The sequence below is a fragment of the Drosophila teissieri genome, chromosome 3R (assembly GCF_016746235.2).
Source record: "Drosophila teissieri strain GT53w chromosome 3R, Prin_Dtei_1.1, whole genome shotgun sequence".
Lineage (NCBI taxonomy): Eukaryota > Metazoa > Arthropoda > Insecta > Diptera > Drosophilidae > Drosophila > Drosophila teissieri.
The window spans coordinates 6,627,365-6,745,032 of record NC_053032.1 but is presented as its reverse complement, the minus strand read 5'-3'; the positions used below and the strand labels follow the sequence as shown (position 1 = coordinate 6,745,032).

Genomic DNA, 117,668 nt, shown 5'->3' with positions numbered 1-117,668 from the left:
TTTAAGAGTTTAAGGGATACGCTTTACAGCTTCACCTCCTTAAAGCTGACCTACAAATTCTAGGCATATATAGGATTAATGCGTCACTCATTTTTCCAACCCACAAAATCTGATCAAATTAAAGGTAAAAATTCCGGCAATTCGTCATAAAGGACTCGGAGGACGGTTGTCTGTGTGCCGGGGATTAAGATGCGAATGGCAAGGGGCTTAATGACCATAATGACCAACAAGAAGGACATCATGTGGGCCAGCACATCGCAGGACTGCTATGCTGCTGCTGCTGATGATGATGATGATGATGCGCAGATTGCCACAGAGGAGGAGATGGAGCCACACATGATGTGGCTGAAAAATTGTACAAATTACTTCAACCGCAACTACGGCGAAACGTCCCGTTCACCAGAACGGAATGGACTTCCAGGACGAAGTTATCCTATTTGCTTAGGCCCAGTGAGAATGGGGGTTGCAACCCCCATTTTTATTAATGATTCACAATTTTATTTTGCACGTATTTATCACATTTGAGTAGCTTGCAAGCACACACATAGCGAACATCCAGCGGCGACAGGTATTTTGTAAGCCGAAAACTTGACAGACTTGTTTCTGATCCTTTTTTTAGGCCGCCGTCTTTATGACAAGGACAAGGGAGGAAGCGGCCCGGGCGACATGTTTTGCAGTTTTCCGGTTGACCGCAACAAAAGACAGGCTGACACGCTGTCCCCTCGATCCACCCCCTCGCCATCCCTTTGTGTATACATGTCTTGTAAGAGAAGCAACAATGGCAGCACCCCGGGGTCCAAAACAACTTTTGTCAACACACAAACACCCCGCCACCCTTGTGTGCATGTGTTTGTGCGGGGTGTCAATTGTAACGTAGTCAGAAGGTCGACTTAAGTGACTTTATTAAGCGGTTTAAAAAGGGGCAGGTTACACAGACACATACCGGCAAGAGAACTTGACATGAGTCTGCCAGGGAGCCAGGGAGCCAGAGAGCCAGGGAGTCCAGGCCAAATATAAGAGCCGCTTGCTGCACCATTACCGACTGGATTAGATGGGAATTAAATAGTGTATTCCGAGCAGCACTAGACAAACTTTATAAAGTATCCCAACTGAATTGTATTACAAGGGAACTGCGAGAATATTTAATAGTTGTTTGTTTAATTTCATTATATAATTCAATAAATAAATGTTAAAAAAAGTATTATATTAAAATCGTTTCCTATCGGTATAAGCAGCTCGCTGTCTGCCTCACGCTATTACTAACTGTTCTGGCATTTTTGGCCAAATAACGAGAAGGGCTCCCCATCAAGGCCGTCGTCTGGCGACATCAAGAGTGTCGTGCGTGTCGGAAGACTTCAAAGCCCGATCGAGCCCGGTTCAAAGCTCGACAATGTTGTGCCTCCGTTGCAAGTTCCAGTTCCCATTGCGCTTGCGGTATCAAGTGTTTGATCATAATCGCGGACCTCATCATCGCGATCGTCGCGCTGGCAAAACGCTTTAGAAACTGCCGCCAGCAGCTGCTCCCGAGGCCCAGAAAACCAACTTAAGATGGAGGATGGAAGATGGAGGATGGAGCATGGAAGGTCTATCCAGATCGCTTAGCCCAGTTTGGTCTACGCATAATTAGTGCACTCCGACCGTTGGACTCGGATGCTCATGATTAATTCGGCTTAATTAGAAATGCAGACAATGACGAGTTAAATTAATTCAATAAAAATGCCAAAGGAGCCCGGAGCTTCTATTCACGACTGGCACATTTTTGTGCCATGCCAGAGATCGCAATCTAATAAATTATCATTTGAACTGCAATCGTCAGCGTCCCTCGGACTTCAATCAAGTTTGGGGGCCTTTGATCAGCTGCCGTTGGCAATCGAATCAATCGAAGACCACCGATTCTTGAGCTTTGAGCCTATGTGATCTGTGTTTGCACTGGTGAAAACTGAGATACAGTTGATGAAACACCCTTAATATCGATAAAAAGGCTATACTCGTACAACTGAAACTCAAACACCTACCTATCCTACAATAATGAGTTTTAAAAGAGCTCTAATATAGTTTGATATGTTTTCTTTTATGTTTAAGGTTTCTTCCGGTGCATCTGCTTTGATCTCCTCTTTTCGGCTGATCAAAATTCTGACCAGGTCGACTTAGTGACAGACGTTTACTTAGTTGTTATCATTCTGCTCGTGTTGATGTTTTATTGGCTCTTCTCCACATCTCTTCGTTCTTTTAGTTGGGCATTATTTTTTGGGGTCTGGGTCTGCGTCTGCGTCTGTGTCTGCACATTCCAGAGCTCAGGACTCTGGGCCTCCGAAAACGCAATACGTCACTCCGAATTGATGATCCCCTGATGGATCCACCCAGAGGAGTGCCCCAAAACGCCGTTAGCAGCCGCAAGCCTTTGCTAATCTATGGGGCAAGTATCTGGTAAATATTTGTGTGCCGGAGGACGGAATCGTCGGCCAAATATGTTTGGCATCTGAGTTCTAATAAGAGACCTTGGATTTGCCCTATTTGGCCCTAATTGGACCTTTTTAGATCGGGCTAAACGCATTATGATTTATTAAATCGAATTGTTTGACAGTTGCCGCTTGGCTAACTTTATGCCCCTCCAACCGCTTGGGCTGTGTAATTGCAACACTTTGCACTTCCGTTTCGGAAAGCACTTTTTTTCCAAAGTGTCAGGTAATTGAAAGTGGTCAGTCTAGCGGATAGACATCCAGATATTCAAATGAGCGACACTTTCGCTTTCATTCGATACTGCGACATTGGATCATGGGAATCGTCAGATAATTGGATTTGTCAACGTCGGACCCACGTATCATCTCAATTAAATTGCGCCAACAATCAATCAGCTTATTTATTGTTCCGAACTGCGCAAAAACTCAGATCATAACTCAACACTTCGCACAGTCCTTTTATAACTATTTTCCCATGTCAATCTGCCACAATCGGCGAATGTATAAGTAAAAGTTTTTTGTCAGCCAACTACTTCTCGTTGCCGCGTGTGTTTGTGTATGTGCCTTATATTAAGCTATGAATTTTCATGTTATTGCAACTAATTTTCATTTAATGCGTTTGTCGTGCACTTGGGCACAGGGGCTTAGTCAAAGGGGGCTTGGGTTAGCCAAGTGATGGAACCACGTTTTATATAAACAAATGATTTTCAATGATAGGAATAGATTGTTTCATAGTTTATTGTGACTCTCATTCGAGTACAAAGTAATTTATTTATTTAATTGTTATAGATACATTACTTGAATCTACTTAAAATTGTGCACCTTAAAAGTGTGCATTTATAAGAATACATGTTGTATCCATTCCTACAAGTACTATACACTATAGTAATTAAGAAATGTAAAGGTTTTCCCTCTCAATTACACGATGTCTTTTGAAAGGGAAATCTACCCCTCCACAGCCACTTCCCTGGATGTGCACTCACGTCTCACCATTTTAATTGTAGACCATAAACCATAGTATCGCATATGCGTATCGTATCTAATGCCCGCTGAAACGGGTTTGCAAGGAAATCGTTCAGACGTGGACATTAGATTTGGCCGACTCCAGCATATACACCACAGATTCACACAGTCGCCGCTGCCGGTCGGCGATGTCCGTTGGCCAACGAAAGTGGTTGCACCCGATTCGAGCACCACTTGTCCGCCGTCTGTCACTCAAAGCGGCAGCGGTTTCAGCAGCAACATTTGCAGCAGCCACAGCAGCAGCGGCAACTGCGGCAACAGCAGCCATTCAGTCAAACGCTCATTCATGCATGTCCAGACTGAAGTCTGGCAGTCCAATGGGGCATAATTCAATTTCCGCTGGCCAACTCGACTCCGCTCCGCTCCAGTGTATCAGTTACCCGTATTGACACGTTGATTTAGTGCTTACATGCAGCGTTTGCCATTTGCTCGCTTATTGATTTATATTTAAAGCTACTGATATATCTATTTGGAACCCAACTTTGTTGCCGCTCGATTGAGCGAATCAGGCTGCCTCAGCTGGAAAAGTTTGTCAACTTATGTCAGCCGGCTGAAAGCCTTCATTCGGAAAGGGGATAACTTACCTGTAGAGTGCTTAAATGGAACTTCGTGTTGCTCATCAATTGTAATATCATTATGATCAGATCAGATCAGTAGTCCTAGATTCTGGTGTTCAGACTTAGGAGCTTGTGTTGAAATCGCTTGAAATTAAATAATATAATAATTTTGATTAGCTTATTGATCCAAGCTTATATATGTACAATTCATATTCATAGTTCCAACGAACCCCTTCCTTGCCTGTAATGCCTGTCTAATGGTTCCATCAGTCGAGTATCCACGAGAAATCACACTGAGTGAAAGATGTCAGAGCCATGTGCCTCTTCCTAGAACTCTCAATAGTTGTTGCATGCGGCCCACTGATTACGCCGCACTTCACAAAGCAACACCTCCGTGCCCCTAGATTGCCTATGATTATTGCCTGCGTGTGCATGTGTATCTAACAGCGGCAACACCATCGAATCCGGCCCGGCAGCCTCATCGCGTGCAAGGTGTGAGCTGTGGGTTGCGAGCTGTGAGCTCGTGCTCAGGTAATGATGATGATAGCTTTTTGATGCTAATGATAGACGAGCGGGCCCAGTTCTATGCGCAGGCTGTAATCCAATTCGGAAGTCGCACAATTGCACAGGGCAGAAAGTGCTGAAAGTGAAATTTGAACGGGGGAAATCGCCGTCTGTATTTGGCGATAATCGTGCAATCAATTAAGGTTAATTGCTGTTTAATGCAATCGGTCGGATCTGCAGGAGGGACAGAGGCGCAGCACACAATTCGCAGCGATTATGCAAAATCGCAAAATCGCAAAATCGCAAAATCGAAGATGAACAGTTAGTTTCCCGAACTCGCGACGATCGTCGGCAATTTGGGGGCCTTCGTGATTGGGGCCAATTTCGATTATTGCCAACAAATTGCAGTAGCCGCCGATCGGCAGACAAAAAATATTTTGATATTCTAATTTCCCTGCGCTGCCGCATTATGATTTGTAATTTGAAGTTATTGGAGCTACTGGCTTTTGCCCGCGGCGGCATCACATGCAAATTGGGCTCCCCTTTTGGCAATTAGGCGCTTCTAACGGTAATGCGTTTGGGCCAAGTTCACTGAGTCGGCTCATTAATAGCTGGATCTGTGTGTTTATCTGTCTGGCCCATTTGCATATACCACATAAATTGGGGAGAATGGACATGATATCGCGAAGACGTTCCCAAGGGTAACCGTTGACCGGGGTAGTTTGATTTGAGTTCATAAAATTCGCTGGCCAGGAAACTATAATGGCAAACGTTCGAAGGAGTAATCTGAAAGGAGATATGTATATAAAGAAGCCTTTAAGTGGGAGAACAAGAATTCAATACAGGTATTACAGTCTTTACAATGTATTATTAAGACAATTCAAATCACTTGTACATCCTGATAACTTACAGCACATAACTCTGAAATATATAACACTAGATTACATACCATAAGCACTCTCACTGAAGTGCGAGCTTCATCAATTATGTATAATTGGACCCTTAAAGACAACCCTTTTAAAACCCGAGTGGCAATGACTTTCGAAAAAACGGCAGCGCTTTTAAAGTGGCCACAATTTGATGAGTAATTAATGTCAAAATTTGCAAAGTGCGACCTTATCGACGGGGACATCTATCGCACATCCCTAGTCGTATCAGCTCGCTCCAGATCTCGGATGATGATACTCGTGCCTATGTGAAAGCAGCTGTCAGGACGGCAATTAAACTGTCATCAGTTGCACAAAATTTGGAACATTTTGAAATTTGATTTTAATTGGGCAAAGACAAAGTGCCAGGAGAGTGGGCAGCTGTCACAGCAATGTGACGAGTGCCGTTCCCCTGAAAGACCTAACACCAAGTGTGCTTTCTCTGCCAACCGCCAAAACTAATTTCCTCTCTGGCGATTGCACCACTTTGCCACTTAACGCATCATCACTTTGGCTAATTTGTTGCCATTTGCCGCTGGCCCCACGAACTGATTGCCTCATCGATCTGCCGTGACCTTGGTGGGGCTAATGATGCAGCCGCAACCTGCGGGCCGACCGCTGATGGAGCTGTAAATTTGCAACACAAATGCAAACAGCGAACAGTAAACGGTCGGCGATCGCAATCAGCAGTGCCGCATCTCTATCACATGGCATCTTGCATCGTGGGGCATCTTGCATCATTACCGACGATTGGGATTGGGTTCGTTGCAGCATCCTGGACTTGCCGCGTTTTACGCGCTTCAATGACTTGCTTGTGGTCTCTGGACCCCAGCTCGTATTTCTGTTGCAAGTCCGATCTGCCCGATTAAACGTATGCAACTCTTAACCTTCGTTTAAATCTGCTCTGATTGACAACATCAATCGCTGCAACGGAGCAGCGAAAAGTTGCAAGATCAACATGCAGATGCAAACACAAGTTCAGATGCAGATGCAGATTCAAAACCGCTACTGCTGCATGGCTAAATTTGTTTTGCGGTTCGACAAGTGTTTATTCGTTTGTTTGTTTATTTATCTCCTTTGTCAATTGAGCCCAGGGTAGTATATAAGCCGAATTTCGGAAATGTATACTCGATGTAAATGAAAAAAAAGGTTGGAGCTACTTTCAGTATCGGTTTATTTTGTTCATTATAAGCATAAGCCTAGGCATAGGCTAGGTATGTCAAATTTGGCAAAGCGGTCATAGGCACAGGCATCATCTATGCCAAAGTTCTTCTACCTTTACATTTACCCGTTAAGAAAAAAGATATACAAGAGTCTATGACGTATGTAACGCTTCCTTTTAGTGTTTCCGACCCTATAAAGTATTTATATTCTTGGTCCGGACTACTAGCCGTGTCCAACTGGCCACGTCCGCCTGTCCGTCCGCCTGTCCGTCCGCCTGCGCGTATGAGCTCTTAGATCTTAATAAAGCTCAGGTACTCTGTCGCCAAGCCCGCTCTAACACCCATAAACCGCCCAAAACTGCCACGCCTGCACTTCAAAAAATGTTTACAAATATTTTCACTAAGTAACTTAAAAAATATATAGATTTGCTATAAAAATGTATATAATTTCATCTCATACCTTATATTCATGGGCCACCATTATGAGCATACAACTCAAACCAAATAGGAAGCTAACCATTAGCCTTAGCACGGCGTTCAACACACAATTTCTGCAGGTTAAGCAAACGTAATTACTAGAACCACCCAGAAGCGGCTACCGTCGATGCCTAACACAAATCACCCAGTTTAATGCGACAGGCCATTCTGTCTAGGTGCGGAGGGCCAAAATTGACATGACAACGGCAATACTTCAATGGTCCGCTCCTCCCGACCGCACGGAGATGCCACGGAGATCCCACGGAGCGACCTCGGCGGAGCGGCGGAGCGGCGGCAGGAGCCAGAAATACTCGTATTTTTGGTGTTAAAATGGATATAGCTGCATTTTATTATGATTATTATGATTTTCGTCAGGCAGCGGACAGAGGGCTTTGGCCACCGGCAGAAAAGTACAAATCATTGACGAGTGAGCGGCACTAAACTCATCAGCGCAGGAAGCGATGGAAGGGGTACTCGGTACTCGGTACTCTGAGGAAGAAGAGCCGGCCGATGGAGGGGGAGATGGAGATGGGATGGCCAAGAAGCAACCGGTAGCAACGGTAGCCGATCGCCAAAGCCGAGTGCCAAGCCGCGTTAATGGCCGGCCCAACTGCGGAAGGGGGGCAGCTGCTTTGGGGGGAGGACTACCATGCATGGGGGCTCAAAGAGAATTCCGTGCATTTGCAATCGCACTTGGCCAGCGACTACGTCCGGTCGCCGATGGGTCAGGAGCTGAAGAAGACTCCAGATGCGCGCTATAGTGAAATCTGGCATTACTGCGAGCAATGAGTAATGACCTGTTGATATCTAAAACCAAAGCCGCATTTAATGTGTAATATTTTGGGAATAATAGCTTGTGCATTCTGCGTCAAACGGTACAACTGGTGGTCTGGTGGTGGTCAAGCGAGGGCCCACTGTAGCAAGCCGCTTCTGTTTGCTGCTGATGACGACGTTGAAATCTTTAACGCGTTCTGCGTTGGCATGATCATTATCGCTGGTTTCGCTTTACGCAACTGCTTCTCAACTCATTTGGCGCTGGTGCCACTGCAACTGCTGCAGTAACAGCCGCAGCACAAACAGCAACTGCAGTAGGTTTTCGGTTTTCGGTTTTCGGTGATCCATCAATTGCACTCGTACTCGGGCAGTGTCCAAATGCTACTTCTGGCCATGATGTATGCTCATTGCCCTTAGCTCCGTGCTCCAGGTCGGTGCAGGTGAGCTCTGCTCTTCTTGTTGGCCAATTTGATTTGCTACCATTTGGAAGACAGGTTGTCGGCTCTTGATTACTTGTTGTGGTGGCATCAAGAACAAATAAAAGCTTAAATTGTTTTCGGATCATAAAGCAAAGGGGGTTTAACCCATTGATTGTCTGTTGATTGCCATTTATGGCCCCCTTTTGGCGGTCGAGGATGTCTTTGTATCGCAAGCGGATCTGGGTGGTTTTCGCTGGCTTTCCTGGTTTTGGCGGATTTACAACTTCACAGTTATGATTGGGCTAATTAGTGTAGAACTGCAGTATCTTGAATTGTACACGAAGATCGCCCTGTAATTTGCGGTTAAGATTGTGTGAAACGAGTTGCGGGCTCACACATTAACAGGAAATTGCACTGAAAAAAAAAACATATCTATAGTCAATAGTCAAGTTATCTCCCAGCTTTCACCTCCAACAAAAAGTATATGATCCCCGCTTCGAACATAATAACCAATCTTGATTTAAAAACATAGATGAATACATTTTTAGATCTCAACATGTAGGTCCATGTATTTGTTTATTGGCAGAATGTTCATAAAAAATACTACATTTTTGGCTTACAACAAAATATTCTTATTATGTGGTCCCAAGCATTACGTATACGACACAGTGTCGACCGTTTTAAATGCATCATGAATAAAACAGGCCACAGACGACATTTACGAGCCATAAACTTTGCGTTTACATTGTAACCAGCCACAACTAATTGGGTCAAAACGCGTCTGCGAGGGCCTAAAACAACACCTGTAACTTGCAGGGCAAGTCAGCCCTGCAAGTGGCCGCGATGACGATTCACTCAGGGCTCGGCAATGCATTTGCAATGCACAAATAAATAAATAAATACATTTTTGACAGAAAGATGACGCGAGCTGATGACAATAGAAGTGATGACATGGCCGATACCGCGTCCCTCCGTCCCATCCTCTCTTCCGGACGTTGGCCATTCGGACACGTCTACTCATCACCTGAAGCCTTCTGTGGCGCACCTTGAGCTGCACCTAATTGTGCCCTGTCTCTCCGTTTTCGGGACACCAACTTGGCTCCGAGCAGTCTTTCTGGCAGCAGTTTCCACTGGCGAATAGCATAAATTTAAATTTTAATTTACTGCCTCGTCAATTGAAGTCGTGTCCGGGCACTTGGAACCCGTCCCAGGTACGCGGTTAGCCGGGTCTGCTATTTTATTTCATTTCATTTATTTATTTTGAGCTACTTGCAAAATAATTGCATAAATAAATATTTTAAAAAAGGTACCCGGCCCGCTCTCACGCACACTCTCCTTGCTCCTCTCCCCTTAATTTGTTGTATTTTGATTACAATCGTTCGTCGGGCTGGAGTCGAGCAGATGTGGCAGTGGATCTGGAGCTGAAGTTGCAGTTGGAGTTGGAGTTTGAGTTGGAGTTGGCCAGGAGCTGGTCACCCGCAGATGAAAGCGAAGTGATTGCCTGCGCCAGCTGAGTGGCTTGCACCCGTCCAGAAAACTGGCCCAGATCTCCTCGGACTGGACTGGACAATTTATCAATGAAACGATGGATTGCAGATGCTTGTGCCACGGTGCTGGTGGCGACATGAATTACGCGAATATAGATTTCGACTTAGATACAGAACCACCCAACAACAAATTGAATAAAATGTAGAAACAGAATCAATCAATCAAGGGGTTGGATTTTTTCCAGATATATTTTTAATTACCCATCAAAGTAATTAATTGTAGAACAAAGCCAATCCAAAAAAGGCACGTATGCAAGAGACATAGGAACATAGGCCAGCAACCGACCTTCATTACTTACTAAACTTAATATTTTAAATACCCCTTACCAATTCATTTCTTGCACTAAAGTAGTACATTTAACTGCAACCATTTCACGACGAACAAACGTGTAAATAACTTAAGAGCATTTGTCTAATCTCGTATTATCTTATCCCTGGCTGGCATAATATACCATAACAACTTAGTGCCCAAACTGACAAAAACCGAGTCTGACCCCAACAAACATATACAAACAAGGCGACAGCGAATTGACATATGCACACACGATTAACAAGTGTTTAAATCACAATAAAACTTTAAGTCCCCGCAGACGAAGAAATAAAACCATAAAAACCCCAAGAAAGATAATCCGAACGAAACGAATTCGATTACTGATTGTCTGTCATTGGCTTCTGCGATGAAGGCATGCAAAAACATTGCTGCTAAGCGAAGGAACACGGAAAAAAAACGGAACTTACGCACCCAAAAATTGGTCAATAAAATCATCGACAAAACTTTTGTTTAGCCGAGTACAAGGGAGACCCAGTCGCCAACTCAAGGAGATGGAATGGGAGGGGACAGAAAAAATAACTTTTTGCTGGGCGTGTGCAGAGCCGCAGAGCCAGTGGACAAAAACATTCCCAGGGCAATAAAAATGACAACAGTTACAAAGTGGCAAAGGCCAACTCAGACGCTGGCACACACGCACACAGAGACGGTATTAAGCCAATTTAACAGATGCTTAAAGCCAGAACACTGTAATCACATATCGGATTAACGCTGCCTACTGTGGGCTTCAACTGCAGCTTTAGGTCGGAAGCGCAAGTGAGTCACTTGGCTGGCAGGGCAGCTTGGGAAATAAGGAATACCCTTCATCGGAAGTGAGTCTAGAAGAGAACAACTGTAATGCAAAATAAGTTTGCATTTTAATAAAATAAGTCATTCAAATAAGTCATTAAAACGATTAGATCAGATCCGTAATGCGTAAGCCTTCACGATTATTCCAGTTTTAGGTGCTGCTAGTAATATCACATTTCCATTTCCTGAAAGGAATGAAATTTATAAGTAACTTAGTGCTTAGATGCTTTTTAATATTCAGCAAGAAAAACAATTTATTATAAAAATATTAATAATTTAATTGTACTAATTGTAAAATTTAAGTTTGAACATAATAAACTCTTAGACCTACAGAAAATACAATATATAATATTAACAATAGTTCCAACTTCACCTTATAAGAACTTTTAGGCCAAGATTCGTTTCCAAAGACTCCATCACGAACAGGGTATCCCTTGCTCGCCAGGGCGTTACCCAAATGAGGTCCTCATATTTATTTGGTTGACATTTGCGGGCTACCGAATTCGCGATCACCCTCTGACTACTGTCGCTGCAAAAGCGACTCCTCCTTGACTTTATTTCACTTTTATTTTTCGGTATTTTTCCCGTAATTTTTTCATTTAAAAATCGCGGCATAAATTCCCGAATATATCCACAGAGTGGCTTGGCTCAGCACATTTTTGGGTCTTTTTCAGTTCTTTGGTTTTTGTGCCGGGTCCACAGCTACTTTGTCTTTGGCGTTGCCTGCCATGGGGCAAATCCCTTAGACGACGTCGCATGTTTGCCTTTTTTTGGCACTTTGTGTTCATATGATTTTATTTTTTTCTGCCCATTTGCGGCGATTTGATATGTTACCCGGTAGCCGCGGAGCCCTGCTCTTTTTTCTGGCTTGGTGTTGGTTTGTTGCCTGCGGTTGTGGCTGCAAAGGACCCATGCCCATACGACTCTCCTGCCGGAATGAGCCACTTAAAGCGATGAGATTTTTGGCGTCTGACGGCGATGTCGGCGGCGTTTATCAAATAAATATCTTTGAAATATATAACAAATAATGAAATGCTGTCGCAGTCTGGATCAATGGGCCCGAATTGGTGTTATTAATTGCGGGCAATTGATTTGATTTTTTCTACGGGATGCGGAAATCGCATGCATCCTTAAAGATCATCTAACGTTATCGGCCCCGTAAGGACCCCCCGCTCTCTAAGCATCATTAGCAAGGATGGACCGAGCATCTGCGGTCCGAGGACCGAATTAATTGAAACATTACCTAAGCAAACGTAGCCCCAAACGGTGAAACCAACCCGAAAGTTCTCAGGCTAATTGAATTTCCCATGTCCTTCCGCCTGCCACCGCCTGCCACCGCCTTCGTCCTTCTGTCTGTTTCAGTCCTAGAAAAATGAATGTCTCGCATTTTAAGTGCCGCCCGTGGTCGCTGCTTGTTGTTTTGTTTTATTTTTTATGGGTCTTTGTTGGCCTGTGTTTTCACGCATACAAATTAAAGTCCCAATGCTTGGGATGGGCTTCCGTTTTCCGACATGTCCAGAACCCCCATTTCTTCCCAAGTTCCTGCCCCGCAACAATTGGCTTTTGTTGCAAATGTTCTTATCATTAGTCGGCCAGCTACTTAACACGACATTGATGTGGCTTAATTATGCCTACGATAATCTAGCCACGGCAGAGAAAGAGAGATTTAAAGGGGTGGAAATGTAAAAAATAAAGTTGTACGTTATGAACGAGAATCGAAAATAATACATACTACTTACTTTAATCCTACTAGGCGTTTAATTTTGTTTTACAACTGGTTTAACTTTTAAAAATGTTACAAAATTCATTTATACACGCCTTGTATAATCTTTTGGCAGGCTAAATATATTAAAAGGTTTTTGAATTAAATATCGTCTGGCCCTTTCTCCTTCCCTAAAAAATTGTTTGATATACACCTCAGATTTCGCCTCTATTGTCGTTCATTTGAACTATTAAGAAGCTTTAATTTTAGAACATTGAGACTGAGTGGAAACTATTAGCCTCATACGATGTGGGAGCGTGGTAATTCATTAAATCCAATGCTGGCAAGAGCAGCTCCATAAAAATGTTGGCCTTGTTGATGAGCCGCCCTAGAAAGCCGTTAATGATGTGCCCCACGGCAGACGATTGCGATTGCTAATGTCCCTAAAATGGGGGGATGGATGGGATGGATGGGATGAATGGCATCCACGGAAGTGAGCGCAGATGGACAGCTTGGAATGGCTTTGCCCGGTTGACACTCGCTAGCGGTTCAAGTGGCGTTGTGCATCTCAATCTCAATCTCGAGATTGACTAATGAAGGACGAGCAGGACGTGTTGATTGATTGTTTTTCCATGTAAATCGCAGGACGAATTAATCAATGCTAATGACACTTTCCCACTAGCTGCAACCATCCAGAAACTGCGTCAAACGGAAATGTCTAGCCGAAAAGAAAGAAATAAAAGGATGTCCGTGCTACAATTCTACAAATTGCATTTTAAGCGGATTCATGTCCACACTGCTATTTTTTAGAAAAGGATTTGGATTTGTTCCAGAATCTACACCCTGAGCGGAAGATAACCTTGATTTACGTTTGTCTTCTATGCGTTAATTACACATAAGATACTTATGCTCATTAAAGCATAGATACGTATACGCACTGCCAGGCGAAGTTTCGTATCTTAATCATGATTTTATGCTAATGTGTCGCAGCGTCTTGTAGCTGCCAGATTACAAGATACGGGGCAGCGAAAACGCAACTCTTGCCAACTCGAACGCGTATCCCTTAGATACAGTCGAGCAGAGCCACCAACATAGCTATTTTCAGACAAGACGAAATAAGGATTCTAAGGATTCCACAGAGATGAAAACTTACCTTAATGATTAACATCAGAGTAATGAAGCATAAAATAATAATTTTTTTGCTTCTGGACAATATACACATTACAATATTAAACCGTAAGAAATTAATTAAATGCAAGCGTACAAAAAATATATAATAAAATATATAAATCTAACATAACATTTAAATAACTGTTTAGTAAAAGTTTTGAAAATATTTTAAATGATGTATTGAGCACATTCACTCGCAACCAGTTCAAGAGGTCATATTTTTCAGATTAATAATTACTTACAAGCTTTCTTATCAACGATATAAAACTAATTGACCTCATTCTGTGTGCCATTTATGTTACACATTAATAAATATTACAATTATATGTATTATCTATTACATATATATGTATAATATATTAAATATATTGACTATTTAGTCTAGCAAGCTTGTAATACAATTGTTAATTCAATTCGATATTCAAAAATTGCAATCCGAAGTCAATAAGTTTTTAAATTATGTTATTTAAATCCAATAAAAAATGTTTTATACACATAAAACTAAAAAAAATTCCAAAGCTATTTTTCCTTTTGAGAAGCCTTTTCAGACTAGCAGTCTAAGGTTTTCAACACTGCAGTTGACCCAAACCATTATCAATTACTGAAAAACCGCACGGCGCTGGTTTACGCCCTCTTGGACGCCTGGTTTTTTGGCCGTGTCAACCCTTTTGCGAGGCTCCTTGACTTTGTTTTCCTTGCCTTTTGCCTTTTGCCATTTGCCACTTACCACTTACCATTTTGCATTTAGCATTCAACATTTAACATTTCGCAGCTACACTGGCTCCCGCTGCGAATTTGTTTGTTGGCCGTCCGCTGCATGCAAGGGTGGCTTTGTCTGGCGTCCATTGCACTTTGCCTCGAAGGCTGGCGACTTAGCAGTACATCTATAATTACGTCACCTTGGCGTGGCAGTCATGGGCGGCCAAGAACTTGGGCGGTGCCCCAACCTGCTCAAAACCTTTAAGGCCCCGCCTTTAAGACGGCTGCTGGTTAGGGCAAGTCCTCCAGTATTGACCACAACTGAGGACATATAAGCCACCCGCATGTCCTGACTATAAGCTGATTTTTTACACATGACGGAAAGAGATTTGGATTCTCATTAAGATAAAATAAGTCTTTAGGAATAAATAAGATAATAAATATTTCATTTTTTTTCCCTTAAAACTAACCATGTTATTCTTATCGGTATTTAAATATTATGTATTATTAAACTAGGTAACTTAATCTAGAAAGCGGCATTGGTTATATAAACATAATATATTTTATGTGCTTTGACATCTTTAAACATTTTTCGTTCACTGCAACATCTGATAGAAGATATTGTTCAACAATTTATAAGCGGCTTGCTGGCAGGAAAAGAAAGTTTAGAAGCTCACGTGTCTAGAGGGTTTTTCTTAGCATGATTTATATGTGAAATATCTCCGTCAGTAGATGGAACCGCAAGTTGACACGTCTTGTGGTCAGTTCAAAAGATAATAACGCAGCACATGTGAGCCAGTTGTCCTGCCAGGACCTTCCAGTCTGCTTTGGGGTGGGAGTTACAATATTTCCCGGGGCCTTCGTTTTGCTGATTTTTCACACTTGTTTGGCCCTTCAACAGCAACAGCTGGCCCAGCTTTTTTATTATTAACTTTTCCGCTCCGATTTTGGTCACGTTTGATAAGCTTGAACTAATAATTCATGAATGGACAGCTGTTGCTACTGCTCCTGCTGCTCTGCGATGATTTTAAATATGATTTGAATGAGTTTATAAGTTTGTTTATTTATTTAATGTGAGAACCAAATAAACGAGGGAGAGTTCTCCCATAAGGGTGGTTTTGCTTTAACTTCGGATTGATTGATGTCCTTTTGCAGACAATCATTAGCTGCGAGTTGTCGATTTCCCCATCCTTTTGGAATCCCCAAACTGCCACGCCCCCTTCAACTGTGAGTGGCGTTGACAGCTTGCCAAATTGTCTGCTGAAAACTCGTCTTAAGCTGCAGACATCGTCCCAAGACCATCATGCATCATTAGCATCCAAGTGTCCCAGACTCCTGTCTGTTCTATATGTGTATCTGACAAACGCATTTTATTTGGGAGCTCTTCGAAATATCATCGCCAATGCACATCGATATATATATTGCGACTTATTAATATTTTTATTTAGGATGTAGGCACTCCCTATAAGCTTAAAAATATTTTTAGGTTAGTGTTATCTTTTTACATCACCGCTGGAACTTTGAATAGGTAGTTCTACTTACATTCACAGTCTGTGGCATGATAGCATTCTGCAATTTGAAAAATTATATTTAATGCAACCATTTAACAAACAAAACTTACTTAAAGGTGCATCTACCACTAAAAGGTCACCTGTAATTTTGGTATTTATTAGGTATCAATTTTAATAAAGGGTAATAGTCTCACAGAATGGAGGTATCAGAATAGGGTTTGCAACACTTAATATCCCAAAGATTATAAAAGTGCTACTATACATGTTATATGTACTTGATTTACTGAATTCTAATTATTTAGGATGCAAAAACGATGCGCTTAAAACACTTTTAAACTTTTACCGCTTGCATTTGCGCAACAAATCAAATTTATACTTTTAAAAATATCGTATCGAATTAGTTCTTAATTGATTTCACAGCGTATCTAAATAAAATATAATTGTAAAAAAAGTGAAACTATTTACTAACAAAGTAGTTCAATAGTTCTTGCCTAGGAGATTGATTTATAAATGCCTTTCATATTTATACCCGTTACTCGTAGAGTAAAAGGGTATACTACATTCGTTGAAAAGTATGTAACAGGGAGAAGGAAGCGTTTCCGACCATATATATATATATATCAAGTATATATATTCTTGATCAGGATCAACAGCCGAGTCGATCTGGCCATGTCCGTCTGTCCGTCTGTCCGTCCGTATCGAGATCTCAGGAACTATAGAAGCTAGAATATTCAGCATGCAAACTCCAGAGACATAGAAGCAGCGCAAGTTGGTCGATTCATGTTGCCACGCCCACTCTAATATTTTTTCAATTTTTGTATTAGTCTTGTAAATTTCTATCGATTTGCCAAACAACTTTTTTCCACGCCCACACTTTTGAAAAAAGTTTTTATATTTTTTTTTTTGTATTCGTCTTCTAAATTTCTATCGATTTGCCAAAAACCTTTTTGCCACGCCCACTCTAACCCACTCTAACACAAACCGCCAAAAACTGTCAGTGTTAAAAACTCTCCTTCGCACTTCAAAAAGCTGAGTAACGGGTATGAGATAGTCGGAGAACTCGACTATAGCGTTCTCTCTTGTTTTTTTGTTGGAAGTTTTGTTTAAAAACAAATGCATATATATTAAATATATTTAAAAGAGGTAGATTATTAATCATGTTTCAAAATTATATATCGATGTCAATTTGCCATTCATAGTACACACATTTTATACTGAACGTCACCACAAATCCAGATAGTTTTGAATCTTATTTTTACACAAACGAAGAACAAAATGTATTATAATAGATTCTTTTAATCGATTCATTGGTAATACCATTATCGGTCTTACAATTCAGATTCTAGAGACGCCTACCAGGTGCAAGTTTCAGAAAGAGGTATCAAAAGTCGAGGAACTCGTTTATAGTGGTGTTTGTATTGTACAAATACTTAAGTTGGCAATTTCGGTGCGAAAAATCCGATTTGTACGCATATTACTTAGAAACTTAGCGTGACGAAATTAGACTGTTTCAAAAAAAGTTCACCAATACCGTAAGTAGTGTGAAGATGAAGGTGGTCGGCAGTTTGGATATCCTCTATTTGCTGGCGATCCTAGTAACCCAACTTTCTCTCGTCGCGGGAAACTCTTCGGTGGTGGTGGTGACCCACGAAAACTTGCAACAAATAATAGACTCTAATGAGCTGGTTCTGCTCAGTTTTTATACGGATTGGTGCCGTTTTAGCCAGATTTTGCAACCAATTTTTGAGGAGGCGGCGGCGAAGGTTCTACAGAAATTCCCTGAAAACGGCCGTGTGATACTGGGAAAAGTAAACTGCGACATTGAAGATATATTGGCAGATCAGTTTGACATACTTAAGTACCCAACACTAAAGATTATCAGAAATGGGTTGATTAGCAATCAGGAATACCGTGGCCAGAGATCTGTGGAGGCCTTCTTCCAGTTTGTGGAGAAGGAGCTATCAGATCCAATCAAAGAGTTCTATAGCATTGATGAACTCAAAAATGTGGAAGTTGGCTATGGTATAGTTATTGGTTATTTCATCTCCAAGGATCATGTAGAGTATGATAATTATCGCAGGGTAGCGAGCCTTTTGCGCAACGATTGTAGGTAAGTTTATTATATACATACATCGAACAACTCATAACCGATCCGATATCTGCAAAAGAAGTTGTGGAGCTTCCGTTAATATGGCAATTATATTAAAGTTATATGTGTAATATATATATATATATATATGTTTTCCTGAAAATATAATTATATTTTCTAATTATAATATTTTAAAAATTAAAGGTTCCTTGTGGGCTTTGGTGACTTAACTAAGGTGCTCCGACCGCCAGGAAAGAATGCGTTGATCTTCCGCGGCGATCCATCGATTCCGAATCACAAAAACCAGTACAGTGAGTACTTGGGCAACATGACCAGCTTTAAAGAACTAACCTTTTGGATCGATAAGAGGTGTGTGCCCCTGGTGCGAGAGGTCACCTTCGATAATGCAGAAGAGCTATCGGAGGAAGGATTACCATTTGTATTGCTGTTTTACAACAACGACAATGTAAGTCCCATCCAGGAGTTCAAGAACGCAATTCAAAGCCAGCTGGAAAATGAGACGAGGGTTAATTTCCTGACTGCGGAAGGAAAAGTCTTTAAGCACCCACTATTCCATTTGGGCAAGTCCCTGACTGACTTGCCACTAATCGCAATCGATTCTTTCATGCACATGTACCTTTTTCCACGCTTCAAGGACATTCACAAGCCAGGTGCCCTCAAAAAGTTCATTGATGACCTGTTCAGCGGAGCACTACATATAAATTTTCACATGGCCCTCGAAGCTAAGGAAAATTCCGAGTCCATAATCGATCACGCTGAAGACCCGCCGATCATCCACGAGTCAAAGTTTAAGGACCTCAAGCCATCCAAGCACCGTTACACATTGGTCAACCGCACCAGGGACGAGTTATAATATTATCCTAATATACCGTAAACCTTAAACATCTTTAGATGTAATCACTTTATATCAGTTTTAGTTCGATTTTTAAATGTAAATGTAAGATAAAAACCAATGACAAAAATTAATATTTTCTGAGGCACAAATAAAATTGATTTTAGGACCCCATTGAATAATATCATTATTTTCGCAGATGCAATATTATAAAAATACTAATAAGGATCTGCATATATATGCAAAAAAAGCAATGCTTGTATCTTGAGAAAATACAATGGCAATCCCCCATCGAATACACACCGATCCCCGACTGTGCCGTGAAATATTTTCACAAGCCCATTACCGACTAGACCAGCATTGAATGCCCCATTTTGGTCGCTGTGACAAATCGAACACCCATCATACATGGGCATCTCATCAGATAGTCAGGAGATGACACGTGCCTTGATATCGATATTTCTAGGAAGATCGCACCGATCCAGAACAGGATAGTCGATTTCATTTGAATAGGCCTGGCCGACTGCTCTACATCAGACCATATAACCACTAATAAACTCATTAGTCAAGCAACTCAACATTGTAGATCTCGCTGTAATCTACTGTAAGCTACAGTGATGTGGAAACACCATACAGAGTGGAAGGAAATAAATTGAAAACCTAACAAATATGTATACATATTAGGTGTAATTTTATGATCCGATTTCTTATTTAGATAAAATTAAATTTTAACAACTTTACCGAATGATGAAACTTTTCCAAACTGAAACTTTGATTTATTATTATAATTTAAAATGCACAATTTGCATATTTCCTGTCTGCTTACCGCGACATGTATTTTAAGATCGGTCGCATCACAATGTAATATCCTCGAGGGAGTATCGCGCCTCTCCTTTTCAGGACTGAGCCTCGATGCTTACACCTATACTCCAATATTGTCATAATTAATAATATCTTTATGGCCATATGCCAGCGCACAATCGAGCGTGACTCGAGATGAAGTATCTGCCACAGCTGCGAGTGCAGCTGCAGGTGAAACTGCGTCTAATCAGCGTCAGCAGCGCGTGCCACTCGCGTTGTCACCTGCACAATTATAGAATTTTCCATAGTCGGGCAGTGCTGGCCACCAAAATGGCCAGGTCCCAAAATGGTGTCCGCCAAGAGTCCGCGCGAAGTGTCCGCCATAAATAACTGCCAATAAATGTCAACGGTTTTGGCGCATTAACATAACAGCTACGTCAAATTCGTTGACAGGTGGCTGCTTTTTCTTCGAGCACAAAACCTACCTGGGCAGCATCTCCCATCCAACAGTCTACTGGCATCGTTATTTCTCGGGCTAAAATTGAAATAATCGCCTTTTAATCACCTACGCCTCGACGGGCTGGCTGACTTGGCTCCAATTACCGCTGCAATCGTTAACTCTTCAGGCTGACAGCCAAGTTGGACGAGAGCCCCTTCAATTGCCACTGGGATCATCAGGCCGATCGACAATAGTCGCGGAAGTCACGTGCGGAAATTTTCAAACTTTCTCAGTTACATTATTGGCCGACAAACATGCGAGTTCTGAATTAAAGCTGGAAAAACTTCCGTTTACAATTTACCTGGTGTCTTTTTTTGAAAATTAACCTAGTTTTTGTAAGATGTTTGTATATAGCTCTTTTTACTGTTATTGAGTGAAGGAAGGAACTAGTACTTACCAATTATTTATCTTTATGACTAAAAGATTTTGTTACATTCGCTGAGATGCATGCACAGATAAAACATATATGCTTAACCAGGACCACTAGCCGAGTCCTTCTACCCGTATCCGTCTGGCCATCAGTGTGAGCGTCAAGATTTCCAGTACTATAAGACTAATGTTATGATTAAATATACAGGTTCTGGTAATGTCCAAACAGCTTAAGTTTAGTTTAGATTTTGGTAAAGACTTTGTGTGTCAATATGTTTTTAATACAAAAAATATGTACGTTTCGATACACCAACAACAAAATCAGCTGATTATTTGTACATTTATGAGAGCGTCTGAAAGGCATAAATACTAAAAAACCAAATTTTAAAGTAACAGGCATCGGATAGCCCTTGACTTAAATGCTCTTCATTGTTCCCTTTTAAATTCCGAGAGATAGCTTAAATACATGTACTTAACATGCATATACCAATATCTTTAAGTAGAATAATATTTAGGTAGAATCAAATTCTTTCCACAGTTATATTTAGATTTCTGTACGTCTAGTGCTCGAAAACAAACGGGAACAGTTAAATGAAAAAAATATATATACATTATGTGCTTGAAGTTCCCGCATGTTTCTAGTCAAAAACGCGATAAATTTCTAAAGCTCAGTGAAGCCCAGCTGACAATTACAATAGCAATTTCCAGTGGTCAAATGTGTGATATTTCAATTAAAACTTAACGGCGCAAGTCATTAAACGGCAGATACAACATGTACAGCAATCGGATGGAAACAAGAAGCGCAAAAAGCGCATTTGTCGCCAAAGACGGCAAAAATCGACAGCAAAAGCAGAAATATCGCTGGCAGCGGCCATTTGAGAGAGCTCAACATATTCAAAGTTGTGCACGAGCGCGATTCCAATTTCATTTTGAGCTCGGCGACAGGGCAAAAAGCATTTGCGCAGCAACAAATGAAGAAAAAACACAAACAAAACGTTTTTGTTTAATTAAATTAACAAAATACGCGTCGGTCGCGGGGCTAAAAACACGGCTATTTTGCACGCAGACCAACACGTGCAGCAGAATTGGCCCAAAGAGTGTGTGGCCAAGAGAGAGAGAATGACTGGCTTTATGTTTAAGCCTGCTCTTAAGGCTGCTCTGTCCCTCTTGCACTCGTCAGCCAAGTAACTCCATCTCACTCGAGCCACCATTCAGTTGGTGGCCCCTCACTCGCTCTCCATGCGAACATAGCTCATGCGCCCTGTTGTCTCGCTCTGCGACACTCCGCCAACCCGTTCTGGCCAATCGGCAAAAAGCAGTTGAAAAGCAGGCGGAGCCTCTCCGGACCCCCGATGCAACTTGGTCGCGAGCCCTAGGCCCTGAGCCCTGAGACCCGGCCAGAAGCCCAAAGCCTGGCCATAACCACATGCAAACCCTGCCCCTGCGCCATTGCATCTGTCGGGAGAGTCTGTCAACCATTTGGCGTCCATGACCAAGCATGACGGCTATCTGGGCCCTGTTTGTGGTGCGTCTGCTTCTGCTTCTGTTTTGCTACCGCTTCTGATTCTGATTCTGCCAATATCCCATTCGGAGTTCTGGCTTTCTGGCTGGCATTTTGACATTTCGCTCGGAGGCTTCTGGAGACGGTGGCGCCGCACTGCAGCATCTGCAGCCACATCAGTTATCTGTTCCGCTGCGGTTTGCGGCGATAAATGTGCGCCATCATGCAACTGGATGTGGGTTTTGCAATGCGATGCGGCATTGCGGCTCTGTTTCGAGATCGCACAACAGTGTTACCCAATGAAATGATCCCAAAAATAAAAATATGCAAAAGGAAATTCTGTTATATTTACCTTCACCATGGCAAAAACACAAGGAAACTTGGGATTTTGAACGGAAATTGGAGCTTCCTGGAGTAAAAAATAAATAACGCTATAGTCGGGATCGTCGACTGGCAAATAACAGTTACACAGCTGTCGGGAGTGCGAGGGAAAGTTTCGAACATTATTTTGGAATATCGATAAAAATTGGGAAGAAATACAATAAAAGAAAAAAAATAAATAAAAGAAAAGAATAAAGCATTTTATAATAGTGTGGCCTGGGCCCTTAGTGGGCGTTAAATGTTTTTGGTGTATATATAGAAATTTTCAAAACATCGTTGCAATTTAAAAAATCTCCAAAACCAAGCCTTTTAAGTTTACATGAACGAATATTACAAGAATATATATGTATATACTTTTTAAGGCCGGAAACGAGTCCTTTTATCTGTTACTCTACGATTACCGGGCATAAGTACCTAAAAATGTACTTGTAAGCAAACTATGAATATAGGACAATATAAATAAACTTTGTAAAATATACATACATACGTATGTTTTATATATTATAATGTGAGAATTTGTTGGCTCTATTCAAGCACTATCATTTCGTTTTTGCCTAAAGAGATATATTTAGCGTGATCTATTTTTTTTTTACACCTTCCGTACTATTGACTTTAAGTTAAATAGAAACTTAATTTATTTACTCCGGAACACTCAACATTTGGATTGTATATATGCACTTTGCTAGATTTTGTTACATATTTCAAATGTTTTCGCTTAAAAATTCAATCAGCAGTTAAGTTAGTACTTTGAAATCAGTAAATTAAGCTGTGGCCAAGACAAAAAGCAGTCTACACTTATGGCAATACAATTTTTAAATTTTTATAAATAAAAACGCCATTTGAAAACTATTTCAAAATAACTATACGAACTAAATTGACAAATTTGTTCAATCCCCAGATGGAAACTCGTGTACTTTGGCTTTAATTTTATTAAATTTGTCTGTCATTTATACATTCAATGTAAAATAAAATTAAATATTTCATACTTTTTCGTTTCCTAAAAAAAGCCCAAAACATTTTTTAAGTAAATATGGACGAAGAGACACAACACATACCAAACTTTACTGGCGTGCAAAAATTCACAAAATATATTCAGCATTTGTCTTTTTAAATAATTTTCCAAGTCCGCAGCTAGAAGTTATCTGGATCCCACCAGCCAAAATGGCTGGTCGTCTGCAAATACAAAGTGGCATTGATGACAGTGTAAACAAGAGCGGCGACAGTCGAAATGCGATAAGGAAATTTGCTGCACTCAAATAAATGAAAAACGGCACGGAAAGCGCATAAAATAGCAGCCGACAAATGGAAGACCATAAAAAATATGTAATTGCAGCGGGCGAGCCGTATTAGCAGGTGAAATAATCAAATTAGCTGATAAGCCGAAAGGGAAACTGCTGGACATTAGGTTTCCAGTCGGTCGGTCGGAAAACACAACGATGGCTAAACGCAGCAATTTCCCAGTGATTCGAGTGAGGAAAAGCCAGCTTCATCGTTACCGTTGCGATCAAACATACCTGGCATGCTGCTACCGGGGCTTTCAATTCGCAGTCCCCAGGTGGACGTGCCAATTGCATTGATTAACTAAATAAACGGCCTTCCCGCGCAGCACTTGCATTTTAATTTCATTTATTTTGACCTTTTTCCCCGAGGAATGGCAGTTGCAGTTGTCACAGCCGAAATACACTGCCTTTTTCCCACCCGCTGGCGACACATGTCCGTGCCCACAAAAAATGCCTTGTCAGGAGAAAAAAAATTGAAGAAAAATTAAAATTAACAAAAAATATAAAACAGCAAGCACAAGCACAAGCAAAAAGAAGCCAGTCAAGGGGCGAGCCGTGAAAAAAAGATATAAGCCAAGTGCTCCAATAAAAATTCCATCGTCTTCGCCCTCGTGCCGACCTACTCTCACACTCACACCCTCTCTTTCACGCTCGCACTCTCTCTTTTTAGCCCGCATTAGTGGTTTTTTTAAAGAGCGGCGCATCGCTGCTTTTTCCCGACTTGCTCTTGAGCTTGGCCAACACTGCGTATGAGTGGAATTTTTTCAGTGCCGCCGCGCCAACGCTTGAAATGAATATGTGCGATTATTAGCCGCAAAAAAGCGTGTTTCGTTTTTGCCACTGACTTTGGTAGTTTTTGCGAATTTTTAATTTGAATATTACATGTATTAAAAACTCATTACTACGCGTCGTTCGCCATCGAAGTTGGTCAATGGGCTAATGGTCTGCGGATGCGATTTTTTGTCTTTTTGGCGTTTGTCTTATGCGGAAAATTATGCATTTGGGATCGGAACGAATGCAATTAATGTATGCTCTTATCTTCATTTTGGGTGTGAAAATACCAACTTTAAAAAAGTAGTTGTAAACAGGGTGCAAGGGTATACATTAGAGCACCTGCGTAACCTAACAAAAAATTTTTTAAATAATTTACAATTATTAAGAAGGAAGAAATGGCTTCTACCTAAAAACGTGTGGCTTCTACAATTTAATACTCTTCAACTGGACAATATTACAAATCAGAAAAAACTGTAATATTGTTCAATATAATGTAACTGAGGATCACAAATTTAAGTATTTAACATAATCTAGTTAGTCTTGTAGGTAGAAAAGAAACGTACGTACAAATTGCAGACAAAATAACTAAACAATTTGTAATACAATAAACTAATTTTCCAGGATTAAGAAATTAAATGGAAACCACTCTCCTGATAACACTTTTGATTAATGATCCAGTCCTCGGTGGCGGACTTAAACCTTCATTGCTCATCACTTAACCGCCCCCGTGTTTCACCATAAAGATTGAGCTACAAAAACGGGGCGCCGCATTAACCGTTTGCCGCGCAACGAGCAGCGTGCAGCGTGCAACGTGCAACATGCAACTCGCAATATGCTCATTCATGCTCAAAGTCAAGAGAAAAGAAAAGCCACTCAGGCAAAAAGTCCGAAATCAAATCAAAGTTGCTCAAGAGACGCGGCGGCAAAAAGCGAGCTGCAGGAAAAACCACAAACAATTTTTTCCGTCGCCCCGAAGAGAGAGAGAGAGAGAGAGAGAGAGGGTCCGCGAGAGCGAGCGAACTACTTTTTGCCGCTGCTTTTGGAGCAAAAGGAGTAAAAAGCTGTTGCGCAGGCGTCGCCGTCTGCCCCACAGCACTGCCAGCCACGAGTGCGAGAGAGAGCGGGCGAGTGGAGCGACAGAGAGGGCAGCTATGCTGCGATTTGGCGGCGAGTGCGAGGCATTTGAATGTTTTTTTCGTGGCCGCACTCAGCATTCGAGTTCGGAATTCTTGCGAGCTGGCAGCTACTTTTTGCGCTGCTCGCTGCTGCCACTTCTGCTGAGCCAAAGCCAGAGGCAAAGTCCAAGCCAGGCTAAGCCAAACTAAACCTGGCCCAAACGGCCGGCCACTCGGCCACTGTCCACCAGTTGGCCACTTTCGCGCGCGTTCCAGCCAAGTGCACTCTGCAGTCTGCACTCTCCGTTCTCCGCTGCAGTCCGTAGTCTGCAGTCTTTTTTGCCCGCGTCTCCCAATCCGCGAAGAATTCTGTCGCAAAGTGCAATGCATTTTCGCCATTCCGCAAGTGCAGCTGCTCCCCCAGCTCGCGGTATCACAATTAAAAATCGAGTCGAGTGAACTCGCAAATTGTTATCACCACACGTCGTCGTCTGTGTCGGTAAAAAACAAACCAGGCCCTCGGAAGGGTTGGAATTGGTCAAGTGTCAATACGATCGAGGTAATAAGCCGTAATAAACGTGTTTCAGTGCTCCCCTGAATAGTTATTCTGATCCGCTGATCAGCTGAGTGAATGCAAGTGAACGAATATTGAGGAATATCTACTTACTACCAAACTAATTCTGACTAATTGTGAGAATTTCCACGAGCCACTCAGAGGAGTAAAGTCAGATGGTTAGAAAGTAATGAAATCGTTCTAAGAATCCCAGGAGCAGCGACAGTAACTTTAAATCTTAGTGCCGTTTCCGTTGTATTTGTCGATGGAAAATTTGAAGGCTAGCCGAATGGAACATTTTATATAAGGCAAAAGGGAAATTTTGATAAATTAAGTTTTTAGCTGCATGGTGTAAGCAAGAAAAATCTTAAAATCTAGTATATCAGTCCATACGCATATATTAAATGCCATATTTTGATAATAGTTACACAATTAAACCATTACCAATTTAAATTAAAATACGGATTCAAATAATTTCCTATGAATATGGTTCGGTGATATTTAGTCAACATGATGCATTAAATAATATTCCAATTTATGGCGGGGGAAATAGAACGACTTAATTTTTGTGTACGAACTTTTAACTTCATTGATATTTTTATAATGTAAATACACCACAATTTTTAGTCTTAAGAAAAAGTTATGAATTCAAATCGGTTGCAAACAAATCGTTACTCATATCACGCTTGTCGGTAAATATTTCTCACCTAGGTAAGCACAGCTGGCTAATGGGTTAAGTACACTCCAGATTTGAGGATAGACTAAAGTAATTGCGTTCTAACCAAACGGCTTTCCCTACTAGTCGCCTCCAGCTCGATTCCCAAACAAGTAAATGAAACATTAAAATAAACCAAATACCGCGCATTACTTAATTGAAACGGTAAATAGATTTTCCGAGCGCCCTCAAGTGGAACTAAACACGAAATACTAAAACACCCTGCACAACCGCCAATCGAAGGTGCTTAAATGATTATGCATGGTACCTGGTACAAGGGACCTCAGTTGGCGCACCATCCTCACTCGAATCCGCACAACAGTTCGCACGGCCACAGTGACTACCACCAGTTCCGCTCGTACCCCTCGTTCGTTGTGACCCCCTACCACGATGGCCATGTCCAAGGCCCGGCCACGCCCACTCCCTGCCCGGCCCCGCCAACGTCCTGCAACGGTCCAGTTCCAGTTTCAATTCCCGTCTGCCACACCGGCGGCCAGGGGTCGCCAGTAATAGTTGAGAGCTCCTTTGCAGGCGCCGCCGCCGCAGCGGCTGCTGCCGCCGCCGTCGGAGGATCCAGTGCCACGCCCCTGCTGCCCAGTCCGCCCATCAAGATCGAGCAGGTCTTTGGCGAGCCCTCTTCGCTTGGAGCAGTGGTCGAGGATTACGCGCTGGGACTAGATTGCCCTGTGGAACACACGTTTCGAGTAAGCGCCCTGAAAAGTTTATAGTTTTACGTAGAAATAAGAAGAATACTATATAGGACGTGTTTTTGTTTTTTATCATATGACTATGTTTTAACTATGATAAAACCATGTTTATTATACAGAACCCGTTTCATGTACTTTGTAACCTATACATGTAACCTATATACACCCGATGTACTATAAGTTTTCCAAAATTAACCTTGCCAGATACCTTCCTGAATAATTATAATTCCTTTGAAAGAACGAACTCGTATTTACAACTTTTTAAAGCCACTCACCATTTTATGCCTTATAGGAAAAGTTAATATTTAAACACAATCGCCCGCAGAACATCGATTTGAGTACTTCGATATTATGGCCAGTGCAAGTATTCGAAATTTGTGGGTTTGGGAGTTTAGGTTATAAGGTTATATCATCGGTAAAATCTGCTAGCCAAATTTGTGGCTCTCAAAGCATTGGAGATCCCACACCGTTCACATACGCGAAAGTACGCGGACGGACATAATTGCACCGTTAGATCTACTCGAATAATTATTAAAACTTCTTAGGTTCAGAAACGCTTTCCTATCTTTAGTCATCTTTATGAGTTTTAACTAGTTTTTGATTTTAAATCTTTCTAAAATTACGCTGTTCTAAAATTCGATGGATTTTTCTTTTTATTTGTACTTATTGAAAACAAATTACATTTATTTGGATGTTACCAAACGTAGTCAGGATGAAAATATTTGCAAAAATGGTGAAATGTTAGTACTCATAAAATTGGAAACATTTACCTACCAAAGATCTCCTTTCATTTACGGATTTGATAGTTATATCAATTTGATCAAAAGAACTAGTCTTTATTTTTATGTTCTTTTCGTAGTAGTTATAGATATAGATATAGATATTAGGAGACATTTTGTGAAAAATCGGTCATAGTAATGGTGAACAAAGAAAAGCAACGAAGCTAATATTAGTTTTAAAACTCAAGCTTTAGACTTCCGACAGCTGTTTACTACGCAATTTTATAGCAGTGTATGAATAATGTTATTATGCCAAATTACTGGTTAGCATCCCCATTGGAGCAGCTGCTGCACTTGTTTTCCCTCGACTCTCACCACCGAAAGTGGGCGTGCTCCAAATCAATTTCCATAAAATCATCCAATAACACTTAAAAGCCAGGCATGGCAAAAAACCGACACACACAAGTGGCAGACGAGTAAAAAACATGAAAACAAACACGCCCCCAACTCGAAGAGCGAGAGAAAGGGCTCTCTCTCGTCTTCTCTTTGGGGAATGCAAGAGCGCTCCAAAAAGAGAGAGCTCATGGGTTCGAGTGGTTTTTAGGGGAAAACGCTCAAGCTTTTGCGTCGCTCTTTCAGGTGGCTCACAGGACACTTTTTGCCGGCTTGGTTCGTGCACAGGATATCCCATAATGGCCTGGCTTTCAAAGCTTTTCGCATGGAGCATAATGGAGATTAGAGCATGATGGCTTCAAGTGGCTGAAAGAAATTAATGCAAATCAACAGGTGGTCCTGAGAAGCTTAAGGGCTAGATGGCAGCCAGTGGAATTAAATATTTTGAGAAAAGCATACATTTTAAAAGCATTCTAGAGTTTTGGCATTCAAGTTCTATAAAAAGATGCTATTCTACAATTATTCAGGTGGTAGTTTTTTTTTATTAATTTGTAAAAATATATTGCGATATAAATTGCTGGATGTTATGTGCGTTACGCTTGTGCACAAACTCGAAGGAATGCATTTCCATTGCCAGCAAGAAACCATCTTTTCAAACCTTCTCCGAGCTTTTAATGCATCTTAAAGGGCAACACCATTTTTTCCGCTGCTGGCGATGCAAAATGGACGCACTTTCCTTACGCTTATCAGGACATTTCGACCACACAGCCAAACACATGTGTATTTGTGTGTGTGTTGAATGCCAGCAAAGGGCAGCTGAAAATCCTTGAACATAAAAGGAAAACAAGCCAAGCAGCCAGCACATGCACATAAAAACATATGCTACTGGACGGGATTTAGTTTGGGGACTCCATCCGCCGACTCGCTGTTTTTCCGACGCCGACTGCGACGCAAGCTGCGCTCCAAATGCAACTTCTGCACGCTTATATCGCTGTTTCTTAAACGGTCCTGACGCTGGTCCCTCGTACTTCTTTTTAGCAAATCGGCTTAGACGAGCGTTGCAAGAAATTAATCTTGGTATAGATTTGAAGTCTTCCAGAATATATAAAAATGGTGGAGGTTGGGGCTCTAGAATATGAAAGGCCAACATGGAAATCCCACTCAGAGACCGCGGTATTTTATATGAAAATAAAATAGAAATTATGCAACAAAATATTTCATATTTTTAAAATAGTACATAAAAAATACTTATGCTTAAGAAAATGACAATCATATTGCTTTTGTCAATATGGTATCAAAAAAATATTGTCAAGTTTCTATACCTTATAGTTCCTATTCCTTTTCATTTAAGTTCCTAAAACTAAAATAGTTCTTCATAGGATTCGATCTCTCACTTCTTAAATTCGATTTTTAAGTATCTGTTAATTTCCCCATTGATCTACTTAGATCAAACAGATTAAACTTAGCTTGGGCGGAAAAAATTGCAGCCGGGAAAATATAGAAAACCATTCAGAAAAATTGCACAGCAAGCGGTAACAAACAAACAACGGGCTTCAGCTGAGCTGGGGAAAAACTAGTAAGGAAAAGGGAAATAATATAAACAAAATGAAGCAGAGAAATTGGCGCTCGTGAAATGTTAACGGGGCCAGGAGGGCGCTGAGTTGAGCAGTGGCAGTGGCAGCAGAAGGATATATATCCGAAGCCATCCTCGAGCAGCGACGCCGGCAGAGGCAGCGACGCCGACTTCGACGCAGGCAGCGCTGAATGTTTTTATCCTTTCTTCGATGTGTCGTCGCGGCATATTCCTCTGCTCCTATTTGTGTGTGTGTGCCAGGACATCACACGGTTTCGCTTTTCTTTTACAACTTTTTGTTATTATTTCGTTTTTTGCTCGACGCCTGCAATGTATTTCTTTCAGTTTGCTGGCGTTTTTTTGCTTCATGTGCAAGAAAAAATAAGCTTTTACTTGGCTTTTTTATGTCCGAGTGTGTGTATGTGTGTGCCAGTATGCGTGTTTGTTACTGCTGCTTTTCCGAGCTCTACTTCTTGAGTTTCCTTTTCGCGCGCGCCATTTCGCTGCTGCTTTCCACAGCTCCTGCTGCTACTTACCCGTACAACAAACATGGCCATAAGTCGCCGGAGCTCGCTTCCGCTCTGTCTGTTTTCCTTTTTCCACCAGTCGCCGCCTCTGCCCCAGTCGCAGCCTCGGCCGGCGTCTCAGCCGCAGTCGACGTCGCAGTAGCTGCGATTGTTGCATGTGGTCCTGGATTGTTGCCTTTGGCGGGCTGCAACTCTCGTTGTCTTCAGTTCGCTCGGACTTGGCCAAATCTATTGGTCGCGGTGCCGCGCTCACGCTCGCGTCCGTGTCCACATCCACATCCGTAACCGTGTCCGTGTCCGTGTCCTTTCGCGGCCGACAGTTGCGGCCACCGCACGCAAGATGGCGCCGCATCGTGACGAGGGCTGAAAAACTGCAATTAGGATTAGCGGGCTGGTTATTATATCCAGCATTTAAAGGACAAAGACCTGACTTAAACGACTATACTGCTTTCTTCTATTATCGATACCCAACAACTTAAGCAAATTACTCAGCTATATCAATTACATTTTATTTCTATAATAGAGAATTATATTAAACCTTATATTCAGCTCATTATGCTTACGTTTAATAATAGGCAGAAAAATCACAAAAATTTAAAATTAGTATATTATTATTATTAGTATTAGTATATTTTCAACTATTAATATAAGTCAAAGTCTCGGCATAGCTGACACTGGAAGGACAACCAAAAAATAACTTTAACTTCTGCGGCCTCAAAAAGTTTAGCAGCTTAGCAACATTACCACATATCTTAATAGTTGGTTAGAAGCCGAGTGAATCACACTTTAGTTTTTAGCAGGTAGATGTGGATATTGCCATCTTTCAAGTACCGGCAAATGGGAAAAAAATTCCAAACGATGTTATTCTTGTCTACGCCTACAGCAAGCACGTCTTTTTACAGGAAAACAGGCACACAGGACCTGTTATAGGACGTGTAGCACACACACATAAGCGCCGCTTGAAGACGGCGAGGCAAAATCAAAATAATAAAAATCACAAACATGAGCAAACCGTATAAAAGAAACCCAATCTGCCGCTCCGCCCCGTTTCTTCCCCATCTTCCGCATGTCGCGCAAATTCAGCTTTATTTTCTAGTTTTCCCCATTTTTCGCTTTTCTTACAAGAAAATGCTGCAGTGCGCGCTGAAACTGCAAATGTATGTCTTTATAACGGGCAGTGTGCATATAAAAAAGAAGCGAGGAGGGGGAATTATAAAATGAAAAAGGGCAGAAATAACAAAAACTGCAGCGGAGGAAGGTTGAGAGGAGCAACAACACAGTCACAATACACACAAGAGTCTCAGTTAACGCACACACATGCAGGCACGCCGTGTTCCTTCTTGTTTGTGGGTGTATGTGTGTGGACCTGTATGTATAAAACATTCGCGCGCGCTCGCCATTTTCTTTTGCCTTGAGCTGCTGCACTTTGGCTTCCAGTTGGGCTCCTCAGTTGTTGCAGGTTATCCCACGCTCGCTGACGGACGGAGACGTAGACGGACTCACGGACAAGACATCCGGACAGGCGGACAGCCGGAACCCACACAAACTCACCCGGGAGACCAACCAGCAAGCGCTCATTCTCAAATCTTTTCTTATCAGCATGAAATGAGGGAAAATGCGGTACACAGTTAGATGCAACCTTAAGCCTCATATACAAAGGAAAAACAGTGCCAACACCACGATGCAATCGAACACCACGATGGCATTAAATGAAGTTCCTTTTTATGTAGAAAAGCTACAAAAGATAAGGCTTGTTAACTCAAAGCTAAATAAAGGATTTTACGAATAAAGTTCCTCAACGAAAGTGCAAAAATAAGGATTAATAATGTAAACTCCGGCAAGTGTAACATAAAATTGTAACGCAAAGTTCCTATCACCCAGTGCAAACTACATTTAATATACAAGTAAAATATATTCATATTTCGCTTTTAACAAATAAAATAATCTACTTAGTATTTTAAATAAATAAATGAAATATTTATCAACCAAAAAATAATATCTTAAATAATAACAAAATACTGGAAAATTGAATTCATAATGAATATGACGGAAAACGCGAATAAAAACTCGCCACTGGACGACTAACTTAACACTCCGCTACTCACCCACCTAGCGGAAATCGCAACAAACAAAAAAACCTAAGCGCCAGCCACAAAATGAAACAATCATAGATGAAAAGTAAACAAAACCGCAGCTGAGCAAATAAATCAAAACGCAGAGACAACGAGCACCGAGAACCGACAAAGTGTTTACTAAACAATAAGCGAAACATCAAACCGAAAAAACAAATTGGTCAGCGTATGCAAGTAAAAAGGATTGCTACAGATGTCCATCACCAGCATAACCATAAAAACAAAAAAGGATACAAAAAATAGCAAACTGCCAGCCGGCAAAACTTTTCAAGGTCGTCGCTGGCAAGTTTCTGGTGGCAAATCATTTCTATTTGTTTCAATTTAGTGTGCACCTAAAAAAAGGCGGGGAAAAAGTTTCTAAAGTGCACTCCGCCCCCGCTATCTAAAATGAAATAAAAGTTAAGCCCAAATAAAAAGACATCAGATTTGGTTGCAAACTTTTGTTTGCTTTTTCGTCCCCTTTTTTCAACGTGAAATGTTTGTGTGCGTGGAAAATCAAACAAGCTGTGCTTCAGTTAGATACATTGCTGTAAGCGTGGGCTTTCCCGTTTGAAAGTGAAGTTGTCGAGCAGGAGGGAAAAGCGCTGCCTACATTTGGGCTCCACCGAAGTTGGTTGTCATGCACGAACTCATTGGAAAATACAGCCATTCGGACATGGACATGCTGAAGGATCAGCTGAAGCGTGGAGGATACATGGGCGCCCTTGGACCGCCCACCCCTGGTACATCCACCCCCTCGCCCTTCCTGATGCCCGCCGAATTCTACAAGAGCCTGCTCGCCACCGCCGTTCTGCAGCAACAGCAGCACCACAAGTTCTACGCCGGCACGCCCTCGCCCAGTCCCGCCCCCAGCCTATCACCCACCTCAGGTCGCCACTTGCTGTTTTCCACGGCAGCTGCAGCGACCGCTTGTGTTCCGGAGAATGGTCAAGTGAAGAAGGAGCTCGAAGAGCAGGATCAGGAGAATGGGGCGCAGGAAGCCGCCGGACATGAGGAGCAGAAACCCATCATTGAAGAGAACCCATCGCCGAATGTTAGTATGCGAATATGTGTGGAAGTAAATGAGGGGTCATAAATGGGATTTCAAGGGGTTTAATTTGGATTATTTTGGGATACAGATAAGTACAAATAAAACAAGGCTTTCCTGTGTCGGCCCTTCCTTCATGTGCACATGACGCAACCCTTAAATAAGAGTACTTGCCCCACAATTAGAACGTAATTGTCGCATGAGACTTAATGTTTCTACCAGTACTAGATACGCGACATGATATGGTCACTCAGTGAGTGATTTAGAACTTAAAAGTATCAGTATTTCATAGGGCAGGTAAGTACTTTCGACTATTGATGATTATTGACTATTGGATGTTTAGAAAAGGGATTATAATCTTCTTAATGTCATTGAAACCATTTGGTTTGTTATTGTCGATTCTTATCTCGTCAGTGAATATGGAATGCTTAGAGAGAAGAAGATTCTACTTTGAAAAAAAACACAGTACGACTCATCCGATACGGTATAAATTCCAATAAAAACCCGTTTCTTTTTTCATGCTCAATGCATTAACCAACTCCACATTTTTAAATGTTTGACGAAACCCTTTTCACACAGGCAACAAACCATTTTTCATTGCAGAAGCCGCACAACAACAGCGGCTACTCGTGGTCCACCGGCAACAACAACGAGGTTGTCAGTAATAGCAGCAACGGCCACACCAACAACCACCCAACAACACCACCCACGCCGCCCAACGAGGCGAGCGCCACCCAAGCGACTTCAGTGTCCGCAATTAATTTGAATCAAGCCCAACCCGCATCACAGACGCGTTCAAACTTTGGCAGCTCCATAAAGTCACCACCATCAGAACCGGACGCGGTTGCCGCTGCCACGTGCAAAAGTCAGGAGAACAACTCCGGCCAGAACCCCACCTCCACCTCCACCTCCAACGCAACCTCCATCTCCATCTCCGACTCCATCTCCGACTCCGATCCGAACCCGGCTCATAACCTTAATTCGAATTCAACGGCCGCTGCTGTGGCCGCCGCTGCCGCCGCCGCCGCCGCCGCCGCTGCCAACATGCCGATCGGCGGCGTTCAGGGCCAGAATCCCACCCAGGGCCTGGTCCACTGGATGAGCGCCGTGATGGCCGAGCACATGACCGGCCAGACGCACCACGATCCTGGCGCCGTAGGCATGCACTACATGTGGAACGGAAACGTTGACGTGAGTATACGGACTGGACTCACGGGGGCGGGCAAAATTCAAGGGGCGTTTGACTTGTTAATTTAGGCCACACTCTAAAAAATCAAAAGTGACAGCTTGCACCTTAACACTTTTAAGGTAAACAAAAAAATAGGAAGATCAGGATGTTTCAAAGAAGAAAACTATAGAAACTGGAAGACCATTCAATTTGTTCCATTTTCTAACGAGTTAATAATTTGAATAAGGGAATGAAATCCTTTTGGAAATTAAATCTATTTGAGAAAACCTATTGCTTTGCGGCAGTGTACAAACTTTTGGACTTCTCATTGAAGTTTGTCTTGCAGTTTTTTTCGTCACGGAGCAACTTTTCCGTGATAAAGCAAGTGGGACGCAGCTGCGAAAGGAGGAAAAGTAGAGCATGGAAAACTTTTCTACTTGACATTGCAGTCGTGGTTCCAAGAGACCAATGAAGCTGCGCCATAATTAATATGCAAGCAAACTTGGGCTAAGTGAATTAAATGAGTGATAGCTGCCTGTAAAAATTAAATGGGAGTCTTAATTTCAGTTCAGTTCTATTAATTTTGGTCAGCACTTTAAGTCTACTTGCTGTGGTATTACAGTTTTATATTCCCAAAAAATTGCTTCTATTTTTCGAAAAAAAAGTACTAAATAAGTGCCAAAGACAACGACCTTAGCCCTGGAGTCCAGCTTCAGGTCAGTCCATTTCCAGTGATTGGCCAAAACTTCCTTCGATTCCATCAGCTTATCTGCTGCCATTCTTCTGGGCAGGAGTGGAGCTCAACACCACCAGCATCCTACCCCCTTTCTCCTGCACTTTCACTGGGCAAAACAGCGGGCCAACAACTCTTTCGGCCAACTTAACTCAGCCCCTTCGACGTCTGTTCCTAAACCTCTAACCCTTTCCATTTCTCAAAGCAGACGCGACGCTGAAAAAATCCTTTTGAGTTTCCCCTTCCTTCGACCTTTTTACCTTTTTAGTTTTGTTTTTGCCGCTGCTCCTTCTGCGAATTTCTAGGAAAACTCTCTGCTCTCGGCTCGCGTGCCACGGTGTGTAAAAAATCGTACAATTTTTTCTTTGCATTTTTTGTGCGTTTTTTAAGATGTAAACAAGTTTTTCTTTGCGCGACGCGTTGAACATTGTTTTGTTGGACTTGTTTTTCACCCTCCCGTTTTTTGCTCCGTCTTTCTTTGTTTTCCTCTTGCTTTTCATTGAGCTCCAGCGAGTTTCCCGACAGTTTTTTCAAGAAGCAGCGAAATTATTGTTTTGAATGGAGAGTGATTGTCTCCAAGGACGACGACGTGTCCAGGCAGAAAGGTTCACCTTGGATCTCCACCCCACCCTGCCCGGAATCCCCGCTGAATGGACTCGTTAGCGAGTCCTGGCGAAATCCATTTAAAACTTTGCTACACCCGCATGGTTCTTAAAGGATATTCGAAGTTAATTAATTTTTAAAGTTCAACAATGGCCTCCCATCCTTTTCGCCATTCATGTGCCCTTTGCCAACTGGCTGCGTCAACAATCACGGCATTTTTTGCTGCTGTTGTCACTTGCATTAGCGAAATTAGTTCACCGAGACAAGCGGTGCCAAGTTGGTAAGGAAGCTCATTATTTAATTTTGCACTTAATGTTCGCCAAAGCTCGGGATGCAAGTAGATTAGTTAGTCGGGAATGAATTATACAAATATCCTTAAAACATATTCGAGCTCGTCTGCCGCATAAAGGAAACCACCAACCGCAGCGCGTTGGAAAACAAAGCTTTGCAATTAATACTTACGCTTCAATTAGAGGAAAGAACCGTCAACGAAAAAGTGAAAATTGAAAAGCGAAGTAAAACAACCCGGTCGCACTGCTCACCCTTACTCCTTTGGCTCCAACCACGATTTGATTTGAGTCCGATTTTGTATCCGAGGCTAAAACTGACTAATGGGGCCAGTCACGGCACGTCGAATTGGAAGAGGAGTTGGTCCGTGCGCGAAAAAAGAAATGGACGGAAAGCAGAACCGCCAAAACCGCAAGCAACTTCAATTTTTTAAAGTAATTGCAACAAAGTTGGACACCATTTTTGTGTAGCAACAAAATCAACAAGAACCGGGGACAACATATTCTAACCTCAGAGTTCCCGCTGCACTTCGCGACAAAAAACCTAGGCAAGAAGTGAAGATATTGGTGAATAGCCGAAGATTCGAATTCCCTTGAAGAACGGCTTGTTCTTATAGTTCAAAACATACACTCGGATTTAGCGTAACGTGATCAAGATTCTAGATCTTTTATTATTTCAAAACACAAATTTGGACAAAATTAAAAAAAAGCCAAAAGTTCATAAGCCAAAAAATATCCTTGGTGAATTGCAAAGCTGTCCTAACCTTTGCGAAGGGCATTGCAGAAATGAGACAGAAGTGCGGATGGTCAAACATTTGGACACGAAAAAAGCAGAAATGTAGTTTTTTTTTTTAGCGACTAAATGCGAAAAAAATCAATAGAAGCAGACAGTGGCAACATGACTAAAAAGATGTGAAGAGGAAGGAAATAAAATAAAAATGGAATGCACAAGGAAGAGGGGCAGGGGCAGGATCAGGAGCAGGGGCAGGATCAGGAGCTGGACCAGGAGCAGGAACAGCAAAGCCAAGGTGAAGGGGCACGGGCGGAGTACGTTGGAGCGGAGCGTCTTGCGAGGATGAGAGGGAGTCTGACCAGACCAAGCCGGACCAAAACCCCTGGCAAAGGTTGCTACATTGTGCAAAACACGCTTTGGGGACTGGGCTCTGGGTTCTGGGTCCTTGTGGTGTGAGTCCTGTCGGATGGTCAGAACGTGCAATTGCAAAGGGAAAAAATGTTTTAACGTTTTCCGCCTAATTTTTTGCACTTTTTAACGCTGCATAGAGGCGGCTAAGCCACCCAATCTGCCGCACCCCCAACGCGCCCGACGTCGACGTCGCTGCCAGCTGCCCGGCGAAGGGGTTAAAAAATTTTGTTTTGATTTTTTTCCTTTAGAAACTCTTTGGTTTTTGTGTTTTTTTGTTTTTTTGTTTTTTTGTTTTTAAGCTTTAGAGCGAGACAGCAGAGGAGAAAGAGAAAGCTGCTGCTGCGCTGTGCCATTTTTTTGCGTTTCGCAAATGTCTTCCTTTTTCATCCTGTCCAGTTTTGCTGCGTACTGCAAACCGAACTTGGCGAAAATGGAAAATGGGAGTGGGCCAAGCGACGCCTTCCTGTGGCTGTTGCTGTTGTTGTCGCTGCCGCTGCTGCTGCTGCTGCTGCTGGACTGGTATGTGGTGCTGGTCTGTTAGAGGGGACTTCCGTCCATGTCCACAGCCATGTCCATGGCTCTGGTCATCTTCATCAGCATCAACATCAGCATCAGCAGCTGCGTCTGTGCGTGTGTGTCTGTCTCTGCGCGTTTTTTGCCACTCTTGTGTTCTTTTTAGCCCTCCTACTAACTAGTCATGGCTGCAGGGAGTGGGCCGGTGCAGAGTTGGCCAAAAGGAGCCGCAGAGCCAGAAAGAGCCAGAGAGAGAGAGCGAGGAGAGGAGAGGCAACTAAAGCAACAAAGCTAACGCTCAGCGGTTCACACCCACGCACACCTACGCACACCCACGCACACCCGCATATGTGTGGGCCTATCACACAGTGGCCAACTCCCCTTGCGCTATGCCACACTTTTTTAGTTGTGTTTTGGCCTGCTTTGTTTTGCTCCGATTTTTTGCGTTTTCACGTTTTTGAGTTGGGCCAACACCGAAAGCCGCCGCACTTTTGTCGCTCTCGTCGACATTCACCATCGCCGTCGCTTTGACACCTCGATTGTGTGCAGCGCGGTTTTCTATTTCAATTGGCACTCACATTTATTTGCATTAGTATTTCGAGCCGTTGGCCACCTCTTTTTGTTCGACTTTCCTTGGCGGTTTCCAATTCATGCAGGCCCTTTTTTCCACCATTTTTTGCTGAGCCCATCGGAAGCGGAGATCTTGTTACAATAGATCAAGAGTGCAAACTATATTTAGGCACGCTCTGAATGTTTATTTTGTAGCAAGTGTTTGAAAAAATGACGCTGTAAAGTGGATTTGAATTTCAGGTCACACTCACACAAACAGTTATCCGATCGATTAATTTTTTCAGGGAATCATCTCCTGTCCTACAGCAAAAATATTTATGCACCAAGGCAAAAATATTCTGCACACGGCGAGTGCCAGTTTTGCTTTTAACGCAACAGGATCTCAACATTTTAGGGTTAAGATATCTGGGAAACCGGACTCACCTATTGTTATAAATGGTCGGTAGGAAGATGAGGTTGATTTTCAGTTAGTTAAATGAAGTGTAATAATAAGTTGAGCAACCCATTGTTAGTTGGCCTAATTAACTAATTGGCCTAACTGTTTTAGCTGTTTAAGGAAGCGTTTCTTAAAAACTGATTTTAATATTTGTATTAATTTGAATTAAAATTGATTTAACGAAGTTGGTATTGAATTCCATTTAGCACTGAACAAACAAAAGTCTTTTGCAATTTAATTACCAAGGCCAGCGAAGTCAAAATGAACTCATGCTAAATCATAATAATGGCCATATTGTACATACCGAAGTTAATGAATGACTTACATTTTAGAAAATAATTGGCATTAACTATGAAAATCCACTTTTCCATCGGGTGTTCAATTTGGCCATCTTTAAAAGACCACCTCTTAATACTCAGGGTCGCCTTAGAAAGTAAAATGAATTCCCACTAATATGTGACATACATTCTTTATTCCATGTGCTGTGGGTCGGGTAATCGGGTAATCGGGAAATCGACCAACAAAACGAACCGCCAAACCAACAACCACAGCATGCCAAAGACATAAGCGATTACAATCTTTGGCCGCCAACGCCGCGCAGTCATCAGCATGCCAGCGAGCATCACCCGATGTCCCTGAAGCAGGAGTACGAGGTAAGTGAGCCGCTAAATGGCAGCGCTCCTCGCTTTGGCAATAGCAGTTTATCTATAGATCCGTATCCGAACGGTGGTAAAACATACTGGCATAACTTTATGGCCCGCCCGGTGGTAGGGGCGAAACAAAAACAAATTCTAAACTCGCGTGCCGCCAACGTTTTGGATTTGTTTTGCTCTCCGCTGCCTGCACCTCCCAACATCCCAGGCATCCATCCACCCATCCATTCATCCAACCACCCATCTAGCCACCCACTTAGCCACCCACTTAGCCACCCATCTAACCACCCATCACGCTTATTTACTTTCATTGCCCACTGTGTCTGGCCAAAGCCAGACTAGATTTTGCTTTTGTTTCGCCGCTGCAATATTTGTATTTATATTTTCTTGTTGCATTCGGGGCTTCCCCGCCCGACCTAAGCATATGGAAATAGTTTAGAAAAAAGCCGGCTGGCATTTATTTTTTGACACAGCCGGCGGCGGGCCATGTTTATTTTATTCGATTTCCATTTTTTTGGCATCGCATCGATGACGACGGAGGCCAGTTCGTCCTAGGTCATGTCTGGCTGAAGGATTTTAACCCACATTTGGAATTTACATGCAATCGAAAGCGGTGGCATTTTTTAGACAACTCTTTTCCCTATTTTCCGCACTCCACATTTTTTTCATTTCTGTTTCCATCTATCACTCTCGCTGGCGGTTAGAATTTTTATTTATATTTGCTGTCAGTGGAGCTGATGTGTCTGGACTGTTGGTTTTGTCACGCATTCGATTTGCTTTTCAATTCATTTATCGCTTGTTTAGCTTTGAATCGCCCGGACAGCTGGCGAAAACATTTGTTATTCGTGATTATTCGTGACACTGTGATAACTGCATTCGCTTTTCGCCGGACATTGTAATGCGATTTGCCGATTTGAGAGTCATTAGAAAATTTGTGTAATGAATAAATATTTTGACAGCGCTCCAAATTGTTTTATGGCCATTTGATGCGAGGTCACTCTGGCACATTTGCGAATGAATATTTGATAATAATGTTAAGTTGATGGGGTTAATTAAATGCGTGTGGAATAATTATGAATTGACATTAGAAAACAAGCAATTACCGTGGATTGGCCAGATTAGAACCGGCAATTGCAAATCGAATTAACTGAATTGCTTTTGGCTTTTCCACGCCGCCAAACTTTTGGGACCGCCTAGTGACGCATTAACTAAATGTCAATCCGTGTTCTCCTTTCCCTTTTAGGCCAAAATGAACGACCACCACCACAACAATCTGCAGAAAGGTGAGTCACCAGTGGACCTATCCCAAGAAGCCACCGGATCACTTGATCTACCCAGAACCGAGCCGGACTGACAACAATGCTCTTGTTAATTAATTGCTCACAAAAACAGGCCGACCGATAATCACGAATTTCCAAGATTCAGATCGAGGCGCGCGAACCGCAGATCTCCCAGATACCGATCTGCATTCACTCCGCGAAGAATGCAAAAGCTAAATTGGAAAACGCGTGCGGGCCGCCGAACAAAAGCCGCTAAGACAATCCGCTCCGTTCTCATACTCCCACGGAGTATCACACAGAGAAGAATTCGATTATCAACAGAACCGTCCCATTTCCCATTTCCCATTTCCCATTTTGAATTTAATTACCTTAATGCCATGTCCTTATAAGCTGATATTCAAATAATTAGATCTGAGATGCCCAATGAGATACAAGGGTTACATATACTTTACATTACTTCATATTGCTTTTTATTAGTTAAATATTTTTTTATTAATAGAAACGATCATATTTTGACTATATATGTACCTAGCTCACATTTTTCGCAGTGCAGCGAAATAAGCTGAAAATTGACCTTTAGCAGCCGCAACAGCAACAACAGTCGCAGAATACTTACAAGATGTTTACATAAATTCCTAAAATGCTAACAACATTTTAGCCCGGCTTGCTGGTAGCGGAATTGTTGCCGCTTCAACAGCCAGCTTGCAACTACCAACCGCCAACAAGCAACATTGACAGCAACACGCTCCTGTTTGGGGGCGCAGTTGCAGCAGCAACTTCCCTCCGGATGGCTGGTCGGCCAGGCAAAGTTACCTTTACCTGTATCTGGACCCCCAGAGCTTGTTGGCGTTGACGTTGGCGGCAATGATCGCCGACCGATAATGTCAACGCTAGGCAATTGGCCAATAAGGTCGTTGTTGCTGCTACGGTTGCTTTTGCTGTTGCTGTTGCCTTTGTTACGATAGCGATCGTCCACATTGTTAGCTTCGATGTAGATGTACTCGGATCGGATACTCTGCTTGTACAAATTAACAATAAGGCAACTTTTACTGGTGCACCCGGCTCATATTGCCGGTCGTCCATTTGAAACGCCGCTGAGGAGCTTTAGCTTCAAGCCCCTGTTCATTAGCTGAACTTTCCGGCTGGCGCCAGTGGCCAGCTCTCGTGTAATTAACACAGAAGTGGCGGTGGACGGGGCCCAGCAATTATCTGCAAATGCTTTATTAGAGAAATGTTTTTGACATAGCAGCGGGGCGCCCAGAAACCGAGCTATTCGGTTTGGTATGGTTTGGTTTGCTTGGGTTGCTTGGGTTCGGTTCAGTTCGTTTGTCTAAGCCGGATTACAGAGGAATTTCCCCAGCGCTTATTGTGCTTATTGTTCATAATTAGATGATTACCCCGAAATCCTGGGCTACCCTCTACGTCCGCCAAGCCTTCCAGCAGGGCAGACAAACTCATTAACGGATTCACACAATTTTTGCACGCAAATGGGCCGGGAAAAAAATTCTAAAGCGCGGGCAAATGCGAAACTATTTTCACATAACTCCTCGGGCGATTTCCCAGTGGCAATCAGCACGGCCAACTAATGTCTCAGTTTAATTAGAAAAAAGATCAGGCAGCCAGGAGCTGGGTTGCTCAGGTGGTCAGGTGGTCAGGTGGCGACATGGCCAACGTGAGTGAACGTCAGCGGCGGCAACTTCAACGGACGCCAAACGACCAGCGACCGAACCAGAACTTGATGGACAACCGTGGGGCAGCACTAATGCTGCCCCAAGCCGTGGCGCCACTCCGCTGACATATAACAACTAAATGCAACAACTCAATTGCTTTTGCAGGTCACTTTCTGGATGACAATCGTCTGGAGCATCACGCGGTTACCGGACAAGGTGAGTTGATGGGTGAGGTGATGACTCACGGGCACTTGGAAACTGATTACAGAAAAGAACATCGATTCCGGACATTTTTGTGATAGTTGTTCTTTAAAAATAAAAATAGCCTAAAAGTGTTTGCAGCTTCTATATCCCAATTCAAATGTGTTTTGTCTCATTTTATATCACAAGCATCCTGTACCTGATCGACTTCCATTTTTTCTTATTGCAGGTGGCCTGGGTCTAGGTGCATCCAACGGAGTTGGCGGAGGAGGCGGTGGCGCTTCGGTGGGTGGCAATTCCAGCCTTGGTGCAAGTTCCCACCACGCAGTCGCCGCCGTCCACCATCACAACCAGGCGGTGGCAGCTGCTTCGGCGGCCGCTTTGCTGGTGGTGCCCCAGCCGATCAATGCCAGCAAAATGGGCGGACCCGGCGGAGTCTCCTCTGTGGCAGGTGGACATGCCACCGGCGGAGGGAGTGGGAGAAAATATCAGTGCAAAATGTGCCCCCAGGTGAGTGCATCCGCTCCCGTTTCGATTTTTATACCTCGATATATGCCTGCTGCTGGCAATGGAACTCAAGGCTAAGGGTGGCCCCTGTTAAATTATGCCGGAGCCGACGGCGCTGCAGGAACCAGTTGACCGTAAGATTGGGTGACCGAGGGGGATCGTGTCCAATCGGATTCGAAGCTCTGACAGAGCCCGGCAAGGCATCGGCTTTTGTTTACAATTTTCCACTTGATTAAGCTCGACAAAAGATTCGAATTTCAATGGCACTGGGGGAAAGCCATTTATTACTCACATGCATATTTGTGAAGATTTTTAATAAAAAATATGAACATTTTTAAAAGCCATCAAGAAAGTAATTACTTCTACAATTTATGTTTTATATTTTTAAGCCCAACTATTTCTAGAGCTTAGAACAAACTTGGACTTGAACAAGAAAAAAATTCTTCTCTGTAATTTTTATTCCTAATGTAATACTGCTTAATTCCACTTCCAAAAGCCTTTAAATAATAATTTTAAACTTTTGGCAACTAAAATCCATTTTATAAAGGGTCTGTGGCATCCACGATGAAATATATTTTTAGGCAAGGGGATGAATTTCAATCGATGCTATCAACGTTTTGGATTATTTTTGTTTCTGGGCCCAAACTCTCGAAGTGTTTTTCAGTGCAGTCAGCCAGTGCTCGTATCATGTTGCCTCGTTTTCTCACATTTTTTCGCGGCTCCCCATGCACTTGCATTGACACTCAAGCCGTGGCTAAAAGCCAGGCCAAAACCCCTGAACCAACAGCTGCACTTGCCCGTAAAATGTCAATTGTGCAGCGTCCACGGCCTGCGTTGATTGCTGCTAATTGAGCTTATTGTTTTTTAACGGTTATTTGTGGCCTGAACCCTGGCAGGTGCCAGCTGTAAGAGGAGAGCTGTTGCCAAGAATCCTTGTGGGTCACCGATATGCGTGAGATTCCATACCGGTGGGCCTAAGATATGATGGCGTCTCTTCTCTGGGCTCACTTTCAATTCACTTCGACTTCTTGAATATTACAGGAAACTCAGTTTAAGCATAGCCAAAGAGTCACCTGAGAACCTCCCAAAATAGATTTCCCTTCCAGCAGCTATGTTAAGTGAACTATTTCCGCGGGTTTTGTTTTGTTCTCGAAGAACAGCAGTGTTGACAGCGAACATTTTCGGACGAATGATGTGTCCGGCTGATATGCCACACCCACAATGCCCACAATTTGCGGTGCGAGGCTAACAACATTTGCAGCGCTGATGAGCGATGCCAGCACACCCCCTCACACACCCTCAGAAGGGGTGATCAAGGGGGAGTAGAACGGGGTGTAGATGGGGCTGTTGGTGGGGGTGCCAAAGGGGTGCCAGAGGGCCGACATGGACGGAGGTGTTCATTTGTGCGGGACAAAGTGAAATAGCAGCATGCCTAAAAGTATGCTACGCTCTCCGTTTTTTCGTGTTCCTCTGCATGCGGGCTAGTGTGTGTGCACTTCGTCCTTCTGCGAGTGTGTCAATTTTGTACTTCTTTTTGGCACATGCAGGGAGTACTGCTCGGGTCTGCATGTGTGTGTGGGCTGCACTACTGAAAATTAGTGCGTTTCTACGCTCAAAAGCGGCTGCTGCTACTTTTTTAATTACCCACACTTCGCCTTTTTTGTTTTTCTCGACGATCCAGCTCGTGCTCCTGGACTTTGGCAGTCGGCTTGTTGTTGCCCAGTCCAGCTTCAATTGGAATTACTACACTTGGCACTTTCATATGTACGTATGAAAAAAGTCCTGCAGCAGCTCCCCTCTCCGGTTTTTTTGTACCTTTTAAGCTGGAACTGGCCACATTTCTCCTGTGTCAGTGTGCGTGTGTGGAAGTTTCGTCCAGCCTATCATGTTAGTGTGCTCTGCTCTTCCTCTTCCCATGCAACCTTTTCCGATGGTTCGGGTGGCAGGGGTACGGTATTGCTCTTTCCAACCCGTTTTTTCAGCTGACCAAAAATTATGTTCACCATTTCGGGGCGCATGTCAGGAGGTTTATTCGGTTCTTTTTTTGCAGAGGACAAATGAAAAACACACATTATTTTAAAATAATTTTTAAAATAAGTAACTAAGAGCCTTGATTGAATACAGACTTTTTGATGAACATGGTAAAACATTAAAGGAGTAGAACCTAAAATAAAAACGCTTTAAGGACCTCACTATTTAGCCAAACAAGCCAAAATGCATTCTGCATTTAATAATTTCCCACAGCATTCTTTGCATATTTTTAAGCTTTTTAAAGCACTCCACAAAAACATTCCAAACTCAACGCAAATATTTGTTTTCCCAAGGAAAGTCCTTATTGTAATGTAAATCCTTTAAAAACAAAATTAATCACGAACGTGTATTTTTTAAAGTTTTTTACCTTCAACAAAATATTTGTCTTATCCACAAAAAACGGCGAGAAGAATACGGAAAAAGGGAACTTTTTATGGAGCACATGCCGCGCCCACTTGTTTGGGGAGACCAACACAAAGCTTACATAAAATTATAGAACACGCCTAGCAAAGGGGCAAAAAAGTGCAGAATTAACTGAAATAAACACAAAAGTGCGCTCCGATTTTTACCCTATCTTATTAGTAACACGCTGTGCTAGTATTGGTGGGAGATTCTGGTTTTTAGTTGTGCTCTCTGCTCCACCCCGCCACGCATAATACGCGTCTACTATTTTTAACCGCCATTTTTTTAGTTTTGTTTGACATTTGCATTTACTTTTTTCCATTATTCTTTGCTGCGCTTTAAACTTTGTGTGAGCTCATGTGTGGCAGGCACTAACACAATTACACAAGTGGTCCGAGCTCTGCAGAGGGGCGGGTGCGTGTCGGTTTGGCGGGATGGCGGTATGGCGGTATGGGGCAAGCTCACACTATCAATTAGTAAATTACATGCGAACAACAAGCGGAAAATGCCCGAGCGGGTGAAAAACTGCCGACAAAAATAGAAAAATTGCACAAAATTGTTGCGCACATCAAAATAAACACACGCCCACACACATACTCGCGAACGCTGCCCACACGCACACTTGCATGCTCCACATCGGTGGACTGTGTCTGTTATTCCCCTCATTTAATTAACAATAAAAATAGGCTAAAAAGTCTTAAAAAAGCAAAAACTGCACGCGAATTATGCAGGCGCACACAAACACGCCGCGCACACTCACATACATTGCAGCCATGCCATTTGTTAAACAATTTTAACTCGCACCCCCAAGTAGGCAATGTTTTCCGTACACGCACACATGCGGCGGGCATTAAAATGTGATCCGATATAATACATGAATTATGTAAACTATTTTTATTTTTGTTTTGCCTATTTATTTTTGCATTTTTTCGCCTTTTTCGCATTTTTCTGCCACGGTATTGGTGCGAACTGCCCCTAAAAGCGCGCTGGTGTGCGTGCCTGCGTTTTGTGGCCTTTGGCATTAGCATTTGGTTAACGTTAACGGGCGACCACTGCAGTGCACTGCAACAATTGCCAGCCCATTTGCCATTCCTGGCGGTTAGCAACAGAAGCGCATTGCAAATGCTCTTCACACACATGCCGTCTCGCTTTGTGTTTGTTTTTGATTGTATTATACATTATTTGGACCATGTCCATGTACGAGTATTGGCCTGGGATCCGATCGACTGATATTGGGAGTGAGTCTATTTATGCACTCGTTCAGTGCATTCGAGTTTTGTTTTGCTTTGCTTGTTTTTTGCATTTAATGGCCGCACTTTTTTGCACGGCACTCTCCAAATTGTTTTTAAAATGCTAACTTTTTTCTTGGCGCTTTAACTTATTTATATGTGTTCGCGGCGAAATATTTTACTTTGTGCTTTGGTTTACGCTTCAAAGAAACATAAATATGGGAAATGGAAATTATTAATTTTTTACATGTTTTCAGCGGTTGGGAATTAATCAACGTTCGCCGAAAAAAATTGCAAATTCAATTAAAAATGTTTATTAATGTTTCAATACTCGAAATATATAGTTTTACGATAACGTTGCTCTGGGCCATGCTAGATTATTTATGTGGTGCGAATAAGATTTTGTTTCGTCTTTTTATTTCATCATCCGAATTTCATATTATATATTGAAAGTAATGCGGATTTTTAATAGAGTAGCTTATGGTGATTTAACAAATCAGGGATTGTACTTGAGTTCAAGCTGCTCGTATGCAATAATAAGTGTTTATTAGCCGCGTTTAATTCAACAAAACATACACACAACATTTTAGAGATCCAATTTTTATTAATTTTATTATTATAGTGAATAAAGAGCTAATATAAAATGAAAAAAAAAACAGGAACACTCACAAAAGGAGACTTCACCCATTCTTGATGTCTCAAGTCCTCCACATTTTACTATAGGTTAGTACTGCTAAGGTTAACCTGAAACAATAATTCCACTTTAAGGCATTTATATTGAATTTGGTTTAGAGATATGAATATCTTTATATGAAAATAAAATGTTATCCAAATCCGTTAAAGTGAAAACATGGGTCTTACCATTGATCTAAAGTAGGTCTTAACCGAAGACCATCCCAGATTGGACGAGCTGTCCCATTGGCGCTGATTGTACCGGTCCTCAAAATCATTGGTGCTGCCCAATGAAGTAGGAAGGGGGTCAACCTCCAAGAACTGAGACCAAAATCCGGCGGGCAACAGAAGCAGCATCTTCAGCACCCGCTGCCAAATGACCACATTTTCGAGAGTCAGATCCAGATCCCCAAACAGAGTTGGAGCGAAGATCACGGCTAGATTGTTAACCGACATACGGACGTCAGGACTTTCGGCAACTCTCTGCCAGTGGAGCATTAAGTAGGCCAACGTATCCCTGTGAGGCTGATGTAGCTTCAGGACCGCTAGATAAACCGCCATCTCCACAACCAGAGGATCTTCATGCCGCGCGGCCTCCTCGAAATCCCTTCGGTGGTATATGGGAATCAGAGGGTGAACCAACTGACGAATGAAGTCCTTTACACAACAGCACAATGTGTGGGTGTCTTTATTGCCCAAATGCGGCGTGCACTTGCCACGCAGCAGCTTGCGACACAGACGCTTGCACTTCTCCCGGGTCGAGGACACACGGTAGAGTCCCTCCTGCTGCAATCCCCGCGCCTCGATCTCCGTCACACAATGGACAATTAAGGCCGGCACCATGGGCGCCACCCGAGGCGCATAATCGCTGAGACTTCCTCGCTTGGTGGTCATTTGGGGCTGTGGGATGCAGTTCACTGTCAGCTGGCGGCAGCAAGTGATGTGGCACCGAAGCGGACACGCCCGACACCGCAGGCAGGCCATGGCGAAGCGGATTCTGGAAGAAGACCAGGAACACGCTTGGGCAGGTTAGGGAGGCTTGAGAGGGTATAATTCCTAAAAACGTGGCTAGCTCTGATCAAAGTCCTCTCAGAAGTTCCACGTTTCAACAATTAGACACATGTAATGCCCCTTGAGTTTAACACAAAAAGGCAACTCACCTTTTCCGGCAGTGTACGCAGCTCCCCACGTTGTAGTAGTACGACTTAATCTTGAAGTTGTGCTCCCTCAGCAGTCCCGAGTGGGACTGCGAGCAGAAGTCGAGTCCGTCCGTGGATAACCCATCGCTGCCACTGGGATTCATGTCCACGCGATCCTGCAGAGAATCCAGGGACTGGGATACGAACATGCGGTAGTGCTCGCTAAGGTCATCGTAGGACCTATACTCCCGCAGAAGCCTCCGTTTGTTCTGCATTGTGGGGCTATCGGCCGGCAAATAAAATCGGTTTGAGAGCGTCTGACTCCCAGAACCACTAATCATTCAGCTCGCGATTGATTCAGCTGTTCTGGTCAGTTGGCAATTTCCGAAGGGAAGCCACTTCGAATTGACTCAGCAACGCAGAAGTTATCGGCTCGCTTCTCCGAATACTAGACCGAAATGTTTATTTACACTTCCGGTTTATTTGGAATCGGGTGAAAGCTGACGGTTTAAATAGTTCTGGCAGCTCAAAAATGCGATCAGCCGTAGACAGTGCCTACTGTGGCACTAGCATTTATAAACAATCCGTCAGGATCTTGAATGACATAAACTTGATAAATGTTCTAGATAATTATACCTCTTACTCGTAGAGTAAAAGGGTATACTAAATTCGTTCAAAAGTATATAACAGGCAGAAGGAAGCATTTTCGACCACATAAAGTATATATAATATATGTATTCTTGATCAGGATCAATAGCCGAGTCGATCTGGACATGTCCGTCTGTCAGTCTGTCCGTCCGTATGAACGTCGAGATCTCTTAGGAACTATAAAAGCTAGAAAGTTAAGATTCAGCATGTAGACTCCAGATACATACAAGTTTATTAGCCCATTTTGACGCGCCCACTCTAACGCCCACAAACCCCCAAAAACTGTCAGTGTTGAAGTCTCTCCTTCCTACTTCCAATAGCTGAGTAACGGGTATCAGATAGTCGGGGAACTCGACTATAGCGTTCTCTCTTGTTTTTATATAAATACTGTTTATTGAAAAATGAAAAATTCATCAGCAGATATAAAATTGGCGACGTTTAAGGCGACTAATATGATTCTGAGAAATAACGAAAAGGGCAATTTGCTATTCGTAAATTAAAATATAAAAAAATGAAATTCGTATTATACATTTTGTGCTTAACAATAATTCATAAATCATTATTTGGTCTGTCGTTTTTCTATTAACTAGTCAGGGCTGTTCGTTTTATATTTTCGATTCAAATAAATTCGTTAGAGACAATCAAAGCCCAGATAAAACCCTTTTAATAGAGAATTTATTGTCACACCGAGATTCAGTGTCACGATACAAACCTAAAAATCCCCAAAAACAAAAAGAGTGCAAAAAATCGAACTGAATAAACAATTTGCTAAAGTATCTATGAATTCTAAGCGCCCAGAAAATGGCTCAATGGCGACGCTAAATGGATGAAAAATTCATGGAAAACCGTTTTGCGGCCACCAGACATAGAATGCAACCAGCAAAAATGCTACAGTTCATGCGGCGGGCACGTCGGAAAGCGAAAATGTTGAGTAAAAAACACAAAAATTAGAATTCAAAAAGATTTTTGAGCTTGGAGTTTTTTTTTGAAAACGAAACGTTGATCTGTCTGTTAATTTAATTGGTAATCATTAGCCAGTTTTTGAGTTGATTTTCCTGCGATTTTAAAGTGCGGAAAGAGTGAAAACAAAATTATCAGGGCACTTTTCAGGTTCGGCTCTGAATTGAAAAGCAGCGGCAGCAAAATTAACGAACAAAGCGGCGAATTTGATTTTTATGCTTTTTTGTAGTCTTTTTTTAGGCGTCAGCTGCATGACGCCGGTGTGTGTCTGTGTGCGTGAGCATTTGAGGGAGCGGGTGAGCTTTGGGCTGAGATCCTGAGGATGGTTGCCACTGCCACATTGAATTCGTAGTTATTAATGCGTATTGAAATGCACACATTGCTGTGAGTGAGCGTGTCTCTCTCTCTCTGTGATTACGCGGCGTGTGTGTGGGTGCAGTATTCATAATTGCACTTGTGTGGGTTTCTATCTGTGTCCGACTGTTTTGTTTGTATTCAAAGTCCACAAATACGAGTCACGCATCCATCGCAATAAGCCCATGCAATCCCCTATCCCACTCCCTTTTCCAAAAATGCTTTTTTGTACTTTTTCTGATTCGCCTGTGACCGTGTGTGTGTTCAAATACGTGTGTGGCCCTATATGTGTGACTGTCCGTTGCGTATTGAAAAAGGCAAAAAAAAGAACACAAACACAACAAAACAGCATAAAAAATGTTTGGACATCCACAAAACATGCAAAAAAGAGGGGAGCTGAACTGCGAGTACTGGGCAAAAACGAGTGGGAAAAATAGCATCAAAGCACGTTGACAGTGTTGCCACGTGGTGATAATTAATTTTTCACACACAAAAGTTGATCAAAATGTTTTTATCCGGGGCCTCGCAAATTGAAGGATCCATTCGGGGGCAGCAAGCACAAAATATTAAATCCGTTCAAGCTTTTCAGGAGAATCGAAAATCGTTCAACATCTTAGAGCATAGTCCTCTAAACTAGAACCATAAAATCAGCAAATCATTAATTAAAATATAGATAAATCAGATAGATATCGTATAGTTGCTAGGGAACACTCCTACAATATTTCCATTTATTTCCATTTTTAAATTTGATGTGCAATGTATTTATTCATTTTTTACGTTCCGACTCCCGAATTAAAACATACAGTATAAAAATCTATGTTGTGAGATAAAAACCAAATATTTAAATCCTGAAAAGCTGGCCAGCACACACGATGGTCGATATGTTTTTAAATAGGAAAAATCAGTTCACTAAGTGACCTTTTGTGAATTGAACTATAAATCGCAAAACAACCTGTTAAAGAATTCCGGCTCAATCGGCGCTTTGTCTAACCCAATTCTAGTTGGGCACTAAAAACAACAATTTATAATAAATTGTATTTTTCAATGGCAACTCTGCTATTTTTTAAGGCTCTTCCTCTCCCTTTCTTTCTGCCGCGGGCCAGGATGCAAAAACCTAAAAAACAAAATCTAAAAGCGAAAACACAGATGCAAATGCAACAGCAATAGCAACAGCACCAAGGCAGTGGGGAAATGGCTGCAAAAAAATGATTGTGTTTTGCGAAAGGGGGGTCAAAATGCACAAGGTGCAAGCGAGACGGGGAGACAGAAAGGAAAAAATTTATTTCCTGTGGCAGGAAAAAAAATGGGGAAAAAGGAGGGGCGCCGAGAGAAAAAATGCACAGCAAATGGAAATGGAAAAAGTGCTGGGAAAAAAAAGTGCAAACTGCCGGGAAGAAAAAAGAGTGGGAGGGTTTTGCCGGGCGAAGAAGTTGAGGCAAGGTTGCAATGCGAAAAAAAGAACTTAGAAATATCAGCAACCACGGCAGCAGACAAACGTCGACGTCGACGTCGGCAGAGGGAAGCAGTGGGTTGGCTGGGGATGTCTGGGGATGGCAGGGGGCTTTTGGGGCTGGCGGGGGTTGCGGCTGAAAGGGGTGGAGTAGGTGGCCAAATGTGAGGTGGTTGCTGTTGGCAGTTAAGCCAGCGCGGTGGCTTAGGTCAGGGCGGAGGCTGCTGCCTTTCCTGCTTTTTCTGCTGCTTTTCGGCTGCCCGAGGTGAGTGCTGCTTGTGCCCACCCCTTTGGGCGGTCAACCCCTTGCCGCCAATTTTTTGGGGATTTTTAGCGCCACCCATGTCGGGCTGATTGAGTGCTAGAAAGGGCAACCACAGAAACGAGGCGACCACCAAAACAGTTGCCTATTTCCCGGCGCTATTGATTAATCTGCCAGTTCACGGAATTTTAGCTGAAATATCGCCGGGGAAAAGCAGAGCCACAATAATGACTTTTGTTAATTGTTGACCAGTGCCAAACAAAAACAAAGCGCAAACAAATTCAAAGGCACACAAAAACAGCCTGCAAAGTCAACCGAAACGTGTGCTCTCGCTCTCTCTTTCTCCTGCAGCATTCCCCTCTCCTTTGCGCAATAAAAAAGTACGTTCGCATCAAAGTCGAACAAAACAAAATGAAAAAAAGGGGGCAGGGGGTGGAAGGGGGAGGGGGAGGGGCAGACAGGATATTTGGGGCGGCAAAGGCTAACAGCGAAAAAAATTCCTGTGCGGCTGTGTGAGTGTATTGGCATGGCCATGTGCTTGTGTGCGTGGGTTTGTCGCCGGCGCAAAATTCCCCTTTATTTTTTTACACAATTTTTTTCCGCGTTTTTTAGAGCCCCCTGCCCCACCTCCTTTACGCTCCTCTTTGAGTTTGGGTCAATGTTGGCGCTGCTCCTGTGGTGTTGTTGTTGCTGCTGCTGGCAGGTGGCAGCGCTGCCGACGCCGCAGCATTTGAATAGCGGCAGCAGAGGCGCTGACTGCGACGCCACAGCTCGCCGCCTATGCAACCAAAACTTTTTTCTCTGTGTGCGTTTGGATATTTTTTCGGTTTTTTTTTTTGCAACGTCCTTTTTTTGTTGTATTTGATTTTTTTGCTCGCTTAGTTGTTGGCGCTGCTGCTGCGGCCGCTGCTTTTTTTCGAAGTTACCGCTTGGCTGTGTGAGTGTTTGTGTCGGCCGGCGGCGGCCTTTAGTAAGCCAGGCCCACACCCACACCACCCACTGCCACCCACAAGCCCACACACACACACACAGATGGACTCTGCTGCCGCTGCGTTTTGAAGCTTCGCAGTGGTGTTAGTGCGCGTTTTGTCTGTCTGCCTGTCGATGCTGCGTCGCTTTTGCATCTGTGTGTGTGTTCTGGAGAGTATCTGTGTGTGCGGTTCGCCCCCCAAAAATATATTGTTTCAGATTTTTTCATCATCGCTTTAGTTGAGTTTTTACATTGGTGACGGATCGTGCTCTCGGCTCCGGCACGCTCGCCAAGTCCGTTCAGTCTGCTCCGTGTTTTTTCTCCGTGCGCAACATGTTCCTTGAGTCCGTAACGCCGAGGACGATATCAACAAAGGATAACGATACCGATACGGACACGGAAGTGGATGTGGATGCGCGTGTGACCACTACTACCAGTGCAGCCAGCGAAATAACAACACGACAACACCACGAGAAACGTCTTCGGCGGAACTCCTTCGCCTCCTGCTCGTCGCCGCGGCAACGTTAAGAAAAAGTATCTCATCCGCAAGGAAGGCTCCCACGAAAAAATGCGAAAATATTGAGAAAAAAACAAGCGAAAACTCACACACACAGGCAGTGGGTTTTTTCTTGACTTGGTCTCGGTCTCGGTCTCCGTTTCCGTTTCCGGTGGTACGTGTGCGCGCTTTTCAACGTTTTCCGGCTTCCCCGCTCACCAGTGTGTGTTTTTATTTATTGTTGTTGGCCAGGAAAAAAATATCGGGCGTGCGAGTGTGGGTGTGCATCTTAAGGATACGCGAGATTCAAACGCAACGCGTCCTTGTCTTGGTCACGTGCAGAAAAACCCAGAAGAAAGCCAGCCAAGCAGCCACAGCTGGCTTTGTTTTGCTTCTGAGCGTGTCCTGGGGTCCTGGTGTCTTGGAGTGTGTGTATGTGTGTGCTTGCGGGGAAGCTGGCGGGCTTTACGTATAAATAATAAATGTTCCTCGTCGGTCGCCGTGCATGTGATGGTGTGCCTGCACCGCGTATCAGCTGTTTCTTGTGCTCAATATCAAGGTCAAAACAACTCCTGCCACTTGGGCGTGCGAGCAAGCAACCCATTTCCAAATCAGATGTAATGGCCGAAACTGAATTTTTATACTCAAGGGGAAATCCAATGATCCTTTGTCTGTTACCGTTTTCTTGTACAGTTATAATTCTCATACATCACATAATAATTCCGATGTATTTAAAAAAAACAAGTTAGTTAGCTTTGTGATCACAAAACACGTCTCAATGTGACTTGATAACTAAACGGCATTAAGCTTTTTAAATTCTTATAAAATAAAGATAACCCAAGTGAAAAAATTAACCTGTGTTACACAAAGTAATTTATATAGAGTTCAAAGACGAAGTATAAAAATAAACTACACATTTGTGTCTCCAATTATATAATATTTATAAACATGAGTGAAGGTATTCAGTAATTTCTTACCGATTGTAAAAAATATCTTATTGTCCCAGAAGTTAGATTTTAGCTTTCATAATTTATACGTACGGTTGCCATAGCAACCTTTATATGACTGAAAGGATTAGGAAGAGAAGATATGTAGTATTGAAATATGGTAATTTGTGAAGAAATATAGAAGTTTACTACAGATATGGGTACACAAAATATGATATCAGCAATATCTGGATTTGAAAGACTATTGATTATAATTATAATCCAATATACATATTTTTTAAAAAATATGTTTTTTATGTCTACTGCAAATTAGTAATTATGAAGATCTAATTATGAAGATCCAATTATGAAGATCTAATTATGAAGATCTAATTATGAAGATCTAACTCTGTTGATCCCAAGCTCTCGAAGCTGACATCAACTTGAAAGGGTTATCCTAATCGAAACCATGAGACCCGCTGGGCTGTCGGGCTCGTTTTCTCAAAGGTTCGCAGCTCAATTGGCCGCAATGTCAAACGCTCGATGGCCAAATATTTTTCCACTCGACTTCACCGACTCGAGCCTTGAGTTGATCCGGTCCAATCAAGCGGAAACTAATTGGGCACCGCAGAACACCTGATTCGGAGCTGGTCCAGCGTGATTTTTGGGTTCCCGAAACTCGATAGACTGAGAAGATCGCTGGGCCACCGCCGGAGTGGGATTGCAGTTATTATTGCTCGCATAACCAGCCGTTGATCGAAACTTTTGGTCAGCAGCTGTTGCTCCAGTTGGATGTTTGGGGCAAAATTCTTTTCAGAGCGATCAGTTAATCAAAGACTAGCGCGGCAATAAGAACGCTTACAAGGGTCTCTCGGGCGTACGCTCCTAATAAGATGAACACATTATTTTTAATTATGGCAAACACACATAAAATTAATTGCATATTTTAAGTGATGTGAAATTAATTAATGATTAGTGCAAAAAGCTGACAAAATCAACTCCTATGGCAAAATGTGAAAATAAATATCATTAAAATGCATAAGAAACTAGCCATGTAAAAAGGTGAACACAACGAAAAAAAGTATCACATAACATGGCGCGATGCATTTTTCATAAACTGAAACAATAAAAAACTGTGGAAAAAGTGGAAATATTTTTGTGATTCGAACAAGTTAATACAAAAACCTAAAGAGCGGTGTGAAAAATGCATTAATCAGAATTAAATAAAAAAACACAGCAACAACAGCAAATTATGAATAATAAAAGAGCGCGCAAAACTTTTTACACATTTTTCAATTAATAACATCCCCCGCCAATCTGGCAGGGAATGCGGCTGGAGCGCAGGGCGAGAATATTGCCAAACCGCTAAATGTTAATTAGTTAAAAGCCCAAACTACGTATTAACACCATCGGAAAACCCCAAGTCCCAAACCAAGGCCCAAAAAACCCAAACCCAGTGTAAATGCAAACACAGACAGAGGCATCATATTTTCCCCAGTTTCAATTTTTTGATTTTAGTTTCAAATGCTTCTTTTTGCATTTTTTGTTTTGCGCCATTAATACATTATGTGCAATCCGCCTATGTACTCGCCTGGGCTGAATGTTTGTTCAGCTTCCTATATAAATTAAATTGCCATGTCAAAAAAGTCAATATTTAGCAAACCAATAAAAAAAGGAATCACACCGCCTAACTGGCAGCAGCAGGTGTGGGGCAGTGGGCTTATATACCTTTTGAGCAAAAAGAAAGACGTATTTCATAATGAGCACAGATCATTTCGTTAGAAGTTACGGACACCTAAACACAGAGTGAGTCGTTACAAAAGATTGAACCCAATTTAATTATAAATACATTAAACAATGTAAAAATGTACTATGTACTGTGCTTCTGGTTTCCATTTCAAGCTGGAAAATCATTTAAATTCATTTCGCATTTTGAAATTTGCCGCCAGGCATTCTATAGTTCATTGGCATGTCAATTAATTCTCAGACAACCTCTCAGCTCTTACATTTCAATTTCATAAATAATTTTTTAATCATGCATTAACCCTTGCAATAATTAAACCAAAGCCCCAGTTCGCTCGCTTGCATTTTCATGTCAGCAGCCAAAGTGTTGACAAATCTATATTGCCACGTTTTTTGAACCGTCAAATATCTAACACCCGAAAATGGCAAGGTCAATGCTATAGACTCAAAACATCCATTTCCATTTATATCTAAACAAACTAATAAAAACAAGTTGAAAAAGAGCCACAGTGACAGCACAACAAAGCAAACAAATGCTTAACTCATGAATGAATAATTTGTCGCGTTTAGAACTAGAAGGTATCGAATTGGAGCACTTCAATGAAAAACCGAGCAGAAAAATACCATTGAGGACTTTCACCTGGAAAATTCCACAGGATGTCTGCGGCATGTCTGCACCTGAATGACTAGCTATCCACAAAAAAATCTAAAAACCCGGTGGAGGTTGAAAAAGCACAGCCAAGCATTTATACAAATATAGTATATATAGAAAAAAATCTAATCGAAGGCAGTCCAAAAAGAGAAATGCATAGAAAATGGAAAAACGAAATCGCTTCGCAAAAAGTCGAACCCAAGCCCGAAAAGCCAAATTCGTGCGGAAAAAATATTTTTGTCGCGTAAAAACGTAAAGGGGAATAAGGAAAAAATGTGAGCAGGCGTACCAATTGAAAATGCAAAATAAAAGTGAGTCGTGGAAAAAATGGCGTTAGATTTAGGACAACAAAAGCGGAGACAAAAAGTCGCTTTTCCAGCTCCCCGGTGCACCCAGCCGAAACCAAAGCGTTTTTGTGGTCGGATCTCGCAGGTTTTCAGTTGAGCTTCGTTTCTGTTATTTCCCCTTTATTTAATATTGGCTTTGGCAGTTGGGGCACAATGTCAACAAAGCGCTAACACAGCTTCAACAAAGTTATTTGGCTTCGCAAATTGTTGCATTCGCATTCATTAGGAACTGAGTTGTGAGAATTCTCGGGGTCGATTTCTTAAAGTGTTAAAATCCGCTTTTATATCAGATCAGGTTACACAAAAAAAATAAGATGGTAAAGGTGTATTGGGAAACAAAATTCATTTTTTTCCTAATTTCAGAATCTAATTTTGAATATTTGGGACGAACTGCGATTGGGTTAGGAATTAAACGGGTTGTATTTCTCAATAATAATTTGCAAAAACATTACAGCTAAAAAATAGATATATGTATATCAAAAAGTTAAAAAAGTTAATACAAAAACTATAAAATATACCGAAGTAAGAGTGAAAACCTAAAGTTACCTGTCAACCCACAAAGAAAACTTGTGCGTGGGCCAGTGAATTAGAACTTAACCAAAATAGATTTGATAAGCAGCCAAATGGAAGGCCGTCTCATCGAGTATCGGCCGATAGGCGGCGGTCTGGACTACCATCACAATTCGCCGTTAATCGGGGAGATCCCGCCCGCTGGCGGGGACTACTCCCATGCCGTGCATCGCTCCATTGACCACCTGCGGAACAGCCTCAACGAGCGGGTGGCCCTGGGTCCACTTAGTGTGTTCTCCAACACGGCCGACTTAAGGAACTCCGTCCTTAGCTACAGTCAGCAGCCCCACCAGCAACCCCAGCCACCGCAGCAGCAGCAGCAGCAACAGCAGCAGCAGCAGCAGCATCACCAGCAGCAGCAACACCAGTACCAGTTGGTGCCGGAACCCAAGCCGAGTATCACCAATCTGGAGAGCAGTGTGGCCTCCTCGGCGGTCAGTGGATCAGTGGCCAGTAGCCAAAAGCACGTGAACGATGCTGTGGTCAGCAGTAGCAGTGGGAGCAGCAGCACAGCTGGACCCGCCCCCACCGGATCCACGAGGGGCCGCAAGTCCCGGATCTACCCCAATCCGAACCAGCACATCATAGTGACCAGCAATAGCGTCGACAATGGCGGCATCCGGATGCAGAATGCGACGCTGAACGAAAGAAATTCTCAAAATTCCTCTGCGGGGGCTACTGGCGTTGGCAATGTGACCACGGCAGCGGGATCCGGGAACGGCATCTCATCCTCCACCAGCTCGCCGCACCACATGACCCAGTTGGACGTTAAGGACACCAAGGTGATGGGGAACTTCCGAACTAAGTCTGCAACATTTTATATTTGCCTTAGGGGTCAAGCAAAGTCTCTGTTTCACGATATTAATAACGAATATATTTCTGTTAAGAGGACACCAGGGAGTTTGGGAACTTTAAAGGAAAGTTTATGAACATTTTCGGACTATGTATCACAATTTTTGTAAGACCAGTGCTATACATAAATTGTAAGGTAAAAGAATAGGAATTTCCAGGTACACAATTGTTAATGTGAAAAGCTATTATAATATTAATGTAATTTTTTAATAATATAATTCTTTACATCGATTACCGAAATCATTTTTTTATGTCGCCGAGCATTTTTAAGAATCTTATGTTGGCTAACCTTTGGTATTATTTAAGAGTGGTCAACATTAGAATTAAAATAGGTAAACACAATATTTTGTTAATATATATAACAAGAGAGAGAGTTCCCCGACTATCTGATACCCGTTACTCAGCTAGTGGAAGAGCGAAGAAGAAATTTCAACACTAACAGTTTTTGGCGGTTTGTGGGCATTAGATTTTTAGATTGGCATAAAGATTTTTGTCAAATCGATAGAAATTCAGAAAACTAATTAGAAAATGAAAAAATATCAAAGCAATTTTCAAAAGTTTGTACGTGGAAGGCGACAAACTTGCGCTGCGTGTATGTCTCTGGAGTCTGCATACTGAATCTTAACTTTCTAGCTTTAATAGTTCCTGAGATCTCGAAGTTCATACGGACAGACAGACGGACGGACAGACGGACGGACAGACGGACGGACAGACGGACGGACAGACGGACGGACAGACGGACGGACAGACGGACGGACAGACGGACGGACAGACGGACGGACAGACGGACGGACAGACTGACATGGCCATATCAGACATGGCCAAATCGACTCGGCAATTGATCTTTATAAAGAATTTATATGGTCGGAAACGCTTCCTTCTGCCTGTTACATACCTTTCAACGAACCTAGTATACCCTTTTACTCTACGAGTAACGGGTATAACAAGAAGCAGGTTTTTTGTACCCTATTACTAGTTATACCAGCAGCCAGGCATCCGTTATCCGTTTGTCACCCAAGTCTAAATAATCGATTCTCTGTCCGCAGATTTTTAGCTCGAAGGCTGATCTCCAGCTGCACACACAGATCCACATGCGAGAGGCCAAGCCGTACAAGTGTACCCAATGCTCGAAGGCCTTCGCCAACTCGTCGTATCTGTCGCAGCACACCCGGATCCACCTGGGCATCAAGCCGTACCGCTGTGAGATCTGCCAGCGAAAGTTCACGCAGCTCTCGCATCTGCAGCAACACATCCGGACACACACGGGCGACAAGCCGTACAAGTGCAGGCATCCCGGCTGCCAGAAGGCCTTCTCGCAGCTCTCCAACCTGCAGTCGCACTCGCGGTGCCACCAGACGGACAAGCCGTTCAAGTGCAACTCCTGCTACAAGTGCTTCTCGGACGAGCCCTCGCTGCTGGAGCACATCCCCAAGCACAAGGAGTCTAAGCACCTAAAGACGCACATCTGCCAGTACTGCGGAAAGTCGTACACCCAGGAGACCTACCTGACCAAGCACATGCAGAAGCACGCGGAGCGGACGGACAAACGGCCACCTATCGTGCCGGGCAGCGCGGCGGCCATTGCAGCAGCGGCCGCTGCAGCTGCCGGAGGGTCGGCCAACCCGACCAATGGACCGCCCCCGCCTCCCAATCCCGCTCAGCATCAGCGCAACAACTTGGGCCTGCCCCCCGTCTCCATTGCCCCCAGCGACAACGGCTACTGGCCTAAGGTAAGTCCGGACTCGGCCGCTGCAGCCAACGCCATGGAGGTGATGCACCAGCAGCAGCAGCAACAACAGCAGCAGCAGCAACAGCAGCAGCAGGCGCACCACCACCACCCGCAGCATGGAGTCCCGCCGCAGCAACATGTCCCGCCCCAGCAGCAGCAGCAACAGCAGCAGCAACACCACCATCCGCAGCAGCAGCCTCCTCCCCAGCACAGCATGGAAACCCACTACGCTCAGCCGACGGCTCCTAACGGAGCTCAAAGCAACGGACACGGTGCGGAGTTGCAGCCCCATCATCGCATGCCCGATCCTGTGCGGGAGGATATTGGTAAGTTATCCGATCTTTAATGTCCCCACCTAGACAATCAACCTAGACAACGCTAGGCTATTTTCCTATTTGTTATGTTTTTGCAAAGCTTATGAGCTCATTCAAGTATTACAAACCCATTTCTATATGGAGTACACTTACTTTCTAATGCTAGACATAATTCCTAGAGCTCGGTGTTTTGGCCTCAGGGATATTAAAAAAGAAGCTTTTACACAGTTAAATTTCAAATAGAAAAATCCAGTTATTTATTCACTCATTATACCGGTTATTCTTAGAGTAAAAGGGTATACTAGATGCTTTGAATAGTATGTTACCATATAAAGTATATATATTCTTCATCCGCACAAAACTGTCAATACTGCCCACACTTTTGAAACATTTATTATTTACTTTTATTTTATTATTGTTTTCTGAATGCTGAAATTACTCGTTCGCATTTCCACTAGCTGAGTAACGGGTATCAGATAGTCGGGGAACTCGACTATAGCGTCCTCCCTTGTTTTGTTTTATGATTTGGCTAAAAAGTTGTACAAATTGGTCTAGTCAATATATGTTATATGTTATATGTTAACATATATGTTTAATACCAAAACTCGGTCGAATTGCGACATAGGAATTATAAATACCACAATCAAACTTTAATTTTAAATATATATACAAACCCGATGAGGAATCTTTAGTTCCTAACTAACATCTGGCCTCTTCAATTCTTCTCAACAGCCTCGACCCCCAGCGCCGTAGGTCCCTATGATGCCGCATCCATAACGAAAGCCAACAGCAACTCGGCGTTCACGCCGATCAACTCGATGCCCCCGCACCTGAACTCGCTGAGCCACCACCCAATGGCCCAGCGGCCCTATCTCTACGATGCCATCAGCTTCCCGAACAAGAACGTGAACCAGAACAACGCGAACGGGTTCCCCAACCAGCTGATCTCGCTGCACCAGATCCGCAACTACGCCCACCAGCCGGCGGGATTGATGGCGGGAGAGCACCTCCTGGGCGTGAGTGTGGGACCTGGGAAGGACAAGGGATAGCTAGGGGCCTACTTCTAAGTTGAAGGTAGTTCATCCGTTCTCCAAGCGGAGGCGAGGCGTGTATTCCTGTACAGTATTAATTTGTAGTTAGTTGTAGCGAGCGAAGGTCATTTTGTAATTTTTGTAGATCTTCTTGGGTTAAGTTAAGGGTGTTCTCGCGCACTCGATAAGAACTCTGTAAATGGCCAACGATACGTACTCTAATTTGACAAACACCGTCCATGCCTATGTTTACACAATGTCTTGAAACACAAGCACCAGTTCCGATAAAGATCCTGCGATATTAATATGTCCAGTAAAAGTTATCCCGTCAAGTGATTAGTTTTCCAGGACCTCGTGTATGGCCGCTTGTAAATATAATTGGAAATGAATTTGTTTTCGATGCACACGGATCTCGCAATTTTGAAGCAATGATTTTGAAGCAGACATCAAAAACTGCTCACTGAGCCGATATATTTGTACATAGATATACATCACCTAAAGGAACTTACAAGAAAACGTAACGTACATTTAAATACAAATCCTCATATATATTTGTTTAGGTGTATCGTATTAAATACAGATATTTCCGAGAGAATCTCCTCGAAAAACAAAACACAAAATGCAAAATGAATTCAAAAAATCAAATGTGTTTACAACTATAAATGAAACTATGCGATAGATGAAAACTATTTTGAAAAAACATTTCTAAGTATATGTTGGCAGTTGCTAAAACCGAAATATAAAACAAAACCGAAAAGAGATGTACTAATTTTTGGAAAGACTGAAGAGATCGAAATTAACAAACCAGCGGAGAAATTGATGAAAATCAAACATTTTAAAGAGCGTTTTTACTGCAGTTACTAAGCAAACTGAATGTGTCCTATAAAATTTCGTACTAAATGGCAGAAACTCAACCTAAACGTGAATACGAGTATGACAACATCAAATGTAATGTATTATTAAATAAAGTAATTTTAATTTTAATCCTAATCTAAATTAAAGTTAAACTAACCGATAGCTAGTGTTTAACTCCAAAACGCAATCTCAATGTAAAGACAAAACGAAAATGGAACACAAAAGAAAATACCTACAGTTAAGTGAATAGCAAATGAACTCTGAACCACACACTCCACACACACATACGCATTAAATAGAAACATTCGGGGTATTCAGATAGCCGAGCTAAATGATTATTTGTTTTACCGTCTAACGTTTACAGCAGATTACAAAACGATTCAATGGCTAAGATATGCAAATACACGGCAGTTCCGGTTGGACTTGGATGGATATCCAGCTGAATATGCATACGTACTTATATAATTGTCAATAGTAGATGTGTGTTCCTCAGTTGATGTAAATTGATTTCCGACTAACCACAAACTCAACCCGTAATAAAGTGAATTAAATGTTCTCCTTTGCATGTGTCTCGGCAATATCGTTTAGGATGTCCTGTTTAAACACACTTATATGGTATTTCATACGGGCATCGATAATTACTTCCTTAAGCTCGTGGCGATCTGGTTGCCTCCTATCATCGATGTTTGGCTGGCCCGCTTTAACTCCTTTGAAATTTCCGGCGGTTACCCAGTTGTCAGTAACTTCTTCCGTAAGACAGACGGGTCTTAACTTCATGTGGAACTCTAGGGGCTGCACCAAGTGCACCAGGGCCAAAGTACCTACATTCTTTCCATCTGATACCCTAAAAAACGATTGGAATGAAATTGGTTATTTCCTTATGAAAGGCTCAATTGCAAATCGCAGTACCTCTCTGGCTTCTATAATGATTTGCTTTAGGTTTAATGTGATAATAATCTTCCGAAAACTTCATATCAGGCGATGAATACATTTAAAAGGTCTTGCTGTTACATATACATATATGTATTTATGTATATATAGTGCTTTGAGATTCTTTCATATGGGCTATTATATGTGTAGCTCTACTGCATGACGAAATAATGTAATTTATCCAAATGTACAATAGTTGCAATAAGCCGGAAGATAAAAAACGTAACATTCTTATCTATTTCACGTTAAAAATGGGGTACGAATTTCAGAAGCCCTTTTCATTATTACCTATTGAGAGACCGAAGTATTGCTAAATACGCAAGCCGGAAAAGCAATATGACTTACCTAACATAGTGTATATAGGATACGTTGTGCAGCTTATACGGATGGGGTTCGTGGACCAAGAAGCTGTTACCGTAGATTTCACCCTCGGCGACAGTATAGAGCACAGGCTCCGTGGTTGCCACGCTCTTGATGGACACCTCACTGAAACAGCGTTCCGTGGTCACCAGAATATACGGCGACACGATGGTAGCCTTGCAGACAACCGTAAACTCAGGTTTGTGACCTCTCTGAAAGACATTCATCAACCATGGAGGAGTCGACGATGATGTAGCGTTTTTCAGCATCCAGACGCCACAGATGGGCTCGCAGTTTGGCAGCATTTTGAAAATTACCCAATTTCCGGTTTCGTCGCAGAACTGCAGACTATCCCCTTCTGTTTTTTCATACCCGGACGAGCAGGTGACCGACATTAGAGTGCCCATTGGCAGCACCGACTGATCGCAGTCGATCAGGCGACCATCCAGGGTGCACTGCCTCGTGTGGCTCAGTTTACCGACGTGCTTACACTGGGGCACGCACCTGGCCAAGGGAAAGCGCCACTGGTCTGCGTCGCAAATGTTCTTCTCCTCGCCGATCATACCATATCCATTGCGGCAGCTTAGATGGACGACGGTCTTGTCGGGCACAAAAGCGTTGCTTTGAAAGGTAGTCCCACCCACGTAGTTTTCCACCACCAGGGATGTCGACGGATCTTCTAGCCTGCAGTGCCTCACTTTCCAGCCGTTTTTGACATCCTGACCCAAGTGATGCACGGATGGGTTCCTGGCCATGCAAATTTCCGCCATCTCATCGGAGCCATCTAGGCAATCGGGAATGTGATTACACACAGCTTTCGGACTAACGCAGGCACCGTAAAGACATCTGAATGCCGGTGGCGGACACTCGAATGCCGTGCAAAGTGTGCCGTCTTCATCGCTGCCGTCCTTGCAATCCGCCAGTCCATCACACACCTGACTCCAGTTCAGACAGGACCCCTTGCAATCGAACAAATCCTCATCTCTGCAATGCATACTCAAGATGATAGTGAACACAGCTTAGCCTGAACACTAATAAGAGTTATCTAACAAAGTATGTTTCAGTAAACAATAAATAATAAATGTATCAAATTAAAAAAACTTAATCAAGCATTCAAATAAATTCATCGAATATCATTTATCTGGCATTTGGGATATTTGTGTTTAAAGTTTTAACAGTCATTTAATTTAAGGTAATTTAAGCTGAATTAGTTGGTAAGATCGTAAAGTCCCTAATAATTAATGCGACACTAGGACATCATTTTACGCAGATATACTTCACAGCAAATACAACTTACACACAACCCCCTTTGAGGTCTTCGTACTCATTCTGTAGATGTGCATCCTCCAAGCATTCGAATTTATTTTCGTCGCTTCCATCCCAACAGTCAGTCTTCCCATCGCATTTTAAAGTTCCATTTAAACACCCTCCATAGGTGCAGCGATAAAAACTCTCGTTCTCGCAGACCTTGCTATAACATAATTCGAACCTTTCATCTGGCCGATCGGAATTTTCATCTACCAAGCAATCGACTACGCCGTCGCATATTTGGTTCTCCAAAAGAGTCTTATTGGTTTTAGTGTTACACTTTAAGGCAAGCGACCAATCTAAAAATTAGATAAAGCGATATAGCAATATGCACAATCTACAGACTTCGTCTGTAGACTTTTGTGAGATCGCTTCATCTTGAATACTTAAACTAGTCTTACCTAGACTACACACAAATACGAAAAAAAAAGCTAACTGAGATCCCGATCCAGCGCGATTCATGTTTAAAACGATCGAAATACTATATAAAAACCAAACAGTTTTGAAAGCGAAATTTTGTTACCTTTTCCGAGAAGAGCTGTTCTTGTACTGTGTGCGATGCAAACGAATCTCTGCTTATCAGTGCCTTAGCTTTGTTAACTCTAGTATATGCATGAAGACTGATAAGACACAGATTAATGCATACGTATGTCAATAATACGCACTGGACATTGTTTTATATAATACCTTTTATTACGGAAATTAACCATTTGATGTAGCTTACAATTACAATTATATATAATGTAGAATTATACACATCTCATATAATTTGGGTTCCTCCGCAAAAACTCAGCGCATATGTATTGGTAATTATTGTTTTTCCATTAGACGAATTGAAGTTTTGATTGGACACGAATTGAAGTTGTATCTGCCATTCTATCGAATCGCGGTGTATGCTTGTATATATGCTTATGTTTGTATACTCGTAGTTATTCAATGAAGTTTAATGCTCTAACACTCAGTTTACAAAATATACGTAGAAGCGGGCTGATGTCTATATAGATCTGGTATAGTACATAATTGTATTCAGTACACTTAATATCAGTAATGGATAATGATTCGGTGTCTTCGTTAAGCTATGCTTTTTTCGGGATTCTTTCCCATTCCATTCCCTTTAAAGGTAGTGCCGCTAGATACACCTGTAGTGCTTATTGCGTTCGGTTTGAGCTATTCGTGAGTGGTTATACTCTAGAGTATGTTATTGGTAATTGATTCCTACATGTACTATGCTGCTTACATTATTGTATTGTGTTGGTTTCCTCTCCGAATCAATGTTTTCTGACTTTTTCGATCGATTTGTGTGTGGTTTTGTAGCTTCTTGGTGCTAAGCATTCTGCTGCGTGTTCTCTCTAGATTCATTGGTTTTGTTTTATTTGTAGTTTTAGTTATTTCATTTACTTTTAAGAGTACGTATAAAGTGTTAAGCAGTAAGCATCTTTCTTTGCTTCGTTCTGGACACACTTTAAGAGCTTCTGGTGTGTGCAGATCTGGTTTCTGGCATCAATTAAATCAATGGTATATTTTAGGTCTTTACAATCAAACCAAAATGATCAAAAAATTTTAATTAAATTGTACAGACATTATGCTTAAACGTTAGATATCATAAATATTTTATACAGATGCATGGTTAATATCTCTCATATATCTCTTTGTGGAAATCAACCACTGAATGGTGGGCACATTAAATATAACTATAACTGTTTGATATGAAAATCATACGTGGATATAAGTAACATAAAGTGTAGAAGTAAAGTTTTATACAGCAACAAAGTCCGTGTCGATTTAAAATAGATGGATAATCTTCGGCATCTTTCTCTTTCTCATATTCAAACATGTCTATATGGAGATGTTTCTGAGTTATCTTACACTTACATGCACTTTTAGGGTCCTAAACATTTTCTAATACATTTAATTTAGTTAGTGGTTGCTTGGTAAATATTTAATTTCTGCTTGTGGCGTAAACGACCAATTATCTCTCATTAATGTTGCTTTAAAGTCAAAGCAAGTGATCTCCCAGAAATCAAGTGTAATATAAACAAACAATGGAAAACAAATTGAACCCATATGCAATCATATGCTAAAAGTGAGAGAAATTCATTGTTGCAGCGAGCTCATGCCGATGAGCCGCATGACTCTCGTTCCGGTTGCCAGCTCCTGCTTCCTCCCCCCTTATGAAGGGGCGCCTGCGCCCAGGTGCTTCCTGCCCCTCACCTACTCGTTCAGCTTGTGCCACTCGGCAATCTGGCGGCGGGGCGAGTTGCAAACCTCGTTCCAGTGGTTCAAAGCGGTGCTGCTCGAGTTCGGTCCGCCCAACTCCAGCCGACCGATGACCTGTGAAAATTTCGAGCGTGCAATTATCCAGTCGTTGGCATAGGTCCATAGGTCCAATCGACTTACCTCATTCTTGGTCACGCGATCCCAGTCGAGCAGCATCAGTTCCAAAGACACACCCTCAAGACTGGCGCCAGCGCCCTGTAATTGTATACGTTTTCAATGAAGATTGCAAATGTACTTATGTGTCTTAAAACTATTACTTATTTCCAAATTAAGTGCAAAAAAAAAGAAAAGCCTTTTATTTAAGTCCTATCATACTTAATGAGAAGTACAAAGTACAAGAAACACTTAACACTTAATATAAGGATTTTTAATTTATGCTTGCCATGCAGCAATTTAGCATTTGTAAGCTCTTAGGTAAGAAAACAAAAAAATAGTAAATTGATATATTGTTACTCACTTCGGCAGCGGGAATATCAAATGCGAAGCTCTCGTTGAAAACGGGACTCAGAGTGCGCTTCTTCACGTGCGTCTTCTTCTTGGCGATGCGTTGGCCATTATAGAGGAGATATATCTTGACATACGGATCGGCCAGTCCGGTGACATCCATGCGAGGCAAGTTTCGGGCCTTCAGCAAGACGACGGTGAGACGACCTGCAGCTGGTTGCCAGCAGAGGGAGATGAGCAGCTCCCCGCGACCCTGGGCTCGAATCTTCAGGCTCCGTGGCTGGATCTCTTTGCTGATGGACAAAGCCTCTTTGGAAATGTCTCCGATCTCGATGGAGGTCAATGGGCAGACCACCTCGCCAATAACGTCGTCGCGCGAGTAGCGATCGAAGCTGAGGATGACAAAGTGCAGCGACATGTTCTGCAGGTCGTTCATGTTCAGGCCGTAGAAGGTGAAGTCCTCGTCGTAAACCGGATTCCGGGTGTTTCGCACCACACGGGTCTTGACCTTGTGCTGCTTGTCTGGCAGCAGCTGCAGCTTGACATACGGATCCGTAGCCGCCTGAGTGCGTCCGTTCATGCCAGTGGGAATATCTCCGGTTCCGCTCGATCCTCCCTTGCAGGGGAGTCCGCGACAACGGATGATGGACACCATAAGGGCGTTCCGTTCGGCCAAGTAGCGCAGCTTAAAGTAGATGGTACCCAGCTTTCCGTACTGGTCGGTCACCGTCAACTCCTTCCCGTTGGTCAGCGAATGGTCGTCCAGGGTAATGGTCACACTTCCGTTGGCGATCGTCTCCACCGGCGAGTGGTGGAGGCTGTTGTGCAGCGAGTGCTTCAATCCGTTGCCATCCACCACGGTCAGTTGGTTGCCATTCTGCTGCTCCGGATGCTGGGCGGGTCCGTCGCCCTCCTCGCTGTACTTCACATTCGGCTGCGCGATCGGGGAGGTGGACTGGTCCTGCATCGGCGACAGCAGACCCATCTGCTTGCCTCCGGTCGGCGAGGGCGACTTCTTCAAGTAGTGCGGCGGCTGGCCGCTGGGCGATCGAACGGCGGTCGGTCGCCGGGTCGGCTGGAAGGGGAACGAGGCGTCGTGCTGGCTCTGTTTCTTGTTCCGGAGGCGCATCTGCCGGGCGCAGATGCAGGCAACTGACGAGAGGACAGCAGCCGCGGTCAGTCCCAGGATGGCGGGGACAACTGGAAAGAAAGCAGGTCAGGAAGGAAGGCAACGTATAAATAATTTGGTTGTACCCATAAAAAGGTGGTCGAATGAAATATTTGCAAGGGGGTAATGAGGTAATGTTCTTTTTCTTTTGCTAATTTGCAAATAATGACTTGGAAGTTAATGAAAGCCCACTGTAAACTACCAACCAGCTCAGATTACATAGATGGGATTACTATTATTTAATGGGATAATTAAGAGGGATTTTGAAGCATAGAAAATTCCACAGAACAAAACATTTTATCAAAATAAATCATACTTTGCTGTTACCCTAATAATTTCACTAGGCAAGCGTTCCTAATTAAAAGTACCCAATAAAAAAAGTGTTCATCTTTCTAGTCTTTACTACTTTTGAAAACAAAAAAGAAATTGTTAGAGCACACTTGAGCACATGACAAAAAAAGAAAAAACTTTTCCCCATTAACAGCTATGAGTTGTTTGTAGACTTCTTTTGTCATTAGACCTTATACACAGAAACATTAACTTTTGCAAATTCGTTCGTTATAAGTTAAAACATTTCACCCCACATGACAAAAAGAGCAAATAACACATTCGTACCCCACCGCAACCGACAACCCGAGTGATATACCCACAACCCAGGCACAAAGACCCGAATTATTTATTCATTGCCACCGAAAAAGTTGGGCACAGCTTCTGTTCAACACTCGGAACGAGTTCCTATTGAGCAAACTGGACAGATCGGTCGCAAAGGTCGCACTGGCCGCTGCAATATGTTACTTACTCGTGTCCATGACGCTGGCATCTGGAATATACTCTTCAGCCATTTTAAATGGATTTGGCTTCGCCGCTCTCAGCACGTTTGCACTCGATGTTCCTGGCGGCTGTGTGGAATAACAATTAGTCATAAGTTCGAAAGTGAGGAGAAAAAGTTTGGATGGCTGTCTTTGGATGTTTGCAACTTTCAGTGGCACGTGAAGAATAGCGTGCTTCGATTTTGCGCACAAATGTAGGCTAGAGGCTTTTTCGTGGGCAGCAGCTGCCTGTTTTCTGCTCAGGTATTGCTGACGTTTGGCTTTTGTTGTTATTTGCATTACTTGAGGACACCCACTCAGGCACACTTTCTGGCAAGAGAGCGGGAGAGTACACACACACTACACACACATGAGCCATTTGGGTGCTCGTCTGGGGTCGCATGAATCATCACGCACACGAAGCTCGCAACTTCAACTTCTAGAAGCCAAGTTCAATGGGAAAGTCGCACATAAAAACATTTTTCTTCTTTCATTTAGGTTTTCATGACATTCAAAATATGTTCACTTTTCCTAACATTCAGTATCTGTATCCACTGTTTGTTGCAGCATCAGGGAACCGTGCAAAAGCCATCACTTCATCGTCGCTACTTGAAAGTTTTTGGGTTTTCCTCAAAAGGCAGTTTTGCCCTACATTTACTTGCTTGAATGTACAATAGCCTTACTTTTTTGAGTCTGGACCTTCACAATTAATATCCGAAAATTGCAACCTTTTTGATATCCACAAATTGTGGAAAAATTCAACAACGTAGTACTGCAGCCGTTCGACTTTATTTTGCCAGTGGCTTCTTTGCTTGACTGGGAAATCGTTAAACTCGCGCAGGCGCACAAGTTACCAGCTGCCTGTGTGTTTGTGTGTTGTTTGGCTGAAAGAGGTGGTTGAAGAAACCTGTGACGTCTTAGCCGCAGTCAGGGGTGCTTTATAAATGTTGTACAACACTAGAAAATATTCCTGAGTGAAGGGTTGAGTAGAAAATAAATAATTAATAATACGCAATGCGTAAGTAATATTAATATCCGATACCGATTTTAAAAGAGATTGGAAATAGGCTGGGTAAAATTTATACCCATTTACTTACCTACTCATTGCAAACACTCAAAAGCTTCCAAGCTTTCAGACCAAGTTTCAGAGAGCGCAGCTCTGGGACCAGCTTAAAGCTGTCTTTCGTTGAGTTTGAGCTTTTAGCCAGTTTAAAAAGACGGCGCCTACTGGCCAGAAGCTGAGTCCGTAACGCTCTGCGTCTGCGCGCAGTTCGAACAAGTTGAGAAAGAGACCGTCAGAAGGCCAGAAAGCCAGAAAGCCAGAAATCAGAAAGACCATCCAAGTGCAGTGCTCCAGACGGCAACTGACTAAACCCTAGAAGTCAGGGCCTAAACCCATTGTGCGGCGCTGCCAGCGTGTTTTCGTGTGATAGAAAAAAACTGCTCAAGAATACTTGAAGACTTGACAGCACACGAGTTTTTGTCACCGTCGGGTCATTGAACAATTTTACCAAGGCATTTTCTATAAGGAATAAGCAATTAATTGAATATTAAAAGCCTAAAAGGAAACCAGACACTCAACCAGCGGACTCTACGATCGTAAGTTGATGCAATCGCCTTTATTTCCATTATTTTCTGCCTTTTCGGTTTTGCACAACCCCCAAATCCGCGATGTCCGTTTCTGGCATTGAGGAAGCTCAAAGATTTGGACAGCTTTTTGGCCCAAAGTCTGCTGGAAATTTGCCATTGTCATAAGCCTAAGAAACGGAACTTTGTTCGGTCTTCTGATGGCTCACGGCGATAAATTTACTGCACTTTGTTTGCAATAGCTCCAATTCGATTGGTTTGTTTTTCTGGCACAGAGCATAGTATGCCTCACGATTTGTGCTCTAGACACGTTTCTAATTTAGTTACTTGCTTATAGTTCTTTTTCCACACATATGAAAACGGTCACCCATTGTCTGACTTTTAACCACTAATGTGTTCGATATTTTGCTCAATAATACCGGGTATTATTCGTATGAAAAAGTACCCACATAAAGGTGTTTTACGATACCAGTTCATTAAACGTCCATTGCAGTATTAGGAAATTAGCCCGGTTTTCCCCCTATTCCACCGCTTATTAGCCACCACCTCGTTTTGACGGAATGAGTCGTATTGTAAAAGACAAATTACTTGCGCTTATTTATGGGGAGCACATTTCTTTTGTACCAAATTTTGTTTAGGTGATAGCTTTTTATACTGAAACCGACATTTTCAGGCTAACGAGCCTAAATGTTGTTTAAACTATTGTTAGTACTGTTTTAAGCTGAAAAAAAATTTAGGTTATGGAATACACTTTGTATAATTTCTTGTTTCGAAAGTAATTTATATTTATATCAACAGAATTCCTGTCATTTATAGAGATTAACATAATCAATGATTAGTCATGATAAATATAAAATTCCCCAACAAATTAGTAACCCCCGACGACAGCAAAGCAATAAACCGAACATTTCCTTTTATTTCAAATGAGCTGATATCTTCAATTCAATCTGTGACATTTTTAACTCTGTTTCTTGCAATCTAATCATTATGGTAAACATTACAGTCATCAAGAGGCCAACAAAATAAAAAAGTGATTCCCAAAAATGTAAAATGTTGCAAAGGAGCTTTAAGCTAAAAACACACACAACTTGCACATTTCATCCGAACAATTCAACAAATAATTCCTAATTAGCCGTGCTCACACATCTGCACCTGAACCCATTAAAAAAGAGTTCGCATTCGTGTGCCTGGAAATGAAATATCTTGATTTGCATATCGGATTCGATGTTCACTTTAGGGCCTTTTAAATCGCTTGTTTTTTCCGTACTTTTATTGGACGAGAGCAAATCAAAGAGGGCGGCGATGATCCATCAATTTTATTGAGGGCAAACAGTGGCTTGCGAATATAGGAGAAGGTTTCAATTTCTAGTGGGATCGGCGGGGGCAATGTGTTTCAGTCAACATGGAGCAGGGAGCTTTGACCGAATGACACCCACGCTTAGCTTTCTTTTCTGTAGTTGTTGGCCAAAAACTCCAAAGCCTCCGCACACAAAAACTTTGCACACACATCCCGTAGATCTTTTCGAAGTCATGTTCAAATGTCAGCGGCAGATAAAAATTTGTACGACTCCATGTTTTGGGAGCGTGCTGTCGCCGCTTTATCTGCTGTTAGCATTTTTCTGGGCCCCACGAGCCAGCCAGTGGGAGAAAATTCGAAATTCAAAAAACAGTTTTAAGTTTGCCTAAGCCTGTTGCTTGGCTATTGTTACTCCTCTTCATCGACATCGCATGACTTTTGCTGCCTGTCGTTCGCTTGCCTTGCGATTGTATGCTCCCCTTTTGGGCATTTTGGCAGTCGTCCATTCGTTTCGGGCATTCAATGTATCTGCATGTAGTCTCAGCCGTTTGCCATTTAACTGGTCTCCCCGACAGGGCTTGACTTGGCTTTATTTGTTTACAATTCGTTATGGCACATTGCCAGGTCAGAGCCACCTCAAAGCCTGAGCCGGCTCAGAGCTCGAAATGGGACAAATTGTTGAATGCTTTTCGGAGAAGTTTCGTAGGGAGCGGAATTAGCATATTGTGTAAAATGATTGAATATACACAGAAAGAAAACGGTAATAAGCAGTTTACGATAAAGTCCTATACAGACAGTGTACAAAATGTTCTTACTTAAATAAAGTTATTTAAAGAAATTATAGATATGGAGCTATATTTGTACTATATTTTGGATAATACTAAACCAATTGCAATGCCGGCATTTCCCCACTTGGCTTGAGAAATCAACGCGACTATAAACTCATTATCGACAATCGCGCAGCCTCTGGGCGTCCCACAAAATCTTATCCTAGCGACAAGCGTGAGAAATCCCGGCAAAACATCAATTACCGCACAACTCCAACCCTGTTAACAAATTCACTCATTTAGCAATGAAACTAAAAGTGTTGTTACTGTCTGCAGGCCAAAAAGCCGAACTCATGAAATGGCAACCCAGTTGACAGGCAGCTCCTGAATCAACGTTGTTCGGGGCCGAGCCGGCCACCTTATATTGTTACTTCTCTTTTTTGGCTTTGGTTTCGGCTGTTTTTGCATCCGCCTCGGGCCTGCGAATAGATGTGGATGTGGATGTGGATGCTGTTGATGGGGCTGCGGCTGCGGCTGCGGCTTTTTGCCTTATCCAGCACGTAACCAGCGATCAATCAAGGCAACTCTCATCTGGGGTCTTTGACAATCGCCGGAATGATGCGCAGCGCAATTGCAGAATTTCACTCGGAGCTTAATTGTACGACTAGGAGCGGTAAGAGCGGTACAAGCGGTACGAGCGGTACGAACAGTGCAAAGAGTACGAGTGCCACGTAATTGGCAACGCCAAGGGTATTACATGCAGTTGCCGCAACATTTTGCCCAGCGAAATGCAACAAAATGTTGTAAATATTCAATCACGTAGTTCGTGCAACAATAGCCCGGGCGGCCGAAAAACAAAATTTAAATTATGTAAAACGGTATTTTCTGCACAGCTTTCCAGCCAACTCGAAGAAAACTGGGAACTTTATAGGATTGTGGTATTTCCGCTTCTGTTTCTGGTGGAAAAGTTTATTGTCAGTCGTGCCGGTCAATGCCATTTTTATAAATTATACAGTGCAATTCTCTGGAAATAATAGCAACTGAAAACAAATAAAAATGCAATTACCCATCGTGAAGATATTGATATACACGAGTTCCGATGTTGTTGTTTTTCACTAAAGCCTCACTAAAATCTCTATAAATATGGACGAAGGGTCCGGCAAACGACTGTAAGCTTGTAAAATAAAAGCTGTGGAATTTTCAAAGGGAAATCCGGTTAGCCACTAGCGATGTAAGAATCTTTTGGTAAATAGAAATCGAACGAACGTTTGAAATTTTTCCCTAACTCTTAAAACCGCTAACCTGACCGGCGGCAGCAGAAGTGCATTAACTAAATATTATCTACTAATAATTAACAATTCAATTTTGGGGCGCCAATGTGGAAGCAAAACCTACATCTTCTCACACAATACATTCGCACATTGTTGATGTCGCGTTGACAACTGACTGAGGCAAACTTGAAGGCACAGAAATCAACATAAAGTAAGCAAAAGTAACAAGAGACAAGGTAAAAAATAACAAATGGTATTTCAGACGCTACAGTGGCATTTATCTTTCCCTTACTAAGCCATATAAAAACAAGAAAGGACGCTAGCTTCTGCGAGCCGAAGCTTATTTACCCTTGCAGTAATTATTAATTTATATATAGATATAAATATACCAGCATCCGAGATGATATCGCCATAACGTCTGTCTGTCCGTCTTTCCGATTCTACGCAAACTAGTATCTCAGTTTAAGAGCTATCTGTATGGAACTCTTTCAAATGGTTTCCTTTCTATTGCTGATAGTATGTATAAAAGTACATATAAAGCTGTTTCTTATAGGTTCATATTCCGTGATGTTGTAAAAAAGATAGCGGACAAGCCAAACATGTTGTGCGTCTTTCAGTAATTTTGGTTAACTTTGCAAACAGCGAGGGTATAGAACTAAAAGGCAAGAGCAGAGCCAACGAGGCCTGCAGTCGTTGCTATGTTGCTGCATTTCTATGTGCCACCACGCGCATGACGAACGAAAGTGAAAATAGGAAGTCAAGAGATGGCCAAAGAGCCATGAGACCGGCAACAACGGCGTCTGGGCCCCTCAGACTTTGAGTCAGACATTGGCCAAGTTGGCCAGATATTGCGCGGCAGTTTCCTCCAGCGAATGCGAACGCGAATGCCAGTTGCCAGTTGCTGTTTGCCATTGCAGTCGCAGGTTGCAGGTTGCGATTCCAGCTGCAGCCCCAGTTCCAGTTGCCTTAACTTGCCACACTTGCTGGTTTCTTGGCCAATTTCTAATGGCCAAAACCGCCGGAGATGGCTGCGTAATATCAACGGGGGTTGCCGAGAGGGGCAATGTTTGCTTTGCCGGCTCGTTATCCTCGTGTTAATTTATGGCCTCGCTCTTGGTCAGATTTCCCACCACTTTTGCTGCTTATTTATGAACTTTTTCCCAAATGTATTTCAGCTTGCTGTTGGTTTGCTGCGTTTACCGGGCTTTCTTAATTTATTCATTCACCTTGCCAGCTTGGTGCCGCTTGTCAATTTGACGCCCGAACGTGAACAATTTTATGGTTCGATTTTTTTTATTTCGCTAACCGTTATTTTTTGATTTGAAGCAAAGAAGTGAACTGCAAAATCCAAGCAAACTTGTTCCCGTTTATAGTTGGAGGTCTATTGGCCAAATCAATGATTCCAATTTGCCGCAATGTGTTGAGTATAAAATTTGTATTAGTTTTTAGCTTATTATGCGAGTTTTTTACGAGCCGGGGAATTTGGAAGTCGCTAATTGAAATTGACTCAAAATCGATGTGAAATTTTGCAAGATTACTTGAATTGTTTCATGTCTTTTAAGGCGTAATTTAATAAAGCTACTGCCATTCTAAAAAGGATTTGATTTGGTTTGATTTACTTTGCTTGCTGTCATATATTATATATGACCTAAAACTAAAATTGTACTCCCAGCTTTATTGAGATATAGAAATCAATTTAGCTCATTAGATAATTCTAAAGTCTGAACTGGAATCTTTTGACTAAGGCACGTAAAGATCCCACCCCTACCAAGTGTAGACCTTACACAACTCATTTAAAATCGCATAGCTTTATCTGACGCCTTTGTAGTAGCACACATAAATTGCATTACTTTATGATTATTATTCTAATAAATGCACGGTTCCCACATTAATAAGCACCCGAAAAACTATGCCTAAACATATGGCAGAAGCGGCAACGAGATAACTGTATAACAAGGCCCAAAACCAAGCCCCTATCTGCGGTATTGTTCACACTGACTGACTGCCTGATTGACTGACTGACTGGAAACCGACTGAGTGCCTAAATGACTGAATGACTGAATGACTGACTGACTGGCAGCTCAAAGAAACCTTCAAACGCAGCAACGAAGACAATGCCAAGCAATATCAATGAAGATATCGTGCGAGTGCAAAACAAACCACCAGAAGACACTCGGTTCACTTCAGTGCACAAGGGACTATGCACCATGCTTTACATCTGATATAGTTGTTAATTAAAAAACACTGTAATTATGACAGCTCCATTGAAAATCCTGTCAGATAAGTAACACAGGAAGTGCGAACAATCAAATGATAACAAGAAAACATGTTCTCACAATTAAGCAACAAGCTAGTCATAGATTTGTCTGGGATTTTATTGATCATTCCTTCCTGTTAACCTATTTAAGCATGAGCTGTTCCTAAATATACACATTTTTGCCATCTGAAGAAGTTCGACATTTTGCCTTAGTAAACCCGACATTAATCAGATATTTAAATCGGGGACATAGTATTGCGGATATCCTCTTGTTGTATCTCTAGGATTTCCCCGCCAATTTCCATGAGTCGCCACGCAGAAGTGGACCGAAATCCGTTAGCTACGCAAAACTTGCCCCGAACAACTTTTGATTTTCTGAGTGCTGCACGACTTTTGCACGCGTTTTTCTCGGCGTTTGAAGTTCGTCTGTTGCAACTTTTGTTGCCTGGCTTTTACGAGCCTGCTGGAAAACTGGCTGCGAGGTCAACTGCCTCTCTTTTCGATTTTCCACGTTCGCGTGAGTTGCGTATGTTCTCCGACTTTGTTTTGACTGTTTCTTGTTTTTCTATTTTTGTATTTTTTTCTGGGCTCGCGCTCCGCTTCACTTTCTTGGCATCCTTCAACTTTAAAAGCGAAAGACACCAAAATGCAATTGAAATGAATGCAAAATCGTGTTCCAAATGTCAGACGCGAGCCCCATTGTGGCACCCAAAACAGACGAACTGTAGCAATTGCATGGTCTTCTCGATCTCCGCTTAGGCGATTCTCTTGTTTTACTCTCGGTTTCAGTTTGAGTTTCTGTTTCAATTACTTTTATGCTTTGGGTTTTGTTTCGGTTTCGGTTTCTGTTTTTGGATGGGTACAAATTGCAATTTGATTGCTTCAAGCCGTTCGAGTTAATTGAGGTCAAAAGCGTTGTCAGCATCTTCCAAAAATGCACTGATTTTGGGGATCGGTTCGGTTTTGGATTCATTTTTGGGCGCTAATTAACCGCCCAAAAAGGAGTGTGAAGAGCAATGTTGGAGGCAAGCAGTTAAGATGGTTTCTTCACAAAAAAGGAGCTTAGAACGGATCCCGTTTCAGAGCTGCTCAGGAGTCAATCGGTTTATCCAAACCGGGGGCCAAAAGTCGACCACCACTGAGTCGAACAAATGACATAATTATATTGCACATTACTCAACCGTCGTTGGCTACCGTAATTCCATGCTGCCTCTCATTGCTTCTGTTAGGCACTTGGTCGAAAATTTCGAAATTCCAAATAGAAAAGAAAGGGGAAGCCAGCCAGATATTTTGGTAGCTTGGGTCTAAGGCCATGTGAAACTATGCAGAAGCAGCAGCCGACGGAACAAAAGCCGAGCTCGGATGATGAGCTATGACTTCTGTCCGTCCGGCTGTCCGTTTGGCCTTTCGGTAATTGCCAATGCTGGGGGCAGTTGCCGTTTGTTTGCCAAATGGCCAAGATATAAAAAGTATCTTTTTTGATTTTAATTTCAATTTCCTTTTGGTTTTTATTTTCTGCCGCACTGTACTGTGTGCATTGGGACAGACGACGCCCATTGTCTCGGTGGGTACTCTTATTAATTACAGTACTGTTGCTGGAGCGTTACTATGATAATATTTAGTCTTTGTCTTAGTGGACAAGGTTAAACAGAAGTTCATGTTGCGGTTTTCAACAGTTTATGACTTTGCCCTAGGCTTGCGATCAATCAACTGGAAATGAAATAATTAAATGAGCAAATAAACAATTAAATCCATTCTATTAACATTCGGAAATAATTTTCTTATTGCTAATAATGAAAAGATTCAATTGCTGATCACATTTTTAGCGAACTGACATTTCCAAACTTTGATTCCTTGCCGATAAATTCGAAAAAAAATTATCAAGATTGCAAAAGACTGAGAACACAAACTTTAAACAAAATGTATTTTAAGAGTTCCTGCTTTCTTCTTTACTCTTTACTCTACTCTTTAACTTGACTACAGTTTGTATTCATTAAATAGTACAAATAAAAAAATCCCATTGTGTGTTTTAGTCTATCAACATGTCCGCCAGCTCCTCAGCCTGCGATTGTTTGGTGGGCGTGCCCACTGGGCCCACCCTAGCCTCCACATGTGGTGGTAGTGCCTTCATGCTGTTCATGGGACTCCTGGAGGTCTTTATCCGCTCTCAGTGTGATCTGGAGGATCCCTGCGGAAGGGCCAGCACTCGGGTAAGCTATAAATGACAAAGACCAGAAAAAGTGGCAACCCATATCTCAATATTGTTTCCAACCTTATTAGTTTCGATCGGAGCCGGACTACGAGTACGATTTCATTGTCATTGGCGGCGGCTCAGCGGGCTCAGTGGTGGCCTCTCGACTGTCCGAGGTGCCCCAATGGAAGGTGCTTTTGATTGAAGCCGGTAAGGGACCTCATACCTATATACATTTTCAGTATCATAAACTTACACTGCTGGCGGCAATTAGAGGCACGTTATATGGCATTTGTTTAGAAGTAATTGAAGCTTAACAGCGGCATAAACTGCAACAATGGCGGCAACACTAATGCCACTTGGGCAAGACTCGGCGGCAAGCAAGCAACCGCAACTGCCACGAGCATTATGTAAACTAAGCGAGCTGCCACCTCAGTCCGATGCCAAATCTTGGCCCATGCAAATATCTTCTCTCTCTATATAGGATTTATATAGGATTTACTTCGCTTGGAGCTGCTTGCCCGCAGTTTCGTTTGGCTTGACTTCGTTTTCTGCATTTAATTATTGCTGTTGCTCGCAGCTAATTTTATGAATGAATAATTCTTCGGATACTACACGCGAATGTGGGTGAATTGCGAGTGTATTTACTTCTCCTAATCGGTTTCGATACTCAATGGAGTGCATTCACTTTGTCTTAATTAGGCGCAAATATGCAGTGAGCTCTGCCTTTGAGCATTTTTAGCACTGCATAATTTAAAATGTGTCTTATTTATTAGTTCAAGCTCAGGGTAACTTGTTTTTGTACAGCCCAGTACCCAGATAATGTAACGCCAAATCTCAATTACACCACCTTTTTTAATGTATTTGTAATAAAAAACTTACAATTTATGGACAAGTGACTTGGCTATAATTAATAAGTAAATAAGTGACCTCTAAAAAGTTATATTCATTTAAAATTGTATACCACTAATTTGATTCAATCTAAAAACCTATTTTAACTATTATATACGTAAATAAGTTGTACCTCATCGTCCCGATATCTAAAAACATCATTAATCATTACTTCTTTCTCGCCCAACTCGAATGTCTTAGTCAGTCGACTAAGTGCTTGGAAAATCACTTGACACATCTTCAGGCCTGGGAAAGCATTCTAATAAAGCTATTAAGACTTCCCTATGAACTTTCTCGGCTCTGCTTGGCTTACTTTGTGGGTCTCCCTTAGTTTTTCAATTTTTGCGCAAAGTAATTGTTTATAGCGACAATTTTTACGCCTCGTCACTAATTACACTAATTACGAGTCAAAAAAACGCAAAAGAGAAACACATTTGAAGTTGTCAATGCGTTGGCGTTAATTATACAACAATGCCTGAGCCAAAGTGCAATTAGCCGCGGCTATTACCTGGCTTATTATACGACCATATCACTGTGAGCAGATAACCCTCGTCTAAAGTGGCCTTTGTTGCTAGCCAGCCACAAAAGCTTGATTCTTGCTAGACATTAGACATGCAGCTCGTCAGAATTAGTCAATGCCAAAAGCATGCCGGAAAAAGTTAAATTCTTCAAATCTTCAAGTTGTTGATTGAAGAAGTCAACCTGGTGCCTGGCACACTGACCCCTGGAATAAACTCGCCTGAGGTTAATTCACAACTGGTGGTGTAAATTTGTGTTATCACCTGGTTACTTTAAGCCATATTCTATTTTTGCACTTCATGATGCCGGGAATCATTTGTCACACTTGGGCTAATGCTTAAGGCACTTAATTTTGTTATATTTGGATTTAAATGTTCTAGCGTAATTTGTATTTCATTTGTATATTCAACTTACCTCCCAGCACGTGGTGTTAATGATTGCACTTATATTAATGGTTTTTATTAATAATTTTTTTAAATAAGTGCAGCCCACATGCAACAATGACAGTTTAAATGCATTATTTTATCACATTTACCATCAGGAAGGTTACTTCTTTCAACTAATGGCAAACAGTTTTTGGTGTTTTATTTACTGTGTCTTTTTAATATGGAGTGTAAAAATAATTTGATCGCTTTATATTTATGAGACGATGTTCGACGGTCCAATGCTCCAGACTGCAGATTGTTTATTCGCTTTAGCTTATATTCGAAGCTAATTTGAACGCGTATTCCCCCCGGTGCTAATTGTTTTCTCTTATCCAGTGGCGTAAGCACCAAGAAAGGCATTTGTTTTTTTCTTTGCGCCACACAGACGTATGTTAAGAGTTGCCGCAGAACAAGTTATTAACAATTTCGGGAACATATATAACGCTTGTACTCAATGAATCACAGCATCACGGTATTAGTATCTCTTTCTAAAATTTGGCTATTTTGTTTAATTTTCTTTGTTGAAATTCCAAGTTAAATTATTACTTCAGGATTTTGCGGTAACATTTTTTCGGCTCCCACGCTATGGCAATCAAAGATTCCGCTTGAATCGATTTAATTAAAGAGAGTCGTGGGCCCAGCGCAACGGAAATTCTAGAACGTCGATTGAGCCAATGTACTAATTATAATGGATTGCCATGGGTTAAGCAAAAGCGTGCCTCAAATGTCCCAAAAGCCAAATGAGGCTGCCCACCCAAATGCTGAAGGCTGAATTGGACTTTGTTTGTACTGCTTCTTAATGGGCAGTTAGGGTCTATTAATCAAGACTCACGACCAGTTATTTCAGTTATCGTGGTTTTTTGAATAGGTGCATATCTATTACCCTAACCGGTAGGAATTTGGCATTTAAACATAATAAATTCGGTTACTTCTTCTTCTTACACTTTGTATAGTACATAAACTATTAAACAACGACATTTTGAAAATGTGTATTAACTATCGCATCCGTCTTATCCAGGTGGCGATGAACCTGTGGGAGCCCAGATTCCATCAATGTTCCTCAACTTCATTGGCAGCGACATAGACTACCGCTACAACACGGAACCGGAGCGAATGGCCTGTCTGTCATCGATGGAGCAGCGCTGCTACTGGCCGCGTGGAAAGGTTCTTGGCGGAACCTCGGTAATGAACGGAATGATGTATATCCGCGGCAACCGTGAGGACTATGATGATTGGGCAGCACAAGGAAATCCTGGTTGGGCCTACAACGACGTGCTTCCGTTCTTCAAAAAGTCAGAAGACAATCTGGAACTGGATGATGTGGGCACGGAATATCACGCCAAGGGCGGCCTGTTGCCAGTGGGCAAGTTCCCATACAACCCACCTCTATCCTACGCCATTCTGAAGGCTGGCGAGGAGTTGGGTTTCTCCGTGCAGGATCTAAATGGTCAGAACTCCACTGGTTTTATGATTGCCCAGATGACTGCCCGAAATGGCATCAGATATAGCTCAGCTAGGGCTTTCCTGCGACCGGCTCGCATGCGCAACAACCTCCATATCCTTCTTAACACCACGGCCACCAAGATACTAATCCATCCACACACGAAGAATGTTCTGGGGGTGGAAGTCAGTGACCAATTCGGCAGCATGCGTAAAATTCTGGTGAAGAAGGAGGTGGTTTTAAGTGCCGGCGCTGTGAACTCTCCTCAGATCCTGCTACTAAGTGGAGTGGGTCCCAAGGACGAACTACAGCAGGTGAATGTGAGGTCCGTGCACAATCTTCCAGGTGTGGGAAAGAATCTGCACAATCACGTGGCTTATTTCACCAACTTCTTTATTGACGATGCGGACACGGCGCCACTTAACTGGGCCACGGCTATGGAGTACTTGCTTTTCCGGGATGGTCTCATGTCCGGCACTGGCATTTCGGATGTGACCGGAAAACTGGCCACTCGCTGGGCCGACAGGCCCGACCTTCCCGATCTCCAGTTGTACTTTGGCGGCTACCTGGCCAGTTGTGCCCGCACAGGACAGGTGGGCGAGTTGCTCTCGAATAACTCGCGGTCCATCCAGATCTTCCCAGCAGTTTTGAACCCTCGATCGCGAGGATTTATTGGCTTGCGATCTGCTGATCCTCTAGAGCCGCCGCGTATCGTGGCCAATTACCTAACAGACGAGCGGGATGTGAAGACACTGGTGGAGGGCATTAAGTTTGCCATCCGACTGTCGCAAACGTCGCCGATGAAGCAGTACGGCATGCGGCTAGACAAGACTGTGGTCAAGGGATGCGAGGCCCCCGCCTTCGGTAGCGATGCCTACTGGGAGTGCGCCGTGAGGCAGAATACGGGTCCGGAGAACCACCAGGCTGGCTCCTGCAAAATGGGTCCCAGCCACGACCCCATGGCGGTGGTCAACCACGAGTTGCGGGTCCACGGAATTCGCGGACTCCGAGTCATGGACACCAGCATAATGCCCAAGGTCACCGCAGGAAACACCCATGCTCCTGCCGTGATGATCGCCGAAAAGGGCGCCTATCTGCTGAAGAGGGCCTGGGGCGCCAAGGTCTGACGCGTGGATGCGACGTGGACGTTGCATAGAGTAATTTAATCAGAATCCAAGCAAAAATTACTGCGAGTAAAATTGTAAGCAAAATTACACTTATGGCCCCTTAGATCCAAAACTCAACTATTTTACCCTATTCTAATCTAATTTAATCCGATCCTATTCGAAGGTTTCTCACTCTAGGCACACCGCGTTGCGCAATCTCCATCAAAGTTATCTATAAGTTAACAGGCTCCCTTAAAACTAACAACTGTGACCCACTGAATATACCGTCAATCTTCTTCAACCGCTTGAGTTAAAGAGACATAAAACTTATCTAGTAGGTTTACTGAAACCCAAAGTTTTAAGTTTTCCAATATTGTGTTTGTTTGCAAAACATTAATGACAGCTTGAGTTTAAGAAGTTTGACTATGTAGATTTTGATTAATGTTCAATTTGTAATGAGCTTTATGCTGACCAATCACTACACTTAAACTATCGTTTTCGACCTACTGAACTACATTTAACGTATATAATTCGTGTGACTTATTGACAATGTAAAGCTCGTTAATCGTTTACTTTGCAATTGGACGGATGATTGATGTCCTATATTTCTGTATACACGTATATTGCATGTATTTATTGTTCGATTAAAGTGCAACAATTTAGTTTAACTACCAAACGATCTCATGAATTTAAAAACATTTAGCGCACAATAAGCGATAATCGGTATATATAGGGGCGAAAATATCTGCTTACCAGTCAGTTTTTCGAAATGTTTCGTTCATTATATTTAATCGGAGTTCTATCTTTGATCTGGGTGGCTGCGCAGGATATCGTACCCGACGATCCGGATGTGCAGATGCAAATGCATGCCATGTTCTACACGGCTCGTGTTGCCTGTGCGGATGAGAATATGATCCCGTATGGTAAGTGGAGTAAGGTACCAACTCTCAATAGTAACAGCTACATTCATTTAGTAAGAAATTATCTATAATTGATCAATCACTGTAAAACAAGGTTCTTTTGTGTGAGTTTTATTCAAGGTACACTTTATTGGTATCCAATTTCCGGAAATATTATATCAAATTATTGTAACAGTGCATGGCACGATCAAATCTATTAAATGCATGAGAATGGGATCTATAAAAAGGCAGTCACAAAATCCCATCCAGTGTTTTGTTAGTGCAAGATGTATTCCGCGTTAGTTAGAGCTTGTGCTATCTTTGCTTTTCTGAACTCGAGCCTGAATTGTGCCAAGGCTCTACAGGATCACGCCAAGGACAATGGCGATATTTTTATTATAAACTATGACAGTTTCGATGGCGATGTGGATGACATTTCCACCACCACTTCAGCTCCTAGAGATGCTGACTACGTAGATTTTGAAGAGGTTATCCGGAACTGCAATGCTAGTTTTATTACGTCGACGAGTGAGTGGGGAAAAAAACTGCGAAGGATAACAAAGGCAATTTGTCCTTATTTATAACTTCTTTCAGCTAATGTCTTGCAGTTTAATAACACTGGGGAGTTACCAGATGACAAGGATAGGGCAACCAGCATGGTAGGTGTCTCTTGCTGATCCTTTGCCCTCCGATACTCACAAATTTCTTGCAGTGTTATTTCCACTGCTTTTTCGAAAAGTCCGGTTTGATGACAGACTATAAGCTAAATACAGATTTGGTGCGCAAATATGTTTGGCCAGCCACTGGCGATTCCGTTGAGGCCTGTGAAGCTGAAGGCAGTGAGTGTTCTAAGTGGGACTAAATTACAAACGAAATCTTTAATGTGTAATCCCCAGAGGACGAGTCCAATGCCTGCATGCGGGGCTATGCCATCGTCAAGTGCGTGTTCACCAGAGCTCTCACGGATGCCAGGAACAAACCCACCATATGACTATCAGCAAAGGCCACATCCTGGACTATCAGTAGAAAATTGTTATATTAGCGTTACCTAATCAAATACGGCTACGACCGGAACACAAAGATGGTTATAAAGCACAGGCACATGCAACTTATTCTGTGTTTTCTGCCATGGCTATCACGTTTCTTCATTGCCATCGCAAGCGGTGTTTCTAAGCAGACGGCTGAGCCGCTTGCCAATGGGTTTGGGATATTGGTTGTTCTTTAATAGAAACTCTTTAGACTGGTGCTCCACGGCTCCGTTGTCGAGTTGGTACTTGCAAAGCGTATGCAGCGGTCGCACAAGCGTTTGCCTTAGCTCTGGCCGGGACTCGAGCACGGCCAGGCATTGCGCTGCGGTCTCTAGTGTGCTGAGGCATCCTTCCGTAGGCTGGGTTCGGATGATGTAGTCACTTATGCCCACGGCGATGAGTTTCACCTGCCGCAGACGGTGTAGAGCCGGACTGCTGGCGTAAATGGCTTTAGCCTGCGGCCAAGTACCATCGATGAGCACTAGTGTGTAAGGACCCGCACTGCGATTCACCTCCTCCAGTGGGACTGAGTCCCGACTGGGATAAAGAAGTAATGTTTGTGGGGAGTCCAGAATCCTCTGCAGATCAGCGTGGTTTCTATGGTTTGGAAAACGCTTGCCTTTGTAGACGACACATTTTCCCGGTTCCAGACCCAACTGCAGCATCAGTGCTGTGCGCAGCGATCTCTTCTCCTCTGCAGGGTGTTGCAGTATCACAATCTGTGAGGCCACCGCCTCAGGTGGATGCGGTAAAGCCGGGCACCAGCAAACTACCACGGGTCGTCTGAAAAGATTTTATGAGGAGACTTCAGGACTTATTGCATATTCCCAGCTTCACCACTCACTTGCACTTCTCGCACTTGTCGCGCCTGTTGGGCGGATCGGCGCTGATGCCCACGAGGTCCTGCCACGCGTCATCATCCATACTTGTAATTGATTAAATTAGGAAAATGCTTAGTATATTACCCGCACGATAAGAAATTCGTGAGGAACAACTTGCAACTAGGTGGCAACGCAAACAGCCACATGGCAAATATGACCGCCCTGTCTTCAAATCAGCTGTTCATAATGCAGAGAAGTTGCGATTATGCGATAACAGAACCATGAATTCCTGTTGTTTATAAACCAAGGAATAAAAAAAAAAAATTAACAATCGCGTGATGAAATGAAAATCGTTAAAATTATAATTAATAAATGAATTATCTTCGTTTACAAATATTCCACCAAATTTTTCAAACTCACCGAAGTTCGTAAACTCTTTCTAGTATACACATTGCAATTCAATTTTCTGTTTTCTATTTAGATTTTGTATGTGAATTGAACTAGTTGTTAAGCTTAAAGTTTTAAAGTCCATAGCGTAATTTAACCAAAATGCAAAGTATAGGATGGACGCTCATAATGAAACGCGGCTGCCTTTTTAGTTGCCGTAAGGAGTCCCTGAACATAAACGGATCTCGATACACAATCCGTGAAAGGCTGGCAACAGGGTTTGTACCACATTTGCCCCACTATCTCCTATGAAATATCTAATCTGAGTGTTTGAGCAGGGGCTTCAGTCTAATCGACCTTGGAGAAAACTCCTCCACGCGACGTAGCTACGCCATAAAGCGCATCACCTGCCACAGCATCGATGACCAGAATATAGCTCTGCGAGAAATCGAAAACTGTCGAAAAATTGATTCGGAAAACGTCATCCAGGTAGTGGATTATGAGCTGAAGGGTCAGGCGGACATAGTTATAAACACAACGAGCACGTTGTTCATCGTGCTACCCTATTATAAGCACGGATCTCTTGCGGACCATCTACAGCTGCGATCACGGAAACAGGACCACATGCCCGAGGCCCAGATCCTGCAGATCTTTCTGGGCGTCTGCGAGGGATTGAAGGCCATCCACGAAGCAAAACCGGTGCCTCTGGCCCATCGAGATCTGAAAACGGCCAACATCTGCCTGTCGGACTCGTTTGAGCCAATTATTGTGGATCTCGGGTCCATGACGGAAGCTCGACTGCAGATTGTGGGCCAGACGGATGCCCAGCGGCTGCAGGACGAGGCCGAGGAGAGGAGCTCCATTGTTTACCGGGCTCCAGAGTTATTTACAGTGAAAACATATTGCACAATTGACGAGCGCTCAGATATCTGGGTAAAACAAATCCAAGAGAGCGGCTTTAGAGTTCTTCCTTAATATTTTTTCCTCACCATATTCCCTCTTTTAGAGTCTTGGTTGTGTGCTCTACGCAATGTGCTACTTTAATTCACCCTACGATCCCATCTACGAGCGAGGTGACAGCGTGGCTTTGGCTGTGCTTAGTGGGAACATAAACATTCCAGAGGATTCCATTTACACAGAGGTAATGAACCAGTTCTCCATCTCAACAAAATCTAATTCTAAATATTTACCTAGGACATGCACGAATTAATTAAATACATGCTGCGAACCGATCCTATGGAACGGCCATTCATTTTCAGTGTTATCGAAAGAACCCACGATCTGATACAGAAACTGGAGGGCCGCTTGTAGCTCCCACTAACTGGATTACAACTCATTTATATGCATTTCCACAAACCAGATACACCGCTTACTGTTTTTTGACTACTTATTGTAAAATATTTTAAACCTGCTGAATTTTTGAAATTATGTGTAAGCAATCAAGCAAATAATTTTTATTATCTGGAGCTAGTTAGTGTTCGTCACGAGTGAGTCCTGGACAGTTAGAGCCCAGATCTTCGGCGTCTTCGTAATTGGTTCCACACCAGTAACAGAAGCAATAGGCAGTGCGAAGGTAGCCAGTGAGGAGTTCTAATTGCTCCGAGGGACTGTATAGCTCTTCCTTGGATGGTCCTTCAACTTCGGGATCGTCGGCATCGCTTTGTGTTTCATTTTCATCTTTTTGTTTAGGTGGCCAAAAGAAATAGAGATCTGGTTCTGTGATGGCGGACTTATGATCCAACGATTCGCAGGTTTGCTGGCACCGTTTTATGTCATACTGCAATTTGCGCTCCTCCGCTCTATGGGTCGCACGCCTTCTGTAAGCCTCGGTGGTGACTTCCTCACCGGATTCAATGCCAGCCTTGCTGTGGAGATGTGCCCTCCGCAATTCCTGCCGCTTAAGGATCAACTCTGCAACGGCTGCCTCGCGCCCAAGGCCTCCACGACCGGTTTTTATGGTTATCCCCACGGGTTCCGTACGCGCATCCGAAGTTTTGCCCAATCCAGACCCTGCTTTGTAGCCCATTTTGGCCAGGAGTTGGAATCCTTTGTTGTCGGCCGGTATGGGTTTGTTGAGGGACTGTTGAAGACGAACATTATCTGCATTTCCTGAAGATGCTGTCTTCCGTTGGCGCTTCTTCAGCTCCTCTTTTTTTGACTCGACTTCAATCTGTCGCTTTGTGCCACGACTGTGCACCAAACTAGGACGGACATCTTGTAGACTAAATGGGGAAGGATGAGAGTTTGTTAGATGGTAATTGTGCGATAGATGTAAGGGTAATATGACCCAGCCAGGAATTTGTCGGACATATAATCCTCCTCCTCGTCAGACATCTGTTTATTTTGTTTACACTGACCTTTGAAGTGTGACCATCGCTTATTTATTAAATAGGATTATTACGATAGTAAATAATAACAATGTTGCCTTTGCAATACAAATTGTATTCAGAAAATTTGATATTTTAATCTTGGGTATTTTAGTAATTTATGAAACACAATTACAGAAATTGTCCAACAAATTATAATCACACTGGAGTCTACTGATATCCGAAAAAAATAGTATTTTAAGTTAGCGCACCGAAAAAGTCTAAAAAATACTATCCGCTTACAAGCAGCTGTTGCGCTCCGCTGACGAGTGGACAGCTCGGTTAGCTTCCCATGTGCTCGTCCCATATTAAAGTGAATGCTTGTGAAAATTAACTAATTAATCAACTGAAGCCGGTGTAATGGGAACTGTAAGTAAAAGGATCAAGTAGTAAATGCACATTTTAAGGCAAATAATTTTAGAAAAAGGTCAAAATCAGCTCGGTGAAGCGGGCCGCTCACCTGAAGTCGAAAAAAACACCACTTTCGAAGCAGCAGCAACAAAAACAGAAGCAAAAGCGCGATCAACTGAAATCGAAACGCGAACAGGGCCAGAATATATTCTCCCAAAAGGCGAGAAAGCGTGACAACTTAGCACAGCGTAAGAAGCACAACAAATTGGCCTCCCTGGGCTTGGATCCGCTCGAGGAAGACAACGAGGATGGCGACGATGAGATGCTTGATAACGTTGCGGACATGCTGGATGGCGATGATCTTGCCCTGCTGCAGGCTAACAAACGCAAGCGAAAGTCCAAGCCGACCGGAGAGGAGGATCCTGACCAAGGCCAATCTATCGGCTTAGAAAAGGCCTACGCCTCTGACACGAAAAAAGAACAGGATGTGCAAAAGATAAAGCTGGATTTGCTGCCAATCAAGTCCAGGGACGGACAGATTATCACCCGTACCACAGAGGTGGATTACATACCTAAGTCCAAGCTGAAAAAGAAAAATGAAGAACAACAGGAGGATGATTCCGAGGAAGATGCTGATACGGAGTATGAGGACAGCGATGACGACGTGGTCAACGATGTCGAGGCCACGTCCGCTGCTCCCGTCCAAAAACTTATATCTACCACGGATCTACTTATTGCCCGACAGCAGGAGATCGAGCGCCAGAAATATCGCATTGGAATCATTTGTTCCGGGTTGCTCGAAAAACCAGAGGACAAGATGCGCAACTTTCATGCCCTGTACGAACTCATGGACGAAATCAACCCAGCCAGCCGACAGGCTAACCTAATGGCCGTCAGAAAGCTGGCCATAATCTCGGTCACCGAGATATTTAAAGACATCTTGCCCGAGTATCGAGTGGGTCAGGTGGACACCAAGATGCAGACGCTTCGCAAGGCCACTCTGGATCGTGTAACCTTTGAAAACGCCTTGCTTCAACAGTTTAAAAAGTTCCTACAGAAACTGGAACAGATCACAGCGCAAGTGAACAGGCGAGGTGGCCTAAGGACGCCCCAGACTGTCAAGTTGGCCACCGTTGCAGTACAGTGCATGTGTGATTTGCTTGTGGCACATCCCTACTTTAACTACGTACAAAACATTGCCCAGCTCCTGGTGTATATGCTGAATTGTAATTATCCGGAGATGCGAACGGCGGTCAATCAGTGCTTCCGCACAGTCTTTTCCAACGACAAGCGGTTAGAAATGACTCTTTTTATAGTGCGGCGCATCAACCACTTGATCAAAACAAAGCAAAACAATGTTCATGTGGAGTGCATTACTTGTCTTATGGGCCTTAAAATTAAGAACGTAAACCTAGATGCCGAAAAGGAGAACGAGCTGAAGCAAAAGAAGCTTGAGTCGCATCGTCAACGCTTACTAAGTTTGTCCAAGAAAGAGCGCAAAAGACGTAAGAAGCTCACCGAGGTTAACAGAGAACTAGAGGAAACCCGTGCTGAGGAAAACAAGCAAGCAAAGCATCAGAAGCTCACCGAGATCATAAAGATGGTTTTTACCATTTATTTCCGCGTGCTTAAAAACGATCCTACTTCCCGCGTGCTAAGCGCTATTCTAGAAGGATTGGCAGAGTAAGTAGTCATTGTAAATCTCTTACTTGGAATCTTTACTATAGAGTATGGTTTTTAGATTTGCGCACGTCATTAATTTGGACTTTTTTGCTGATCTGATCGATGTGCTTAACCGCATTCTAGAGGACCAAGACGAACTAGGCTATCGAGAGCGATTGCACTGTGTTCAGACCATATTTGTTATCCTTTCCGGCCAGGGTGAGGTGCTAAACATCGACCCCATCCGATTTTACCAGCACTTTTACCGAAATATGCTGGCGGTGCAGGCGGGAAAGAATCACGATGATTTCACCATAATTTTGCGAACTTTGGATGAGGTGTTGGTAAAGCGTCGTCGCAATATGAGCCAGCAGCGCCTAATGGCCTTCATGAAACGCTTGCTTACTGGAAGTCTGCACCTGCTCCATAATGGCACCCTGGCCACGCTTGGCACCATAAAACAAACCTTCCAGCTCACTTCTGTGCTCGACAACCTATTGGATACGGACACTACGATAGGATCTGGTCGTTACGATCCCGAACTGGACGATCCTGAGTACTGTAACGCAGCCAGCACAGCGCTTTACGAGCTTGCGCTTCTGGCACGTCACTATCATCCCACGGTGCGACGGATGGCTGTTCACATTGCTCATGGAGTGCCAGCATCGGGCGAGGGAGCTTTGCCCACGGAAATCGGCAAACTGTATGTTGTTAGAAGCCGACTACATATATGATTCTAACAAATATTGCTTTTTTCAGTACCTCCCACGAGCTGTTTACGCAATTCGACAGCACTCAGATGGCTTTTAACCCTACAATACCGCTGCCAAAAGCGAGTCAACCGAAGCTGAAAAGGGGCAAGCACTTGTATATCCGCTCGGACTTTAAGCAGGTGTACGGAAAACTGCTGCAAAAAGGAAAAGTTCCACAAGCGAAAGATAAACAGACCTTAGAAATTGATTTCTTCAGTGCATTTCAATAAAGAATACGTTGAAGATAGAAGTATAGTTATAGTTATTTTCATCGCATTTTAACAAAAGTTTGTTTCCAAGTATTAAACATTCGTCCAGATACGTACCCAGTTAAAGCAAGTGAATAGCAAAAAAAGGTAGTGTGATACCAGAACTTCTTTAGTCAGATCAAGATAATAATATGATGTCGTCTAAGGTAATCGAAAGAATTTTTGGTTAAAGTCGAAGGTCGCGAATTAGTTTAAAATTTTCTTGAAGCTGTTTTACATGCATGAAGCCTTCTCTGTAGTATATTTCAATAAATGGGATTTTACAAGTTATTATGCTTGGAGCTCCTAACATTCTATAAAGAGACTAAGTCTAGAGTCACTAAGATTAGTGTCATATAAAAGGGTACAAGTGCCGGGGGTTCGCCAGTATCTTTTATTTGGTACCTATGCGTTGGTGCCTCCTCGTTGCCTTTGTTGTCCAACGCTAGCTGGCGGCAGGTACTCTCTATTTCCGCCCGACTGCTGTTGCCCGAACCCAGCCACTGAACTCTCGGGAAGAGCTCCGGCGGCAGTGGCCAGAAGACCGACAGCAGCTCCGGATGGTGGTAATCGATTAACTCCAGCGCTCGGGACAATGGCGGAACGAAGGCCGGCTCCAGCGCCATAAGGGCTTTGGGGCTGGGCGGTTGGAGTGGGCGTGGCTGAAGGATAGGACCCCCGTCCGGAGTTATATCCAGCGACCTGAGGCACTCCGGTGGCTCGAAGTGTTCCAGTCGTGGCCAGAGGAGCCCCGAAGGCAGTCGAGGTAGTAGCACCCGCACGGTAGGCATTGTTGGAATTCGATGATCCCAGATTGGAGCCACTTCTCTCAGAGTAATCATAGATATAGGCATTATTCGCATATAGACTGGGCGCCGAAACGCAGTCGTACTGGTTCCACCACACACAGACTAATGTCTCCTGGCTAAACACTGTGCCATTGGGGCACAGGAAGGAGTAGGTTCGGTTGAGGGCACAGATGTGGAACACCTGGCACTGGGTCTCTATGTCCGCATAATATCCTGGTAGAGGCTGTTGCGCACAGTCGAAATTGGAGCGCGGCACCTGGGCGTAAATGGGATAATCTACTCCAGGAACACCCGGAATGGCCGAGTAGTCACCATCGGAATCGTTGTAGTCCCCGCTGTCTCCCGTTCCACTAGGAACCCGGATTGGAGACCCACTGGGAGTATTTCCATACTGTGAGGCCTGCGGTCCATAGGGTCCACTGCGAGATGATGGGGTAGATAATCCGCCAGATGAAGTTCTTCTCGGCGGGTTAACCGAGTTTGTTGCTCCGACAATGGCGGGGGCTCCAAAAGCAGTAGTAGCCTGTCCACTAGGCGTAAATCCAACAGCGGGTGAGGGGAATAACCCCGCCCCATATGCAGTGGTGGTTGGAGCAGGAGTAAGTGGTAGGGCTGGTGCTGTGGGATAAGGTACTGCTGTCAAGCGACCTCCAGCGGTGGCTCCTCCTACATTGGCTACCTCGGGACGCCCATAATTGTACCCACTTTGAGCCTGTAAAAGAGGGGATTACAGTTTAATAAGGAGAATATCCTTAAAGCTTACCTGGACTTGCAACTGGGCTAATCCGCCACTCCAGAGCAGCACCAAAACTGAAATAAAGAGACGGGCCAACATTAACGCTTTCTAATCGTCCGTGGAATCTGGCGAAGAACTTCTCAGAGCTGTGGAACTGCCGACGCACCAAATGGAAATGAACGCCCTGGCAGCCATCGATGGCGATGGCAGCGAAGAGTTTCGCAGCCCATATTAAGGCCAAGTACGTCGCGATTCTGGGCGCTGATAGCACGGCTTAGACGTCTCTGCACTGCAATCTTTATTTATCAGCTTCCCACTCCTACGTCGGGGGCACAGTGGTCAAAAGCCAGAATGGAAATGGAAGGAAGCAAAGGCTATTGCATGTGCAGACAATCGTGGCGTTTATCACATGTACTCTAATTTAGCCATTCAAACTGGAAACAAATAGTTTCCAAGAGTAGTAGCTTAAATTTTTGCAAAAGTTTATAGTCCACAATTATTAAAGCTGCTGCTTGATTGTTTTGGGAAGTTTTTTATAGGTTCCTTAATTATAAATTTATGATAATTAATCTCAGGCAAAGTTCTAATTATGGAATTGATATATAATAGTTTATAAGATTTATTTGACTGATTTGATTTATTTTCACTGTAAATGGCCTCTCCGACACTATGCCAATTGCTGAAATAACGCACGGCAACATCAATTGGCTGGCAAGAATTGCGGCAGCCAGTGGGCCAAAGGCAAGACACATGCCTCGTAAATATGCAAGGCAGCAAAAACTTAGACAGACAGACGCCCCTACAAAGGAAGTGCTAATAGTGATCGGACTGATCGCTCGTCACTGTTGAGTTACGCGGCGTAGTGGGTTGGGTGTGGGTCAGCGGCGACTAGTTGGCCAACTCACCTGCCAAGACGCACGAACAGCGTTGCAGGGGCACTTGCATCATGCCACAGGAGATTCTAAATTGACGAGCTTATCCTAGTCCGAAATTCTGCTAGTCCTTTTCGCACGGCGATTTGTGAGCTGTCCAAAACTTGGGAAGCTACTGCGGGCAAGCTCAGAACGATCTTAGAAATATATACGAATTTGAAAGCGCGACTTGGATGCGGCATCTTTACAATATTTATGTGGCAGCTGCCTCAAAGACCAGCGACAGTTCGTCAGTTAGTGTGTGCTTGCGCTTTAGCAGATTTACGACGCTGGATTATCCATTGTTCGGGGGCTGCGGCCAGCTATCAGAATTCATATATCAGCGAGACCCTACATGACGTATACGTAATATAAGTTAGGTAAGCGTTGATCAATTTAATATTATGGCCATTTCAAGTGCAATGTAATTCCAATCGGATTCTACTTGTCCTTGCGAGTGGGAAATTTGATTTTCTTGCAAATGCAGTCAGCAGCAATGGTAAAAATATTTAAATTTCGACTGATTACATGATTGGTGACCTTACCAAAGATTTATATTAGAGCTGGAAAACGCAAAGCCAATGGATTTATGTCAAGGCGATCGTGGAGTCTCTGTTGGGCTCTTGGGATTACCCAAGCAGACATATTGCGAGGCCAGCTAGTGCCAGTAATAATGGTTTAATCAGTTAGCTAGCCAATAACCATCCATTCCCAATCTCAAAAGTAATACGCTTAATCTTTTTGTTTACATTTATTTGTAGTTTATTAAGTTTAAATAAATATTTACAAACAGACAGCAAGACATACAGATTGTTCAAATAGATCGCTCCTACTGGATGCTGGTTGGAGAGTGTTCTCGTTCGTTAATACTACTAGGCAGTAAGAAACTAATTTAATACAACTCTCGATTAAACTTAAACGGAAACTGCTTGGCTAGGCATCAGGAACCACCAAGTCTATGCCTGTTTTGGGCGTGGGAGTATTTCAGGGGTCTCATCGTCGAGTATTTCGATTACATATTTACAAACTAATTGCTCAATTGCATTGGCTAAACGAAGTCGATTAACAAGTAACTGGTTCAGAATCAAAAATGTTTAGGAGGTTTTAAATTAAAGAAATTCAAACTGAACTGAAATGGGGGGAGTGGAGTTGACTAAAGTTAGGCATTAACTCGCAAGGTCTAGGAACCGCCACCGCCCTCGCTCTATCGCCTGCTGCTGAACTTGGACGCCAGCGAATATAATGACTTGAGCAGCTCCAGGGCCCTGCGGTCCGAGTTGACCTCCAGCAGAGGGGCCGTCGTCGTCGTGGTCTCCTCCAGATCCTCGACGCGTATTTCGAACTTGGTGGTCTCCTCGTAGCTGCCCGCCCCCAAAACTGTTGTGGTGGGCAGATCCGTGGTTGTCGTATAGCCAGGCGTGGTACTGGTGAAGAAGTCGGCTGCGGCGGCACCACCACGTCGGAATGTAGTCACTGGGATGCGGTTGGTGGTGGTGGTCAACCTCTGCCGGGAGGTCTTACCTCCAGCAGGTGTCTTGCTATCAATATCGATAAGTGCGTTGAGCAGGTGCTTCCGGCTTCTCTCTAGCGCCTTGCCATTGTGGTCATCGCAGGTCTGGATGAGCAGCAGTAGCAAGCTTAGGACCTGGCGATCGTGCTCCGCTTTTGCCATGACGTTGCGTAGGTGCAGTGCCTCCTGTTCGTTGAGGCCACCGAACAACTTGTTAGCAATCCTCTGCAGCCCACTACTGGAAGGCAGTGCATCCCTGGGAATGTCGTAGCTGCGGAAGATGTCCTCCCACTCGTAACGAGATGGCGTGGCTGTGGTTACCCTGTAGGCAAACGGTGATGCTGTTGTGGAAGTGGACGTTGTGGTGCTGCTAGTGGAAGTTCTTTGCTCCTTCATCAGACCATCGTTGATGGTTAGGGGATCGAGGAAGTCCGTTTGCGACTTGAGTGCCCATGGATGCTCAGTGGGCTTGTGGGTTGTAACTAGCTTTTGAGGTCTAGCATCCTTGAGCAGATCGTTGCGAGACTTTACAAATGATTGAGTTTGCTGTTGCTGCAGAAACTCCTCGCCGGAATCCTGACTTGGCGGCGAAAGCTCTCCAGAGAATTCCAAGCCGCGATTCGTGCTACCTTCATACAGCTCAGTGGTGGTGGAGAACTCTGGAGCCAGAGTGGAATCGAATTTGTGGTTTATTTCCGCTGCAATGCTGTTCGGTGTAGGGGTGGTCGCGTCTGGCAATCCCTTGGTGGGCAGATAGTACTTGGCGGTTCCATCGCTGAAGAGCGACCGATCCGTTGTGGTTACGGGCTTAAAGTTGGGAGTTTTTGGTGGCTCCGTAGGGTGAGCTCGAGCAGCAAGTTCCGCACGAAAAGTAGCTGGGTTATCAAGATAGCTGGACAAAGCGTTGGAGAAGATTTGAGCGATCTTACGAGTCTCGGGCTTATCCGCCAGGGCCCCAATGGTGGAACCAGTGCTGCCAATCTGAGGGAACTGATCATATTTTGGTCCCGCTTCGGACTGGGTTCCGTTTGCCTGATTAGAGAGTAATCCGGAACTAATATCCGACTGGCCAGCACCACGACCTTGCGCTGACTTCAGGCCAAACAGATTGCTGTACTTCTTCACGGTAGTATCACTCAGAAGACTCTTCTTGATGTCGTCCGCATTGTCACTAATGGCTGGAGGATTCTCCGAAGTGGTCAGTAGAGCAGTGGTGTCCGATGGCTTGATAGTTGGAAGTGGTGGTGGCTTCACGGATAGCTTGGTTTGAACACCGGTTTTGTCGACCTTCTCCGACTTATCCTTTTTACTCAGGGAATTAATAGTTTCATTGTGCTCTTGTGCAAAGTATTTGGCAAATGATACAAGGGCATCCGGACCGGAGGAAGGTGGAATCTCCAAGCCAACTCTAGCGGGAGCTGCCGCCGCTGCATTTAGCTCCACGTCCTCGAACTGATCTTTCAAGAGATTCATTGTTTTCAGCATATCCTGCACATTGCGGTAGACAGACTCTTCTTTCACAGGATTGGGGGCGAACAACAGAACATCCTCTCCAGCTGCACCGCCGGCATTGTCTCTTGGCGACTTTCCACTCTTGGGCAGATAAGTTGGACCGCTACTAGCGGCCGATGGTGAAGGAGTAGTTGGCAAATAATCCCGACTCTCGGTGGACTTCGACGGGGATCGGAACTCGCCGGAACTGGCCACATCATAGTGATGGCGCATGCCAATGATAACTGGCTTGAACGTGCTGCCTAGTTCGATACTGGCACTAGCGGTGGGCTTGAGCTTTGGAGCCGTAGAGGATTCAATAAAAATACCAGAGCTGGCACTTCCAAATCTGTGGGGATTGGGTGTTGTGGCCACATGACCACCCTTGATATAGTTTAGTTTACCCTCGGTGCTCTTCGATTTAACCAAACTGGGCACAGTGGGGGTGTAGAATGGCGTGGATTTGCTGGGCTCTAGCCGACGCACGGTGGAATGACTTCCGGTAGAATAGTGAGCTGTGGTTTGTGGCACAGATCGGGTGGAATGAGCTTCAAAGAACTCGGGCTTTTCCTTGGATTGGCCGGGAGTTGGCTTTTCCCTCTCTTTGCTGTGTTCCTCACTTCCACTGTAACGATGCTGTCCCCGCTGTCCATTTCGAGCTCTTTCAGTGGAGACTCCTCTTTCCTGGGAGGCAACTGGAGTCCTGTTACGAGCGGGTTTTAAGACCGTGATGTCTTCGTTACGATTTGGGCTGTTCTCCTTATTGGTTCTCCGCTTGCCGGAACCGCTAACAAATGAGGAGCTTTCCGCTGTTATCTGACTTTCGTGATCGTTACTATTGTTATCGATGCTGGGGAGAACCTTTCGCTGCTTCTCTCCAGACACATCATCAAAGTCCACACTCTCCACTGAGGCGGGAACATCTTCCGTGGAATCGATACGTCTGTCGGGATTGGCTCGCGGTCCAGACCTTCCCTGCCCAGCAACTGGGATGACTTTGGGCTTTATGTTTAGCCCTCCACCCACGATATTAAAGCCCTGCACGGGAACAGAAGGACGCACGCGATGCACTCGCTGCTTGTTGAGGATCTCTGCACTCTCTGCGTAATAGCCCGAGGATCCCAGGCAGTTAACCTTGAACCACCAGTCGCAGGTGAGCTCGCTCTGCTGAAAGATCGTGCCGTTAGGGCAGAGGAAAGAGATCTTACGGCCCTCCTCACAGATATGGAAGACCTAGGGAAACAAGAAGAGTTAGTTAATTTTTCATATTATTGTAACATACTTATTATTTTACCTGGCAATCGGTTTCCATATCGGCAAAGTAGCCGTTGCCATATGAACGGCAGCTGAACGAGGTCTTGGGAATTCGTGGGTAGATGGGAAAGTCGATGCCCGGTCGCCCAACAACTCCTTGGTACACCTCGTAATCCACATCCTCATCAGAAGCACGTTTCTTCAAGTGGTGCTTGTGTTCGTTACAGTTCGTATGGGCTTCAAAGCGTTCCTCCTCGAATTGAGTAGCACCCGTTTGCTTGGCCAATATCCGAGCTGGAGTTCGATACTATCAAGCAAAAATAATGTATAATTATAGTTATGCTTAGAATAGAAGTTGAATTTAGCATACCTTTGATTCTGCGCTTGTGTAGCCAAGGAGTACCAGTACCATTATAGCTGCAATTCATAATATTTTTATTATTATGTGGTTTACTTGCATGCTTTTTTGTATATACATAACCATAACAATAACCATATATATGTATATAACCATAACTTAATAAATAATAATAAATAATAAACTTTCTATATAAAATAATATTTCGTAAAAATCCCCAAAATCATCAGCTCCTACTACACTTATATACAATGATATCATGCTTATCTCAAAGCTGGAACGCACGATCTCAAAAAAATAAGGAATTCTTTTATTGAAGCTTTTCGTGCTGAACAGCAATTATTTTCTTTATGAATAGACTTGTTTGGCCATTTTTCCATGAATTCTCTAGCAGTGTTTAGCTAATCCGCTCTTCAGGTTTCGATACCTCTTCTTGATTAGAATGTCTTCTTGTTGGTGAGTTCACAGACCTTGACTTTTCCACTTAACTGAGATGGCAGACTTTGCCAAATTACACAAGAGTCGACTACTGGGACTGGGTCTGGCTGGAAGTGACTGACCTCAGGCCCCCTCGAAATGCAAAATTAAAACTTTAAAGCATAAAAACAATTAAAGAAAGACACAAAAATAAAAAAGTAATGATCAACTGCGTCTTAAGTGCGGGCCGGCAGAGGAAGATGTCAGCCGCAGTGGCTTATTGAATAACCAAAATAGCCACCAGATTCAAGGCCCACTTTCTGCATAATCACAGCGATTAAGTGAATCATCGGAGAAGACCCTCTGAAAATTTGGTCGCGGGTGTTGCTGTTGTTATTGCGATTTCTGCCTTATTCAAATTAAACAATTGCCCATAATTTGTGCCCGCTGATTGGCAATCGGGCTCAAATTTGAACGGCCACCTCATCAACCATACGCCACGTTGTACGCGCATCAATTTCGGGTCTGTCCGATCATTTCGATTGGGTTCGTGATCCTCGCAGCTGGATAGTCTGCCCCCTTAATTGAGAGGTGCTGTCGATGGGCGCGTAATTACTCAAAGACCGAAAGGCCCAAAGAAGATTGCCGGCCATTGTTGGTTTTATTCGGCCGCGAGATGAGCTGTCACTTATGCCCACTTGGCATCTGGGTCTCGGCCAACACGCCCGTCCTAATGAGCCGTTAATAATTGCTTTTCCCAGGCGCTCCGCCGACTTGGCCGATCCATTAATTCAAATCAAAGTCACATTTAATCTGAATCCGAATCTGAACTGTGTCTTGGAACCCCTTTTTGTCGCACGCCAAGTCAGCCTAATAACGCAAACGAAGACGGTTCACGAAAGCTGGCCAAGACAAAGAACCATTAACGCAGTCTCGGCCGCTTTGCAGCCCACGCTTGGCGGCATACGCACATTCATCAACCACTAGCCGGTTATCTATGATGGGAAAATTATGAAATGACAAGGTCAAGGATGTTGTCAAATCTCAGAATGCTTTCATTTGCCGAATAATTTAAATGAACAATCAAATATTTGTATATTAATTAAAATTAAAAAATTTTGAAATTTTAAAATATAAAAATTTAAAAGATGAAAAACTAAAAAATTAAAATTTATTTAGATGGAAGGATAAGGGATAGCACTTCATCTCTGATTAAACTATTTAGGAAAATGGATAAACTTATTTGCACTTCAGCACTTGATCTCTGATTAAACTAGCTATTTTAGTTGAGACCTCTTGAACTTACCGCACAACAAGAGCTGCGTGCACCGCATTTTGTATTTGGAATTGCCTGAAAGAAGCAGAGATACAAATTTTTAGCTAGTTAACAAAATTATGAATATTTATTGCACAAGATCGTGGGAGATGCCAAAATATAAGTAAGAAAGAAACGGCGAAATAATTATTGTCGAAAACACGTACACCCAACAAGGCGCCTTATTGGGTAATAGAAATTATACGAAAACAACGGCAGAAATAATAATAAATGTACTCTGCGCTTGCACAAATCGGCGGAGAAGAGTTGTCAAAGTGCCGAAGAAAACAAACAAAGCGCAGAAGGCTCTCAGCGATTGCATAATCGGTAGACGCCCACAAACGCATGCAGAAATTTACGGCGGACCGTTAGATAGATCTGTTCGCATATATACGTAGATATTTTCGAGGAGCAGAGAGTAAAATATGAAGATTCGCACCGTGAATTTGGTCCGAGTGCCGTGTACCACAGGGTATATGCGCAATAAATTATTCCATTTTAGGCTGACCCAGTCGAAGTCCGATTGCGCTCTGGGCTTCCCAGGAGCAGATGTCAGGCGCCGGCCAGGAGTTATTCAGTTAGTCTGCCATTCATTCAGGCAGTCAGTCAGTCAGTTAGTGAGGCAGTCAGTCAGTTCCCCAAGACATTCACTTCGCTACGGGTATACGTTAGTGGTTTGCTTCCGTCAGCTCGATTTTGCAGCTGTTGTCGCTGCTGTTCCCGTAGTTTCTGTAGTGTTTGTAGTTTCTGCGTACTTTGCATAATTTTAGATAATTGTTTTAATTTGCACAACAGCAAACAATATCAAAACTGGGGGAGACACCAGCAAGAGCCAGAGAGATCAGCACTAAATCAATTTAATCACTTTCAATGGTTTGGGTAATTACCCAAACGTCAGACAATAGATCTGTTTTCTTTACGTAACGCGGCCATATTCAATAACAATGCAAAATCGAACAGAATCTTGAAATTTCATTCAATGCGAACATAAATTTAAATTTAAATTAGCTGCAGTTGTTTAAGATTACGAAGATTCTGCTTTTATGCTTTGTCTGCTGGATTTTTTGATTGCCGAAATGCTTTTTGTATTTAAATCTCTTGATTGCCTTGGCGAGGTTCTCGGCGCCCAGTGGCTGTTTGCACAAAATATTCTCACACCTAAACTTAATTTCGTCAAAATAGCGTAATGTTGGTACACAACATGAAATTGCTGCAGTAACATTACTAATACCATGTACATACAAGGCTTGGCATTAAAATTTCATAAAATTTGTAAAATTAGTCGATTACCCAAGCGATCTGTTAAAGTTCAAGTCGTCTGCACAATTTTTATTTCAATTCACGATTCTCGATTTGCAATTACGCGAATCAAGAGTTTGTCATTGTCAAGGCTTTGCCAAATCGAATGAAATTGCCTTAAGTGGCGATTAGTTTGCGAAGGTCGAAACGGATTGGTTCACCCGAGAATTCATCTAATAGTCGTATTTATAAATTACTATTAATGAATTAGCTTCATCAATAAATTATGTTTCTTGCCGCCACTTCCTCTCAACGGATTCATTGGATGATATCAATCAAGTCGTTTCAACCATAATTCATAAGAAAGCGACGCAAGAAAATCAATCATCTTAGGTGGCAAAAGTGTGCCTGAAAAGTGTTCAATAACAACAATGACAAATAAGGAAGTTTCGCCGCCAAATCATTATCATCGGTGCAACAAAAAGTGTCAACGCGATGGTAAAAGCAGGTGTTGTGCCAACACAAAAAATACAGAGAAACAATAAAATAATAAGCTAGCGCCAGTTAACTACTTAAGGCTGAGGTTGCATTTTCCGCGCTTTGCCGAGGGTCTCCGCAATCAAATTTTAGTTCCGCCTTCAACACATGCACGTCTCTCCGGGGAGACAGGGAGACAGGGAGGTGGGGATCCGGAGAGCTCGGGAGGGGACTTTAAGATGGATGGATGCGCCAAGGATCGATGCATCCAGCGATTGCCTGGGTCGCTTTCGCAGACCCAACTGTGCTGGGGATTTTCGAGGGGCACACTCCTCGCATTGCAGCCAAATGTCTGTTAAATCGTTTTAACCTTTTTGTCAAGTTGCCGCTTAACCTTTACGGTTGCTGAGCTGACATGAAGGAAGCATTTGTTTTTTCCGCAGCTTTTTTTTTGTTGTTTTTGCGCTTTTTGCCGCATTGTGTTGTGGCAAAGTGTTGAAACACAGAGCATAGAAACTAAGGCAACGCCAAGCTGCTGCTTCTCCTGCCTTTTTCCCGTCGACCACATGTCGTATACTTGTTATTTGAAGTTTTGACTTATTTGTTTTGGCTGTTCGCGCTGTTGGATTGCGGCGGCTTATCTGCCCGGCTGCCTTGCACTGGCTCTTGTGTGGCCTTCTCCTTCAGCGATCATGAATAAATGGGTTTTATTTTATATTATTTGAAACTCGTGTGCAAGCGAAGTTTAGGAAAAATTTCACCTTTACCGATACTCATTATGAAACGGCTGACTCGCCTTGCCGGCCATTCCTGTTGGGAAAAATTGCATAAAGCCAGCGCATCTTCAATCGAAGCCACCACGATTAACACAGCAGACTAAGGAAAATCTAAAACTTGATTGCCGCTTTTTGTTTGCGCAGCGCGATTGGGAGTGCCGTGCAGGTGTGGATGGATATGCTGGTCATTTGGCTAATGGTGGGAGAGAAATTGTCTGCCGACGCAAAAAGCCATTGGCATCCTTGGGAATAAACCAGTGAGTCACGAACTTGAACGTTCTGGTAATTCCATAATTTATTTATGAAAGTATATATGTATACACTTGCTTCAACAGCACGTCTTCCACTTTCCTGACTAAGTCATTTGTTTTTCGGTGTTAGTCTTCGAGTTCAGCAAATGTTATGCAAATTTCTAATAATTAATCACCGGAATGCTACCTACAATGTGCTATACATATATTCTGTCATATTATTTAAACTAAACCGAACCTGAACTAAAACCACCCATAATTAAAATGTTAAACAGTTCAAATGGCTACGTATAGTTGTTTTGGCCTGAGCTTTTTAAAATGAACTGTGTGAAAAATGTCATTATAAATGCACAAAAGTTTTAGCCGAGCAAATCACTTGGCTCTGACTGGTTCCCAGGCAAATATTTTGAAAGTGCTTTTGTGCATTTTGTTTATTTATTTAACAACAGATTTGGCAAGCATCATTTGTTGATATCTTTGTTGTTTCTAAATCTCTTTCGTGGTGGGCAATTAAAACCATATCTTATATTGGCACATCCGAGCGATGAAGATAATTTTTCGGGAGGGCCCCAAATAAGCCCCATTGTGATTTGCGTTTTGAGACTAGTTTTCCTTCTTCGCGCTTTTCTGACCCATAAATCATCCGAATGATGTGCGTTTTCATATTTGCATAAAGTTTCGTGGTGTACAAACACTCGTAATTGGATTACCGAATAAATATTTTTCGCTGTCCGTTCAGGTACCTGCACCTCCGCTTTGAATGACACATGTGCTCCGAAAAAAGATTCGGGACCTGAGCAATAATACGTACATATATCAAAGTGATTTGCCCCAGCTCAAGTGAAAAATGTATGACTTGATTTGAGTTTGAAATATATTTTTGGGTAAACAATTCATCATTCACAGATCGTACGATGAATTTACGACACAACATGTACCCGGTGACATTTTGTTTGGCGAACAATTAATCACAAACTATTTAGTTATACCCATATCATCTGTGCACAAGGAACAATCGCTAAAAAAAAAACCCAAGTGTGAATGTGCGTCGGATAAGACATGTAAATTTTGCAACAACCAGACTTTTTGTTGAGCATTTTTTAAAAGTCGTAGCCCCCGAGATACAAGATAGCCAACCAGACTGCGGCTGCGTCTGAGGATGCTTCTGACGCGATGCTGATGCAGATGCATTGACCTACGTGTCGCTGATGCACGCAGACATTAGCGTGGTAGCAATTATTGCCACTGATGTTGTTACTCTTGCGGCAACCTCACAGTTTTTGGGCCCCCAGTTCGCCCGAAGGGGCTCTGCATCAGTTGCTTTTCATAGCCGCCAGAGTTCGACGTGCTAATAGATTTTAAGGTCGAATGCAATCATTTCGGCTGCCGCTGCTGTGGGCTGCTTTTTCCCCCTCCGATACAATTTTCGGCCGCTTTTTGCCCAAAAATTCTTGTGCATTTCCGTACAGCGTTTTTGTGTGGGCCACTCATTTGCAATTTGCGTGGCTTTGGGGCGAGAATGAAGCGAAAAAAGAACAGAAATACACTGGCGGTCGGGGGCACAGCAGAAGTCACTTTGACGCTTCGTGGCAGCCGCCTGTCAACTGCTTCACACTTGCCCCATTGAGGGAGAGTCGGAGCTTGGAGCGCATTCATGTGCCTAGGCTTAAAGGGAACTCAATTTGTTTGGGCCGAGCAAATCGCTGGCGATTTGTAAGGCAGCGAAAAACATTTAGCGCCAAATGGGTAGATGAGTTTTATATTATTTTTTTTGTGCTCCGCTATTTACGTTGCGCCCCAGCAATTTTTCATGCAAGAGCTGCCGCGGGACTGGATCTGCCATCGGCATCCCGCCGATGTTAATAGCTAGCCCATTTCGTGGTAATTTTCAAGCAGCCCCAAATGTTCGAGTGGGCAGTGTTTGATGCTACTTAATTATCGGTTAAAAATAGTTGTATTGTTTGTTCAGAAGTCTGACAGATCATAAAAAGCTGTTGTAATAACGAAAGTACCGCTCACACTATGCTTAACTAGCATTATACCATTAAAGCCGTCAAGGTAAGTGCAGAGTTTCGGGTTACAACGCCATGACGAAGGGTTGGGGCCTTAGCCGGAAACGCGAGAATTCGGATCTCTTGGAACTTAAATTCCGATTTATATTTCGAATCTTTATTGCATATCAAATATCTTCTAGCCAAGTAAATCTAGCTTTAATGGACAAACGGAGCAATAATAGTCTATAAAAAACTTTATTCATGTCTTATATTGTCATCATTTTAATGACTATTCTGGCCCATAAAAAATACATTCAATAAATGTCAACAAGATTAAGCATGACTTCAGCAAAAAACTTGATTTCAAATTGAGTAAACAAAACTGATTCATATACAGAACATCCCAATGGCGATAACTGTTAAATAAATGTGAATAACTGAATAAAATTCAAACGTCAATTATTGAACCTTAAATTAATACTCAAACAAGAGAGAACGCTTTCTTCAAGTTCCCCGACTATCTGATACCCGTTACTTAGCTAGTGGAAGTACGAAGGAAATCATTTATATTCCTTCTGCCTGTTACATACTTTTTAACGAATCTAGTATACCCTTTTTACTCTACGAATAACGGGTAAAAAAATGTAATGAAAACCGGTTTCAAATTAACCACCTAATTTATTTTTAACTTCGAGATGGTATTTCAAAACAAGAGAGAACGATATAGTCGAGTTCCCCGACTATCTGATACCTGTTACTCAGCTAGTGGAAGTGCAAGGGAAAGACTTCAACATTGACCGTTTTTGGCGGTTTGTGGGCGTTAAGTTTTTTGGCAAATCGAGAGACTAACAAAAATGTAAAAAAATTTCAAAACATTTTTCAAAAGTGTGGGAGTGGCGGTTTGTGGGCGTGGCCAATAAATTGTTTGCAAATCGATAGAAACTTACAAGGCCAAAGAAAAACTATCAAAACATTTTTCAAAATGGTGGACGTGGCAGTTTTGGGCGGTTTGTGGGCGTTAGATTGGTCGTGGCAACATTGGTCAACAAACGTGCGCTGCGTCCATGTCTCTGGAGTCTGCATACCTAATCTTAACTTTCTAGCATTTATAGTTCCCGAGATCTCGACGTTCATACGAACGGACAAACAGACGGACGGACAGACAAACGGACATGCCCAGATCGACTCGGCTATTGATCACGATTACGAATATATATACCTTATATGGTCGGAAACGCTTCCTTCTGCCTGTTACATACTTTTCAACGAATCTAGTATACCCTTTTACTTTACGAGTAACGGGTATGAATATTTATTTATTTATTGAACATGTTTGCCCTTTGATTAAATTAATACTCTGACGTTACAGAAAACTGGTTGCAATTATAACCACCGATTTCGTTTTTGTGAAAGTATTACAAAAAAAATATGTATTATGTACGCCTGAAGATGAACTAAGCGCAATCCGGTTCGGTTCATCTATGTTGCCGATCTCCCAATTCCTTTAATGCCACCTTCAAGTCCGCCAAGTCGGTGTGTCATCGATTGAAGGCACACATGCGGAAATGAATCCCCCGCCAGTGGTCACATAGCAATAGAGTTGTCACCGAGAAGATATATAACTTTCTGTATGATGTGCTGAGTTTTCACTAAAAGCCGAAAATATCAAAATATAACAACTGAAAACGCCGCCTAGCCAGTTCCAATTGCTATGAGGCAACCAACGGGACGCGAGCTGCCAAGCGCAATTTATGACAGCCTAGGCGGCATCAGACACGCCGTCAACAATTGCAGCAGAAAACCAGTAGCACCAAACACCAACAACTAGCGAGCCAAGTCGAGCGGCAATTAATAAGTAATTGCTGTTGACGTCGTCGGTAGTTGCCACAACAGCAGCAGAAATTGTTGCACGTCGAATTCGTTCTTTTGTTTGGCTCGATTTGAAGATTACGCATATTTGGGTCAGCGTTTGTTATCAGAGCCCCATGTATTTATGTCACCTGGTTAAATAATCATCTCCTGACTTAATTACAGCCAGCAACAATGGCCAATTTTATATGAGCCAGTGGGGCCGTGATGCTTTTTTTTCGTCGTGCTTTTCCTCCTCGATTTGGCCTTTTTGTGATTGCTTCAACTTGCACCCATCTTCATGCAATCACATAGTGCACATGTGTGTTGGCCTACAGCAACCAAGATGCGAATTAGTTGCTTATTGTTCGGAGTAATTGTTTCTTGTTTGCCTGATATCGCGTAAATGAAAGTCACTTTTGATTTGGATTTTGTTATGATTTCGTTGTTCGCTTAGAGTGTCAGTGGCGGAAAATGAAAAAGTTCAAGCGGAAATCACAGAGAAAATTATTTTTTTGTTTGGTTTATGGTCTGAAAATGTAATCCGAAGCCGCATTTACATGGGATTAGTTCATTGCTGAAAGCACGATTCTTGAGTATTCCCTTCGAACTTACAACAAAAGAGTCAAGCAACGAACTTGACTTTGGCACGACAAAACAAACGCTTTTGTTGCCATTGCGTCTTCTTGCCATTTTCAAGCGCATGGCATTTTCAAGCGACAAGTTTTAAAAATATCAAGTGTTTTTCCCGTGTTGTTTTTGAGTAACAAAACATGATTATGACTGTTAAAAACTCTCGTCATTTTCTTGTCTTCTCTCACCCGATTGTGCTTGAAAATATCAAACGATATTGAGGGATCTGTTTCCATTTATTTGATTTATTATATTGGTTTTTAATGGTAAACATGTAAGGTTAGCGACTCTAATTGGCTGTCAGCGGTTGGAATTCAATGAATGTTTGATATTTATACCAATTTGTGAGTGTTGCCTACTTCAGTAGTGTGCAGATGATGATTATTGACGCTGTATTCCTCTTTATATTTATTGGTAATGATAGAGGCATCGCCAAAGTACTTTTAATGGCGAAATACTAGTGGGAATTATTTTCGGCTATAAACGTATTGCCCGACACCTTTGTGAGAACGGCACTTTTGCATTTTAGCCTTGTCCGACACCTCCCATTAGTGTCTTCATATTTTATTTGCTTTTTTATGAATCAAAAGCAAACCAATAACTTGTTTTTTAGTCGTAATCGCGAAGAATCAAATGGGCATCCTTAGCGCGAGCCACATGATATCACTCGCTCAAATTAGATCCTTCCAAAGACGTAAATAAAACACTGAAGTGATTCAAAGATTGTAGAATCAGGTTCTTAAGAAACTGTAAAATCTCGAATTAATTAGACAGGTATCAAATCTTAGATGAAAAGAAATATGCGTAAAAAGAAAGCGCGAAACTTGTTCTGCGGCTTTATGACTGGAAAAGCATTGCTCATTTTTATTGTTTACCCAATGAATGATAAACATTCAAAATTAAGATTATTAGGTATTTAAGCGAAATTAAAGAAGTTGGGAGCTTAGCCCCAAACAAATATTATCTTATTTGTTAAGCTTCCAAAAGATACTCAATGCAAAATAATAAAATGTTTATGTTTAACTTACTCTTACTTATTCTCCATGCAGTTCACCTTAGACCATGCTGACCAAAATGCCATTCAAGTGACAGCCCTAAAATGGCCTAAACGTAGCATGTCAGGCCATGGAGGTCAGCATCTTGGTCTGACATTTAGCACCCCTCCTGAATGGCCATATATTTTAAGCTATAAACGGCTATGGCTATATCTGGCCGGATGTTTTTCATTAAAGACTGACGAACGCTACGCAATTCGCAACGCACGTGGTCTTCATCAACTGCTAGCACTTGGCCGCTGAAGGAATATAATAATCATATTTAAAGTCGTGATGTAATTGAATGGTTTACGCATTCCGCTAAATAACTATTATTAGTGAAATGATTGATTTCGATAAATTACAGCTACATATGTACGATCTTGAGTTAAAGACATTATTTTATTTTAACACTTCAGCAAAGTACCGTTGCAAAATTCACACAATTCCTTTGATAAGTTCAAGTTTGTTCTTTTTTTTTTCTATTTGCTCACGAAAAAACTTGACAAATGGGCTATTTATGGAGCACTCAAGTGAACTAGACTGACATTTTGCGAGATGATAATAAAGACTAAAAAAGTGGCCTTTTTGGTTAGGGTTTTTTTTTCCTTTGAAGTTCGTTGTCAAAGTCTTTCAGTTTTTGCGGCAACCAAAATAAGCCCATTAAATGAACATAGTAAAAACTACCAAGAAAATTACGAATCGTAATATCAACTTCAAGCTGCAGAATACGTTAAAATCTTGATTTAGTAAAGATAAAAAGATAAAAGATGAAAAATACAGAAATATACAAAACATGAACATTATTTACACTTCATTAATCACTAAAGACAGGCCGCAAAAACAGCATTAGCAAAGCATCTTTGAGCGGCAACCATTGTAAGGTTGCTTGTTTTGTCTACAAGGAATCGTTAAATACTTTTACTCGTATCTTTCAGATGCGGCTCATTGGCTTTTCAGCGATGCGCACGCAGCGCCAGTTCACGCATCAACACTTGAATAGGACACAGGCTACACGAATTCAGCTTGTAGAGACAACGCTGCCCCAGTTGCTGAAGGGGAATCCTCGTATTCGGTATTGTTGCTTGAATGACTTTTTAATTTATTTGCCATTTCTTTCGCTTGCAACGTTAATGAGCAGACCAGACCAGACCAGACCAGAGTTGTCCAGAGCAGACCAACTTGGCCAGACCAGACTAGACCCCGGCTAAGACCCTAACAACAACACTCGCATTTTGAACTTTTATCTGGCCATCTGCAGACAACAACGGGCAAAATTATATTGTAGCATTTTGTTACATTTGAGGCAGCCGGCTTGCTTTTTTTTAGTTTTCGCCTGCCTTCGGCTCGTCTCCCCAGTCAACTTTAACCTCCTGCCACATAAAACAAAAGCAGACCTCCCCTATCTTCTCCCAGCCACCTCGATGTGTGTGGGTGTGTGGCTATGTGAAAGACGTTAAGTCACACATTTGGCCTAGATTTGTCTTTTCTCTTCGCCAGCCTTTCCTTTGTTCATTTGCGCCACGAGGCTGTACTGTAGAAGAAAATAAGAAACTGTGGCACCTCTTGACATTTTAAGCGCATTTCCCAATTCCTGCACTACTTTCTGGGGCCCTCTGGCCGAGTTGCTCACCCAGTAATCAGTAATCACAGGCTGAGCAGCAATCGAAATTATCTAACATAAAAATGTTGCAGCTGCGAATAGTGGTGTTTCTTTTGTCTATTTTTGGCCCAGCCCCCTCCCAAGGGTTTGTTCTTAGCGGGGCAGCTACCGCTGCCGTTTATCCTTGAACTGCGTTCTCAGACCCGCCAGCATTATCATAGATTCGTTAATAACAATGCCAAGTCGAGTCAACAATTGCGGTTGCAAATTTTGCAACACCAAATTTATGCAGTAAAAATTTGAAAACCAACAAAACAAGAAATCAAATGCATGCCAAAGGTTTTGAGGCTTTTAATTGACGTACTATTTATCTATCAAGCCAGCAATTTGCAAATTAATCATCAGCCAAAAGTCGCCTCGGGCATATTGCAGATTAAAGGAAATTGCTCGTCGTCTTGGCTAGAACCAATTAATTTTTACATTGATCAGTAATAATACAAGAAGCGACTCTTTAATATTCATGACTTTAAATCTTCCCAAGAGCCAACTTAATTAAGTTATTGGTCTTAATGGATTAATAAACTGCTGCAGATGGAAGCAGATTCAAAAAAATATATTAAATAACAGGAAATAAATTTGAAAATAAGAATCTTATAAAAAAAACACACATTTAAATCAAAGCCAAAAAAAAAAACCAACAATTATATAATTTTCTAGCTTTCATATTGGTACTACCACATAAAATAGTAAAGAGCTTATATTAATTACTTTCAGGCCTTGACAGTTAGTTAAATTGTATTCTTTTATTACTATTTCTTAAGGCGTAGTAAAGGTGCTAGTTATTTGAATAACTTATAAGAGCCATCATAAAGTGACCTCTCCATTATGCAGCCAACGCATTGAAACATTACCAACATCTTGGCATGCTGAATGTCCAAGAGTAGCAATAAAATTACGTGGAAAATGCATGCAATAAATCTAAGTAAGATAATGCTTAGTGAAAGGCACCAGATGGTGCGCACATAAGCGTTTTTGACCCATTCATGCGTTCGAAATGCGTTTGGCATTTTATTAGAAACCCCGAGCAATTGAGCTGTCGATCTGCCAAGCTATCGAAATTCTCATCTAGGTATTTTCAGACTCAAATCTTCTGGGCTCACTCACCTTTAAGCGGCATCAACATCATTGGCAATGCTCTGAATGTCAGTTTGTAAAACAGAAACACTCAGGTAAGTCAGGTTAGAAACTGTGGCAGCAACTCAATCTTCCACAGCTTCCTTTTTCGCTTTCAGTTTCGTGATTGAAGTAATATGGAGGTTTTGCCGTAAACTTATTTATGACAAAGTTTTCCGCTCTCCGACTGGGTTATTCGTAGCTTTTTGTTGTCTCGGGTTTCTTGTGAATATTACATAGATTGTTGCATATTATTCGTTATTGTTATGTATGTTGTCTCACTATGCTCGATTATTAGGTTTATTATTTGTTATGGGCTAGAGAGGGATCAGGTGGTAATGCACAGATATCACGATTCAGTTGATGTTTTCGGTAGTAGCACAAAATCACTTCAAGCTATTCTTGTCTGCACTATGAAGACGTCAGTAGGGCGAAAATACAGTTTGGTAATCTCAAGGAAAAAAGGTATCAGATTTGGGAAAAGTTCATTTACATGACATATGTATAACAAATAAACAAATTGGATATAAGTTTTTTATTTGCAGACTTAAGCTCGAAGTGATTTTTCTCTCTTGTTCGTGGGCTTATTTCTTTATGCTTGAAAACTTCACAATTGTTGCTAGAAATATAAGATCCTCTTTAAATATTATCAAATATTCACAAACGTCCTTTTAAAAACAGTTTTACTCCTTTAAAATTAAAAAAACGTTATCTAATATCTCAAGAGTGATGTTTCCGCACTAAAAGCACATTATATTTCTTAAATTTATCACATCAGATTGGTTGAAAATACAGTAAGAGCCAGAGCCAGACGAACAGAAGACGTCTTCACCCGTACGATATTCACATTTGAATGTTTCAATTGGCGGATGCGGCGTCCAACTTTAGTAGCTGAGCGGCCCGCAGACTCGAACTCTGTTTAGCGAAAACGCTCGCAAAGCCACCGCAAACACAGAAAAAGCAAAACCACTCGTCGCCGCCGAACCGGACGAACCTACCGTCTCGCAAAGATCGCTGCCACATCTTCCTCAATTCCCAAAGAAGCCCGAAGAGTGGCCTCAATCCAAAAGCAGCTGCAAAGCCAAACAAAAGCAGAGCGTCTCTGCGACCGGTCGGTCCAGCGATCAGCTGATCGCCGCGATCTCGAGAGGGGCGTTGGAGAACGAAGAGAAGAGCACAAATCTTCGGGTGCCGAAGAAGTTAACAGGGCCATATCGGCGGAAAAAAGCTTAACATTTCTGCTAAGGCCATGTAAATGCTGTGTTCGTAGCTGCTATCTTAGGAATTTAATCAGCGCATCTTGAGTGTGAAATTTGTCTATAACGTAACTTTTTTCTGCTTACTATTGAAGAGTGTGCTTTTGGCGCATATATGTATATGTATGTTTTTAGTTCCCAAGACAGAGGAACTATAATTTAAAAATATACAATTTTTTAATACTTAAGGTGATAAATAGTCAAAATTGATAAAAAATCTTATTATTTTCCCTTTCAGTAAAATGTTTTGAAGTCGCACCAAGTTGCGGCTACATATGCACAGTTTAAGTAATGCGATGTCAAAACCTATATGGAAGCTTCTGTAAACTAAATACACCTTTTAAACTAATTTTAGTAATATTTACTTAAGTTTTGTTTCCTTGTTCACCACTCGTATATATGTTTACACACATATGCATACACATCATTGCGTATACGTAATATTTGCAAGCACTGTAGTGATTTGATATTGAACAGGATTAGCCTCCCTTAAATTGTATTCCATAAATTGGAATCACTTTTAATCGATTTCCGTCAATCAGCAAGATGACAGCTTGAAAATCCATTAGCCTTTAATAAGGTAGGGGAAGCACTTGTAGGGCTTTCGGACTGGGAGCAGGGAAGTGGGTCCGGAATGGGCTGGTGAATCGTTAGTGAAGAGTTGGTTGATGGCTCCTTCGCTCGTGGAAGGCATAACAAACAAAATCGCAAATTAAAGATTCGAAATGCTCGCAGTGACGACTTTTTGACTTGAGGCGTTTCTTGGCATGTTTCTCGTCTTCTATTTTTTGGCCAGCCGCCAGACAATGGAATACAAGGGAGACAGCTGAAGAGTTGACAGTGGACAGTTTATATTATGATTTTGGGGCAGCGTCTTTGGGGCCCTCTAACTACCAACTCCCAGCCAGGAGTTGCATAATATCGTTGTTTGATTTTTGCTGAATTTATCTGCGTCTCTGTGGTTCGGATGCGACGGATGCTTCCTTCTGCACACGAAGGCAGATGCAGATGCCGATTCATTGCGCCTGCGATTATGGATTCGGTGTAGCAAAAATGCTCAAATAATGGCAGCCGCAAATATTCCCACGAATCTCCAGCCATGAGGCATCGAGCAGGCAGCAGTAGCTATCCAGCATTGGATCACCGCCAATTGCTGACGGTTCATGTAAAATTAACATTGGATTCTATGCGAAATCAGAAGTGATGGTCGTAATCACCATCCAGTGGCGCTTCTGCTGCTTAACGTGACTTTAATGGCGAGTTGATTCTGACTTCTAACTGGTTAGTTCCTTTCATTAAAAGATATTGACAATGCTTTGCGGTTTGCCCCTTGCAGACGACATTGAGTCTGGATCTTTTCTCATTAAAAATAGGAAAACGAGATGCAAGCGATGAAAATGAATTGCGCTGTAGATAACTAATAAACGATATGAAAGCAATAAAGCCATAACCTGACGTACCGAATAAACCTTCGATTTTCCGGTTCATTGCAGGACTGGTTCTGGTAGATCTAAGAATATTTCAATTAAAAATATTTCAAATAAATAACAAATATTACCCGGTGTTTAGTAAGAGCTTTTAATAACCAAATTATACCGATTCATTTATTAAAATAAAGGACAATTTCATTGGCCATAAAAAGATATCCTTGTATAAATCAAGGACCTAACCTTTTTGCAGGAAAAATCAACTCATTGCCACAACTAAATAAGTCTGTAAGCCAAACAAGCACACTTGGCAAATAAGAAGCCGCACAATACACACAAATCTTAACACTCCCTTAATGAAATTGTGCACATTGAGCAACAACCTTAAAAGGTCGTTTTTGCATTCTGTTGAAAAGTAATTCAGCAAGTTCGGCTGGTTTAAGTAGAGTCGAGAGCCCGGGCAAAGTGTCAAATCATTGTAGAAGTAACTAAGAAGCCATCTAGCCTATATTTAACCCCAAACTATCCATCACAGAAGCATGGGCCCTCGTGCAATTGCGGCGTTGCCTTTGCCTTTTGTGAATTGAAAAACCATTTACCTCCAGTTAATTTTAACGCCCGTTTTCTATGCCAACCCAGTTAGATTGCCACACAGTCGTCGAGTCGAAAACAAAAGCGAGAAGCAGCCGAAATACGTAATGCAAGCGATAATTATTGCCTACAGGCCCCCAAAAACCTCTCCGGACAACCACCAAAAGACCCCCCACCCAAAAAGAAAAAACACAGAAGCCTCCGTGGCCTAGTCGCGCAGCTGATTGAAAAGCAAAGAAGATTTGCATAGAAACGTGCGATTTTCGGCATGGCTAGAGGCCCCAATCGTCTCGGTCTCAGTCGTGCTGGGCAACCAAAGGTATCTGGTGGATACGCTGGGTGATGCACTCACACATGGCACTGTCAGCGTGCTCGCCAGCCTGAGAACAATACTAACTACCATCAATTACTCATTCATTCATGGCGTCATTCATTTGGCGTTCGGCATTTGACAAAAGCCTCTGTTTCCTCGCACAAATGTAGCCGCCACAATTTGTTGATTTAATCGTTCACTTTTTGGGAATCTCTGTCCTATTTTTTTAACTTTGTCTAATTCGCTCACATTCTTGGCCCTTTTCCATGTGTGGAGTCACTGAAATGATGTTATATGTGGCTGACAAGGGTGATTCTCATAGTTTTTTTTGGACTAAACCCACAAGGTCACTGCTGGAAACAGCCACATGATTAATAGGTGATGTTTTGAGTAGCTATGTTAAATGTTTTTATGAAAGAAAACTTATTTAACATCAGCTTTTATGTTCAGAATCCTTGAAAGGTTCTCAGACTTTCTTAATTTTTTGGAGCACATGTATTTACCTTGAAACCAAGGCGATGTGGAAATAATAGTGCTGTAGATAAATATACATCTTGCTTAAATATATCTTCACATTTATTTTTTAGCAATGGGCTATGCTCAACTCCCTGGTTATAGGGAATACACTTTTAAAGAATTATCTTTACAAGATTTTTAACAACAATTTTTAATAACAATTTATAATAAATAATTTACAAATTTGGTTAGAACGGCATTAGTATCGGTCATGGGCTGTCTGGAAAAAGCATTTTATCGCATTTCTGGTGCACCTATAGGTACACTGTATACAGTGCACAGTGGCTGATACTAAAAATCAAGAGTCTCGAAAAACTCACTAGTCAATAAATGACTTCAATTTATGTTTTTTGCAACACATATATAAGACGCATTCCATTAAAGCCGCAGATAAATCACAGTAAATGGGATAATACAATAAGGTTAGTTAACTAACCTGTTGGAAAGAATAGAACTCCAAACTCGCCAGTATTAAGTGCATCATCCATCCGGAATGTGAGCTAAACCAGATAGGCGAGTGAAAAGTAATGGTAATGCCTGAAATCTAAACTCCCGATCTTGCCTGTGCTTTGGTGGCCAATTTATCGTCACTGACAGCTGAACAAACGAAAGTGATATCTTAGCATTCGAACCTAGTGAACAATTGTGTGCTAATGACGAAAGACAAGCGGTTGGCCACCAGAGAAGCGAGCATGGGTACTTATTGCCTGGGTTGTGTCAA

General features: G+C 42.7%; 14 protein-coding genes and 1 pseudogene across 20 annotated transcripts; 6 read left to right on the top strand and 9 right to left on the bottom strand.

Moving 5' to 3' along the window:
• Nucleotides 1-8,129: 8,129 nt before the first annotated feature.
• Nucleotides 8,130-8,448, bottom strand: LOC122622084. Its single transcript, XM_043800255.1, is given in 2 exon segments — nt 8,130-8,211; nt 8,213-8,448. Coding segments are annotated over 2 exon segments (318 nt in total).
• Nucleotides 8,449-17,576: 9,128 nt separating this feature from the next.
• Nucleotides 17,577-19,172, top strand: LOC122621088 (endoplasmic reticulum resident protein 44). Of its 2 annotated transcripts, XM_043798837.1 has the most exons (3): nt 17,577-18,158; nt 18,342-18,448; nt 18,505-18,691. In XM_043798837.1, the coding sequence occupies exons 1-3, from the start codon at nt 17,596-17,598 to the stop codon at nt 18,540-18,542; spliced, it is 708 nt and encodes a 235-aa protein (XP_043654772.1). In that variant the 5' UTR covers nt 17,577-17,595; the 3' UTR covers nt 18,543-18,691. The 2 variants fall into 2 exon arrangements, with proteins under 2 accessions (XP_043654772.1, XP_043654770.1); XM_043798835.1 differs by having other exon boundaries at nt 18,342-19,172.
• Nucleotides 19,173-30,902: 11,730 nt separating this feature from the next.
• On the bottom strand, nt 30,903-31,249 carry LOC122619234. Its single transcript, XM_043796022.1, is given in 2 exon segments — nt 30,903-31,069; nt 31,072-31,249. Coding segments are annotated over 2 exon segments (345 nt in total).
• Nucleotides 31,250-33,633: 2,384 nt separating this feature from the next.
• On the top strand, nt 33,634-62,620 carry LOC122619231 (zinc finger protein rotund). 2 transcript variants are annotated; one of them, XM_043796019.1, is made up of 8 exons: nt 33,634-34,062; nt 34,660-35,247; nt 40,062-40,163; nt 41,407-41,446; nt 43,279-43,329; nt 43,544-43,824; nt 60,571-61,579; nt 62,300-62,620. In XM_043796019.1, the coding sequence occupies exons 1-8, from the start codon at nt 33,649-33,651 to the stop codon at nt 62,614-62,616; spliced, it is 2,802 nt and encodes a 933-aa protein (XP_043651954.1). In that variant the 5' UTR covers nt 33,634-33,648; the 3' UTR covers nt 62,617-62,620. The 2 variants fall into 2 exon arrangements, with proteins under 2 accessions (XP_043651954.1, XP_043651955.1); XM_043796020.1 differs by lacking the exons at nt 33,634-34,062; nt 34,660-35,247; nt 40,062-40,163; ... (1 more) ...; nt 43,279-43,329; nt 43,544-43,824 and adding an exon at nt 58,577-59,454.
• On the bottom strand, nt 48,116-49,778 carry LOC122619233 (GTPase-activating protein RacGAP84C). Its single transcript, XM_043796021.1, has 3 exons — nt 49,316-49,778; nt 48,345-49,152; nt 48,116-48,227 (listed from the first exon to the last, which is right to left on the bottom strand). Exons 1-3 carry the CDS (start codon nt 49,633-49,635, stop codon nt 48,201-48,203), a joined length of 1,155 nt encoding a protein of 384 aa, XP_043651956.1. The 5' UTR covers nt 49,636-49,778; the 3' UTR covers nt 48,116-48,200.
• Nucleotides 62,621-63,981: 1,361 nt separating the features above from the next.
• LOC122619232 lies at nt 63,982-65,725 on the bottom strand (annotated as a pseudogene).
• A 1,038-nt stretch (nt 65,726-66,763) lies between these two features.
• LOC122620282 (synaptotagmin-4) lies at nt 66,764-71,567 on the bottom strand. Its single transcript, XM_043797667.1, has 5 exons — nt 71,433-71,567; nt 70,740-70,839; nt 68,786-69,972; nt 68,449-68,523; nt 66,764-68,382 (listed from the first exon to the last, which is right to left on the bottom strand). The coding sequence occupies exons 2-5, from the start codon at nt 70,780-70,782 to the stop codon at nt 68,263-68,265; spliced, it is 1,425 nt and encodes a 474-aa protein (XP_043653602.1). The 5' UTR covers nt 70,783-70,839; nt 71,433-71,567; the 3' UTR covers nt 66,764-68,262.
• Nucleotides 71,568-72,009: 442 nt separating this feature from the next.
• LOC122620068 (glucose dehydrogenase [FAD, quinone]) lies at nt 72,010-85,145 on the top strand. 4 transcript variants are annotated; one of them, XM_043797353.1, is made up of 5 exons: nt 72,010-72,348; nt 79,962-80,138; nt 80,209-80,329; nt 82,973-84,596; nt 84,686-85,145. In XM_043797353.1, the coding sequence occupies exons 2-4, from the start codon at nt 79,971-79,973 to the stop codon at nt 84,559-84,561; spliced, it is 1,878 nt and encodes a 625-aa protein (XP_043653288.1). In that variant the 5' UTR covers nt 72,010-72,348; nt 79,962-79,970; the 3' UTR covers nt 84,562-84,596; nt 84,686-85,145. The 4 variants fall into 4 exon arrangements, with proteins under 4 accessions (XP_043653288.1, XP_043653285.1, XP_043653289.1 ...); XM_043797350.1 differs by having other exon boundaries at nt 82,973-85,145; XM_043797354.1 differs by lacking the exon at nt 84,686-85,145 and having other exon boundaries at nt 82,973-84,522.
• Nucleotides 85,146-85,535: 390 nt separating this feature from the next.
• Nucleotides 85,536-86,391, top strand: LOC122620204 (general odorant-binding protein 84a). Its single transcript, XM_043797565.1, has 4 exons — nt 85,536-85,928; nt 85,995-86,059; nt 86,113-86,239; nt 86,297-86,391. Exons 1-4 carry the CDS (start codon nt 85,688-85,690, stop codon nt 86,389-86,391), a joined length of 528 nt encoding a protein of 175 aa, XP_043653500.1. The 5' UTR covers nt 85,536-85,687.
• Nucleotides 86,264-87,428, bottom strand: LOC122620203 (tRNA-uridine aminocarboxypropyltransferase 2). The gene is made up of 2 exons (XM_043797564.1): nt 87,273-87,428; nt 86,264-87,211 (listed from the first exon to the last, which is right to left on the bottom strand). Exons 1-2 carry the CDS (start codon nt 87,350-87,352, stop codon nt 86,536-86,538), a joined length of 756 nt encoding a protein of 251 aa, XP_043653499.1. The 5' UTR covers nt 87,353-87,428; the 3' UTR covers nt 86,264-86,535.
• Nucleotides 87,429-87,540: 112 nt separating this feature from the next.
• LOC122620414 (serine/threonine-protein kinase 16) lies at nt 87,541-89,079 on the top strand. The gene is made up of 5 exons (XM_043797856.1): nt 87,541-87,673; nt 87,731-87,914; nt 87,975-88,569; nt 88,643-88,777; nt 88,831-89,079. Exons 2-5 carry the CDS (start codon nt 87,799-87,801, stop codon nt 88,945-88,947), a joined length of 963 nt encoding a protein of 320 aa, XP_043653791.1. The 5' UTR covers nt 87,541-87,673; nt 87,731-87,798; the 3' UTR covers nt 88,948-89,079.
• On the bottom strand, nt 89,073-90,025 carry LOC122620415 (G patch domain-containing protein 11). 2 transcript variants are annotated; one of them, XM_043797858.1, is made up of 2 exons: nt 89,994-90,025; nt 89,073-89,858 (listed from the first exon to the last, which is right to left on the bottom strand). In XM_043797858.1, exons 1-2 carry the CDS (start codon nt 90,008-90,010, stop codon nt 89,108-89,110), a joined length of 768 nt encoding a protein of 255 aa, XP_043653793.1. In that variant the 5' UTR covers nt 90,011-90,025; the 3' UTR covers nt 89,073-89,107. The 2 variants fall into 2 exon arrangements, with proteins under 2 accessions (XP_043653793.1, XP_043653792.1); XM_043797857.1 differs by lacking the exon at nt 89,994-90,025 and adding an exon at nt 89,924-89,988 and having other exon boundaries at nt 89,078-89,858.
• A 215-nt stretch (nt 90,026-90,240) lies between these two features.
• Nucleotides 90,241-93,017, top strand: LOC122619264 (nucleolar complex protein 3 homolog). The gene is made up of 4 exons (XM_043796078.1): nt 90,241-90,371; nt 90,424-92,036; nt 92,095-92,718; nt 92,775-93,017. Exons 1-4 carry the CDS (start codon nt 90,363-90,365, stop codon nt 92,995-92,997), a joined length of 2,469 nt encoding a protein of 822 aa, XP_043652013.1. The 5' UTR covers nt 90,241-90,362; the 3' UTR covers nt 92,998-93,017.
• A 34-nt stretch (nt 93,018-93,051) lies between these two features.
• Nucleotides 93,052-95,601, bottom strand: LOC122619265. The gene is made up of 3 exons (XM_043796079.1): nt 95,466-95,601; nt 94,588-94,634; nt 93,052-94,536 (listed from the first exon to the last, which is right to left on the bottom strand). The coding sequence occupies exons 1-3, from the start codon at nt 95,506-95,508 to the stop codon at nt 93,421-93,423; spliced, it is 1,206 nt and encodes a 401-aa protein (XP_043652014.1). The 5' UTR covers nt 95,509-95,601; the 3' UTR covers nt 93,052-93,420.
• Nucleotides 95,602-96,675: 1,074 nt separating this feature from the next.
• Nucleotides 96,676-115,278, bottom strand: LOC122622315. Its single transcript, XM_043800690.1, has 5 exons — nt 115,188-115,278; nt 101,808-101,852; nt 100,097-100,143; nt 99,767-100,033; nt 96,676-99,705 (listed from the first exon to the last, which is right to left on the bottom strand). The coding sequence occupies exons 1-5, from the start codon at nt 115,276-115,278 to the stop codon at nt 96,676-96,678; spliced, it is 3,480 nt and encodes a 1,159-aa protein (XP_043656625.1).
• Between the last annotated feature and the right edge of the window lie 2,390 nt (nt 115,279-117,668).

Coding starts and splice junctions, on each gene's coding strand:
- LOC122619233 (XM_043796021.1), bottom strand. CDS start 49,635: ATGATTAGTGGTTCTGGGAGTCAGACGCTCTCAAACCGATTTTATTTG. Junction 49,153..49,315: donor TGCGTACACTGCCGGAAAAG/GTGAGTTGCCTT, acceptor GTCTTCTTCCAG/AATCCGCTTCGCCATGGCCT. Junction 48,228..48,344: donor AGACCTACTTTAGATCAATG/GTAAGACCCATG, acceptor TTATTGTTTCAG/GTTAACCTTAGCAGTACTAA.
- LOC122619264 (XM_043796078.1), top strand. Junction 92,037..92,094: donor ATTCTAGAAGGATTGGCAGA/GTAAGTAGTCAT, acceptor TATGGTTTTTAG/ATTTGCGCACGTCATTAATT. Junction 92,719..92,774: donor CCCACGGAAATCGGCAAACT/GTATGTTGTTAG, acceptor TGCTTTTTTCAG/TACCTCCCACGAGCTGTTTA.
- LOC122620415 (XM_043797857.1), bottom strand. CDS start 89,970: ATGTCTGACGAGGAGGAGGATTATATGTCCGACAAATTCCTGGCTGG. Junction 89,859..89,923: donor TCCGACAAATTCCTGGCTGG/GTCATATTACCC, acceptor TTCCCCATTTAG/TCTACAAGATGTCCGTCCTA.
- LOC122619265 (XM_043796079.1), bottom strand. CDS start 95,508: ATGATGCAAGTGCCCCTGCAACGCTGTTCGTGCGTCTTGGCAG. Junction 94,635..95,465: donor CTGTTCGTGCGTCTTGGCAG/GTGAGTTGGCCA, acceptor TCTTTATTTCAG/TTTTGGTGCTGCTCTGGAGT. Junction 94,537..94,587: donor TAGCCCAGTTGCAAGTCCAG/GTAAGCTTTAAG, acceptor CCTCTTTTACAG/GCTCAAAGTGGGTACAATTA.
- LOC122620203 (XM_043797564.1), bottom strand. CDS start 87,352: ATGGATGATGACGCGTGGCAGGACCTCGTGGGCATCAGCGCCGATCCG. Junction 87,212..87,272: donor GACAAGTGCGAGAAGTGCAA/GTGAGTGGTGAA, acceptor AAATCTTTTCAG/ACGACCCGTGGTAGTTTGCT.
- LOC122620068 (XM_043797354.1), top strand. CDS start 79,971: ATGTCCGCCAGCTCCTCAGCCTGCGATTGTTTGGTGGGCGTGCCCACT. Junction 80,139..80,208: donor GCGGAAGGGCCAGCACTCGG/GTAAGCTATAAA, acceptor CAACCTTATTAG/TTTCGATCGGAGCCGGACTA. Junction 80,330..82,972: donor GGTGCTTTTGATTGAAGCCG/GTAAGGGACCTC, acceptor CGTCTTATCCAG/GTGGCGATGAACCTGTGGGA.
- LOC122620204 (XM_043797565.1), top strand. CDS start 85,688: ATGTATTCCGCGTTAGTTAGAGCTTGTGCTATCTTTGCTTTTCTGAAC. Junction 85,929..85,994: donor TAGTTTTATTACGTCGACGA/GTGAGTGGGGAA, acceptor AACTTCTTTCAG/CTAATGTCTTGCAGTTTAAT. Junction 86,060..86,112: donor AGGATAGGGCAACCAGCATG/GTAGGTGTCTCT, acceptor AATTTCTTGCAG/TGTTATTTCCACTGCTTTTT.
- LOC122621088 (XM_043798835.1), top strand. CDS start 17,596: ATGAAGGTGGTCGGCAGTTTGGATATCCTCTATTTGCTGGCGATCCTA. Junction 18,159..18,341: donor CTTTTGCGCAACGATTGTAG/GTAAGTTTATTA, acceptor TAAAAATTAAAG/GTTCCTTGTGGGCTTTGGTG.
- LOC122622315 (XM_043800690.1), bottom strand. CDS start 115,278: ATGTTAATTTTACATGAACCGTCAGCAATTGGCGGTGATCCAATGCTG. Junction 100,034..100,096: donor ACACAAGCGCAGAATCAAAG/GTATGCTAAATT, acceptor TTTGCTTGATAG/TATCGAACTCCAGCTCGGAT. Junction 99,706..99,766: donor ATATGGAAACCGATTGCCAG/GTAAAATAATAA, acceptor TTGTTTCCCTAG/GTCTTCCATATCTGTGAGGA.
- LOC122619231 (XM_043796019.1), top strand. CDS start 33,649: ATGCACGAACTCATTGGAAAATACAGCCATTCGGACATGGACATGCTG. Junction 43,330..43,543: donor TCACGCGGTTACCGGACAAG/GTGAGTTGATGG, acceptor TTCTTATTGCAG/GTGGCCTGGGTCTAGGTGCA. Junction 61,580..62,299: donor TCCTGTGCGGGAGGATATTG/GTAAGTTATCCG, acceptor TCTTCTCAACAG/CCTCGACCCCCAGCGCCGTA.
- LOC122620414 (XM_043797856.1), top strand. CDS start 87,799: ATGCAAAGTATAGGATGGACGCTCATAATGAAACGCGGCTGCCTTTTT. Junction 87,915..87,974: donor CGTGAAAGGCTGGCAACAGG/GTTTGTACCACA, acceptor GTGTTTGAGCAG/GGGCTTCAGTCTAATCGACC. Junction 88,570..88,642: donor ACGAGCGCTCAGATATCTGG/GTAAAACAAATC, acceptor TCCCTCTTTTAG/AGTCTTGGTTGTGTGCTCTA.
- LOC122620282 (XM_043797667.1), bottom strand. CDS start 70,782: ATGGCTGAAGAGTATATTCCAGATGCCAGCGTCATGGACACGA. Junction 69,973..70,739: donor TGCCAGCGTCATGGACACGA/GTAAGTAACATA, acceptor CTTTCTTTCCAG/TTGTCCCCGCCATCCTGGGA. Junction 68,524..68,785: donor TTGATATTCCCGCTGCCGAA/GTGAGTAACAAT, acceptor ATACAATTACAG/GGCGCTGGCGCCAGTCTTGA.